The 144,179-nt window shown below is 45.2% G+C and overlaps 2 protein-coding genes across 3 annotated transcripts in view; one reads left to right on the top strand and one right to left on the bottom strand.

The window, feature by feature from the left end:
• The window catches only part of kcng4a (potassium voltage-gated channel, subfamily G, member 4a), a 22,466-nt gene extending 22,145 nt beyond the window's left edge, over window positions 1-321 (top strand). Inside the window, exon 2 of the mRNA XM_070896865.1 lies at window positions 1-321. This exon is cut by the window's left edge and continues 480 nt beyond it. Coding sequence (XP_070752966.1) covers window positions 1-321 — 321 coding nt within the window.
• A 35,375-nt stretch (window positions 322-35,696) lies between these two features.
• Window positions 35,697-111,434, bottom strand: LOC139278958 (solute carrier family 66 member 2). Of its 2 annotated transcripts, none has more exons than XM_070898243.1 (5): window positions 111,003-111,434; window positions 110,241-110,661; window positions 100,824-100,957; window positions 58,174-58,390; window positions 35,697-41,564 (listed from the first exon to the last, which is right to left on the bottom strand). In XM_070898243.1, exons 2-5 carry the CDS (start codon window positions 110,456-110,458, stop codon window positions 41,390-41,392), a joined length of 744 nt encoding a protein of 247 aa, XP_070754344.1. In that variant the 5' UTR covers window positions 110,459-110,661; window positions 111,003-111,434; the 3' UTR covers window positions 35,697-41,389. The 2 variants fall into 2 exon arrangements, with proteins under 2 accessions (XP_070754344.1, XP_070754345.1); XM_070898244.1 differs by lacking the exon at window positions 111,003-111,434 and adding an exon at window positions 110,906-110,996.
• Between the last annotated feature and the right edge of the window lie 32,745 nt (window positions 111,435-144,179).

The raw sequence follows: 144,179 nt of genomic DNA, 5'->3' as shown, positions 1-144,179 counted from the left end.
ATCATTTCCATGACAACAGTCGGATACGGTGACATGGTACCTCGGAGTATTCCCGGTCAGGTGGTAGCTCTCAGCAGCATCCTTAGTGGGATTCTAATAATGGCATTTCCTGCGACATCCATCTTCCATGCATTTTCCCATGCATATTTGGAGCTAAAACAAGAGCAAGACAGAGCACAGGCCCGTCTGAAGTGCATCCAAAAGGCAGAAATGCACACAGAGAACAAAGACTTGAGTGACACAAACAGTTTAGTTTCTGAAGACCCAGATTGTTCTAAAGAATTTAGTGATGCAGAGAAAAAATCTTTAAATTACTTGTAATTTTATTGATTGATTCACTGATGCTTCTTACTTGTGCTGAATTACATAGAATATAGGGCAAGGAAACAGGCCATTCGGCCCAATTAGTCTGTGCTGGTGTTTATACTCTACTCGAATCTCCTCTCATTGCATCTAACTCATCTCAGCCTTTCAACACATCTTTCTATTCCCTTTTCTCTCATGTAATCGTCTAGTTTCCTTTTGAAAGCACTTAAACTATTTGGCTCAACCACTCCCTGTGGTAGCGAGTTCCACATTCTAACCACTCTCTGAGTAAAGACATTTCTTCTCATTTCCCTATTGTATTTATCAGCAACTGTCTTGGCCCCTAGTTTTGTACTCTCCCACAAGTGGAAACATTGGGGGTAATTTTAATTCCCCAAAACGGGTGGGTTTGTGATGGGTGGGAAGTTAAATTGTTAATAATCTGAAACAGGAACCCAACCTGCCTTGAACCTGCCCACTTCCCGTTTTAACAGAGGTAGGACAGGGAACGGATGACCAATCCGCTCCCAGGAGGCTGGTCAGTCGGTTAAAATCTTTTAAGGAGGCTTTGTGAGACAGGATTGATAAATGATCTCGTAGTAAAGGATCCTCTAGGAATGAGTGACCATAACATGGTTGAATTTCAAATTTAGTTGGAGGGTGAGAAAGTTGATCTCAAACCACTATCCGAAGCATAAATAAAGGAGACTACAAAGGTATGAGGGCAGAGTTGGCTAAAATGGAGTGGGAAAATCGACTAAAGTACGGGACGGTTGATGAGCAGTGGCAGACATTTAAGAAGATATTTCATAACTCGCAACAAAAATACATCCCAATGAAAAGGAAAGACTGTAAGAGAAGGGATAACCATCCTTGGCTAACTATGGAAATAAAGGATGGTGTCAAATTGAAAACAAGGGCATACAAGGTGGCTAAGACTAGTGGGAAGCCAGAGGATTGGGAAACTTTTATAAGCCAGCAAAGAACGACTTAGAAAAGATAAAGAGAAGGAAGTTGGATTATGAGAGTAAACTAGCACGAAATATAAAAACAGATAGTAAGAGTTTCTACAGGTACATAAAAAGGAAAAGAGAGGCTAAAGTAAATGTTGGTCCCCTAGAGGATGATACTGGGAAATTAATAATGGAGAACAAGGAAATGGCAGAGACTTTGAACAAATATTTTGTATCAGCTTCATGGTAGAAGACACTAAAAACATCCCAATAGTGGCTAATCAAGGGGCTATAGGGAGGGAGGAACTTAATACAATCACTATCACTAATGAAGTAGTACTCAGTAAAATAATGGGACTAAAGGTGGACAAGTCCCCTGGATCTGATGGCTTACCTCCTAGGGTTTTAAAAGAAGTGGCTGCGGAGACAGTGGGTGCATTGGTTGTGATCGACCAAAATTCCCTGGATTCTGGGGCGGTCCCAGCGGATTGGAAAACCGCAAATGTAACACCCCTAGTTAAAAAAGGAGGCAGACAAAAAGCAGGAAACTATAGACCAGTTAGCCTAACATCTGTTGTTGGGAAAATACTGGAGACCATTATTAAGGAAGCATATCAGGACATTTGGAAAAGCATAATTCAATTAAGCAGAGTCAGCATGGTTTTATGAAAGGGAAATCATGTTTGACAAATTTGCTGGAGTTCTTTGGGGACGTACCGAGCAGGGTGGATAAGGGGGAACCAGTGGATGTGATGTATTTGGATTTCCAGAAGGCATTCCATAAGGTGCTACATAAAAGGTTACCGCACAAGATAAAAATTCACGGGGTTGGGGGTAATATATTAGCATGGATAAAAGATTGGCTAACTAACAGAAAACAGAGAGTCGGGATAAATGGGTCATTTTCCAGTTGGCAAACAGTAATTACTGAGGTGCCGCAGGGATCGGTGCTGGGGCTTCAACTATTTACAATCTATAAATGATTTAGATGAAGGGACCGAGTGTAATGTTGCCAAGTTTGCTGATGATACAAAGATGGGTGGGAAAGCAAATTGTGAGGAGGACATAAAAAATCTGCAAAGGGATATAGACAGGCTAAGTGAGTGGACAAAAATTTGGCAGATGGAGTATAATGTGGGAAAATGTGAGGTTATCCACTTTTTAGAAAAAAAATAGAAAGGCAAATTATAATTTAAACGGAGAAAAATTGCAAAGTGCTGCAGTACAGAGGGACCTGGGGGGTCCTTGTGCATGAAACACAAAAAGTTGGTATGCAGGTACAGCAAGTAATCAGGAAGGCAAATGGAATGTTAGCCTTAATTGCAAGGGGGATAGAGTATAAAAGCAGAGAATTCCTGTTACAACTGTACAGGGTATTAGTGAGGCCACACTTGGAGTACCGCATACAGTGTTGGTCTCCGTATTTAAGGAAGGATATACTTGCATTAGAGACTGTTCAGAGAAGGTTCACTAGGTTGATTCCGGAAATGAGGGGTTTGGCTTATGAGGATAGGTCGAGTAGGTTGGGTGCTATACTCATTGGAGTTCAGAAGAATGAGAGGTGATCTTATCAAAACATATAAGATGATGAGGGGGCTAGACAAGGTGGATCCAGTGAGGATATTTCCACTCAGGGGAAACTAAAACTAGGGGACATAGTCTCAGAATAAAGGGCCGCCCATTTAAAACTGAGATGAGGAAGAATTTTGTCTCTCAGAGGGTTGTAAATCTATGGAATTCTCTGCCCAGAGAGCCATGGAGACTGGGTCATTGAATATATTTAAGGCAGATTTTTGAGCAATAAGGGAATAAAGGGTTATGGGGAGAGGGCAGGAAAGTGGAGCTGAGTCCATGATCAGATCAGCCATGATCTTATTAAATGGCGGAGCAGGCTCGAGGGGCCAGGTGGCCTACTCCTGCTCCTATTTCTTATGTTTAACAACTTCTTTATTTTTAACTCATGTCGGCTGGGTTTTCCGGGCCTCAGTAAACCCAGCACAAGGGCCTGCGTGTGGGCCAGGAGGAGCAGGAGTGTTTCTTCCAATCCCAACAAGCTAACCCTGTGAACCCCCGTGATCTGCCCAACCCTCCCGGGATCCGACTCCACCCCAACCACCATCTCCACCCCTCTATAATCGTACCCCCCTGACCACCATCTTCACCCTCCCGACACCGATCTCTGCCCTCCGATCACCATTTCCACTCCCCAACGGTGATCTATCCCCCCAACCACCATCTTCAACCCCCGACACCGACCTCTCTCTCCACGACCACCATCTCCATCCCTCCGCAATCTCAAGCCCCCGACCACAGTTTTCACTGCCCGATAGTGATCTATCCCCCCGACCACCATCTCCACCACCGACACCGATCTCTCTCCTCCTGACCACCATCTCCAATCCCCGATACCGATCTCCCCCCCGACCACCATCGGCAACTCTCCGCAATCTCTCCCACATTCCCGCCCCCACTAGAACTCCCAACAGTGATCTCTCCCTGACTCCCTACCTGCTCCTCTGCTGCATGCTGCAGGCTTTCCCACCAGACAGGCAGCCAGCCAGACTGGAAACCTGGAGACAGATTTCTTGTCCATAACTCCTCTCCCCACTCCGAATGCACAGCCCCGTAAATATTGGAGCCATTCTTGCCACATCTAAGCTGTCCAACCCATTTAGAATTTTAAAACCTCTATCAGGTCTCCTCTAAGTCTTTTCTTTTCTAAAGAAAAAAGTCCCAACCTGTTCAATCTTTCCTGATAGCTGTAATCTCTCATTCTGGTACCATCCTTGTAAATCTTTATTGCACTTTCTCCAGTCCCTTTTCTCTATGTCCCTTTTATAGTATGGAGACCAGAACTGTGCACAGTACTCGAAGTGCAGCCTGACCAGGGTCTTATACAAGTGTAATATAACTTCACTTATTTTTAATTCTGTACCTCTAAAAATAAATCCCAGTGCATCGTTAGCATTTTTTAATTGCTTTGCTGACCTGCGATGCTGCTTTTAATGATTTGTTCACCTGTATCCTTAGATCCCTTTGCTCTTCTACTCCATTCATTATTTTATTTTCTAAGGTGTAGATGATGTTTCTGTTTTTCCTACCAAAGTGCATCACTTCACATTTATCGATGTTAAAGTTAATTTGCCACCTAACTGCCCAGTCTGCAAGTTTTCTATGGTCTTCTTGTATTATTCCTCACTGTCAGCTATACCCTCCAGTTTGGAAGCGTCTGCAAATTTTGATAGTGAGTTACATATTCCTAATTCCAAATCATTAATGTAAATTATGAATAACTTTAATCCCAGCACTGATCCTTGTGGAACACCGCTTTCTACCTTCCTCCAATCTGAATAATACCCTTTAACCCTGCTCTTTGCTTTCTATTTTTTAGCCAATTTGTTATACATTCATCTATTTGGCCCCTGACTCCACATACCCTCACTTTGTCACGAGCTTATTGTATGGTACCTTATCAAAGGCCTTTTGAAAATCCAAGTATATGACATCCACTGCATTACCCTTGTCTACTCTTTCCATTACCTCCTCAAATAATTCTATCAGGTTAGTTAAGCATGACTTAGCCTTTTGGAATCCATGTTGATTTTTAAAATTATATTTTCTGTCTCTAGATGCTCTTGTATCACTTTTAGTTTGGTTTTCAGTATTTTTCCTATCACTGACCTGCCTATAGTTGCCAGGTTTTGTTCTGTCTCCGTTTTTGTATATAGGAACAACATTGACTGTCTGCCAGTCCTCTGACACTATGCCTACTTCGATGGAACTTTTTACATATAAACTAGTGCCTCTGCTATCTCCTCCCTAGTTTCCTTGAGTATCTGTGGGTGCAGCATAGCATCCGAACCAGGGGTTTTACCTCTTTTAGTTTTGCTGGTTTGTCATTTATTTTCTCCCTTTCTATCTCAATAGTCTTTTTAAGTTCATCCTCGAGTGAAGTATCTATTTTGTTATCTTCTTCAATAAAAACTAAGGCAAAGTAGTTAATCAATACATCTGCCATTTTGCTGCCATTACCTGTGAGTTTATCTTGCTCATCCTTTAATGGCCCTATCCCTACTTTAACTTTCCTTTTGTTATTTATGTGTCTATAGGACATTTTATTATTTATTTTTATATTTCTTGATAATTTGATTTTGTAATTTCTCTTTGCCTTCCAGATTTTTAAATTTCTCTGCTAAGTTCTTCGTATTCCCTTTTGTCCTCTCTTTTATTATCGAAATACTTATATGACTTTTTCTTTAGATTCAATTTCCCTTTAGTTCTTTATTGATCCGCACTGCCGCATAATTAGCTTGCTTGTTTTGGGCTTTTAGTGGAATACAATTCTGTTGAACTCTATTGTGACCCTTTTAAAGATTTCACACTGTTTTCCAGTTCTTTATTCTTCAAGATTTTCTCCCAACTTACCTTCTTATGTTCTTATGTGATGTTCTTTAGTTCCACCCTCATTTCCTTGTGATTTTCTCTTTTCCAATCTATTATCTTATGCTTTTTCCTACTTATGTCACTCTGAATCCTAATCTTGAATCATACAATGTTGTGATCACTACTGCTAAGATGCTCTCGTACTCTTACTTCTCCTATCGGTTCTGGTTTATTACCCATTACATGAGTACAAGAAAGGAGTCTTGAATACATTGTAAACCAGACACCATAAAAACTCAGTTTCCTTTTCTCCTTTTGCTATTTCTTCTGGCCAGCTTATTTGGGGATAGTTGAAATCTCCCATGATTATTATTCTGTGCCTGCTACTCACCTCATAGATGTAGCTGTATGGCTCAGAGATACGGACCATGTACAGTAGACACCTCCAGTCACTGGAGAAATACCACCAATGATGTCTCTGCAAGATCCGACAAATCCCCTGCGAGGACAGACACACCAACATTAGCGTCCTCGACTAGGCCAGCAACCCCAGCATTGAAGCACTGACCACACTTGATCAGCTCCGCTGGACAGGCCACATTGTTCACATGCCAGGCACGAGACTCCCGAAGCAAGCGCTCTACTCGGAACTCGACCACGGCAAACAAGCCAAAGGTGGGCAGCGGAAATGTTACAAGGACACCCTCAAAGCCTCCCTGATAAAGTGCAACACACCCACTGACACCTGGGAGCCCCTGACCAACGACCGCCCTAAGTGGAGGAAGTGCATCTGGGAGAGCGCTGAGCACCTCGAGTCTCATCGGCGAGAGCATGCAGAAATCAAGCACAGGCAGCAGAAAGAGCGTGTGGCAAACCAGTCCTACCCACCCCTTTCCTCAGCGACCATCTGTCCCACCTGTGACAGTGTCAGTGGTTCTCGTATTGGACTGTACAGCCACCTAAGAACTCATTTTAAGAGTGGAAGCAAGTCTTCCTCGATTCCGAGGGACTGCCTATGATGATGAGATGTGCCTATATATTTCTTCGTCCAATTTCCTTCCACTATTTGGTGGTCTATAGTATACACCTATTAGGATGATGGATCACTTCTTATATTTTAACTCAATCCATATGGATTATGGATCTACCTTACTGCTTGTTACATCCTTTCTACTGCCATCATGTTATCTTTAACTCGTACAGCTACTCCACCTCTCCTCCTTCCTTCCCTTTCTTTCCTAAATGTGTTGTAACTGGCAATATTTAATTGCCTATCCTGTTCGCTATGTATCAGTTTTCCCTATATCCGGATCCTCTCTACACATTATTGTTTCCAGTTCTGCCATGTGACTGAAGCTTTGTAAAAAAGGTTCTCATTTCTCATGGTTTTCTAAATTCAGCTGTGATTGCGTCGAAATAGAGAAGGATTCATCTTCAGTTAATTCTAGTTAATCAAAAGTTCTATTCAAGATGGATAGAATGAAAAAGGAAAAGCGGGCTTATTTCTGAACCATTTAGTTAGATGTATGTGGAAAAAATATGTTTATACTCCAACTTTACTGTTGCCTAAAGTTAGAGCGTAAAGCCGGATTCAGATTGGGTCAGGTGAAATTTCCTTCAACATGCAGCACTGTGATGTTTTCATGCTGAATATCGAGGGAACTGAGAACCAGCTTCAGAGACATCAATTAAGAGTGACCTTGGAGTTCCAGTGTAAATCAACTCCTAACTGCAGCCTGAAGCACTCCATCTAAATTATAACACTGAAATATGTAACTGCACCTAAAATAACAGAAGGGGTGAATACTTGAACTGGACCTTTCTCATTAAGAACCAATTTTTTTGATGCGGCCACTTCTGTGCTTTTGGCCAGATTCTTTTCTAACTGGTGGGACGTCCCGTTCACAGTACTTCCATATGATCCTTTACTTCTTTGTGTGCTCATTACCATTCTTGGAAACTAATGAAAAAACACTAATACAATACTCTTAACAAAACAGCACTGCAGCAATGTCAAACTAATTGCTCCAGATTAAAACTTACTTCTTCCTTCTTCCTATTTTGAATGATAGTCGATCACCTCCAGGTCAATTATTGTGCAGCTCACTGACTGTCTTCAGAATTACATTTTACCCTCCATCAAACTAGGTGATCATTTGCAATTTACACAATGTTGCCTAACCAAGGTTTCTCTTAGCAACAGTTTGTAGTTATTCTTTATTAAATTAAGAGTTGATTTGTGTCATTAATTTCCATCTGTCAGGTAATAACCAATAAGTAGCACTCTTACCTCACCAGTGATGCACTGAGGCTCAATATTTCACACACTGAACAAGATAACCATCTGCACTTCTATCCCTTTCTTATTAGAGACAGGAAACAATTCCATATTTTTGATAGCAGAGAAAAGTAAAAGGATGCCATGAATTGTACAACTCCAGAAAACAAAGAGGTATTATCATCACAGGCAGTCCTTCAAAATCGAGGAAGACTTGCTTCCGCTCTAAAAGTGAGTTCTCAGGTGACTGAACAGTCCAATACGGGAATTACAGTCTCTGTCACAGGTGGGACAGACAGTCGTTGAAGGAAAGGGTGGGCGGGGAGTCTGATTTGCCGCACGCTTCTTCCGCTGCCTGCGCTTGTTTTCTGCATGCTCTTGGCGACGAGACTCGAGGTGCTCAGCGCCCTCCCGGATGCGCTTCCTCATCTTAGGGCGGTCTTTGGCCAGGGATTCCCAGGTGTCGGTGGGGATGTTGCACTTTATCAAGGAGGCTTTGAGGGCATCTTTGAAACATTTCCTCTGCCCACCTGGGGATCGCTTGTTGTGCAGGAGTTCCAAGTAGAGAGCTTGCTTTGGGAGTCTTGTGTCTGGCATACGGAGCTGGTCGAGTGTGGTCAGTGCTTCGATGCTGGGGATGTTGGTCTGATCGAGAACACTGATGTTGGTGCGTCTATCCTCCCAGGGGATTTGCAGGATCTTGCGGAGATAGCGTTGATGGTATTTCTCCAGTGATTTGAAGTCTACTATATATGGTCCACATCTCTGAACCTTACAGGAGGGCAGGTATCACTACAGCCGACCATAAGCTTGGTGCCAGATTTGAGGGCCTGGTCTTCGAACACTCTCTTCCTCAGGCGACCAAAGGCTGTGCTGGAGCATTGGAGGCGGTGTTGGACCTCGTTGTCGATGTCTGTCCTTGCTGATAGTAAGCTCCCGAGGTATGGAAAGTGGTCCACATTGTCCAAGGCCACGCCGTGGATTTTGATGACTGGGGGGCAGTGCTGTGTGGCGGGGTCAGGTTGGTGGAGGACCTTTGTCTTACGGATGTTTAGTGTAAGGCCCATGCTTTCGTACGCCTCGGTGAAGATGTTGATGATGGCTCGGAGTTCAGCCTCTGAATGTGCGCAGACGCAAGCATCGTCCGCGTTCTGTAGTTCGCTGACGGGATGGGATGGTATTGGATATAGCCTGGAGGCAACGAAGGTTGAACAGGTTCCCACTGGTTCTATAGATTAGTTCCACTCCAGCGGGGAGCTTGTTGAGCATGAGATGGAGCATTGCAGCGAGGAAGGTCGAGAAGAAGGTTGGTGCAATGACGCAGCCCTGCTTGACCCCGGTCCGGACGTGGATTGGATCTGTGGAGGATCTGTTGGTCAGGATCATGGCTTGCATGGCGTCATGGAGCAGGCAGAGGATGGAGACAAACTTTTGGGGGCAGCCGAAACGGAGAAGGACGCAGTTAACGGTGTCAAAGGCCTTTGTGAGGTCAAAGAAAGCCATGTACAAGGGTTGGTACTGTTCCCTGCATTTCTCTTGCAGTTGTCGCGTCGTGAAAATAATGTCCGTTGTACCCCGTAGTGGACAGAATCCACATTGTGACTCTGGGAGGAACTCTTCAGCCACAGGGAGAAGATGGTTGAGGAGGATATTGTTGAGGGGTTGTGGGTATATTGTCTATACAGCTAAACATGCCAACACTTAGTATTTTCTTGAAAGCGCTCACTTCCTTAGAAAGAGAGTAGTAGCTGACACACTTGTACAAGTAAAAGCAGCATATAGCACTATTATAGGGTTCAATTTTCCCCAGTATCTGCCAGTTTCCCTAATCAATTTGCACCAGTGTAACTCATTTAGTTACGTTTTTTTTAGGTACGTTTTTTTTTCCTCAAAAGGTGGCGTAACCAGCCATCTACGCCAATTCTGGCCATTTAGGGAACTTTAGCCAGCTGATAGTTACTCCATTTTTACTTTGGCCAGCGTATTTGGCCTCTCGAGAAAACCCTTGCGGAGTGTTAAAGAAATCGGCGCAGGTAAGTAAATCGGAGGCCATTCGGCCTGGACTAGGGCAGAGCGCACCGGGACAGGCTCTCACTCGGAACCAGAGAAGCTCGGCGGGGGAGGGAGCAAACTGACCGGCACTCGCTTGGGGGCCACAGACCGGGAAGGCACGCACTCGGGGGCCACAGTGGACAAGGAAGGCACCTCACTCGGGGACTAGAGAGGGTCGCAGATAGCCGATCTGAAGGCTTGTGCCCGGGCAGGGGGAGGGGGGAGGGAAAGCGAGGTCACTACTGCGCATGCGGAGCCATTTCAGCGACGTCAAGAACATCCATTTTTTTCCTGCGCATGCGCAGTAGGCCTGGCTCCTTTTTCCAGCGCAGACCGCAGGCTCCACCCCCCGAGGCGACTGGCCACGCTGCGTGGCTCCAGATTATAGCACAAACATCGGGGAAACTTCAGACAAGTTTTTCTCGCGCATTTCTTGACTTAAATAAGCGGCACAACTCTGGCAGTACGCCAGTAAACGGGCTTGGGGAAAATTGAGCCCATCGTACCTCGCCAAGCTCTTTTGTGGATTCAGGGCATGTGTTAATCACACACCTACAGTGTAGTCATTCAATTTGAGCTCACCAAATCTGAATGCCATTGGCATGATGCTCGAAGTTTTGTTTTATGCAGGGTTAAAGTGGTTAAAAACACAGCAGTAGTTCTTAATTTCCAATGACAATAGCACGTTTGTTACATTTAACACGTCTAGATCCTTGCTTTGCATGTGTGTTGCTGAGGACAGGATGAATAGCTTTAAAGGGGTGGGGAGGAAATCTGGAACCTCTCCCGGGTTCTGGTAAGCAATGCTCGGCATGTCTGGTCTCTTTGCTGGAGGTTGCTGCAGATGTGCCCCCAAGCTGCCAAAGCACCTCCTGGACCCTCCCCCTGAGCCAACAACCTGTGTCGGGGTGAGTGGCAGAGTTCACCAACGGGTGAGATCTGACATAGCTGCTGAGATTGTGCCCTGAGGAACTTCCAGGCTGTGAAGTATAATAATTGCATCTATGTTAATCCTGTGGGTGCACAGATCAGGCACAACATTTTTGACCTAAACAATTTTACTGTGGGTCATATTTTCCATTGTGGATTAACATTAACAAAAATGTAGATATGGGACAGCAGGGGAGCGTGAACAGTAGATAACAATGATGGATCTTTCATCCATTGGCTACTCTGAATCTTGACTCCATCTAATAATGGGCAGAATCTTTTTAAGTCATGACAAATGCATGCAGAATTGAACATGGGAAGTAAGAAAGGAAATCGATTCCTAAATTCAATTGCGAAACTTCCATTAGTCAGCTGTACAAAGGGAAAGATTTTTTTTGCATCACCACATCACTGCCCTGAATATTACAGGGAAGCTTTGAGCCACAGAGCAAGGTTACAATGGCCATCAGTTATCTCTTACTGCAAAAGGAGTAGTAGGAAAGGACTACTTGGGGGCACAGAAGGGATGTAGGAGACACACGACTCAAAGTACAAACTACCTCAGGCAGAGAATCTACCACAAACAAATGTTTAATGTTGCTATAAATACTTAAAGACACAAGACAGGTACAGTTATGCAGTCCTCAGCTCTATCTTCTCTTTCATCCCCTTCAACATACTATCATTTAGCAGATGGAGTATAATGTGGGAAAATGTGAGGTTATCCACTTTGGCAGGAAAAATAGAATAGCAAATTACAATTTAAATGGAGAAAAATTGCAAAGTGCTGCAGTACAGAGGGACCTGGGGTCCTTGTGCGTGAAACACAAAAAAGTAGTATGCTGGTACAGCAAGTAATCAGGAAGGCAAATGGAATGTTGGCCTTTATTGCAAGGGGGATAGAGTATAAAAACAGAGAAGTCCTGCTACAACTGGACAGAGTATTGGTGAGGCCACACCGAGAGAATTGTGTATAGTTTTGGTCTCCGTATTTAAGGAAGGATATACTTGCATTGGAGGCTGTTCAGAGAAGGTTCACGAGGTTGATTCCAGAGATGAGGGGGTTGACTTATGAAGGTAGGTTGGGCCGATACTCAGTGGAATTCAGAAGAATGAGAGGTGATCTTTATTGTGTATCTGTAAAGCATGCACTCCCATATTGCCACCAGGGAGCTCATTCCCTGAAGTCCCAAGGGATCCCAGCATCCCTTGGGAGCACTGTATATAAGCCGGCCCCTAAGGCCCGTTGCTCACTCCGGAGTGTCTTATTAAAGACTGAGGTCATTGTCACTTTAACCTCCCTGCGTGCAGCCTCATCTGTGTTATGAACACAATAACTGGCGACGAGAATACGAATCCATCGCAAAGATGCAGCAAACTGTGGGCATCCTGGAGAAGTTCTCGGAGGGTGAGGACTGGGAAGCCTATGTCGAATGGCTAGACGAGTACTTTGTAGCCAATGAGCTGGACGGAGAAGGAAGTGCTTCAAAAAGGAGAGCAGTCCACCTCACAGTCTGCAGGGCACTGACCTACAGCCTCATGAAGAATCTTCTGGCTCCAGTGAAGCCTACAGATAAGTCATATAAGGAGCTGTGTACACTGGTTCGGGAGCATCTTAACCCGAGGGAGAGCGTGCTGATGGCGAGGTATCGGTTCTACACGTGCCAGCGATCTGAAGGTCAGGAAGTGGCGAGTTACGTCGCCGAGCTGAGGCGACTTGCAGGACAATGTGAGTTTGATGGCTACCTGGAGCAAATGCTCAGAGACTTTGTACTGGGCATTGGCCACGAGACCATCCTACGAAAACTTTTGACTGCAGAGACATCGACCCTCAATAAGGCCATTGCGATAGCACAGGCGTTTATGTCCACCAGTGATAACACCAAACAAATCTCTCAGCACACAAGTGCTAGCAATGTTCATAAATTAACTGGAACTGTGTTTGCGAGTAGAAATGTACAGGGAGAACCCACGAGTCTGCAACTGCCAGCAGGCCTCAGGTGACCCAGATGACTCAGAGTTCCCAACAAAGGATGAATGCAAGGCAATTCACACCTTGTTGGCGTTTTGGAGGCTTCCATTCAGCCTATTCATGCCGCTTCAAAGGGTATGTTTGCAAGAGCTGTGGAACAATAAGGCACCTCCAACGAGCTTGCAGACCAGCTGCAAGCTCTGCAAAACCTGCTAACCACCTCGTGGCAGAGGAAGATTGGTCCATGGTGGATCAGAGCAATTTCGAGCCTCAGAGAGAGAAGGCAGATGTTGAAGTGCACGGGGTGTACACATTTTCAACGAAATGTCCACCTATAATGCTAAACGTAAAATTGAATGGCTTAGCCGTAGCCATGGAACTGGACACTGGCGCTAGCCAATCCACCATGAGTAAAAAGATGTTTGAGAGATTGTAGTGCAACAAGGCATTCAGATCAGCCCTGAGCCCCATCCACATAAAACTGAGAACGTACACCAAAGAGCTTATCACTGTCCTGGGCAGCGCCATGGCCAAGGTCACCTATGAGGGCACGGTGCATGAACTGCCAATCTGGATTGTCCCAGGCGATGGCCCCACACTGCTTGGAAGGAGCTGGCTGGGCAAAATCCGCTGGAACTGGGACGACATTCGAGTGCTATCACATGTCAATGAGGCCTCATGTACCCAGGTTCTTAACACATTTCCTTCCTTTTTTGAGCCAGGCATTGGAATCTTTTCCGAGGCGAAGGTGTGGATCCACTTGGTCCCAGAGAAAAGACCCATTCACCACAAGGCGCGAGTGGTACCTCACATGATGAGGGAGAGAATGGAAATCGAGCTGGACAGGCTGCAACGCGAGGGCATCATCTCCCCAGTGGAATTCAGCAAGTGGGCCAGCCCGATTGTTCCAGGATTTGTGGCAATTATAAAGTAACTATTAATCGTTTCTTGCTACAGGACCAATACCCGCTACCTAAGACAGACGACCTACTTGCGATGCTGGCAGGAGGCAAGACATTCACCAAGCTCAACCTGACTGCGGCCAACATGACGCAGGAGCTGGAGGAGTCTTCGAAGGGCCTCACCTGTATCAACATGCACAAGGGACTGTTCGTCTACAACAGATGCCCGATTGGAATTCAGTCGGCTGCAGCGATCTTCCAGAGAAACATGGAGAGCCTACTCAAGTCGGTACCACACACGGTGGTCTTTCAGGACGACATATTGGTCATGGGTCAGGACACCGCCGAGCATCTACAAAACCTGGAGGAGATCCTCCAGTGATTGAATCGCATAGAGCTGCAGCTGAAGAGGTCGAAATGCGTCTTCATGGCAACAGAAGTGGAGTTTTTGGGGAGAAAGATTGCGGCGGATGGCATTCGGCCCACAGACGCCAAGACAGAGGCTATCAAGAACGCGCCCAGGCCACAGAACGTCACGGAGCTGTGGTCATTCCTGGGACTCCTCAACTATTTTGGTAACTTCCTACCGGGGTTAAGCACCCTTTTAGAGCCCCGCAATGTGTTATTGCACAAAGGTGAGAACTGGGTATGGGGAAAAAAACAAGTAATTGCTTTTGAGAAAGCCAGAAACATTGTATGCTCTGACAAGCTGTTTGTATTGGATAACCCGTGTAAAAGACTTGTGCGAGCATGTGACGCATCGTCGTACGAAGTCGGGTGTGTATTACAACAAGCTAACATTGCGGGGAAGTTGCAACCTATTGCCTATGCTTCCATGAGCTTGTCTAAGGCCGAGAGGGCCAACAGCATGATTGAGAAAGAGGCATTAGCGTGTGTGTTCAGGGTAAAGACAATGCTTCAGTACCTGTTTGGCCTCAAATTTGAGCTGGAAACCGATCACAAGCCCCTCACATCCCTGTTCACTGAAAACAAGGCAATAAATACTAATGCCTCAGCCCGCATACAAAGGTGGGCACTCGCGCTATCAGCGTATAACTATACCATCCGCCACAGGCCAGGCACCAAGAACTGCGCGGATGCTCTCAGTCAACTACCATTGCCCACCACGGGGGTGGAAATGGCGCAGCTTGCAAACTTGTTGATGGTGGCGCAGCCCGCAGATTTGTTGATGGTCATGGAAGCGTTTGAAAATGATAAATCACCTGTCACTGCCCGCCAGATTAGGACTTGGACCAGCCAAGATCCTCTGCTGTCCCGAGTAAAAAAAACTGTGTACTGCATGGGAGCTGGGCCAGCATCCCCGTTGAAATACAAGAGCTGATCAAGCCGTTCCAGCGGCAAAAGGACGAGCTGTCCATTCAGGCAGACTGTCCTGTTGTGGGGTAACCGCGTAGTGCTGCCAAAAAAAGGCAGGGAGATGTTCATCTCGGATCTCCACAGCAGACACCCGGGTATAGTAATGATGAAAGCGATAGCCAGATCCCACGTGTGTGGCCCGGTATCGACTCTGACTTAGAGTCCTGTGTACGGCAATTCAGCGTATGTGCTCAGTTGAGCAACGCGCCCAGAGAGGCACCACTAAGTTTGTGGTTCTGGCCCTCCAGACCATGGTCGAGGATCCATGTCAACTATGCGGGCCCGTTTCTCGGTAAAATGTTCCTGGTGGTTGTGGATGCTTTTTCAAAATGGATTGAATGTGAAATAATGTCGGGATGCACCGCCACCGCCACCATTGAAAGCCTGAGGGCCATGTTTGCCACCCACGGCCTGCCTGACATACTGGTCAGTGACAATAGGCCATGTTTCACCAGTGCCGAATTTAAAGATTTTATGACCCGCAATGGGATCAAACATGTCACCTCGGCCCCGTTTAATGCAGCCTCCAATGGGCAAGCAGAGCGGGTAGAACAAACCATCAAATAAATCCTTAAACGAATCACAGAAGGCTCACTCCAAACCCGCCTGTCCCAAGTACTGCTCAGCTACCGCACAAGACCCCACTCGCTCATAGGGGTGCCCCCGGCTGAGCTACTCATGAAAAGGACACTTAAAACCAGACTCTCGCTGATTCACTCCAACCTGCATCATCAGGTAGAGAACAGGCAGCAGCAACAAAATGTAAACGATGGTCGCGCCACTGCGTCACGGGAAATTGATCTGAATGACCCTGTGTATGTGCTAAACTATGGACATGGTCCCAAGTGGATCGCGGGCACGGTGATAGCTAAAGAAGGGAATAGGGTGCTTGTAGTCAAACTAGACAATGGACAGATTTGCAGAAAGCACCTGGGCCAAACAAGACTGCGGTTCACAGATTGCCCTGAACAACCCACAGCAGACGCCACCTTTTTCGAGCCCACAACACAAACCCAAAGGATCAACGACACCACGCCGGACCAGGAAATCGAACCCATCATGCCCAACAGCCCAGCAAGGCCAGGCTCACCTAGCAACCCTGCAGGGCCAATAACATGCCAGCCCAGCGAGGGCACAGCCAACACACCAGAACAGACATTTGTACCGAGGTCCACCAGGGAAAGAAAGGCTCCCGACCGCCTCACCTTGTAAATAGTTTTCACTTTGACTTTGGCGGGGGAGTGATGTTGTGTATCTGTAATGCATGCACTCCCATGTTCCGCCACCAGGGAGCTCATCCCCTGAAGTCCCAAGGGATCCCAGCATCCCTTGGGAGCACTGTATATAAGCCGGCCCCTAAGGCCTGTTCCTCTCTCTGGAGTGTCTTATTAAAGACTGAGGTCACTGTTACTTTAACCTCCCTGTGTGCAGTCTCATCTGTGTTAGGAACACAATAATTTTATCGAAACATATATGATAATGAGGGGCTCGACAAGGTGGATGCAGAGAGGATATTTCCACTCATAAGGGAAACTAAAACTAGGGGACATAGTCTCAGAATAAGGGGCCGCCTATTTAAAAATGAGATGAAGAGGAATTTCTTATCTCAGAGGGTTGTATATCTGTGCAATTCTCTGCCCCAGAGAGTCATGGAGACTGGGTCATTGAATATATTTAAGGCGGAGATAGAAAGATTTTTGAGCGATAAGGGAATAAAGGGTTATGGGAAGCGGGCAGTGAAGTGGAGCTGAGTCCATGATCAGATCAGCCATGATCTTATTAAATGGCGGAGCAGGCTCGAGGGGCCAAATGGCTGTTCCTGCTCCTATTTCTTATGTTCTTATACTGCCTCTCCATGTTGTTTCTCCCACATCACTTCACAGTTATCCGTATTAAATTGCATCGGCCATGTGTCTGCCCATTTCACCAGTATGTCTATGTCCTCCTTCAGTCTGCTGCTATCCTGATCATTATTTATTACATTACCAAGTTTTGAATCATCTGCAAACTTAGAAATCATACTCCATGTACCCAAGCTCAGGTCATTTTTATATAACAAGAAAAGCAATGGTCCAATACCGACCCCTGGGGGAGACCACTGCATACTTTGAGATGTCCTATGGTCATGAAAGACGCAATATAAATCCATGTCTGTCTCTTTCTTCCTTTCTTTCTTTCTTTCTTTCTTCCTTTCTTTCTTTCTTTCTTTCTTTCTTTCTTTCTTTCTTTCTTTCTTTCTTTCTTTCTTTCTTTCTTTCTTTCTTAAAACATCTGTTCACCACTACTCTCTGCCTCCTATACCTTAGCTAATTACATACCCAAGTTACCACCATTCCTTTATAACCAGGTGCCCCTATTTTCTGAATATCTGTTACGTGGTACTTTGTCAAATGTCTGTTGAAAATCCATATATCGAACATCTGCTGCAATATCTTCATCATCCTCTCTATTACTTCATCAAAGAACTCAATCAGGTTAGTCAGACATGATTTGCTTTTAACAAATCCATGCTGGCTGTGCCTTATTAGCCCATGCTTCTCCAAGTGAGAATTAATTTTGTCCGTGACAATGGGTCTCTAATAGTTTTCCCACCACTGGCGTTAGACTGATTGGCCTGTAGTTACTTTATCCCTCTCCCCTTTGTTCAACAGGGGTGTAATGTTTGCAACACTCCCACATTCAAGGTGTTTTGACATATTGTGGTCAGAGCTTCTGCTATCTCCACCCTTGCTTCCCTAGACCAGGGGCTTGTTAACTTTGAGTGATGCCAACCCTTTTATCACCTCCTTTCTATCCATTTTTATCTGTCCAATATCTCTACTCCCTCACCCCCAACTGCGGCATTAACTTGATCCTCTTCTGATGACATTTCCTCCATATCAATCATTCTTGTGTCATGCAGTGCCAATTAATATTGAAGTTTTGTGTAGGATGAGATTGAAACTACCCAAACTTATTTCACTTAGGGCCATTACAGCTGGTGGAAATACCAGACTTTCATTCAATCAGTTCGGGCTGGCTTCAAAATCCAGATCCCTGAGGTGAAATTGATAACCCACTGCAGTGCATAGCTGCTTTCCTCTACTTCTGTTGGGAAGACATTTGCTCATAAGATGCTTCAGACCAGAATGTAACAGATCAAAGTTTCATCCATTTTGAACTATTTTTCTACTATCCTTTGGGCTCTTTTGAATGCAATACTTACTGCTGATTACATATGCTGATAAAAAAAATAAGCTTGAATACAGCTAAGTAAACTGCTAAGCAAAAAAAAATTACATTATTTATGATAACGCACAAACATTTAAATCAAATATCTTGCTGGCTCAGAAATTCTTGAAAGCACTCAATCCAAAAAAAAGTATCCATAGTTGATAATATGTACCATGTGATAAGCTAAAGGGGCTGCAAATCAGCTGTACTATATCATACCTCGTGTATGGCTTTTAATAGAACAAATGTATCCATAATCTGCAACTAAAATTAACATTCGATCAATTTGCTAGTTATTTAACTTGCGATTCAGAGCAATATGCCATGTTAATGTCATCTTCAACTGATCCACTTAAGTAAATTGTTAATAAGATAGTTACTGAAATAATGCACAATGTGTTAAAAGCCATCAGGATCCAAAGATCATGATTATATCTCGATCTTCTTAATGTCTGTTGCTAAAAATGTTATTCAGAATTCCAATATTTCTACGTTGTGTTAAGTATTCAGCCCTCTAAGAGTGGAATTGAGAAGCGAGTTCACTATTAGATATGTATATATGGAATTTTGATTATTTTTTAATAAAATGGTTGAATTTGTTTTGTTGCTATCCTTGAGTCTCTTCATTTCATATCAGCAACTCTGATGTAGGAAAAAAAATGAAAGTTTCCAAGACCTGAATTAAATTTTGATTTTGTTCCGCCATATTCTTCTTCTGTGATTACATGAATATAGATTTGGTCATCCATTTCCTCCATTTTTCTTTGAACATACTTTTAAAACCTGAAATTATTTATTGCATAACTATTCGACCATGTATTGCAGTACCACATATAAACAATGATGGAGTTCATTGTAACTTCCTCCAGCCCTACAATCCTTTGAGAACTCTGTGTTTCTCCAACTCTGGCCTCTTTTGCATCCCCTACTTCCTTCACTCTACTACAGGCAGCCATGCCTTCAGCTGTCTAGCTCCTAAGCTCTGAAGATCCTTCCCTAAACCTCTCTGCCTCTCTCTACTCCTTTAAGACGCGCCTTAAAACCTACCTATTTGACCAAGCGTTTGGTCACCTGACCTCACTGAGCAGTTGAGTGTGATGAAGTGAAATGAAAACAAAGCTAGAAAGTAATCTATGTTTGGGATTAGGGAACGGGTGGTCTGAGGGGGTTCGGAGGAGGTGGGAATGGCAGGAGACTGAGTCAGTTTTGGATATGAAGAAATCCACGAGCTCCTTGGACCTGGTGTTAGAGATAAGGGTGGAAGAAAAGAGGAACGTGTGGCATGAAATGGAAAAGAGAAATTTGGGGTTGTCCTCATCATCACAGATCATCTGTGAGTTGTAGTCGGATTTGGTAACAGAGAGCGAGAGGTGATAGACTGTGAGGCTGTCACAGGCTATATATATTGAAGCTTATAGCCTTTGAAGCTGGGTGTTACACCAGGGGAAATGGTGGGCATGAGAGACAACTCAGAATCTGATATGGTCAAGCATCAAAAATGGAAACAAGGCACTTATTGATGATACAAAAACAGCAAGTTGCATTTATATAGCGCCTTTAATATAATAAAACAGCCCCAAGGTGCTTCACAGAAGCGTGATCAAATAAAATTTGACTCCGAGCCATATAAGGAGATATTAGATCAAGGGGTAGGTTTTAAGGAGTGTCTTAATGAAGAAGAGTGAGTTAGAAATGTGAAAAGATTTAAAGAGGGAATTCCAGAGCTTAGGGCCTAGGCAGCTGAAGGCATGGCCGCCAATTGTGGAGTGACTAAAATCAGGGATGCGCAAAAGGCCTGAATTGGATGTGCGCAGAGTTTTCGGAGAATTGTAGGGCTGGCGGAGGTTACAGAGATAGGGAGGGGTGAGGCCATGGAAGGATTTGAAAACAAGAATGAGAATTTTAAATCCAAGGCGGTTACAGATCAGGAGCCAATGTAGGTCAGCGAGTACAGCAAGGTGATGGGTCAATTGGACTGGGTGCAAGTTAGGATACAAGAAAAACGATCTTTTGTACAAGGCTTTTGTCAGGCTACATCTAGAAGACTATCTAGTTTTGATCCCCTCACATGGTATAAAAGCCCTGAAAAAGGTTCAGAGGAGGGTCACTAGATTGATACCTAGTTTAAGGAGCGCTCAGTTACCAGAACATGTTTTTTACTTTGGAAAAGCTTAGAAATTAAGGAGATTTGATTGTAGTCTTTAAAATAATGAAATGATTTGACTCAGTCCAAGTGGATAGGCTATTCAAGGTTAGGGAAAACCAATCAATATAAGTATAAGTTACAAAAGCAAAAAGCAAGGTTTAGACGCTACGGCCACTTCTTGTTGCAGAGTCATTGACCTCTGGAAAGGTGTTGCTGGCATGTACATTTACTGCAAACATTCAAAAAGGAGCTGATCAAGTTCCTGAGAGTGGCTAACATCTGCCTATAGAAGGTAAGTCTCAACGGGTCAGGCAGCATCTGTGGAGAGAGAAACAGAGTTAACATTTCAGGTCGATGACTCTTCGTCAGAACTGGCAACAGTTTGAAATGTAACAGATTCATAAGGAAGTGCTGGTGCCCTGAAAGGGGGGAGGAGGGGTGGGTGGGGGAGGGGTAGCCGGGGGGGGGGGGGGGGGGGAGGGTGGGTGGGGCGGGGGGGTGGGGAGTGCAGAAAAAATAAAAGGGAAGGTCTGTGATAGGGTGGAAGGCAGAAGAGATTTGAGAGACATAAGGGATCATGGGCCGAATTGAGATGGTAATAGCACAAGTTAGAAAACAAAAGATGGGTCTAGATAGGGTGTGAATGACAGAATAATTAGCAGCTGCTATGGGAACCAGAGAGAAACAAAATAAAATTAAAAAAATGGGAGAGGGGAGGGGATCATTGGTGGTTGAGTCACAACGTTACTATGGTGACCTGGAGTTTAGAGAGTTGGAGAGAAGCTACCCAGGGCTGTGTGTGTGTGTGTGTGTCGGGGGGGGGGGTGTGTATGTGTATGTGTATGGGTGTGTGTGGGGGGTGGGATGTGTGGGTGTGTGTGTTTATGTGTATGTGTGTGGGTGTGTGAGGGGGAGGGTGTGTGTGTGTGTGTCGGGGTGGATGTATGTGTATGGGTGTGTGTGGGGGGTGGGATGTGTGGGTGTGTGTGTATGTGTATGTGTGTGGGTGTGTGAGGGGGGAGGATGTGTGTGTGTGTGGGTGTGTGTGTGTGTGTGTGTGTGGGGGGCATGTATGTATGTGTGCTCGCCGGGGAAGCAGGCCGGGGAGCGGAAGGAGCATACCACTCCAGGGAGCAGCACGTTCTGAAGCAGGAGAGCAACGGCAGTGAAAAGGAACATCACCAAGGTCCAGGTCGGTGATTGGAGCGCGGGCAGGTACATCAGGAGCGGCGAGATCGGGCGAAGGAGCGGCGAGTGACTATAGAGGGACGTGATCGGGGCCCAGGAGAGGTGCGAGTTCGGTGCCCAGAAGAGGCGTGGGCCCAGGGGCAGCACGGGCCAGCCCACACTGCTATATGTATGCGCACTAGGTCCGTGCAGCAGAGCTGGTCTCCAGTCGTCTTGGTTAATCCTTGCCACTGGACCAAGACCTAGCTCTGTCAAGCCCGTGTGGTGGCTGGTGTGCAACGGTCACCATACGTTAAAAAAATCCAAGCACAGGCATCTTCCACCCTTCAAGATTTAGTTTGGACCTGGAATTTTAGGTCCATCATTGAAACACCTGTGAACTTTTGACGTGGAAGCAAGTCATCCTCGGTTCGAGGGACTGCCGATGAATGGTGTGTGTGTGTGTTGGGGTGTGTGTGGGGGGGGGGGGGGGGAGTAGGTGGGGGGGTGTGTATGGGGTGGAGGGGTGTGTGAGTGTATGTGTGCATGGGTGGGTGTGTGTGTATGGGTGTGTGTGTATGTATGTGTGTGTGTGTGTGTGTGTGTGTATGTGTGTGGGTGTGTATGTGCGTGTGTGTGTACGTGTGAGTGTATGTACGTGTGTGTGTGTGGGGGGGAGTTGTATGGGTGGGTTTGTGTGTGTGTATATGTGTGTGTGGGTGTGTGTACGTGTGTGTGTGGGGTGTGTGTGTGTACATGTATGTGTGTGTGGGTGGGGGTGGGGTGTGTGTATGTATGTATGTGTGGGGTGTGGGGGTGGGTGATGCTGTGCTAAAATAGTACTACGTCAGGATGGATTAGGCTTGATGGACCAGCTGACCTTTACTTGAAAATCACTCCAGAGCAATCCAATTTGAAATAATACCGACTCTAGTTAAGGCAACAGAGGAAATTGGGAAGACATCTCACTGCAGAAAGGGTTGCCCTTGGTACATCATTAAACTCTCAACAGAATAATATAGAGAAAGAACCAATTAATATTTCACGGCATCACACTGTCTATGGTTTTTCAGGCTTTTTCTTGCTGAAACCTGTTTTTTATATTATTAGTTCCAGGATTAGATCTGTGTTTCTGTTAAATTCCTTAGAGAATATTTTTTTATTTGCAGTTTTATTTTTAACAAAGAAAAGGAAAGTCAAACGTGCATATTCCGTTCATTGTATACGGACAAACGAGACTTATTTTAATTCTTTGATGAACCAATGCAAACAAGACTGACTGATCTGGCAAATGTCAATGGTGGCTTGTTGGAAAGGGCGGCTTGCTAGATTTAGTGAAGCATGTTTCTGATATGCTTGGGTGCACTCACCAGATGCACTGTCGCCGAATTGGCCTTCAAGTGTTTAAGTGCCTTTCCCAGGAACTCATCATCATCATCGGCAGTCCCTTGGAATCAAGGAAGACTTGCTTCCACTCTTAAAATGAGTCCTTAGGTGGCTGAACAGTCCCTGTCACAGGTGGGACAGATAGTCGTTGAGGGTAAGGGAGGGTAGGACAGATTTGCCACACGCTCTTTCCGCTGCCTGCGCTTGATTTCTGCATGCTCTCGGTGTTGAGACTCGAGGAGCTCAGCGCCCTCCCGGATGCACTTCCTCCACTTAGGGCAGTCTTTGGCCAGGGACTCCCAGGTGTCAGTGGGGATGTTGCACTTTATCAGGGAGGTTTGAGGGTGTCCTTGTAACGTTTCCTCTGCCCACCTTTGGCTCGTTTGCCATGAAGGAGTTCCGAGAGCGCTTGCTTTGGGAACTAATCAGAATGCTTTGTACCCTATAGACACGTTGAAAAAGTAACCGTACCTTCCTTACTCTTTTTCCGCTGCGGATTCCGAACAACAGACCACAAATAAATGAACAGTTGGGGGAAATAAGGAATCTTGTCTGGTGCCAAAATATAATAATTGGCAATTTCAGTAACTCCGAAGTAATTGGGGATTATTAAGAATAACAATGAGGACATGACATTACAATGAATTTAAATAAAGGTCATCAGTAAGTTCTTCTTAACACAATATGTGAAACCAAGTGCAGCTGTTAAACTAGATTGAACAATTCACAGAAAATGATGAGTATCCTGGAGGTAGATGAACACTTTGGTTCTGGAAACCCTTGTACAATTTGATTTGATATTGTAATTAAGGTTAGGGTTGCTGTTTTTGCCACTGAATCCAAAACTCAATGAAGAATGATAGATATGAAATGGGAAGGAGGATGGGGAAGGGGGTGGAAAACCATGGCGTGAGTTCTAAGATTTGCATTGTCTTGAATGAAATTCAGCAAAAACCTTCGTAACCTCAATAATTAATGTCTTCACGTCATGAGACACAAAGATAAATGAAGACAAATATTTTTATTTAAAATAATAATTTGGTGCCCAGTAAACGAATTAAAACACTTCTGTAGTTGGTAACTCTAATTTACGCAAACATGTCTGCTTGGCTCAGTAGTCGCGCTTTCACATCAGAAGGCTGTGGGTTCAAAGCCCGACTCTGCTGCATTCTGGGAAAGTTATGGTGGGGGAGCGAAAGCAACTCTCAGAAGTTTTCCAGCCATAACTTTTTTTGAAAAAACAGGCGGTTGCCAACATTACTCGAAGAATGTAGTGGAATGCATTTCTAGCACATTTCATCATAAATCAGACCAGTTAAAACTTTTTAAATTATTATTTCCTACATTTTAACAATAACTACAATTCAAAAGTACATAATTGGCTGAAAGTGCTTCAAGATATCCTGAGGTCATGAAAGGTGCTGTGTAAAAATGCTAATTATTTATTCTTTCCTCCTATTTAACTTCAATTGTGATCAAAGAACATAAAAAACATAAGAAATAGGAATGAGCAGGCCATTTGGGCCCTCGAGCCTGCTCTGCCATTCAATAAAATCATGGCTGATCTGCTACCTGAACTCCACTTTCCTGCACTATCCCCATAACTCTTGATTCCCTTAATATCCAAAAATCTACTGATCTCTATCTTGAATATACTCAACGACTGAGCCTCCACAGCTCTCTGGGTTAGGGAATTTCAAAGATTCAATACCCTCTGAGCGAAGAAGTTTCTCCTCATCTCAGTCCTAAATGACCGACTCCTTATTCTGAGACTGTGATCCCTGGTTCTGGAACCAAAAGGGCTTGAATACAAAGTTAACAGATTTCACATCAGGCCAGAGATTAGAATGTTCTTTTTCCCTCGGGGTGATTGATGTGTGGAATAAACACCCATCCAAAGCAGTTAAAGTTATGCCAATTAACATCATTAGTATTATCCCTCACCTCCAGCAATAAGTGTGAGGAGATAATGGACTTCTTTGTCTTTAAAATTGAGACCATCCGTTCGGCTGCCTCTGCCTCTTCCCTTCCTTCCCCATGCCCACCGAGGCAAACTTCCACTAAGGAAGCCCCCTGCCATAACCCTGACCTCACATCTTTCTCTAGTTTCTCTCCGATCTCCCCTCATGACCTTTCCAAGCTCATCCTGTCCATGAGACCCACTTCCTGCTCCCTTGAACCTATTCCCACCAAACTGCTGACCACCCAACTTCCTTTTCTGGCTCCCATGTTAGCTAACATTGTTAACTGTTCGCTCGCCCTCAGGTACTGTTCCCCTCTCAAATTTGCCATCATCACCCCTCTCAAAAAACAAATCCTCGATCCCTCTGTCCTTGCAAATTACCGCTCCATCTCAAACCTTCCTTTCCTCTCCAAAGTCCTTGAACGTGTTGTCGCTTCCCAAATCCGTGCCTATCTTTCCCCGCAATTCCATGTTTCAATCCCTTCAATGCGGTTTCCGCGCCTACCACAGTACCGAAACAGCTCTCATCAAAGTCACAAATGACATCCTTTGTGACTGTGACAAAGGCAAACTATCTCTCCTCATCCTTCTTGACTTGTCTGCGGCCTTTGACATGGTTGACCACTCTATGCTTCTCCAACGCCTCTCCACTGTCGTCCAGCTGGATGGGACTGCACTCGCCTGATTGCATTCTTATCTATCTAATCGTAGCCACAGAATCACCTGCAATGACTTCTCTTCCCTCCCCTGCATCATTATCTCTGGTGTCCCTGAAGGATCTATCCTTGGCCCCCTCCTATTTCTCATCTACATGTTGCCTCTTGGCAACATCATCCGGAAACACAGCATCAGTTCCCACATGTACACTGATGACATCCAGCTCTACATCACTACCACTTCTCTCGACCCCTCCATGGTCTCTAAATTGTCAGACTGCTTTCCGACATCCAGTTCTGGGTGAGTAGAAATGTTCTCCAATTGAATATTGGGAAGACCAAAGCCATTGTTTTCAGTCCCTGTCACAAACTCCATTCCCTAGACACTGACTCCATTCCTCTCCCCAACTCCTGTATGAGACTGAACCACACTGTTAGCAACATTGGTGTCATATTTAACCCTGAAATGAGCTTTCAACCACACATCTGCAGCATAAGACTGCCTATTTCCACCTCTGTAACATCACCCGTCTCCGCCCTTGCCTCAGCTCATTTGCTGCTGAAACCCTCATCCATGCCTTTGTTACCTCTAGAAGACTTGACTATTCCAACCCACTCCTGGCTGGCCTCCCACATTCTACCCTCCGTAAACTTGAGATGATCCAAAACTCGGCTGCTCATGTCCTAACTCATATCAAGTCCCACTCACCCATCACCCCTGTGCTCATTGATCTACATTGGCTTCTGATTAAGCAATGCCTCGATTTCAAAATTCTCATCTTTATTTTCAAATCCCTCCATGGCCTCACCCTTCCTGATCTCTGTAATCTCCTCCAGCCTCACAACCCCCCGAGATATCTGCATTCCTTTAATTCTGCCCTGCTGAACATCCCTGATTATAATCACTCAACCGTTGGTGACTGTGCCTTCTGTTGCCTAGGCCCCAAGCTTTGGAACTCTCCACCTCTCTTTCCTCCTTCAAGATGCTCCTTAAAACATACCTCTTGGTCATCTTTGCTAATTTCTACTTATGCAGCTTGGTGTCAAATTTTTATCGCATAATACTCCTGTGAAGCGCCTTGCAACGTTTCACTACGTTAAAGGCGATATATAAATACAAGTTGTTGTACATTAATTAACTCCCTAAAATAATTCTAGATACATAACTGAATAAAAGTATGACTGAAGTTTAAAGGCCAAATGAAGTCAATAGAGAGTAAAATCAGGTGGAGTGTAAAACGAACATCCAACCTCCCCCACCCACCAAAAGAAGAAAGACTTAGCGCCTTTCACAACCTCAGTTTTTCCCAAAGTGCTTCACAACCAATGAAGTTCTTTTGAAGTGTACTCATGTTATAATGTCGTAAATGCTGCAGTCAATTTGCACACATCAAGCTCCCACAAACGGCAATGTGATAATGACCAGATAATCTGTTTCAGTGATGTTGATTGAGGGATAAATCTCAGCCAGGACACCGGGGATAACTCTCCTGCGCTTCTTTGAAATAGTGCCTTGGGTTTTTTTTTTACGTCGACACAAGAGGACAGATGGGACCTCGGTTTAACATCTCAAAAAAGACAGCACTTCCATAGTGTCAACCTAGATTTTTGCACTCAAGTCTCTGGAGTGGGACTTGAACCTATAACCTTCTAACTCAGAGCCAAGAGTGCTATGCACTGAGCCACGCGACACCTAACCCCCAATCACATCAGTTTCCCGCAGGTTAGGTTAAAATGATCCCCTATGGTTCAGTCCTGTTGTGGCCAGGAAATGGTAATTTGTAAGCAGATAGGGAAGAATTGTATAGATTTTAAACTGATAGCTTGGAATTTTTGCTCAATTACATTAGGAGAAATGTCACTTTTCTATTGTTGGATATCTTACTTTTGGTCATTCATGTTCCACAGAGGGTTGCATAACTGAGGGAGAATCCACAATGGTGTTGCATTGGAAAATCTTCCCCATAACGTGCTCATGAAGGTTTAACTTGCTTGTGATTTTGCTGGGAATATGGACCAGAGGAAATCTTCATGAAGATGTTTATGATGTCATCATATGTAACAAGCAGAGACATTCTTTGTTACTGAATGACAATATACTTTTTTCGAGGTCTTTGTTATGGCATCCATTCAAACATTGGTATTAAAGATTAGTTCAGAACTACAATGACTTTAGCACAATTGTTCAAAGACTTCCCATCATAAGCAGCTGTTTAGCATCAATCTTATCTCATGATACAACTGGTGCAGTATTATTTACTTCAATTATTTTGAAACAGAAATGCATTATTCATCATCTAATGTGGAATTAGGGTTGTAATCTCAAAGGGAGTATATAAATTAATATTTACAGTGTTTTAATACATTAGTCCTAAATATTCAAACCAAATCAATTTGGAGAGTATGACAAATTGCAATATCAAGTATATACCAATAATTCTGCAATGTTTCATTCTTTTTAATTGTTCCACCTATTTCCTCAGTATTTCAATATCAAATTAAAATATTAAAATTGGACTTAAGTCATGACAATTCTGACAACTTACATTTATATAGCGCCTTTAACATAGGAAAACATCCCAAGGTGCTTTACAAGTAATAAGATAAACATTGACACCTAGACTAAGGAGATACTAAAGCAGGTGACCAACAACTTTTTGAAAGAGGTAGTTTTTAAGGAAGAGGGGTGGAGAGATGGAGAGATTTAGAGAGGGAATTCCAGAGTTTAAGGACTAGATAGCTGAATGTAGGGCCATCAATGGTGGGACGAAGGGAGTGGAGGGGTTACATAAGATTCCAGAGTTCCTTAAGGGACTCCAGAGGTAAAGGTGCGGGGCAAGAAGAGAATTCATTGGAGTAGATTATCTGGCTATGAATGGATAGGTAAGAGAAGAACAAGGCGAGGGCAGGCTCCTCAGCTGGCCAATGGAGGAGAGGTGTTGGAGGAGAATGGCATGGTCAACCATGTGAATGGATGCAGAGAGATTGAGAAGGCTGAGGAGGGAGAGTGCACCATGATCACAGGCATGCATGTCATTTGTGACTTTGATTAGGGCAAGGAATGGAAACCTTATTGGAGGAGTTCAAACAAAGAACTGCAAGAAAGATGGATATGGATTTGGGAGGGTACAACACATTTAAGGATTTTGGAAAGGAAAGGGAGGTTGGAGATGGGATGGTCGTTTGGAAGGACGGGGTTTTTTTTTAAAGAAGTGAATGATGATGACAGATTTGAAAGAGAGGGGGATCATACCTAAGGAGAAGTAACCCTTAACAATATCAATTAACCTATTAAGGATTACGGAACAAAGGTGGGTCGATGGACTTTAAGATCTAATTGAATGTCGGAACAGGCTCAAGCGGCTACTGGACCACTCCTGTTCTTTTGTTCCTATGGAGACCAGGATGGGAAGTTGGGTGGTCAGCAGTTTAGTGGGAATAGGGTCAAGAGAGCAGGAGCTGGGTCTCCTGTTCGAAGTCAACCCATTATTTTAGGTTTAAGAGGAACAAGTACTTTGTTGAATGCTCTAATATTTTGCAAGGATTATTTGTGTCATTTTTGACCACATTGAAAATGTATACCAAGAGGAACCTGTATTTCATGTCTCTGTTGTGTCTAGATTAGCAGCAGGGACTTTATAAAGTATTAAAATTATGCTGACTAGATTCAGGGAATATCCTGAAGAAAACCATGAAATTCTGAAACAAATCAACGATCATTTGTTCGTAACGTGCAACTTCAGTTATTGACAAGAATGTAATTTATTGCATCTTACTTTGTATTTTTTTTCAATATGCCTATCTTGTTGCAAATATCTCTTTTAGTAAGATGGCTTGATAAATAAAATAGCCAACAAATCCACATTGCCGTTTGCGATGCAGTAACGACAATAGGGAAAGGCGTCTGCCGACTGATGAATTTTGCCACTGAGCCTGCCAGAACATAGTCTATTCATTTAAATATTGAATGATGGGGGTGGGGCCATTTGGAATCTGGTTGCTGCAGGATACACAAGGAAGGTCTGAGGCACGAGGTGAATCTAGAATTTCTCAGATGCTGGCCTACAGAATCTCCTGGATAAGGAGAAGATACCACCAGCTGGACTCGCAGGGAAGGAGGTCACAAAACAGTCATCAGTGCCATGTGGAGGGAGGTAGCAGTGTCTCAGAGTGCCACATCATTCACCCCCAGGGCAGGGGAACAGGGCTGGAAAAAGTTTAACGACCTGACAAGACTAGCCAATAGGAGCTCCTCCATTGATCACCTTTACTATGTAAATGGAATAGCGTCTTTATTCACAGTGCACTGTGGTTCAGTGACTCTGTACCTCTTCCACTTTAATCTTACGTTTAGAACTCACCTCACAAGCCCTTCTTGCATGCAGCCCCTTTCAACTCTGACCTCTCACGTTCCAGAGTCCCTCTAGCAATTGTCCTTCTGGTTACATCAGATGTCTGCTACCACCTGGGAGATTCCCTTCAGATGTTCCTTTCGCCTACTGCGGTAAATATTGTTCCAGAGAATACTGGCCCACAATGCCCAGGAGAGGCAGGCCATTGGCGGGAAGAATCTCAGACATAAGACAACTGACACATTTTAAGGACCAGGCTAACGGCTTGAGAGAGCCCTGCGTTTTGGATATCAGCTGTGAAAGTCGATGATGGCAAGATCAGTGGACCAGTGACAGCTGCAAGTGAGAGCATTTATTTCCTCTCTTATTCCTCAATTCTTCAGTATCCCTCTTCCCCTCTTAGCACCACATAATTTATATATTTAGTCTATATTTAGGATTTGACTGTAAGCCAATCCTGGCTCCCTCCAGTGAGTTGGTAACAAAATGTTCTGCATTAAAATCAGATACACTGTGGGGTATTTTTGTACAATTGCTTGATGATAATTTAATTGCAGGACCTCATGCTGGCTCTTCCTTGAACCTGATCTTCCTGCAGCTTCAATTTTACATCCTATTATTCCCAGCCTGAACATTAGTGATATAATAATTGATAAAAAAAGTAGTGTTATTCTGGACACCATCCAAGCATTCATGGTCACAATAAACATACTGTGGCCGGAATTTTTCCGTTGCCGAACAAGCGGGTTTGGGGTCAGGTTGGCAGTAAAAATCCCCAAAAATAGCGAGCGCCTCGGTAGCCGCCGTCATCCTGCCCCCATCACCTTTAACTCTGGTGGCTCTGAAGGTGCGACACGGATCTGATCGGCAGAGGTGGGCAACCTCATTGAAGACATTAACTGCTTGTTGAGAGATGCTTAAGAGAGTTTTTACTGCTTCAGAGCTTTTGACTTTTACTGCAGGAGCACGTGATTGATGAGGGTCTGGTAACTCGCCTGTGAAGGGACCATTAGTGAGTTCATTCATTGATAGCCGGGAAAAGCACATAAATACTCCATCAGTACACGTCATTACTTGCCTCATGAAAAGGCTCCAGCTCACTCCAGTTTGTCCAGATTTGGGTGTTAGCAGTTTGCAGGTCATTTCTGAAACTTCAGAAGCCACTCCCACCACATTGCTACTCACTATCACAACATTGAGGGATTGTGCCTCTGATCTCCACTTTACCTGCCATCTACTACATCAGCAAGGGTGCCGCTTATACTGTCAGAATTGGACCAAGCTGAGCCCCAGCACCAACACCAGCCACACCACCAGCAGCAACTGCAGCAACCACAACAGCAGCCTTCTCCTCAACGACCTGATGCTGCACAGGAAGGAGGGGACACCACTGGGCTGCAGGTGATACCCCCAACACAGGGTATACAAGCAGAGGATGAGCTTCCTCAACATGACTGAGCAGCGATGCTTCAGTAGGCTCAAGCTATCGTGCCAGGTCATCGCAGACATTTGCAACTTGCTGGAACAAGACCTGCAGCCCAGAGGTCCTGGTGGACACCCCTTACCAGTGGCTGTCAAAGTCACCATTGCCCTCAACTTCTTCACCTCAGGCTTCTTCCAGGGATCTGTAACAGACATTTGCGATATCTTTCAGTCGCCCATAGTTGCATCACCCAGGTGACCAATGCCATGTTTCACAAATCAGCCAATTATATCAACTTTGCCACTGATGAAGCCAGTGTTACCGAGCAGGTGCTCAGCTTCGCAGCTCTGGCTGACTTCCCACAGGTGCAGGGCATCATCGACTGCACACATGTGGCCAAGAAGGCACCCCATCTTCGGCCAGGAGTGTATGTGAACCGCAAGGGCTTCCACTCCCTCAATGTGCAGCTCATTGCAACCATAAAAAGATGATTATGCAGGTGTGCACCAGATTCTCTGGCAGCTGTCGTGACTCTTCCGTCCATCTTCCCTCAGCTCTTCGCACCTCCAAACACACTTACTGGCTGGTTGCTTGGAGACGAAGGCTATCCACTGAAGACGTGGCTCGTGACACCCCTGAGGAGGCCAGCTACTGAGGCCGAGGAGCGTTATAGTGAAAGCCACATGTCCACCAGATGCAACATAGAGCAAGCAATAGACACGCTGAAGATGAGCTTCAGATGCCTTGACAGATCTGGAGGAGCCCTTCAGTACGCACCACCCAGGGTCTCCAGAATCATTGTTGTTTGCTGCGTGCTGCACAACACAGCACAGCAATAAGGGTTGGAGCTGCAGAAGGAGCAAAGTGCAGAGCACACAGTCTCTTAAGAGGAAGAGGAGGAGAAGCAGGTCGACAATGAGGAGAAGCAGTCAAAGATGAGGAGGGGGAGGAGGAGGAGGAGGAGGAAGAACCTGAGGTGGAGATGGCACTGGCAGCAGTACACATTGCTGCCTGGGAGGCCTGGGATGGCCTCATCATGGCCAGATTTACTTCACTTGCTCCAATGCAGCCACATGGCAGCCAAATGCTGGACTAAATTCCCTTCCCCCAACAACACCATAAAGCATCCCTACAATAACCAATCCATTCCTCTCACCCAAACCCCCAGTGCTTAAGGTTAAGTAATGTCTCACTATTCAGTCCAAGTGACAAAGCCAGTTCCAAGGTAGCAGGCAAAAATGGACAAGACCGAAAGTGGTGCAAATCAAAACATTTAAGTGTGTCATCAAAATAACTGAAACTTAACACTAACATGTTTCATACTCCCATGTGCATATCTGTGTGCATCTACTTTTGTGTCATTTTCCTTTTCCAAGTGCTTTTATGAGGGGCAACCCCTGTGGCTTCCGCAGAGGTAGAGGTAGTCTGCTCACTTCCCTACTTCGAATCGTTAACATAGAAACATAGAAACATAGAAAATAGGTGTAGAAGTAGGACATTCGGCCCTTCGAGCCTGCACCGCCATTCGATAAGATCATGACTGATCATTCCTTCAGTACCCCTTTCCTGCTTTCTCTCCATACCCCTTGATCCCTTTAACCGTAAGGGCCATATCTAACTCCCTCTTGAATATATCCAATGAACTGGCATCAGCAACTCTCTGCGGCAGGGAATTCCACAGGTTAACAACTCTCTGAGTGAAGATGTTTCTCCTCATCTCAGTTCTAAACAGCCTGCCCCTTATCCTAAGACTGTGTTAAGGCACTTTTGGCAGACGTCCTCTGGGTTTTGGAGCCTGTGATGGCCCCGCCAAAGTTTGTATTCCTGCTGCAGCTGTGCAGGGGCAGACTCGGCCATCGAAATCCAAAGAAACATGACGGGCTCCGACTGAGGGGGAGGCAACGGGGGAGAAGTGGGATCTCTTTGAGAAGAGTCCCCACTTCCATGTCCCCTCTCACCATCATCCCTCTCATGGGCCACCCGTACTTCTCTGCTAGCAAGGAGTTAAAGAGCGCCTTGCTGCACATCAGTGGGGCGATGAGTGCCCAAGTCTATGTTTATATTCCTCCTAGAGAGGAGGTCTATGAGCACCTGCCTTCTGTTTTCCACAGCTAGCATGTGCTCATGTAAATGGCCAGTTTGCTGCTCCATACAGGTGGCCATCCTTCCATGGAACAGCACATTGTTGCCATCACCTACATGGGGTGGTGCTCATGTTGGAGATGGATTCCTCCATTCCTTGAACATTTGCAGACCTTGCAGTTGCAAAAGATGCCAGAGCCTCATGCAATTGTCCAAGATCACCCTCTTTTTTGATGGCCCCCGAGGTTCAGCGTCTGCATGCAGCTCAACAGAGCTTGGAGCATCCTGTGCTCTCTGGTGAGGAGTCTACACTGCTGTCCCTGTTAACACCATTTCTCATTTATGAATTGTGAGACAATGGACAACTCTAGTCTATGGCACATAGGAACCACCGAGGTGTACGTATCTGCGTTGGTGCTGGGTGTGCTTGGGTCTGCTGATGCTGTGCCCTCAGAGAATGAAACTTCCTCTGAAGAGTCGTCTTCCTCCTTCGGCTGAACAGTGGGGGGTGGAGGGGGCTGGGGGGAGGCAGTTGATGGACCTGTGGAAGAGTAAAGAGATGAATTATAACAGTTATAATAAGAATGTGTAATGTTACCATTAAGCAAATTATGGCATTTCACTGGCTGCTAACATCAGTCACCTATGAGTGACTGCTGTATGCCGTGTAGCTTTATGAGATGTGATTCGGTCACCAGATTGGTGGGATGTGTTCCTATCTCCGTCTCCCACCACCAGCATCTCTCCAACTCCCGAAATCTCCAGAAACCCCATCCTTGCTGAAGACTGGAGGGCCACCACCGCTTCTCTGTCTCTCCTGAGTGTTCTGGGCTCTCTTTCCTCATAAGTCATCTTTGGAATCAACCTAGTGAACCTTCTCTGAACTACTTCCAAAGCAAGTATATCCTTTCTTAAATATGGAAACCAAAACTGTACGCAGTATTCCAGGTGTTGCCTCACCAATACTCTGTATAACTGTAGCAAGACTTCCCTGCTTTTATACTCCATTCCCTTATTGAGGGCGAGTGTCAGTGGTAGTTCGTCAGATAGAGATGTATGGACATAGAGAAAGAGGGATGGGTGGACCTGGAAAGTATGATTGTGTGAGGAATGATGTGCAGGAGTAGGCTTAGGAAGGCAGAGTGATGGGGATGTGGTGACAGGCACATCAGGATGAGGGCGGGTGTGGCATTGCACTCACCTTTCTGATCTCATGAGATCATTGAATCATTGCCTGCACTGTATCCTGTTCCTCACCACCACATCCCTGCTGCTGACCTCCTCAGCTACATCCAGCCAGGCTCTTTTGGCGTATTTTGGAGGTCACCTTGGCCTATCAGCAGGGAACAGGACCTCCATGGTTGCTCTGACTGCCTTTGGAGCCTATCTGAAAACTGTGGTGGAGCCCTCTGCCTTTGGCTATCCATCATTGCTGGTTTAGAAGAGTATTCAGCCCTTTGGATGTCAGGTTCCACCCTCCTCTAGCAACATTCAAATGAGTTGAGTGCAAGGCTGCTTTAAATATCAGCATTGGAAATGGGTCCTCGATGACCTCATCAGACCCGCTCCATTTACTTGGGCCGGGAAATGCGCATGACTGCTTTAAGTGGGGCCATTAAGTGAAAGTCGCCCTGAAGAACGAGCTGAGCCGAACACTGCGTTCCCGACCTGCTACGTGGCCCGCACGCACCCGGCCCGACTCCACGGTAAAAATTCCAGCCAAACATTCAATGTGAAGAGTGCAGAGAAGATTCCAAGCGGAGAATATTAAATAGTATAGATAAGGTAAACCCAGAATATGACTTCAAAGTAACCTAGGAACGTAGGGCCAAAAAACATTTCAGAAGGGTCAAAGTCAAGGGCTGTAATTATAAGACCGTTTTGCTGTTTTTTTTTATTAAGATGATCTGTCTATGTATCAAGCCCAAAATGGACACGCTCAGAGTTTTGGTTCAATTCAAAGGACTGTTAATCTAAATTTAACTCGGATATAGGGGTTAAATTGTTTTAAAAATATATATCTAAATGAATAAATCTATTTCTATGAAATAAACGAGAAAATATATTTTCATTAAGTGCTTTAATACAACATTCCGATATTTATTCCATTTCAGCAATGACATACTAAAAGATACATCAAAATGTAAAATCCTTAAGGTAAATTAAGCAAATTTATATGAATGCAAGTTCTTTCTTCCTTACAATACAATATTTGAAAATAAACAGGTTAAGTTTTATATATATATTATATAGTTAAGTTATATTTGACCTAGAAGGTTTTAAAAAAAAAATGAGACAAAAATAGTTGCTTGCATAGATCAACATAACACTCTTCTACAATCTTTGTAGGGGTAATTTTCTGAAGTTCCCAGCTTGGAATTTTTGTTTTATTCATTCATGGGATGTGGGTGTCACTGGCAAGGCCAGCATTTATTGCCCATCCCTAATTGCCCTCAAGAAGGTGGCAATGAGTCGTCTTCTTGAATACAACTGAGTGGCTTGCTAGGCCGTTTCAGAGGGCAGTTGAAAGTCAACCACATTGCTGTGAGTCTGGAGTCACATGTAGGCTAGATTGGGTAAGGACAGCAGATTTCCTTCCCTAAAGGACATTAGTGAACCAAATGGGTTTTTATGACCATAGTCACCATTATTGATACCAGCTTTATTTAAATTCCCCAGATGCTGTGGTGGGATTTGAACTCATGTCTCCAGATTGTATTCCAGGCCTCTGAATTACTAGTCCATTAACATAACCACCATGCTACCGTTCCCATGGAGCTTCAATAGATGGGAGTGTGGGTTGGAGTTGGAGATATAACATTATAGGATCAATTGTGTGACCAATTCATCTAGTGAGGCACTGGGAGTGTAGCCTCATAAAATTACCCCCTGTGCTATTCTGAACACCATTCAGTGAACTACAAGACATAGCCCCAGGGAAGAACTCAGTCTATTTTGTTGTGTATAACAGGTGGCACAACAGAATCCAACTGGAAACACAACAGATATCACACAGATTTAACACCAGTGATGCTGGCAGCACACTAAACAAAATTGGACACCATCAAGCAAGTCGCAAATTTCTCATTGCCAAGTATATGTTCTGACAATCCTGGTTCAGCAAGTGATAATTAACTCTGTATCTGAAATTCTCCATTCCAAGTAATGAGGGGGTCTGCGAGAGGGTTTCATGGGCAGAGGTTGTGTGCTGAGCCTCACCATTGGTACTTTAAATCGATACAAAAAACAGGTCGAGGTTCAACTGTGCAGCAATTTCTCTCGGCATAAATACAGAGGCTTGGCTTAAACACTTGTGCTGCTGTTTCTGTCAGTATCACCTAAAACCTGAGAACAGCTAATATCTTAAATTCACTGAGAGGTATCCAGTACTATTTATAAATATGTATATAAAATCAGAACTTAAAAAAAATGATCAGATGCATGTTTTGTCACTGTGGAGCATATATTGTGTCACAAATTACTTTAAAGAATACTTGTTCTGTGTTAACCAACCTTAAAATATTACCAAGCTGCTGAAAATAAAAGGATAACTGAAGTGCTGTTCAATGTTCCCCAAAAGCTGCGCTTTGTTCTGCGCAGCCTGTTTCTTTTAATGTGCGGTCCCTTTAAATTTCTGTCCATGCGCAGTATTTACAATGTAAAAGCTGGTGAGTGGCCTGCACGGGACCTTTCATTACTGCGGGGCCACGTGCGCACCTTAGCAGGAACATTGGTGCTGTTATATTACATATTATAATCAAATCTAGTTATTGTGCATATAAAATCACAATCATTTTTTTTTTACGTGACTGACTGCAACATCAGAATGCATAATAAAATCAAAAAAATTTTTTTTTAAATGTTTCAGGTTATTCTGAGAGGAATTGCAGAAAACCTGTTTCTGCACATTGGGAGAATGTGTGCTTTAAAAGTTCAAAAGGTATTTTGTTCATTCAGAGGATTAACGTCCTTAGATTTTCAACAAAAGGCTTTGGCAAAAGAAATGACGGATTAATGTCAAGCTGTAGACTGCACGTGGACACACAACAAATCTTCAGTACCTATTCCAATATCATCTGCACCGTATAGAAGCAAGTATTAGATAACAGTTCAAAAACAACTGTGCGAGTTAATAACTGGCATTGACAGCTCAGGTAAAATTCACTGCCAGAGTATGACCCATTTACAAAAACCATGATTATAACGTAATATTAAAATCGCCCAGCCCTGCTGGAGTTCATTACAATTGAACCTGAGAATCACAGTGGCAGTACATTCTGTAACAGATTAGACTATAAAAATCAAACCTTTCTGAGAAGTGAGAAAAAAATTCACCACCGATTATTGCATATGCACAAACCATCAGATATTAATTTTCACATTGTGCTAGCAGAGTCTGCTTTATTTATGTAACTTAAGTACATTTTGGAAGACTGTGATCTTCTGTGCAAAAACGCACACACACAAAATAAATCTTAAAAGCCCCCAAAATGCACAGGCTGCAATCCCAGTAGATGCATTGGCATTTCACCACTGCTGCACTGCAGCACTGACCCATCCAGAGTTTGTGGTGGTCAGGGGGAGAGACTCCATTTGCATAAAGCCAGTGAGGGCCCACACCTCCAGCACCTGGCTGACCCATGCTGCTGGAAACGCAACTGTCTGGCCTCCATCTGAGAGAAGCGGAGAGGAGAGGATTGGGAAGCACAGACACAACCCTTCATGAGAAAAGGGTGGCACATGTCCCCCTTCCCACTCCTCCGGACATCCCATGCAGTCCCGCCATTTATAAGAGGGCCAACCCTATTTCTTTTGTGAAATGTCTCCACCTTCCAGGGATTCAGGTTGCCACTCGGTTCCCTTGGTGGGGCTCATCTTTGCCCTTCTGGAGGCTGGTATGCTCATCTCACTGGGCTACTGACATCCACCAGATCTAATTTGGAATGAGGAACTCCCAACATATGGAGTCCCCTTCCCCAGCACTGCCCCCTTGGAAATGGCTGGCCGTGTAAGGGGCAGGCGGATGCTTTGTTCTTTACAAGAACGAATGGGTTTCCCCAACAATGGCTGGCCATTTTCCAAACTGGTCCGCTGGACTCTTGTCAGAGGTACGATCAGAGTCTGGCGGAACTGAGAGAATTCAGCACAGTATATCTGGAAATAAAGGAATTAGTCATTTATAGAAAGCGGATGAAAAATGTTATATACTCCGATTGATACGAAATATTATAAAGTAAATGGGTAATGCATAAGGTAGTGGTAGATTCCACAACTGTAAAATCCTGTAGTTACAATTTTAGAATGTCGTAATTAGCAACAGAATGAAGTTATTATGAATGTACTGGTCAGATGATAGACCTCTACAGTGAAGTATGCTGTGTTAAATGTTGACAGAAAAGTAAACATGCCTAAACTGATAAACAAAAGCAGTAACAGTCTTTTTCATTCACAGCCTAAAATGGGTGTATGGAGCAAAGTAAGGAAATAATTCTTGTTAATGACCCTAAAAGCAATTGTTATGAAATAGTGGGGGTGATTTTCAGCTGCCGACTGTGCTTTTCTCGCTGAAAATCAGATCGCCGACAATTGAAAATCATCTGGGAGGTGGTGGGGGGTGGGGCGGGGGGTGGGGGGGGGGGGGGGGCAACTCGACCATCCCATTGATGGATAAATCCCCTGGTGCAATTTGCAAACGAGCCTGCAAATGTGTGAGCATCCCACCCTCCTGAAACAGGCAGGAGACTGCCAAAATATTCAAACCAGTGTTGTGTGCTGGTTGTAGGACCCGATTGCAATGTTTAGGTCCACACTGCACCCATTTATGCAAGGCATTGAGCAGCCTAATCAACATTCCTTAGAGAGACTGCTGGAGGCTGCTCACAAAACAGCCCAAGATACTGAAATGTTATTTTCATGGGGGCCAGAAGGAGCAGGAGTGCCGTCCTGCTCCGATCGAGCCCCTCTTCGGAATCCGAAACCCACCCTGCCCCACCGACCTGACCCAACAGCTCAGCTTGGGCACCAGGCTACATCCTGCCCGCCTATAGCTGGCAGGCTGCAGCCTGCCGGTTACAGTTAAACGAGGCCGGGAATTACGAATGGCTCGGATCTCAGACTGGTAGGTGTGGGCGGGCAGCGTGGGCGGGCACCATGGCTGCTCCGACTCCTTCGTGCCCGCTGTGGGCAGCAGTAGAAGATCGCCCCCCCCCCCCCCCAACCCCAGTCAGAACAGGGAGTGAAAAAGAAAAATGTTTCCCTGAACTCCCCCTTCAGAAGGACAGTTAATGTTACAACAGAAAAGGAAGTTTTGGATCTATTCTTGCGATCATTATAGAGAATTTTTCAGCCAGAGAATGGGCCGTAGCTCCCGACAAACTGGGTGTGTCTGACTATTTGAGGTACGATGCTGTGCATTTCCACTGCACAGTTAGCTTCTTATCTACACAGACGGTGCATTGTGTTATTTTTAAGGATTAACTTCCTCATATTTATCTTAAGTAACAGTTTTGGCAAGGGAAAACTTCCGCTCCCTTTAGAATCGTTAAAAATATCCTACTCACTAAGCTGGAAATATCTTTTAAAACACTTTTCCAGTAATAATAGATCACTTTAGAATCTGTGAAATTTTCCGAAGTTAAAGCATATCCTTATCACAGTATCACACTCTTTATCCAAGGTTACATTTCCTGCCAATACCCACTCACAGGCTTCCTGCTGCGCACTGTACATTTGTATTGCAGCAAATTAAATTGCACGTATATTTGGTTTGGAAATTAGCAAATGACTAACCACCAAACAATGTATTGCTTGGGGAACAGGCCAAGAATAAAGCCGAATAATTGTTTTAAAAAACAGTGCAACAATGTAAAACTCAAAGCAGAGGCGAAAGTGGAAATAGAAGGAAACTGCAGAAGGAACAACAAGGACCATTCTCAGTGTTTCCAGTGGACAATATCATGTAATAAAATGCTGCAATTCATCCAATATTAGCTCACATTGGAAATATGTTCTCACTGATCCAGTGTCCAAAATCGGCAACTTATTTCCAATCAGTGTAGACAAAATTCTACTCTCTACAGTTTAATATTTCAGTATTGCCATTAAATATTACACTCAGAACATTATAAAGGGTATAAAGACACTATCAACTGTAATTATATTTTAAACATTTTCCCTAGAAGTGCTAAAGGATGTAATTTTCTGAGTGTGTGGTGATATTGTTTCATCTCATAATACTCCTGTGAAGCGCCTTGGGACATTTCACTACGTTAAAGGCGCTATATAAATACAAGTTGTTGTTGTTGATCGTGGGATACCTAGCCCACCACCAGTGCATAGAGGAAAATGACAGGCAACGCACCCATGTCAGGTAAAGTTCCTGTCACCAGCAGAAAGTTTAGACTACAATACAAAATGAGTTTTATGTTAAGGCTTGAGGAGATTTTGAGAACCATCCTCATATTTCAGCAATATTCATCTCATCAGCCCTTATTATACGCTTGTTAATAAGTGTGAGCACTTCTCTGTTCTTGTTGTTCCTGTTCTTGTTTATATCCGTCTCTTTTTGCTAAATCATAAGAGACGTTTAAAGCTACTGCTTCCTGCTGCATGTTGGAGGTACATTTTGGTTTACGATTTGGAGATCTTGGACAACAGCAGAATGCATCCTGTGGGAAAGAAATGATGACAGGGACTGCTTACTTTGGTGAAGGCACTTTAGATACTATAAATAACTGGTGATAGCATAGGATATTCTTCCATAGAATTGGAAAGAAACAAATCTTCTAGCCACAACTAGCACAGTATTATATGGCCTGTGTAGCCATTCACTTTCACTATGACATTATGTTAGATATATTTTACATGTTCTCCTTGCCCATAGGTGAACACCTGAAAGAAAATTCCAATGTCAATACAAATCTGAACAGCCCCACAAACCCAGAATTGTACTGGAGTCGCATTAGTAATGAAGTATGTCGTCTTAAAGACATCTCCCAGTGTCCACAACAGCACCATCTTCACACTGCAAAAAGAAAAAAAATGAAAATTATTATACTACACTAAGGTAATGGCATTTGACAAATGACAATATAATTTACAATATTAACCAACAATAACAACCTGAATTTTATATAGCACCTTTTACATAGGAAAATGTCCCATGATGCTTCACAGAGCTGTAAAGAGATAAAAATAGATGGCAAACTAAAGAAGGAGAAATTAGCAGGAGTGACCAAAAGCTTGGGCAAAAATGGGAGTTTTAAGAAGGGTCTTAAAGGAGGAGAGATGGAGAGGTTTAGGGAGGAAATTACAGAGCATAGAGTCTTGACAGTTGAAGGCACAGTCGTCAATAGTGGGGTGAAAGGAGAGGGCGATGTGCAAGAGGCTCCACTCTTGATCATAATGCAAAGCTTTATTCACAATGGTTCATTTCTTGATTAGGACTACTTTTATTTTTCTGTCAGTCATCTTAGAAGAATAGGCCCTGATATTGACTGGGGCAGGTTTCAGGAGTGGGTGGGGACTGGAGGGGGGGAACTTTATTCGGGAGACGTCTTGGTTTCCGCGACTGTGCGACTTTTTTTTCACGCAAGTTCCAGGCCCGGACGTCAGCCTGAGTGACAGGCTTAGCTCCCTGGGCGGGCAATGCTCTGGAGAAGGCTGCTGCCCCAGGAGCAGGTAGGGAGCCTGCAGCTGCATTGGTGGGAGTGTAGGGGGGGGGCGGGTCTGGATTTTGGGGGTAGGGTAGAGTGGTCAGATCCCGATCCCGGGGGCGTGGGGGGGGTAGAGGAAGGATCCAGGGTGTCTGATCCTGAACCTGATTGAGGGGTGGAGTGGTTTGATGGTGGGGTGTCGGGGGTTCGATGGTGGGCAGGGAAAAAGCTAAACTTGGTGGGCTGAGAGGAAGCAGTCCTCGCCTCCCTTCAACTGCCGGGCTTCCTGAGACCTGGGAAACCCGGCCCACCAGGGTATAACCTGGAAGACAGGTTAAATCTGAGGCACGCAGCCTCATTATTATATTTAAATGGACAACCTGCCTCCTGGAAGCGGATTGGTTGCTGTCCCCCCACCGTTCGTTAAAACCTAAGGTTGCCGGGTTGGGGGTCAGGTTTGAGATTTTTAATATGTTAACGTTCCACTCAACCCAAACCCACCTGTTTTTGTTGTGGTTAAAATTACCCCCATAAAATCTTACAGCACAGCTGGCTCTTTGAAAGAGCTGTCCAATTAGTCCCACTCCCCCGCTCTTTCCCTGCAATGTTTTTTCCTTTTCAGGTATAGATCCAATTACCTTTTAAAAGTTACTATTGAATCTGCTTTCACCACCCTTTCAGGCAGTGCATTCCAGATCATAACAACATGTTGCGTAAAACATATTCTCCTCATCTCCCCTCTGGTTCTTTGGTTAATTATCTTTAGCTCCCACTGATAATACATTGCACGTATGATACCAGCTTTTCTGCATCTCACCCGAGTACTCACCCATTCACCTCCATTTTCTCACTCTTTTCAGATTCCATGACTTTTTACGCTCATCTCCCCTCTCCTCCTCTTCACTGTGTTCCTCAACAGTTCTTTACCTCTCCCCCCTCCCCGCCTAGCTTTTTTCATTGAGGGTAAAATCCAACAGCGGCAGGTGCGTAAAACAGGTGGTAGCAGAATGGAAAGGAAGGTCGGGGCGGGTGTATAACTGGCAGCCGGTCCACTACCGCCCATTTTTGCGCCCCTCGCTGAAGTTTAATTTCATCCCCCATAACTTTTAATCGAAAGCATTAAAATGCAAAGTGTGTGAAGCAAATTAATAACAGATCAGCAGCAATGCATTATAGAAATGGAAACTGGGCTGATATCAGATTGCACAAACACTTATCATTAAGCTCATACGTGTAGCTCTCTAACATTACTGTTTTAATGCATCAGTAGTTAGCCTATGTCAGAGTTTTACCAGATTTTCTTTATTACTTATTCTACATTCCATTATGATTATAATGAAATACAACTACATCAAAACTAAATCAAATCAAGACTTTCCATCTCTGCTCACCACCTTTGTCTCTAGTACTCGAGTTTCCATTCATAAGAAAGCCATACAGGCAGATAATCATGTCTGGCACAGCCCTGCTTTTTACTCATTCGCAATGATGAATCACTCTTGCTACACAAGAAACATTGCTACATCTGGATCAAAGAAGTTCACTATCTCATTTCAGAATATGGCCAAGATTAAAATGGCCACTGCTTGCGAGTGACAAGAGTAATAATAGAAACAAAGAAGAAACATAGAAATTTACAGCGCAGAAGGAGGCCATTCCAGCCCATCGTGTCCGTGCCAGCTGACAAAGAGCCACATGGCCCTCAGTCAGCAGGCCTGAAGGTTACATATAAATCAATGAACAATGGTGGACAGATAAAGAGCATCCGGCCCAACTAGTCCGCTCCACACAATTGCGATACCCCATGTATCGCAACATTATACGCTCCACCTCACCCGGAGCCATGCGATCTCCTGGGAGATGCAAAAAAATCTAATCCCACTTACCAGCACTAGGTCCATAACCCTGCAGGTTATGGCACTTCAAGTGCCCATCCAAGCACCTTTTAAATGTGGTGAGGGTTTCTGCATCCACCAAGCTTCCAGGCAGTGAGTTCCAGATCCCCACAACCCTCTGCTTGAAGAAGCCTCCCCTCAAATCCCCTCTGAACCTTCCATCAACCACCTTAAAACTATGCCCCCTCATAATTGACCCCTCCACCAAGGGAAATAGACCCTTGCTATCCACTATATCCAGGCCCCTCAAAATTCTATATACCTCAATGAGGTCTCCCCTCAGCCTCCTCTGTTCTAAAGAGAACAAACCCCGCCTATCCAATCTGTCCTCATTGCTAAGATTCTCCATTCCAGGCAGCATCCTCATAAATCTCTGCACCCTCTCCAGTGCAATAACGTTGTTCCTATAATAAAGTGATCAGAACGGCATACAGTATTCCAGCTGTGGCCTAACCAGTGTATTAAACAATTTAAGCATAACCTCCCTGCTCTTGTATTCTATGCCTCGGCCAATAAAGTCAAGCATTCCATATGCCTTCTTAACCACCTTATCCACCTGGCCTGCTACTTTCAGGGATCTGTGGACAAGTACTCCAAGATCCCTTTGTTCATCTACACTTCTAAGTGGCCTACCATTTAATGCCTTTCCTTATTAGCCCTCCCCAAGTGCATTACCTCACACTTCTCCGAATTAAATTCAATTTGCCACTGTTCTGCCCACCTGACCAGTAGATTGATATCCTCCTGCAGTCCATGACTTTCCTCCACATTATCAACCACACAGCCAATTTTCGTGTCATCTGCAAACTTTTTAATCATACCCCCTATGATCATTGATGTATATCACAAAAAGCAAGGGAGCCAGTACTGAGCCCTGCGGAACCCCACTGGAAACATCTTTCCAGTCGCAAAAACATCCATCAGCCATTACCCTTTGCTTCCTACCTCTAAGCCAATTTTGGATCCAACTTGCCACTTTGCTCTGGATCCCATGCGGGACCTTATCAAAAGCTTTGCTAAAGTCCATATACACTACATCATACGCACTACCCTCATTGACCCTCCTGGTTACCTCCTCGAAAAATTCAATCAGGTTAGCCAAACACAATCTTCCCTTAACAAATCCGTGCTGACTATCCCTAATTAATCCTTGCCTTTCTAAATGTAGATTTATATTGTCCGTCAGGATTTTTTCCAATAATTTTCCCACCACTGAGGTTAGGCTGACAGGCCTGTAATTACTCGGCCTATCCTTTTCTCCCGCTTAAACAAGGGCACCACATTAGCAGTCTGCCAGTCCTCCGGCACCATGCCTGAATACAAAGAGGACTGGAAATTGATGGTTAAGGCCTCTGCTATTTATTCTTTTGCTTTGCTCAACAGCCTGGGATGCATTTCATCTGGGCCTGGGCCTTATCCACTTTCAAAGCTGGTAAACCCCTTAATACCTCCTCTTTCACTATGTTTATTTCATCCAGAATTTCACACTCCTCCTCGACAGCAGTATTGCATTGCCCCTTTCCTTTGTGAAAACAGATGCAAAGTATTCATTAAGAACTATGCCCACATCTTCCGCCTCCACACACAGATTGCCCTCATAGTCTCTAATAGGTCCTACCCCTTCTTTAGTTATCCTCTTGCTCTTAATATATTTATAGAACATCTTTGGGTTTTCCTTGATTTCACTTGCCAAGAATTTTTCATGCTCTCTCTTTGCATTCCTAATATCCTAATATGACAAAGAAATAACAGCAGCTTTAATTGGAAAATCTCACAAAGATGCAGTTTTATACCACGAGATCCGGTATGGATTTCAATTACTACAAAAAAAAAATCACTACTTGCTGATCATCTTGGGAGTGGAAATTCTGTTGAAGTCATTTATCTGGCTCCAGGGATCTTAAACTGAATTAGAATCTGCAACTTTCGTGACTCTGGGGATTAATTTCCACAGGGGTTCTTCCGCTCGTAAATCCTGAGAAAATGGCAAACAAACGGGAAAATCCCCACGGACATTCATGCCCCTGACAGTCAGCAGTGGCATTCACCGCAACATTAAATATTCTCCAAACCTCTCTGAGATGCTATCTTTCTTCTTCATACCTTCCACATAATCGACTTTCTTGTAAAGAAGAGCCTTTGACATTCATAAACATGTACCCAAATCACGCTTTAGTAACTTTGATTGATAACATACTTAAAATCCTTGGGTTGGATGCATTTTTTATCTAGGATAAACAAAGGTCCACTTTACAAGGATCCTGTTTTATTCCCCAAATGGTATTAAATGTCACCAACATTACTCCAGTGAATAAAGCATTTCAAGCTGCAGGTAATTACTTTTGCGAATATAGCAGCAGTCTACTAGATTAAATGGATAATTACAAAGGTTGTACAATGCTTACTGAAGTATATCTCATGATATGATATCTGAAGTAATGTACACCCTGGCCAGTTTTTCTCCAACTGTATGTCCTTCTCCCTGCTCCTAAAGGCATTGACTCCTTGCTCGGGTAGACTATCTTGCTCAAGTGATCAGTGAATTTTAGAAGGCTATTTTACCTTGACAGGCCCAATGTTCACACACACACACGCCCCACTGGAGCACTCACAGATTTTTCCTTCCTTAAGCAAGGGGTGCTGAGATAAATGGACGTGTCCCATCACCATCTCAGTTGAGATCAACTAACTCAGCACATAGCAGGGATCAACCCAAAGCCTTTCACATCTTTTGGCTCAACTACTCACTGGATGAACTGACGGATCCATCAGAGAAGCCAGGTGGAGACTTTTATCTCAAATGAATTATGGAAGGGGATGATGTTAAGGCTGAAAAATACTATAAAGTCTATTATTCAAGTCATCTCCCATTTGCCTGTCAAAGAATTATACACGGGCTCAACGAGCCGAATGGTCTTCTTCCATTCTGTAACCATTCTATGATTCTATGAACTTGTGGTATTTCAAAAAGTGCACACCGGCACTGAAAACACTGTACTAGGTTAGTTATTTTTCATTTAATATGTGTACATTTTCATGTTAAAGTAGCGACTGAAACTAAGAAAGTGATTTGTTAAAGAATTGTAATTCCACTCTGTAATATTGAAGAGAAAAAAGAAATAACTTGCACTTGTATAGCGCCTTTCAAGACCTCAGGATTCCCAAAAATGTTAACAATAAATGAAATACTTTTGGAGTGTAGTCACTGTAGTAATGCAGGTAAATGCGGCAGCTAATTTGCACACAGCAAGGTCCCACAAACAGTAAAGAGGTAATGACTGGATAATGGCAGCAAAATTGCCCCGTGCCCGGTTTGGGGCACATAATTCGATTTAACTGAATAATTAGCGCCAGGGCAGGAAGTTGTGTCCCCGATGCGGAATTGGGCCTTCCCGCCCCTTAACGATGGCGGAGGTATTCCGCGTCCGTGGCGGGGCGGTAGCGGGGCGCACACTGATGCCGTCAGCGTCCCTTCCCTACTTTTAAAGGGGAGGGCTGCTGCAAGCTCTGCAGCCGCTCTCGTGGTGCCCACTGGATGGACAGAGAGGGTTTTGGCCGGGTCAGCAGACTGGCACCCAAGCGAGGGGTGCCGGGCTGCATGTTGGTGGCCCGGCCACACCAGCGGCTGCCATTGTTGGACCGGCTGCAAAGTCGGCCGACACCAAAAATATGTCGGTCGTGGCACAAAGCCTTCCCCTTTAAGGGTGGCCAGGACGCCCCAGCCACGACAGCTTGGTAAGCTGTCAGTGCCATTGGTCCATGCCAATTTCGTAGCTTGCAATGCAATTCCCCGCACAGGGCACAAAGGGGTGCAATCCTGGGTGCTAACCCCTTTTCACCCACAGAGCCCTGGGGGCAATCCTGGGGGGGGGGGGGGGCGCTCTGGCCGCTGCGCCCTGTTAGCGCCTTCCAGAGGCACTAACTCACCTTTCTCAGAGGGGCAATTTCACCCCCAATCTGTTATGGCATTTCTGCTCCTCTGGGCCCCACAAGGAAAGTAAGGAAACCATTTGGGACTCTTTTTAGCTCCAATCTTCTTTCTCGTTGTCTACACTTGGCAGGAAGCTCAAGACTCCGAGTTAAAATTGCAGTCGGGTCCCAATGCCCCATAGGGACATGCATATGCAAAAATGAAACCCGCTGATTTTGGGCCAGTGTCTTTGCCCCTGCTCAGTTGAGCAACTTAAAACCAGCAATCGTCAGCTCCCAGCATCTCCAGGGTAGTTAAGTAACCAGGGCAATTTTAACTGCCCCCACACCTGATGGCTAGGGCCAGGGGTGGTGGGGGAAAGGGGAAACAGTAGGGTTAAAATCGCCCTGCAGTATGGATTAAAAGTGCTTAAAAATTAAAGGAATAATATTAAAAATGGTTATTTCTGTATGAAATATATCATGCATAGCTATGAAGCACATTAACAGTTGACAACTGCAGAAATGGCTTCTACTGGCGTAAAAATAGACCAGTAAATAAAGCCACCCAATATAAATTGAAAACAGAACACACCAGGGACCGATTACAAGGATGTAATCTGTGCTTCTGTCTTGCAAACTATGAAGAATGAACCCCTACTTTGATTACTGTCTTGTATGTGTGTCAGACATCCCATTCGGTCTCCTTTGCTGCATCTTGTAGTTCTGTGCACTACTCTTCACTAAATATACACATCTGCCATGTAAATACATTACAATACATTACACTTTTGCAATATCGGTCCTTTAAGTGCTTTCATACAGTGGTTCATGTACTATAATGAGGGACCACCTATGATGATGATGACTTATCAGCTGTTAATGCACTAAAGGTTAGTAAAGACAAACGTAGGTCCCCTGCAGTCAGAATCAGGGGAAGTCATAACGGGGAACAAAGAAATGGCGGACCAATTGAACAAGTACTTTGGTTCGGTATTCACGAAGGAGGACACAAACAACCTTCCGGTTATAAAAGGGGTCGGGGGGTCGAGTAAGGAGGAGGAACTGAGGGAAATCCTTATTAGCCGGGAAATTGTGTTGGGGAAATTGATGGGATTGAAGGTCGATAAATCCCCAGGGCCTGATGGACTGCATCCCAGAGTACTTAAGGAGGTGGCCTTGGAAATAGTGGATGCATTGACAGTCATTTTCCAACATTCCATTGACTCTGGATCAGTTCCTATAGAGTGGAGGGTAGCCAATGTAACCCCACTTTTTAAAAAAGGAGGGAGAGAGAAAACAGGGAATTATAGACCGGTCAGCCTGACATCAGTAGTGGGTAAAATGATGGAATCAATTATTAAGGATGTCATAGCAGTGCATTTGGAAAGAGGTGACATGATAGGTCCAAGTCAGCATGGATTTGTGAAAGGGAAATCATGCTTGACAAATCTTCTGGAATTTTTTGAGGATGTTTCCAGTAGAGTGGACAAGGGAGAACCAGTTGATGTGGTATATTTGGACTTTCAGAAGGCGTTCGACAAGGTCCCACACAAGAGATTGATGTGCAAAGTTAAAGCACATGGGATTGGGGGTAGTGTGCTGACGTGGATTGAGAACTGGTTGTCAGACAGGAAGCAAAGAGTAGGAGTAAATGGGGACTTTTCAGAATGGCAGGCAGTGACTAGTGGGGTACCGCAAGGTTCTGTGCTGGGGCCCCAGCTGTTTACACTGTACATTAATGATTTAGATGAGGGGATTAAATGTAGTATCTCCAAATTTGCGGATGACACGAAGTTGGGTGGCAGTGTGAGCTGCGAGGAGGATGCTGTGAGGCTGCAGAGCGACTTGGATAGGTTAGGTGAGTGGGCAAATGCATGGCAGATGAAGTATAATGTGGATAAATGTGAGGTTATCCACTTTGGTGGTAAAAACAGAGAGACAGACTATTATCTGAATGGTGACAGATTAGGAAAAGGGGAGGTGCAAAGAGACCTGGGTGTCATGGTACATCAGTCATTGAAGGTTGGCATGCAGGTGCAGCAGGCGGTTAAGAAAGCAAATGGCATGTTGGCCTTCATAGCAAGGGGATTTGAGTACAGGGGCAGGGAGGTGTTGCTACAGTTGTACAGGGCCTTGGTGAGGCCTGGAGTATTGTGTACAGTTTTGGTCTCCTAACCTGAGGAAGGACATTCTTGCTATTGAGGGAGTGCAGCGAAGGTTCACCAGACTGATTCCCGGGATGGCGGGACTGACCTATCAAGAAAGACTGGATCAACTGGGCTTGTATTCACTGGAGTTCAGAAGAATGAGAGGGGACCTCATAGAAACATTTAAAATTCTGACGGGGTTAGACAGGTTAGATGCAGGAAGAATGTTCCCAATGTTGGGGAAGTCCAGAACCAGAGGTCACAGTCTAAGGATAAGGGGTAAGCCATTTAGGACCGAGATGCGGAGGAACTTCTTCACCCAGAGAGTGGTGAACCTGTGGAATTCTCTACCACAGAAAGTTGTTGAGGCCAATTCACTAAATATATTCAAAAAGGAGTTAGATGAGGTCCTTACTACTAGGGGGATCAAGGGGTATGGCGAGAAAGCAGGAATGGGGTACTGAAGTTGAATGTTCAGCCATGAACTCATTGAATGGCGGTGCAGGCTAGAAGGGCCGAATGGCCTACTCCTGCACCTATTTTCTATGTTTCTATGTTTCTATGTTTCTACAGGCTTATCCTTGCAACATTTCTGAAAGACAGCAGGCCACTAAATACTGAAATGGCTAACACCAAGTAGTGGTTTAGAAAATTGTTGCTATTATGAATGCCTCATAGCATAGTTGCAAAAAGCTGACTTGTAGATGCAAATGCTGCTGTGGAAGAATGTGGTAAATTATGCTAAAAATATTCCAGTTGAAGTGGTGCTGATAATGCATAACCTTTTCCAGTGATAGTTTAGCAAAGTCATAAATGAATTAGTCAAATGAACTTGCAATAACCAGACTTGATACATTATTCAGTTGTTTTATTCCAGTAACCAGAAATGAGCACAAATCGATAGAAATTATTGATGTTTCACCTATAGTACTTTAGAAACAACTTAATATTCCTCTCGGCTCCTTACACTTCTGGGTTTTTATTTTCACTGCCTGCAGAAGTCTGAATTAGAGAGTCCGGGGGGGGGATTTTAACCTGATGGACCATGGGGGTTTGGGTGCAGGTGGGTAGTTAAAAGCGACAAAAACGCAGCCACGTCGGGAAGCCGGCTCCAACCCACGGATTTCTGCGTTTAACTCAAGCGTGTTAGGCTGTTTGCCCGCAACCCCCTCAACTGGAGCGATATTTCAACACACTTTAAAATTTAACGTTGTATCCCTGGGTTTCTTGGACTTCCTGAAACTCGCCAGTGAAAGCGAGGTCAGAACACAACAGCAATAAAGGGGCTGATTAAAAGTCATGGAAATACTGCAATAAATACTCAGTAATCACAGCTGCTTTCCTTACCTACTAGTGGGAAAGGATTTGTTCACAGTACTTTTGCTGAGATTTTACTTTCTACACTTTGGAGGCTTTCTGAGTCACATCAGGATGGGTGGTGCCTTGGCTGCCTTAGATATGGACCTCGAACAGGGAGCACTATGACCAGCAGCAACCTGCTGTTGAGAGACCTGCAGCTGGACAGCAGAGAGGGGAGCAGCAGAGGGGTGCAGCTCACAGGAGGCACTACCCGCGACAGTGGGTGTACAGGCAGAGGCTGAGCTTCCTCGACATGTCGGAACATCAGTGCTTCAAGAGGTTCAGGTTGTCGCGTCAGGTGGTGGCTGACATCTGCAGCCTACTAGAAGAAGACCTGCTCCCTGCTGGGCATGGTGACCACGCTGTCCAGAGGCTGTCAAAGTGATCACCGCATCAAACTTTTTTGCCTCTGGATCCTACCAGGGCTTTGCCAGAGACATATTCAGGATCTCCCAGTCAGCAGCCCACAAATGCAGCAGATAGCTTGTTTTCCAAGGCCGTCAATTATGTGAGCCTGCGATGACCCCAGTCAGAATGAGCAGGCGCTCGGGTTTGTGGCTCTAGTTGGCTTCCCACAGGTGCGAGCCATCATCGACTGTGCACACACGTGGCAATCCAGAACTATTTGTGAAAAGCAAGGGCTTCCACTCCATCAATGTGCAGCAGATGTGCAACCAAACAAAGATATTTCTGCAGGTGTGCGCAAGATTCCCAGGAAGCTGACATGATGCTTTTGTCCTGTGCAGTCCAAGCTCTCTGACGTCTGTAGACCTGCAAGCAGACATTGCGGCTCAGAGACAAGGAAACCCACTTAAAACTTGGTCGATGACACCTGTCAGAAATCCGACCAATGAAACATAAGAGCGCTACAATGAATGCCATATGATATGCAATCGAACAAGCCACCAGCATGCTTAAGATGCGCTTCAGGTACCTGGACAGATCTAGAGGTGCCTGCCAGGGTGTCCAGAATGGTCGTGGTGTGTTGCACTTAGCATAACATTGCGCAGCCGTGAGGTTAAGACCTGCGGGAGGAACACCTTGCAGAGCGCAGAACCTCTGCAGGCGATTCCAAAGAGGAGGAGGAGGAGGAAGATGATGAGGAGGATGAAGGTGATGAGAACAATGCACCGCCGGATGCTCATATTGCTGCCCACTATGCCAGTTCACTTAGGCTGCACCAATCGACGAATGTCAGAACCACATGCAATGGTCACGCTTCCCGTCAATGCCACTGACACAAAGCAACCCAACAACCAACCAACCACCCCTGGCATCTCCCCCCATTGGTCCCCATCAATTCATGTTTTCCCATTCATCATCAAGCAAGTTAAAAGGCGACATGCGACCTAGCACCCAAGAATGGGCAATATGGGAAAGTGATGCAAAATAATAACATTTATGTGATTCTACTAAAGTAAAGAAACTTCACAACATAACACTTTCTCACAAACCCATGTGCATACTTTGTGCAACTACAAAGCTTTACTCTTACTTTTCCCAATGCTCCTATGTGGTGCAACCTCTATGGCTTCAGCAGAGGTAGAGGCAGGCTGCTCAGATCCCTGCACTGACTGCTGAGATGCTCTTGGCCGAGGACCTCTGGGTTTTGAAGCCTGTGAGGGCCCCGCCAAAGATTGCTCCACCTGAAACTGTGTCGGTGCAGACTCGCCCATCGGAACAGGGGGCAGCATGTGCGGCACCGACAGTGGGTGGTGTGGGGCAAAGGGTGAGAAGTGCAAGCGCTTTGCGTGGAGTTCCCACTTCCATATCCTCTTTCGCCATCAGCCATCTCATGGGCCAGCCGCACTTCACTGATACCACTCTGCTGGAGAGCACATTGGTGCAGATCATTGCGGCGCTGTAAGGTCAAGGCTAAGGCATCTGCCATCATATTTAAGAGAGCAGATATGTTGGCATTCAGAGTGTGTATGGCCGTGGTCAAGGCGCGCATGGACTCATTTGATTGCCACGTTTGATGTTCCACGGAGTTGACTGCTCTATCCATGCAATGTCCTGCGATATCAACCCGCCCATGCTTGAGGCAGACTTTTCCACTCTCCCTGCAATCATGGTCTGTGTGCTTGGAAGACATAGAAACATAGAAAATAGGAGCAGTAGTAGGGTAAACTAGCACAAATAAGTCTGGGCTTCAATGCTGGATCGTCAAGGCTCAGGGGCTGCATGTTCCCTGACAGGTTTCACTTTGGACACTACTGTGTTAAGTGAATGTTTGGCAGTCTCTCACCACTTCATGTGGGGCACAAGTCTAGAGTACAAAATTGCCCATATTGGGAAATAATTGGCTGTCTCATTCGTAGAGACTACATGGGTGGCTGGCGTTGGAAAGAGATATTGTCAGTGCTGTCATAAATCATGTTCTGCTGAGATTAAGGATAAGTAACTTTGTGGCAGTTGTGTAGATAGTTTTATTCTGCATCCAACCTTTTTACCAGCATTTTAAACCCTGATCTGTGAATGTTTTGATTCCAACACTGGGAGAAACATATATAAATATATTCAATTCCCCAGCACTGATGAACACCAAGACCGCTATCCCCCAAAATAAGATGTTTCTATGTATTTGATAAAGTACCGTAAACTAGGCTTTTAGCAAAATTGAAGCCCATGGGGTAAAAGGGGCAGCAACAGCATTGATACAAAATTGGCTAAGGAATGGAAAATAGAGAGTTGTGGTGACTGGCTGTTTTTCGGATTGGAGGGAGGTATACAGGGGCATTCCCTAAGCTTCAGTACTAGAACCATTGCATTTTTTGATTATACATTAATGACTTAGACTTGGGGCATAATTTTAAAATGTGAAGATGACACGAAACTTGGAAGTGTAGTAAACGGTAAGGAAAATAGTAATAGATTTCAAGACACAGACAGGCTAGTGGAATGGGTGGACATGTGGCAGATAAAATTCAATGCAGAGAAGTGAGAGGTGATACATTTTGGTAGGAAGAATGAGGAGACACCATACACACAAAATGGTACAATTTTAAAGGGGGTGCAAGAATAGAGAGACCTAGGGGTGTTTGTGCACAAATCTTTGAAGGTGGCAGGACAGGTTAACAAGGCAGTTAGTAAAGCATATGGGGTCCCGGGCTTTAGAAATAGAGGCATAGAGTACAAGAGCCAGGACGTTATGCTAAACCTATTTACGACACTAGTTCGGCACCAGCTGGAGTATTGTGTCCAATTCTGGACATTCTTTAGGAAGAACATGAAGGTTTGGAGAGGGTACAGAAGAGATTTACTAGAAAGGTTCCAGGGATGAGGGAATAGAGTTATGTGGATAGACTGGAGAAGCTGGAGTTGTTCTCCTTGGAGCAGAGAAGGCTAAGAGGAAATTTGATGGAGGTGTTTAAAATCATGAAGGGATTAGAAAGAGTAAATAAAGAGAAATGTTTTCAATGGCTAGAGGGTCGAGAACCAGAGGATACAGATTTGAGGTGATTGGCAAAAGAACTAGAGGCAACATGAGGGAAAACCTTTTTATACAACGAGTGGTCAGGATTTGGAATGCCTGATAGGATGATGGATAGAGATTGAGTGTTAGCCTTCAAAAGGGAATATTGGATAAATATGGGGAAAGAGCATGGGATTGCTCTTCAAAAGAACTGGCACAAACTCGATGGGCTAAATAGCCTCCTTCTGTGCTGTACTATTCTATGAATCTATATTTGTCATAAATAAGTGATAAAAACATGAACAGAATATAAATCCATAACATTATAGGCACCCATAGGAGAGTAAGAATATCAATGGGGTGGAGGGAAAAATTCGGCAAAAGTATTGTCCAGGGCATAAGACACATTCCATAATCTCTTTGGTTTGTGCTGTTGATATCAAAAGAAGCACAATCTTGGTTAAATATTTCATTCAGAGAAAAGTGTTTCCATAATGAAGTTTTGAACATCATACAGCAGTGTTACTGTAAGGCATTAGGTAAGGGCCCACTGACAAGTACAAACCACCAATCTTCTAATCCAGGGACAGATTTGTCATTGTTTTATCAAAGCTTGCGTGTTTGGATTTTCAGTTATTTTAACAGATCATGGTTGAGCTGTTTGAATAAGTCTAATTACACAAAAGCATTCATTGTTTTAGCAATTGACCACAATGATTCAAACGATCAGATGTGTGCCTCATAAAAAAGGTGCATTGTGTAAAATAATATTAGAATAAGCTTTATTTTTGATTAAATTTCAGTATCGTTATTCAACAAATAAAGGAAATATTGCAGATTATTTATAAGTAAAATGTTATGAACGTATCTAAGATTCATGTGTAAGTTATTAGGCACAGCAAATATAAGTAAATGTCATATGCAAACTCAACAAAAATAGTTTGGACATAGAATCATAGAAAACATAGAAAATAGGTGCAGGAGTAGGCCATTCGGCCCTTCGAGCCTTCACCACCATTCAATATGATCATGGCTGATATGTGCTTCAGTACCCCATTCCTGCTTTCTCTCCTTACCCCTTGATCCCGTTAGCCATAAGGGTCATATCCAACTCCCCTTTGAATATATCTAACGAACTGGCCTCAACAACTTTCTGTGGTAGAGAATTCCACAGCTTCACAATTGACTGAGTGAAGAAGTTTCTCCTCATCTCGGTCCTAAATGGCTTACCCCTTATCCTTAGACTGTGACCCCTGGTTCTGGACTTCCCCAATATCGGGAACGTTCTTCCTGCATCTAACCTGTCCAATCCCGTCAGAATTTTATATGTTTCTAGGAGATCCCTTCTCATTCTTCTAAATTCCAGTGAATATAAGCCCAGTCGATTCAGTCTCTCCTCATATGTCAGTCCTGCCATCCCGGGAATCAGTCTGGTGAACCTTCGCTGCACTCCCTCAATAGCAAGAATGTCCTTCCTCAGATTAGGAGACCAAAACTGCACACAATATTCAAGGTGTGGCCTCACCAATGCCCTCTACAACTGCAGCAAGACCTCCTTGCTCCTATACTCAAATCCCCTAGCTATGAAGGCCAACATGCCATTTGCCTTCTTCACCGCCTGCTGTACCTGCATGCCAACTTTCAATGACTGATGGACCATGACACCCAGGTCCCGTTGCACCTCCCCTTTTCCTAATCTGTCACCATTCAGATAGAATAGTACAGTACAGAAGGTGACCATTTGTCCAACAGAAGGAGGCCATTTGCGCCAGGTCTTTTAACAAGCAATCCAATGAGTTCCACTCCCCTGCTCTTTCCCCATATCCCTGCAATTTTTTCTCATTCAAGTATTTATCCAAAGAATTAATGTACCGAATTTGGTAAATAAGGCATTTTAAGAGACATTAAATAAGTTGTAGCTGATTTTAAGTAATAACTTAAATCTTTGGAGAAGCGTTGGGGGGAGGGGGGGACACTTGGAGGGGAATCCATTCTAGAAATAAGCATCTGGCTAACATCTGGGAAAGTTGCAAGAAAGAATCTCAACTTCGACTGTCATTTGATTTGGCCTGCTTTCAGTTGAATCTTCTAAATTCTTCACTAATGATGAAGCAAGTGCCATAGAGGAGTGCTGTTAATTCAGAATGAGACTAACCAGTGCCAGAGGAGACACCTAGAGCTATCCCATGTCCTAATGTGTATGTCAATAACTTGGTTTTATTAGAAGTATGTTAACTGTGTATTTGAAATTCTGGATACAAGAATCCAGTCAGAATTGGTATGTAAAGCTTTGTTGCTATTTTATTCAATACAGACTGTTGCGGTAGAGCTGGAATGATATTCCTGACATAAACCTGGCTTGCGTGCTTGTAACTATTCCAATCAGCAACTGATGGATAGTTCAACCATAAATCTGCAATGTTGTAGAGAGTGAACTTTGGCACAGGGTAGATAAATCCTAACAAATTCAATGGTCTTAAAGGTTTGGGCTGCACTGAGCCCAGAATCAAAAGATTTGTCGACTGATCTTTTATGCATTCTACCAAAGAGAGCTACAAGTATTTCATCACTAAGCAGACACAGGCTTGTTAAAACCATGATGCTATGACTAATAGCCAAGCCGGCCCATTATATATCCCGCCTAGTTTCCCTTTACATTGGAAAGAAAAATTGAGCGGGCGTGTAACAGGCGGCCAATCCACAATGCCAGCTTTACCACCCAGCACTGAAAATTAAACTCTATCCAACCTTGTCATCATTTATTTTTATTATACTCCCCCAACCTTGAAACAGCAATAAAGATACAGTAGAATCTCCAGCAGACTCCAATTACCCAACTTTCCAATTATCTTCCACAATTTTCAAAGTGCAAAACCTTGCGCAAGATTACACAGGCCACTAATGCACTTATTGCTACTTGTATTTCATTTCTTTGATGAAAATGCATTACCTTTTTTTCTTTGTACATTGTAGTGATTTCACTGTTTTCCCTGTTGTATTGCTGAAAGTTCAAGATTTGGGGACTCTTGATTATTTGCCAGTTTCATAATCCACTGGGGGCCACCTTCCATTGGAGTGATTAAGAAGGGTTCTGCTATATATCGCAATTTACCACAGCAAATGTTCCTTTACATAATGGTATTGCGATCGCTATGTCATACATTTTAAAGTAAGCAAGCACATTATTTGTAGCAGTACTTATGAGTCTTCCAAAATATTCAAGTTTTTACAAGTGAGAATATTTCCCCACCTCATTCCTGCTGTTGACTTGTTCTTGAAGTTCTGGAACAGCTGCGGCACTCCCAACATGGCTTCAATGAGGACAGCTGAGAAGCCAAGAGTTTCCACAAAGAGTTGGGAGTCAATCAGGAGGTATGTGATAAAGAGGCACAACACAGTGAAGGATATACAAAACTGGATGTAATCAAGAAAGCGACTCCAAGCCCAAAAATATCCTGGATCGAAATCTATGGAAAGAAAACAAAAGACAATTTTGATTATGCACGTACCTACTGAACCTCAGTACTAATTTATCACAATTACCTAGATAACAATAGTCACTCATAAGGCATTATAAATATACGCTGTTATTTGCTGTTTAATGCGAGGAAAATAAGTCCTGTAAGTCACATTAAAAAATGTCACAGTATCAAGAGAGGTACTACATGGACAGTGTAAGATAAAATATTTTTGCCTCCCCACCCTGCCCTGCCCCACCCCCACCAAGTGATCCGCCTACTCGTCACCTCCCTGCCCACCGGATTTATGGTTTATACATACATTGTAGTTACAGCACAGCCATTCGGCCCAACCAGTCACTCCTTCCAGGTGAAACAGTGATTTACTTGTACTTCTTTCAATTTAGTATACTGTGTTCACTGCTCACGATGCGGTCTCCTCTACACTGGGAAGACCATTGCGATGACTCTACCATTCACACCCCATCTAGACTCATCTTTTGTTTCTTAACTTGTGCCAATACCATCTCATTTTTGCCCATCATCCCTTTTGTCTCTTAAATCTCTTCTGCCTTCCACCATATCAGACATTCCCTTTTGTTCTTTCCTCCCCTCCCCCTTTTCACTGCCCCTGCACTTCCTTAAGAATCCGTTACATCTCAAACTTTTCCAGTTCTGACGAAGGGTCACAGACCTGAAACGTTAATTCTGTTCCTCTCCACAGATGCTGCCTGACCTGCTGAAATTTCCAGAATTTTCTGTTTTTATTTCAGTCATTGTTGCTGTTTACCCTCCACGTGAGCAAATAGTCTTCATCACATTGATGTGGTGTATTTAGATGTGATGTGGCGTATTTGGACTTTCAAAAGACTTTTGACAAGGTCCCACACAAGAGATTGGTGTGCTAAATTAAATCACAGGGTAATGGGGATAATGTATTGACATAGATAGAGAACTGGTTGGCAGACAGGAAGCAGAGAGTCGGGATAAATGGGTCCTTTTCAGAATGGCAGGCAGTGACTAGTGGGGTGCCACAGGGCTCAGTGCTGGGACCCAAGCTATTTACAATATACATCAATGATTTAGATGAAGGAATTGAGTGTAATATCTCCAAGTTTGCAGATGATACTAAGCTGGGTGGCAGTGTGAGCTGTGAAGAGGATGCTAAGAGGCTGCAGGGTGACTTGAACAGGTTAGGTGAGTGGGCAAATGCATGGCAGATGCAGTATAATGTGGATAAATGTGAGGTTATCCACTTTGGTGGCAAAAACATGAGGGCAAAATATTATTTGAATGGCGGCAGATTAAGAAAAGGAGAGGTGCAACGAGACCTGGTGCCATGGTACATCAGTCATTGAAAGTTGACATGCAGGTACAGCAGGCGGTGAAGGCGGCAAATGGCCTTCATAGCAAAGGGATTTGAATATAGCAGCAGGGATGTCTTACGGCAGTTATACATGCAGTTGGCCTTGGTGAGGCCTCACCTGGAATATTGTGTTCAGTTTTGGTCTCCTAATCTGAGGAAGGATGTTCTTACTATTGAGGGAGTGCAGTGAAGGTTCACCAGACTGATTCCCGGGATGGCAGGACTGACATATGAGGAGACAATGGATCGACTGGGCTTGTATTCACTGGGGTTGAGAAGAATGAGAGAGGATCTCATAGAAACATATAAAATTCTGACGGGATTGGATAGGCTCGATGCAGGAAGAGTGTTCCCGATGTCGGGGAAGTCCAGAACCAGGTGACACAGTCTAAGGATAAGCGGTAAGCCATTGTGGACCAAGAAACTTCATCACTCAGAGTTGTTAACCTGTGGAATTCCCTGCCGCAGAGAGTTGTTGATGCCAGCTCGTTGGATATATTCAAGAGGGAGTTAGATATGGCCCTTACAGCTGAAGGGATCAAGGAGTATGGAGTCCATCGCTGTACTCGCTCAATGGCATCATGGAGATGTGGCTCCAGGGTCACCAAGGCTGGGAACTCAACATCCAGGTGTATTCAACATTCAGGAAGGATAGACAGAAAGGAAAAGGAGGTGGGGCAGCATTGCTGGTTAAAGAGGAAATTAACGGAATAGTAAGGAAGGACATTAACTTGAATGATGTGGAATCTGTATGGGTGGAGCTGCGGTATATCAAAGGGCAGAAAACGTTAGTGGGAGTTGTGTACAGACCACCAAACAGTAGTAGTGAGGTTGGGGACAGCATCAAACAAGAAATTAGGGATGCATGCAATAAAGGTACAGCAGTTATCATGGGCGACTTTAATCTACATATAGATTGGGCTAACCAAACTGGTAGCAATACGGTGGAGGAGGATTTTCTGGAGTGTATTAGGGATGGTTTTCTAGACCAATATGTCGAGGAACCAAGTAGAGGGCTGGCCATCCTAGACTGGGTGATGTGTAATGAGAAAGGACTAATTGGTAATCTTGTTGTGTGAGGCCCCTTGGGCGAAGAGTGACCATAATATGGTAGAATTCTTTATTAAGATGGAGAGTGACACAGTTAATTCAGAGACTAGGGTCCTGAACTTAAGGAAAGGTAACTTCGATGGTATGAGGTGTGAATTGGCTAGAATAGACTGGCAAATGATACTTAAAGGGTTGACGGTGGATAGGCAATGGCAAACATTTAAAGATCACATGGATGAACTTCAACAATTGTACATCCCTGTCTGGAGTAAAAATAAAACGGGAAAGGTGGCTCAACCGTGGCTAACAAGGGAAATTAAGGATAGTGTTAAATCCAAGGAAGAGGCATATAAATTGGCCAGAAAAAGCAGCAAACCTGAGGACTGGGAGAAATTTAGAATTCAGCAGAGGAGGGCAAAGGGTTTAATTAGGAGGGGGAAAATAGAGTATGAGAGGAAGCTTGCTGTGAACATTAAAAACTGACTGCAAAAGCTTCTATAGATATTGTGAAGAGTAAAAGATTAGTGAAGACAAACGTAGGTCCCTTGCAGTCAGATTCAGATGAATTTATAATGGGGAACAAAGAAATGGCAGACCAGTTGAACAAATGCTGTGGTTCTGTCTTCACGAAGGAAGACACAAATAACCTTCCGGAAATACTAGGGGACCAAGGATCTAGTGAGAAGGAGGAACTCCTTATTAGTCAGGAAATTGTGTTAGGGAAATTGATGGGATTGATGGGATTGAAGGCTGATAAATCCCCGGGGCCTGATAGTCTGTATCCCAGAGTACATAAGGACGTGGCCCTAGAAATAGTGGATGCAGTGGTGATCATTTTCCAACAGTCTATCGACTCTGGATCAGTTCCAATGGACTGGAGGGTAGCTAAAGTAACACTACTTTTTTAACAGGTAATTATAGACCCGTTAGCCTGACATCAGTAGTGGGGAAAATGTTGGAATCAATTATTGAAGATGAAATAGCAGCGCATTTGGAAAGCAGTGACAGGATTGGTCCAAGTCAGCATGGATTTATGAAAGGGAAATTATGCTTGACAAATCTTCTAGAATTTTTTGAGGATGTAACTAGCAGAGTGGACAAGGGAGAACCAGTGGCTGTGGTGTATTTGGACTTTCAAAAGGCTTTTAACAAGGTCCCACACAAGAAATTGGTGTGCAAAATTAAAGCACATGATATTGGGGGTAATGTACTGTCGTGGATAGAGAACTGGTTGGCAGACAGGAAGCAGAGAGTCGGGATAACGGGTCCTTTTCAGAATGGCAGGCAGTGACTAGTGGGGTGCCGCAGGGCTCAGTGCTGGGACCCCAGCTATTTACAATATACATTAATGATTTAGATGAAGGAATTGAGTGTAATATCTCCAAGTTTGCAGGTGACACTAAACTGGGTGGCGGTGTGAGCTGTGAGGAGGATGCTAAGAGGCTGCAGGGTGACTTGGACAGGTTAGGTGAGTAGGCAAATACATGGCAGATGCAGTATAATGTGGATAAATGTGAGGTTATCCACTTTGGGGGCAAAAACACGAAGACAGAATATCCTCTGAATGGCGGCGGATTAGGAAAAGGGGAGATACAATGAGACCTGGGTGTCATGGTACATCAGTCATTGAAAGTTGGCATGCAGATACAACAGGCAGTGAAGAAGGCAAATGGTATATTGGCATTCATAGCTAGGGGATTTGAATATAGGAGCAGGGAGGTTTTACTGCAGTTGTACAGGGCCTTGGTGAGACCTCACCTGGAATAATGTGTTCAGTTTTGGTCTCCTAATCTGAGGAAGGACGTTCTTGCTATTGAGGGAGTGCAGCAAAGGTTCACCAGACTGATTCCCGGGATGGCAGGACTGACATATGAGGAGAGACTGGATCGACTGGGCTTATATTCACTGGAGTTTAGAAGGGTGAGAGGGGATCTCATCGAAACATATAAAATTCTGACCGGACTGGACAGTTTCGATGCAGGAAGAATGTTCCCAATGTTTAAGGATAAGGGGTAAGCCATTTAGGACTGAGATGAGGAGAAACTTCTTCACTCAGAGTTGTTAACCTGTGGTATTTTCTACCGCAGAGAGTTGTTGATGCCGGTTCATTGGATATATTCAAGAGGGAGTTAGATATGGCCCTTACGGCTAAAGGGATCAATGGGTATGGAGAGAAAGCAGGAAAAGGGTACTGAGGTGAATGATCAGCCATGATCTTATTGAATGGTGGTGCAGACTGGAAAGGCCGAATAGCTGAAATTACCGAAGTAGTTGAGTAGACCAAGGAACGAATGCAGCTCCGTCACATTCTGAGGCTTGGGTGCTTTTCTGATGGCCTTGGTTTTCGAATCCGTAGGCCTGATGTCGTCAGCAGCAGTTTTCCTCCCAGAAATTCGACTTCCGATGCCATGAAGATGCACTTCGAAAGTTTCAGTTTGAGTACCACTTTGTCCAGACGATGTAGAACCTCTTCCAGATTGTTCAGATGTTCAGCGGTGTCACGACCTATGACCAGGATGTCATCTTCGAACACAATGGTTCTAGGGACGGACTTCAGTAGACTCTCCATGTTCCTCTGAAATATGGCTGCAGCTGAACGAATTCCGAAAGGACACCTGTTGTAGATAAACAGTCCTTTATGAGTGTTGATGCACGCAAGTTTCTTCAACGTCTCGACCAGCTCCTGTGTCATGTAGGCCGACGTCAGATCCAGTTTCGTGAATGACTTCCCCCCAGCTAGCGTTGCATCAGGTCATCAGCCTTCGGTAACGGGTATTGATCCTGTTTCGAAACTCAGTTGATCATAACCTTGCAGTCTCCACAAATCCTGACAGTGCAATCACTCTTCAACACAGGAAGAATGGGGCTGGCCATTCGTTAAATTTGACCAGTGATATGACCCCTTCACGCTGGAGTCTGTCCAGTTCGATTTCGACCTTCACCCTCATCATGTACGGAACTGCCCGAGCTTTATGATGGATGGGTCTTGCATCCGAGTCCACGTGGATCTGCACCTTGGCGCCCATGAAATTGTCGATGCCTGGTTCAAACAGCGAGGGGAACTTGCTCAGCACTTGAGCACATGGAGTATCATCCTCCAAGGACAACGCTTTGATATCATTATAATTCCATTTGATTTTTTCTAGCCAATTCCTGCCGAACAGCGTTGGATCATTGCCTGAACAATCCATAATGGTAAATCATGAACCGCACCATCATACGATACCTTGACAACTGCACTGCCAATCACCGTTATGAGTTCTTTAGTGTACGTATGCAACTTGGCATTGACTGGACACAGATTAGGCCTCACAGCTTTAGTATCCCACAGCTTGTCGAATGTCCTCTGGCTCATTATTGATTGACTCGCATCCGTGTCCAATTCCATCGGTACCGGCACACCGTTAAGTTTCACATTAATCATTATCAGTTGGCTCTTTGTTAGGAACAAATACACTCCTCTGGTATCTCGGATTGTATATCCGGATCCGCGCTATATTGGTCATCCCCTCCACGTGATGTGTCGCAGCACGCTTGCACAGTTGCGGACACATGCGCTGGAGATGCCCCAGTCTTGAACAGCCTTTATAAATGTACTGTTTAAACCGACACTGATGAGGCCGATGATTGCCCCCACAACGCCAACATGGTGAAATCGGATTCATTCCCGTTTCGCATACGCAGTCGAGTAGGCCCTGCCATATGCACCTCTGCCAAACGACGATACAATCTTATTTACAGTACTTGCCGAGTTCTGATTTTTCGATGAAAACTGCTTTAAGTTTTTGTCCGTCGTCATGCATGCCTGGGCAATCGTGATGGCCTTGCTCAAATCCAGCGTCTCCGCCACCAGTAGCTTACGCAGGATCACCTGATTGATGCCGATTACAAAGAAGTCCCGCAGCAAGTCTTCCAACGCATTTTCAAACTTACACGGTCCAGCTAGACGTCTTATGTCGGCAACGAATTCCGACACATCAGGCCCTCAGAACGAACGTACTTGTAGAATCGATATTGTGAGATGATGATGCCTTCTTCTGGTTTGAGATGGTCACGTACCAGAGCACACAATTCCTCATCGTCCTTGTCCATTGGCCTTGCAGACGAGAGAAGATTCTTTATGAGTCCATAGATTTTCGGACCACAAACCGTGAGGAAGACCGCCCTGCGCCTAACTGCGTCAGTGGGTTCCTCCATTTTGTTGGCCAAGAAATACTGGTCCAGGCGAGCTACAAAATCTGCCCAGTCCTCTCCCTCCACAAATCTCTCCAGAATTCCAATGGTGCTCATTTTTGCATGCGAAGGTTCTTAAGTTACCTCGACGCCAAATGTTATGTATATAATAACTCGATAGACTGAATACTGTAAACTAACACAGGTACAAACCTGACTCTGCTTTATTAGGGCCCAAAGTGATTACATTACATGATGGCTTGCCTTTTATACCTGGGCCGCACACACGTGTGTACAGCCCAATGACCTCCGACAGTGGCGCCACCTGATGGCTAGTAACCCCAAGCATATATACATGACACCACCTATCCAATTTAATCTTGAATGTTAATATAGTTTATGCCTCAACCACTAACCCTAGAAGTGAATTTCTCCTACTCAAAAGAATTAAAAAAATATAATTTTGTTGGCATAAATTTTACTGATGAATCCAATATTAAAGTGTGTTTAACTCCTCAGAATGACTCCTGAGCACCTACTTTTCTCTAAGTAAGAAGTTTCCCACCTTTATAGGAAGCATTTACAGAGCACTTCTGTTTTGAGAGTGCAATCTCACTACTGCTAACCAGACTGAGGAACTGATGAGGCAATTGTTAAAGTGTTGTAAAGCACAGCAAGAAGCCTCAAGAATAGAGAGGGGAAACATGACAGGAAGCACTAGAGTATAGAAAAATACAACAAAGAACTAGATTCAAGCTAATTAACTCCTATACAATGTGGGAAACAACAGAAACTTTAATCACCAGCCATGGGCAGAAAATAATTTAGTGCTGTTTTGTTGTGCATTGCATTGGCCTGCATAAGATTAGGAGACGGAGTCTGTTTGAAAACTCAGTAATACAGTGACAATGGCTTTAAACACAGGGTGTGATTCAGCTTTGGATTGGATACATAAATCACCTTTGCAGTGTTATAAAACCAAGAAGTACACATAATCACATCCCTAAGGGTCCTTAAAAAAAAGAAACAAAACAAGTCGTCAAACTATGCCAGCACTACGCATTTTTAATACAACTAGGCTGACAAATTACACAAGGGCATATTTTCTTTTGCTGCACTCCCGGTGCATGACATTTTATGCACTTATTATGAAACTGCACACCCCAGCCTGTTATTTTCTGACCATTACAATTAATGGGCTCAAATTTGGCCCACCTCTTTTTTTGGCACACTCACCAGGGATGCGCCGACTTTGTGGGCTAAAAACGGCGCTAAAACAATCTCCCCCGATTCTGGCCGCCGTGTTGCCTCTCCCAGGGCCAGTCGATTGGGGGGCGGAGCTAGGGCCCTGCACCAGAAAAATTCCTGACAGCTCTGCACATGCGCATTGGAGTGTGCGTGCATGCGCAGTAGCTCCTGCCCCCAGCCTCTGTGTACATGCTGCAGAGTGGGCGTCCCGCCCCTATCTTGGGCCATTTGGCCTGCTGCACAGGCCAGCCCGCTGCCTTCCCAGGCTAGAAGGCCACAACAAGCAGGTTGGTGCGGGGCCCAAGCTGGAGTGGTGAGGATGGGAGGGGGAAGTTTTGATCCGAGGTGGGGGGCGGGGGGGGAGTTTTGATCCTGGGGGAGGGAGTTTTGATCCCCGGTGGGGGGGGGCTGGGGGTGGTGATAACTGTATAGCCAGTAATTTTAATGAGCTTACTCAAGACTTTCCTTAACCCTGTTGATGAAAATACTTTCCTAACCAAGTTAATAGAAAATACTTTCAAATACATCATAATCAATTCTTGAACATTGGATTTGGTGGAATAATTTTGCTTGAATTTTCAAAATATTTAAAACCATAAAAGAAACGGTAAATTTCCTGGCTATATGGTATAAAATATTTCTATGATGGTGGGTGAGCTTAGGCGGCTGGGAGAACATAAGAATTATGAGCAGGAGGTACTTCTATTTTTTATTTGGAGATTTTGAAAAACTTATGTAAACATGTTTTGTCTCTACTTCATTTATTTTTGTTGCTTAAGCTTCCATGAATGCTTCTGTTGTATACTAAATTAACTTTGCGAAATTTGTCATATGATGTCCTGTATAGCTGTTTGATCCTATTCACATTCTATAGTCAAGTCATTAAGTTCTGCTGGCCTCCAATGTACCTACCTGCACTGATTTCTTAACTCTCCACAAGTGGCCACATATGCTGGCCTAAGTTAGTTTGGAATAACTATTAGCTGTCCAAAGTGTCATAAATGGTCAAAATGGATGTAGGTAGCGAGTAACGCCCCCTTTTGAAAAAAACTAAACTAAACTAAAAGAATCCTGACTAACTCACTTACACTGGCGCAAATTGAATATGCAAAATGGGGATTTTTAAGATATTCCAGAAAAATCAAGTTGCTCCAAAAAAAATGGAGCAACTCCTGGGCAATTTTCAGCCCAATGAGTGGAATTTTACAGTTATCCTGTTGTGAAATTGGAAAATTAAACCTATTGTTCCTTTGATATTGATGAGGTGTTGTGTTTAGAGTATGAAGCCGTCAGACTCTATATTAAACTCACTTGAGTGTTGACTAATTATTCAATGTTACATCCTGAGAATTCCAATACATTCAACGCTGTAACATCTCAATTCACCCCACTCACCTACCAACAATCTAAATACCTCACCCTCACACATTTAGCACTGTTGCAAGCCTCACACTCACATCTCACAGCTTGCTCACACTGCCAGCTATTCAATCATAACAGCCACATCACTCAAACAGATTGCATGACCCTCACTGACACACTTCCCTCTCTCTTGCAGGAGAAGGTGGTGCACAACTGGAGGTAGCAGGCACTAACTGGAGGGGGAGAGGCACACCTGCATGTTCTAACCCCCATGGAGGATATGATGCTGGCAATTATAGGAAGGGCCATTAATGAGGCCATTGCCACCGACAGGACTGAAGCCATTGAAGCTGAGGGTATCCACATACCTAATCCTCCTTCTCTCATCCTACATTTCCCTCATCTCACAACCTCTTTCGACTTACAAGCTGCAGATGGTGTAAGCATGCACTTCTTACTTTTTCCTCGACCCTCACCACAACCCTACCCTTATCCCTTTTTTCTTTCAGATACCCAAGAACTTCAACCTGCCCAGGCAGTGGAGGAGGAACGAGAAGACAGTGAAGATGAAGACGTGTGATCACTCGATTTCACAGTCGCAGCGAGGTTGCATGCTAGTTCTGCTGCAGCGGACTCAGATGAGGATTTCGATGGGCTAGGCTAGAGAAGGAGCCTGATGGGTGTACACACCCAAATGCTTGGTGCACTGGAAAGCCTGTCAGAAAGCATGTGTTCAATGTCAAGGAGCATGGCAGAGTCCAGCACCAACTTGGCACTCGGCCTTGTGCAGAGCTTGGAGCCCATCCTTTCCAACATGGAACTGGCGGCCACCTCCAGCAGCACACCTGTGGAACCAACCATGATACAGCATCTGATGGCCGATGTCTCAACTTCCATTGCAGTACAAGCATCATTCACCCAGCGTCTGAGTGCTGCACTGGAAGCTCAGACTGCTGTCACGCAATCTCAGCTTGCTGCCTCTGGATACCAGTGTGGAAAGGAGCTTCCAGGGCATCACAGCACTCCAGCAATCTATTCTTCAACAGATCTGCTCCCTGAAGACCCTCTGTGGATATGGCCTCCTGGTGAGAGCTCTTCTCCCCCTTCCCCTTCTTCCAGCAGCTTGTCCTGCTCTGCATGGCCTTCGAGCGGGGAGTTCGTGAGGCGGCCTATAAAAGGCCCGACATAGGAGAGGCAGCGGGACTTCGAGCGGGGAGTTCGTGAGGTGGCCTATAAAAGGCCTGACATCAGAGAGGCAGTTGGACTTCGAGTGGGGAGTTCGTGAGGCGGCCTATAAAAGGCCCAACATCGGAGAGGCCAGCTGGTGCAGCTACAGCAGGAAGGCAAAAAAGAAGTAGAAAGAAATCGAAAGGTGACGTTATAGCCAAGGGGGTAAGTGATTGGCTGGTGATTGGTATGTAGATTTTTCTTTTTCTTTTCTTTATCAGTCAGTAACATTTAGCATTGGTGTCACCAAATTAAGTTAATCTAGGGGTTAAGTCATGGCAGGAGAGCACGGACACGTATTATGCACCTCCTGTATTATGTGGGAAGTCAGGGACGAGTCCAGTGTCCTTGATGATTACGTGTGCAGGAAGTGCATCCGCCAGCAACACCTGACAGACCACATTGTGGCACTGGAGCTGCAGGTGGATTCACTCTGGAGCATGCATGATGCTGAGGATGACATGAATAGCACGTTTAGCGAGTTGGTCTTACTGCAGGAAAAGGGTACATATAGGGAATGGGTGACCAACAGGAAGAGCAGTGGTAGGAAGGTAGTGCAGGGGTCCCCTGTGGTCATCCCCCTGCAAAACAGATACACCGCTTTGGGTACTGTTGAGGGGGATGATTTATCAGGGGAAGGCAGCAGCAGCCAAGTTCAAGGCACTGTGGTGGCTCTGCTGCACAGGAGGGCAGGAAAAAGAGTGGGAGAGCAATAGTGATAGGGGATTCAATTGTAAGGGGAATAGATAGGCGTTTTCTGCGGCCGCAACTGAGACTCCAGGATGGTATGGTGCCTCCCTGGTGCAAGGGTCAAGTATGTCTCGGAGTGGGTGCAGGGCATTCTGAAAAGGGAGGGTGAACAGCCAGTTGTCGTGGTGCATATAGGTAAAAAATGGGATGAGGTCGTACGAGCCGAATTTAGGGAGCTAGGAGCTAAATTTAAAAAGTAGGACTTCAAAAGGAGTAATCTCAGGATTGCTACCAGTGCCACGTGCTAGTCAGAGTAGGAATCGCAGGATAGCTCAGATGAATACGTAGCTTGAGGAGTGGTGCAGAAGGGAGGGATTCAAATTCCTGGGACATTGGAACCGGTTCTGCGGGAGGTGGGACCAGTACAAACCGGACGGTCTGCACCTGCGCAGGACCGGAACTAATGTCCTAGGGGGAGTGTTTGCTAGTGCTGTTGGGGAGTAGTTAAACTAATATGGCAGGGGGATGGGAACCTATGCAGGGAGACAGAGGGAAATAAAATGGAGGCAGAAGCAAAAGATAGAAAGGAGAAAATTAAAATGGAGGGCAGAGAAACCCAAGGCAAAAAACAAAAAGGGCCACATTACAGCAAAATTCTAAAGGGGCAAAGTGTGTTAAAAAGACAAGCCTGAAGGCTCTGTGCCTCAATGCGAGGAGTATTCAGAATAAGGTGGACGAATTAACTGCAGATAGCAGTTAACGGATATGATGTAGTTGGCATCACGGAGACATGGCTCCAGGGTGACCAAGGCTGGGAACTCAACATCCAGGGGTATTCAACATTTAGGAAGGATAGACAGAAAGGAAAAGGAGGCGGGGTGGCGTTTCTGGTTAAAGAGGAAATTAATGCAATAGTAAGGAGGGACATTAGCTTGGATGATGTGGAATCAGTATGGATGGAGCTGTGGAATACCAAAGGCCAGAAAACACTAGTGAGAGTTGTCTACAGACCACCAAACAGTAGTAGTGAGGTTGGGGACAGCATCAAACAAGAAATAAGGGATGTGTGCAATAAAGGTACAGCAGTTGTCATGGGCGACTTAAATCTACATATTAACTGGGCTATCCAAACTGGTAGCAATGCGGTAGAGGAAGATTTTCTGGAGTATATTAGGGATGGTTTTCCAGACCAATATGTCGAGGAACCAACTCGAGAGCTGGCCATCCTAGACTGGGTGATGTGTAATGAGAAGGGACTAATTAGCAATCTTGTTGTGCGAGGCCCCTTGGGGAAGAGTGACCATAATATGGTAGACTTCTTTATTAAAATGGAGAGTGACACAGTTAATTCAGAAACTAGGGTCCTGAAAAGGAAAGGTAACTTCGACGATATGAGGCATGAATTGGCTAGAATAGACTGGCAAATGATACTTAAAGGGTTGACGGTGGATAGGCAATGGCAAACATTTAAGGATCACATGGACGAACTTCAACAATTGTACATCCCTGTCTGGAGTAAAAGTAAAACGGGGAAGGTGGCTCAACCGTGGCTAACAAGGGAAATTAAGTATAGCGTTAAATCCAAGGAAGCGGCATATAAATTGGCCAGAAAAAGCAGCAAGCCTGAGGACTGGGAGAAATTTAGAATTAAGCAGAGGAGGACTAAGGATTTAATTAAGAGGGGGAAAATAAAGTACGAGAGGAAGCATGCCAGGAACATAAAAACTGACTGCAAAAGCTTCTATAGATATGTGAAGAGAAAAAGATTAATGAAAACAAATGTAGCAGTCGGATTCAGGTGAATTAATAATGGGGAACAAAGAAATGGCAGACAAATTGAACAAATACTTTGGTTCTGTCTTCATGAAGGAAGACACAAATAACCTTCCGGATTTACTAGGGGGCAGAGGGTCTAGTGAGAAGGAGGAACTGGGGATATCCTTATTAGGCAGGAAATTGTGTTAGGGAAATTGATGGGATTGAAGGCCAATAAATCCACAGGACCTGATAGTCTGCATCCCAGAGTACTTAAGGAAGTGTCCCTAGAAATAGTGGATGCATTGGTGATCATTTTCCAACAGTCTATCGACTCTGGATCAGTTCCTATGGACTGGAGGGTAGCTAATGTAACACCACTTTTTAAAAAAGGAGTGAGAGAGAAAGCGGTTAATTATAGACCGATTTGCCTGATATCAGTAGTGGGGAAAATGTTGGAATCAATCATTAAGGATGAAATAGCAGCGCATTTGGAAAGCAGTGACAGGATCGGTCCAAGTCAGCATGGATTTATGAAAGGAAAATAATGCTTGACGAATCTTCTAGAATTTTTTGAGGATGTAACTAGCAGAGTGGACGAGGGAGAACCAGTGGATGTGGTGTATTTGGACTTTCAAAAGGCTTTTGACAAGGTTCCACACAAGAGATTGGTGTGTAGAATCAAAGCACATGGTATTGGGAGTAATGTACTGAAGTGCATAGAGAACTGGTTGGCAGACAGGAAGCAGAGAGTCGAGATAAACGGGTCCTTTTCAGAATGGCAGGCAGTGACTAGTGGGGTGCCGCAGGGCTCAGTGCTGGGACCCCAGCTCTTTACAATATACATTAATGATTTAGATGAAGGAATTGAGTGTAATATCTCCAAGTTTGCAGATGATACTAAATTGGGTGGCAGTGTGAGCTGTGAGGAGGATGCTAAGAGGCTGCAGGGTGACTTGGACAGGTTAGGTGAGTGGGCAAATGCATGGCAGATGCAGTATAATGTGGATAAATGTGAGGTAATCCTCTTTGGGGGCAAAAGCACCAAGGCAGAATATTATCTGAATGGTGGCAGATTAGGAAAAGGGGAGGTGCAACGAGACCTGGGTGTCATGGTTCATCAGTCATTGAAAGTTGGCATGCAGGTACAGCAGGCGGTGAAGAAGGCAAATGGTATGTTGGACTTCATAGCTAGGGGATTTGAGTATAGGAGCAGGGAGGTCTTACTGTAGTTGTACACGGCCTTGGTAAGACATCACCTGAAATATTGTGTTCAGCTTTGGTCTCCCTAATCTGAGGAAGGACGTTCTTGCTATTGAGGGAGTGCAGCGAAGGTTCACCAGACTGATTCCAGGGATGGCCGGACTGACATATGAGGAGAGACTGGATCAACTGGGCCTTTATACACTGGAGTTTAGAAGGATGAGAGGGGATCTGTGGGGCTGCTGACCAAGGGCCGTGTGGCTCTTTGTCAGCCGGCGCTGACACGATGGGCCGGAATGGCCTCCTTCTGCGCTGTAAATTTCTATGTTCTATGTTTCTATCATTGCTGGCTGTGCCTTCAGCTGCTTGGGCCCTAAGTCTGGAATTCCCTCCCTCAACCTCTCCACTTCTTTCCTCTACCGTTTTGACCAAGTTTTTGGTTATCGGCCCTAAATATCTCCTTATGGCTCGGTGTCAAGTTTTGTTTGATAATGCTCCTTGGGATGTTTTACTTGGTTAAAGGTGCTATGTTGTTGTTGGGTTCAAAGCCCAATCTAGTACCTGAGTATAAGAGGACAAGAGTACAAAACCTAAGTTAACGCTCTAGTACAGTATTGAGGCTGTGCTGCATTGTTGGAGGTGCTGTCCTTCAGATGAATAAAAATATTGTTGTGTATGCAATAACTGTTAGACTGAATACCGTTTAACTCCAAGGAGGTAGAACCTTGGCTCTGCTTTATTAAGGCCCAAAAGTGACTAATATACAAAATGGCTGGCCTTTTATACTTGGACTGCACACACGTGCGTGCAGCCCAATGGCCTCCAACACTGACGCCATCTAGTGGCTAGTGATCCCAAAAGTACATACATGACAATACCCCACTCTGAGATATTAACACAGTCTTTTACAAATTGAAACGGTCCGGTGTTTTACGCTCCCGGATTGACCGTCTCAGTTCAACTCCAGCCTTGGGTGAGTGTTCAGAGTCTGTTGTGACTGGTGGCTGGGTGTCTGGCCTGGTGGGAGTGGCAATGACCATGTCAAGGATTGAAAGTCCATTTTCATTGAACATGTCAGTGATTGAAAGTCCCGATTCACTGATGACCACTGAGTCCTCTGATGACTGGGGGTAGGTTGGTTGGTCGCCAGTTGTCTCTTCCTCCGACTGTACCAGTTCATCTATGTGCCGCAGCTTTGTCTGATCCATATGTTTCCTGCATGTTTGCCCATTTTTGAGCTTTACAATAAATACTCTGTTGCCCTCCTTGGCCATGACAGTATCAGCAATCTACTTGGGACCCTGACCGTAATTCAGACCATATACAGGATCATTTACAGAAATATCGCGTGACACAGCTGCGCGATCGTGAAACCCTTGCTGACTTTGTCTTCTATATTCAACATGATTATTCAACTCAGGGTGTACAAGAGATAGCTTTGTCTTAAGACCTCTCTTCATCATTAGTTCAGCAGGTGAGACCCCGGTAAGCGTGTGTGGTCTTGTCTTGTATCTAAGCAGTATGCATGACAGGCGGGTCTGCAGTGACCCTTGGGTTACTCGCTTCATACTCTGCTTTATGATTTGGACAGCACGTTCTGCTTGCCCATTGGATGCAGGTTTGAATGGTGCTGACCTTACATGTTTGATATCATTGAGTTTCATGAACTCTTGAAACTCCTGACTGGTGAAGCACGATTCGTTGTCGCTAACAATGATGTCAGGCAGACCATGGGTCGCGAACACGACACTGAGATTCTCAATGGTGGCTGTGGATGTGCTGGATGACATGATTATACACTCTATCCACTTCGAATATGCATCCATCACAGCTATAAACATCTTCCCCAGGAAGGGACCTGCAAAGTCTGTGTGCATCATGTGGATCGTGGTTTGTATGGCCACGACCACAGACTCAGCGGTGATTCCGTTGGTGCTTTGCTGAGCTGCATGCAAATGTTGCACTGATGCACATATTATTCCAGCACAGAGTCAATTCCCGGCCACCATACATGAGACCTGGCGATGGCTTTCATCATTACAATGCCGGGATGTGTGCTATGTAGCTCACGTACAAATTTCTCTCTCCCTTTCTTGGGCATAACAACACGATTACCCCACAGTATACAATCCGACTGAACAGACAGTTCGTCTTTGCAACGAATGTAAGGTTTGGTCTCCTTGCACATTTGCTTGGGTATGGCAGACCAATCACCTTTGAGGATGCAATTCTTCACCACCGATAAAATTGGATCCTGGCTGGTCCAGGTCTTAACTTGTTGAGCCGTGACAGGGGTTCCTACACTCTCAAAAGCATCCATAACTAACAATAGATCCGCCGGTTGTGGCGTTTCCATCTCCGGTGTGGGCAACGGCAGACGGCTCAAAGCAGCGGCACAATTCTCGGTGCCAGGTTTATGGCGAATGACATAATCATAAGCGGATAATATCAGCGTCCACCTCTGGATGTGGGATGAAGCATTGGTATTGATACCTTTGTTTTCAGAGAACAGTGAAATGAGCGGCTTGTGATCTGTCTCCAGTTCAAACCGAAGATCAAACAGGTACTGATACATCTTTTTAACCCCATACACACAGGCTAGTGCTTATTTCTCTACCATGCTGTAGGCTCTTTCCGCTTTAAATAAACATTTTGAAGCATACGCGACTGGTTGAAGTTTACCCAACTCATTAGCTTGTTGGAGTACACAACCAATTCCATATGACAAAGCATCACAGGCCAATACTAAACGTTTACATGGGTCATAGAAACATAGAAACATAGAAAATAGGTGCAGGAGCAGGCCATTCAGCCCTTCTAGCCTGCACCGCCATTCAATGAGTTCATGGCTGAACATGAAACTTCAGTACCCCATTCCTGCTTTCCCGCCATACCCCTTGATCCCCCGAGTAGTAAGGACTTCATCGAACTCCCTTTTGAATATATTTAGTGAATTGGCCTCAACTACTTTCTGTGGTAGAGAATTCCACAGGTTCACCACTCTCTGGGTGAAGAAGTTTCTCCTCATCTCGGTCCTAAATGGCTTACCCCTTATCCTCAGACTGTGACCCCTGGTTCTGGACTTCCCCAACATTGGGAACATTCTTCCTGCATCTAACCTGTCTAAACCCGTCAGAATTTTAAATGTTTCCATGAGGTCCCCTCTCATTCTTCTGAACTCCAGTGAATACAAGCCCAGTTGATCCAGTCTTTCTTGATAGGTCAGTCCCGCCATCCCGGGAATCAGTCTGGTGAATCTTCGCTGCACTCCCTCAATAGCAAGAATGTCCTTCCTCAAGTTAGGAGACCAAAACTGTACACAATACTCCAGGTGTGGCCTCACCAAGGCCCTGTACAACTGTAGCAACACCTCCCTGCTCCTGTATTCAAATCCCCTCGCTATGAAGGCCAACATGCCATTTGCTTTCTTAACCGCCTGCTGTACCTGCATGCTAACCTTCAATGACTGATGTACCATGACACCCAGGTCTCGTTGCACCTTCCCTTTTCCTAATCTGTCACCATTCAGATAATAGTCTGTCTCTCTGTTTTTACCACCAAAGTGGATAACCTCACATTTATCTACATTATACTTCATCTGCCATGCATTTGCCCACTCACCTAACCTATCCAAGTCACTCTGCAGCCTAATAGCATCCTCCTCGCAGCTCACACTGCCACCCAACTTAGTGTCATCCGCAAATTTGGAGATACTGCATTTAATCCCCTCGTCTAAATCATAATGTACCAGCAGCTTGTTAGAGCAAAGCAGATTAGTGGCTTTCTCAAAAGCTCTGTCTTGAGACGCACCCCACACCCAGTTGTCGCCATTTCTTAGCAGCATGTGCAGTGGTTCTAATAAGGTGTTCAATTTAGGTAGGAAGTTACCGAAGTAGTTGAGTAGACCCAGGAACTCTGTCACATTCTGCGGCTTGGGTGCATTCTTGATGTCCTTGGTTTTTGCATCTGTAGGCCATTGCCTGGGACAATCCATAGCGGTAACTCGTGAACCGCACTGTCATACGACGCTTTAATTGTGGCACTGCCAATCACCATTATGAGTTATTTCGTGTACGTGCACAACTTGGCATTGACTGGACTTAGCCTGGGCCTCACAACCTTTGTATCCCACAGCTTGTCGAATGCCCTCTGGCTCATTATCGATTGACTCATCCCTGTGTCCAGTTCCATCGATACCGGCACCCCATTAAATTTCACATTGATTATTATCGGTTTGCTCTTAGTTAGGAATGAGTACAGTCCATACACTTCCTCCTCTGGTATCTCAGATTGTGAATCCGGATCCGCGCTAGTCTGATCATCATCCTCCACATGGTGTGTTGCAGCACGCTGGCTCATCTGCGGATACTTGCGTTGGAGATGCCCCACTCTCAGACAGCCTTTGCAACTATATTGCTTAAATTGGCACTTCCCCACAACGCTAACACGGAGAAATCGGATGCATTCCCGTTGGCGGACTTTGGGCAGCCACAGGTTTCGCATACGCAGTTGGGTGGGCCCTGCCATGTGCCGCTCTGCCGAATCAATCATATTTACAGTACTTGCCGAGTTTCAATTTTACACTGATATCTGCTTTAGACTTCTATCCGTCGTCATGCATGACTGAGCGATTGTGATGGCCCTGTTCAAGTCCAACTTCTCCACCGTCAGTAGTTTACGCAGGATCACCTCGTGGTTGATGCCAAAGAAGTCTTTGGCATCAACCAAAGATGATGATGCCTTCGTCCGTCTTAAGGTGGTGCACACAATTTTTCATATGTCTTCTCTGTTGGACTCAGGCAGGAATAGATTCTTTATCAGACCATAAATCTTTGGACCGCAAACCGTGAGGAACACCGCCCGGCGCCGATCTGCGTCGCCGACCTCCTCCATTTTTTTGGCCATGAAGAACTGGCTCAAACAGCTCACAAAGTCTGCCCAATCTTCTCCTTCTACAAATCGCTCCAACAATCCAATTTTTGCATGCAAAGGTTCTTGTTGCCTCGTCGCCAAATGTTGTGTATGCAATAACTGTTAGACTGAGTATTGTTTAACTCCAAGAGGTATAACCTTGGCTCTGCTTTATTAAGGCCCAAAAGTGACTAATATACAAAATGGCTGGCCTTTTATACTTGGGCTGCACACAATGGCCTCCAACAATGACGCCATCTAGTGGCTAGTGATCCCAAAAGTACATACATAAATTTCAAGGCCTTGTCTGTCTGCTTTCGTGATTTAAATATCCAATGAGCACAAGGAGCTTTTCTGGTATCATTTCCAACTGGCCCATTTCCTTGTAGTCACTGCAGTTCAAAGTATTTTGGCATACGTGAAACACTTTTGTGACATTTCTGAGAGTTGCAATAAGCACTATATGAATGCAAGCCTTTCTTTTAAAATCTCAATGCAGGCTCTGCCCTTTCCATCTTAACTGATTTGAACTGAGATTTTAATTCAGACGGGAATTGGGCGGGCAGAAACAAGCAGTAAACAGGCCTGACCTCGGCAGCATGAGACCCGAAAGATTTTAACTCCCAGAACTGATCTGCACACCTCCAATTAGTTGCCCGTCTGAAGTGAGCAGGAAGTGGAAGCTGGCTGATGGCGGGAGCATTGCAATGTTGGGCTGACCGAGGGCTACTGTCGGGTAAGTTGCGGGTGATGGGGTTTCGGGGAAAGTCTTATGATCATGGGGTTGGGGGGAGCCTGGGGCAGGAGATGGCTACATTTTCCGAGAGGGATCCAAGGTGCACTCCCGTAACTTCCTGGCCCCATGAGGATAGTAAAAAAAAAATTCAAATACTTGCTACTTTGGGCCACTTCCTGCTAGGTTGAGCCGGCGGAAAAGCCACAACCACATCCCTGCTCAGACCCATACTTAAAATAGCAGTCAGGACTCAATGACATCATCAGAAGAGCAGGTGAAAATCGAAGACTGCAAGAAAAGAGCGGGACATCACATGGCTTCCTCATTAGTGCTGCCCAATTGATATCAACCAGCTTGACCTGTGTGATTAGCATCTTTATAGGCCATTTACCAAAATGAAGAATTCAATGAGTGACCTTGGCATGTAGCGATAGCACAGGACAAGAGAATGGGTCATATGGCACAGTTTAATCAACCGTATAAAAACAAGTTGTGTCGCAATCTGAGGTCAACGATTACACTGGGGAAAAAATGAAAAAAATGGGGTTGGTAATATGAATTAAGCCCAAGATCTTTACCAGAGCTCATTTTTCCCTTTACTTTTCCTCTCAAAAATGGGGACACTAAAGGGATAGTTTTGATGACATTGCAAGGGCATGCCTCAATGATAAATTTATTGTGACAATAGGCTGACTCCCTTCACTCTCTAAAACACTCTCATAAAACAGTAGGAGAGAAATGGTTTGCACCACAATTCAAAGGTTTAACGTCATCCTTGCAAAGGTTATGTTTCTCTGCATTCCATGTTTCAGTTCAATGGTTTTGAGATATTGATTTTTGCCTAAAACAATATTCTGCAATCTCTTTTCCCCAATGTAGATTGATTTTTTTTTAATAAACTGCTGAACCTTCTCGCTAATTTAATTGGAACTTCTGATCGACAAACATGTCAGCTGTCAGAAGTATTATTCATCCAGTAACTTTGCTAAACTGGGTAGCATTTCACATCATCTTGAATCAGACTGAACTATAATACATTCGAGGATGCGTTTATTTGTACTGCCCTTGTCCCTGATTGGTGCTCCAATTTCACTGCACCTATTGCTGATTGGTCCTCTTTGGGGGATAAGCCACACCCTGAATTTTCTGTGGAATGTGTATTTGGAACCTGCTCAGCCCAAGTTTTGACTGACTTCACAAATTGTAACTCGATCCATTTTGACTTCAGAAGCCACAGAGGATAGATCGCCCCAAAAGCCACCAAATGTCAGCCGAAGTCCATTACCCCAGCGCAAGTGCATCCCTCCCCCAGCCGAAGTCCCTTACCCCAGCGCAAGTGCATCCCTCCCCCAGCCGAAGTCCCTTACGCCTTACGCCCCGCCCACCACCATAGATGGGGCATTGTTTGCGGATTGTTAACAGGTTTATTGGGTATGAAGTGAATAGTGACAGTGTCTCCCCTCCAATCCCTCCGCCCCCCACCCCCGCCAAGCTCCCTCTCTCCCCCAGGTTCTCTCTCTCTCGCAGGTTCTCTCTTCCCCCATCCCTCCCACCCAAAAGCTCCCTCTCTCCTCCAGGTTCTCTCTCTCTTGCCCCCTGCCACCTGCCGCTGTGGCTCAGCGGGGGGCTCGGGGGCTTGCGGCTCAGCTCTCTCTCCCCGCCTGCTGCCTCTCTCCCCGCCCGGCCGCTTCTCTCTCTCTCTCCCCCAGGCTCTCTCTCTCTCTCTCTCTCTCCCCCGGTCGGCGGAGGCTCGCGGAACGTGGTCGGACTGATTGCAGGGCCCCACTTCCGGTTCCGGTTTTGGGCGGGAGGCATCGGGGGTGGAGTCTAGAGGGGATTGAGAGGACGCAGGCGCAGAAGGACCAAAAAAGGACAGTACAAATAGTCACATCGTATATTCGAGAACTGCATTCGTTAAGACCAGTGGGTTCAAACTATTTAATTTATTGAGATTGACTCTCGCATGATGTTGTATACTTTGATGGTTCAAATTACAGAAACACAACAAAATGTTAGAAATACTCAGCAGGTCAGGCAGCATCTGTGGCAAACAGAGTTAACATTTCAGGTCAATGACCTTTCGTCCGAACTGAAAAAAGTTTGCGATATAATAGGATTTATGCAAGTACAGAGGCAGGGAAAGGGGGGGAGGGGAGGAAAGAACAAAAGGGAAGGTTTGTGATAGGATGGAAGGCAGCAGAGATTATATGACAAAAGGGACGATGGTATAAAACAAAAGGAGATGGTAATGGGACAAGTATAGAAACAAAAGATGAGTCTAGAAGAGGTGTAAATGGGAATGGCAGAATCATCAACAGCTAGCGTCCGAGAAATTGGGGGCAGAGGTTATGGTCTGAAATTTTTGAACTCGATGTTGAGTTCGGAAGGCTGTAAAGTGCCTAATCAAAAGGAGAGAGAAATTGTTCAAAAAGGACTGGATAATTTGTTCTACATAACTGCAGGAGAGTAACTGAAAAATAATATTTCAAATATTACTGAGGAATTTAACTACCTCTGGTTGTGTGCTGGGTAACCATTAAAATTACTTTCTGCACTAATACAAAATACGGGTTAATTTTAACCTAGCCCCGCCCAATGGCAAACTGACAGGATTGGATCAGCCACTTGTTTTACACCCTGCCCGATTCTACTTTTCATTGACTTCGATAGATTGCGTGTGATGTAATACGGGCGGCTGATCTGTACCTGTCAGTTTCCCAACGGGCGCGTGAGCTTACAATTAAAATACATCCTGAGCTCCTTTAAATGCATTTAGTCTGTTTGGGTGCGCTGTTGCAACCCAACTTTAATAGCAAACACCCGGGACTGTCCTAAAACTGATATTGCAACAGTTGTGGGAAACACAACACAGTTCCTCCTCACATCCTATGTACATCAAGTTGCGGGGGGCGGGGGGGATTTTAACAGGCAAGTACAGGTGGTTTAGGAATGGGGGGGGGGGGAGGGGGCAGAAAGAGTTAAAGAAAAAGTTTTCGCGACCGCAACCCAGCTCCAATGTGCCAACTTCCAGGTTCCACTGAGCTATGTTTGGCTGTGTGTGAGCAATCACATCAGTGTGATTGTTAGCGCAGGCAGGTGGACAACAAAGACATAATTTAGGTCATAATTGAATGTAAATGAGGGCCTTTTCACAGAAATAAGACTTTCCTTCAGATCTAATGCCTCCAGCATGGCTTTCCCATGATTCGGGGAACTGGTCCTTTTCAGAATGGCAGGCAGTGACTAGTGTGGGGTACCGCAAGGTTCAGTGCTGGGACCCCAGCTATTTACAATATATACTAATGATTTAGACGAAGGAATTGAATGTAATATCTCCAAGTTTGCAGGTGACATTAAGCTGGGTTGCAGTGTGAGCTGTGAGGGGGATGCTCAGAGGCTGCAGGGTGACATGGACAGATTCGGTGAGTAAGCAAATATATGGCAGATGCAGTATAATGTGGATAAGTGTGAGGTTATCTACTTTGTGGCAAAAATAGGAAAGCAGATTATTATCTGAATGGTGACAGATTAGGAAAAGGGGAAGTGCAATGAGACCTGCGTGTCATGGTACATCAGTCATTGAAAGTAGGCATGAAGGTACAGCAGGCAGTTAAGAAAGCAAATGGCATGTTGGCCTTCATAGAGAGAGGATTTGAGGAGTATAGGAGCAGGGTGGTCTTACTGCAGTTGTACAGGGCTTTGGTGAGACCACACGTTGAGTATTGTGTGCAGTTTTGGTCTCCTAATCTGAGGAAGAATATTCTTGCTATTGAGGGAATGCAGCAAAGGTTCACCAGACTGATTCCTGGGATGACAGGACTGACATATGAAGAAAGACTGGATCGATTAGGCTTATATTCACTGAAGTTCAGAAGAATGAGAGGGGATCTCATAGAAGCATATAAAATTCTGACGGGATTGGACAGGTTAGATGCAGGAAGAATGTTCCCGATGTTGGGGAAGTCCAGAACCAGGGGTCACAGTCTAAGGATAAGGGGTAAGCCATATAGGACCGAGATGAGGAGAAACTTTTTCATCCAGAGAATTGTAAACGTATGGAATTCTCTACCACAGAAAGTTGTTGAGTCCAGTTCATTGGATATATTCAAAAGGATGTTAGATGTGGCCCTTACAGCTAAAGGGATCAGGGGGTATGGAGAGAAGGCAGGAGTGGGGTACTGAAGTTGCATGATCAGCCATGATCATATTGAATGGTGGTGCAGGGTCGACGGGCCGAATGGTCTGCTCCTGCACCTATTTTCCATGTTTCTATGTTTCTATGACCAGTAAAAAGGAGGCAAGTTGCAGGTGCACTTTATGGGTTCTATCAACTTCAGATAGCCCAAACTCAATTAATGCTCAGTTCTTACAGTTCCCTTTAGATCACACGTAGCAGAGAGTTCTTGTCACCATACAAGTATCAGAGAACTCCGGAGGCTTTCCAACAGACACCAGCAGGGTGGGAGGTGCCCTAGATGTTTTTGACTGTACATAAGAGGAAGACCATTACCATCCACGGCAGCGTTGAAGTGCTGTGATGGGATCAACAGGTGAACAGGAGAGAGATGCACAGGAGGGAGGTGCACAGGAGAGGGGCCGAGATCGCAGTAGTCACTACCAATGTCAAAGGGTTTACAGACAGAGGCACAGCTTCCTTAGCCTCTCAGAAGATCAGTGCTTCCGCAGGCTGAGGTTGTCACGTCAGGTGGTGGCAGACACCTGCAGCCTCCTAGACGAAGACCTGCTCTCTGCTGGACCTGGCGTCCATACATTACCTGTGGCTGTGAAGGTCAACACCACTCCCCCTCTTTGTCTCTGGTTTATTCCAGGGCACGACCGGAGACATAGCGGGTCTCGCAGTCCGCAGCAAATAAATGCATAAGGCAGTGACGGATGGATTGTTTGCCAGGGCTGTGTATAATGTAAACTTCCCCTGTGATGACAACAGCTAGAATGAGTGGGCACTCGGATTCGCCTCTCAACCCCCTGAGATGTCTGCGCTCCCCTAATTCTGCCCTCTTGAGCATCCCTGATTATAATCGCTCAACCACTGGTGGCCATGCGTTCTATTGCCTAGGCCCCAAGCTCTGGAACTCCATGCTTAAACCTCTCCCCCTCTCTACCTCTCTTTCCTCCTTTAAGACACTCCTTAAAACCTACCTTTTCGACCAAGCTTTTGGTCACCTGCCCTAATTTCTCCTTATGTGGCTCGGTGTCAGATTTTTTGTCTTATACTACTCTTGTAAGTGCCTTGGGGCATGTTACTACCTTAAAGGCACTATATAAATACAAGTTGGAATATGCTTGGCAAGACAGAGTGAAAGGGAGCGGGGGCTTAAACCACAGGATGTAAATGAATCAGCAAATGTACTCCCTTTTCCTGACCTGGTTGGATCATTAAATCGCATGCTGCACTGCATCGAAGACTGGGGCACATGCTCCTGCTGCTCATCTCCTCAGCTACCTTCAACCATGCCATCTTGGTGAGAGCTGGTTTCTTCCTCCCATTTCTGGGAAAAATATGTCCTTCCTTCTCTTGATTACACCCAGCAGCAATTCCAGGGATGCATCATTGAAGCTGGGGGGGGTGCCCTTACTCTCTGTGCACCATCCATCCTGAACACCTCCAATTTCCATCTGTGCAGTGTCCCTTTAAATACAGCTGCGATCATGTCATGTGGGTGCGCATCATGCCCGCTGCGCAGGTTGGTGACACGAAACCCGGAAGTCAAAATTTATTTCCTCAATCAAGCTGAAATCAACTAATCTGACGCGCTGAGTTGAATTCCGGGTTTTGAACACACCATTCCATCTGCCCACCCGGAATCCTGGTTGAGTGCAGCTCCAGCAACACTCAAGCAGTTCGACACCGTCCAGGACAAAGCAGCCCGCAGGATTGGCACCCCATCCACCACCTTCAACTTTCACTCCCTCCATCACCATGTGTACCATTTCCAAGATTCTTCAGCAGCACCTCCAAAACCCGCGACCTCTACCACCTAGAAGGACAAAGGCAGCCGGCGCACAGGAACACCAACACCTGCAATACCCCTCTGTAATACAGTTCCACCTCGTGAACTACTGCTCCACCTTGTGGATTACTGTGGTAATGCACCTACTGGTGTAAACAATAAAAGTGTCATGCGACAAGTCACATGATGACAAGTTCCTTTGGAGCTATCTTGTGTGCAGTGTGTTTGTGATGACATAGGATAAGATTTCTGGATACTCTGGCTGAAATTTTTGTTGAATAATCCAGTCAACCAACAGAGCAACTTTGAGAGCTACTTTGTTTTTCAGCACAGCTAAAAATCCAAGATAAATTACAAGCACATTTGGCTGAACTGAAGAGTCCAGTTGACCATGTCTATGGGAATAATAGGGTGCTTGGGTGAGTTCCATCATGACCGAGAGACTTTCAAAGCATATGTGGAACGTCTGGAAATGTTTTTCACTGTGAATAGTATCGTCGAAGTACCCGATGATGAAAACCGTAACCGGTGGTGTTAGAAAGTAAACGGGCTATTTTCTTGTCTAAAGCAGCCCCTGAGGTGTATGAAACCCTGAAAAATATGCTTGTTCCTGCCAAGCCAAAGGGCACGCCATTGAAGGTGATTCCAGCACTACATCCTGAGCCTCTGGAAATTGCTTAAGCTTATCGTTTTGGAACATGAGATCAATTACATGACGAGGGTATCAGTGAGTACATTGTAGCTTTCAAAAAAACTATCCATTCACTGTCATTTCGGAAACTTTCCAGACCGAGCATTGCGTGACCTCTTTGTTTGTGGGATGAAAAATGAAGCAATTAGATGAAAGTTGTTGACAACCCCTAACTTGACTTTTGATTTAGCTTGTCAGACAGCAATATTGATGAATATGGCCGATCAATACTCCCGAGAATTTTGCACCATTTCCAGTTGTCAGACAACCGAGGTGAATCACCCATAGGTTAAAAGTAAAAGGCAGTTGGGCCCCAAGGCCTCAGCAACTAGCCAAGGTAACGGAGCATTGAAGTTGTGCTATCAGTGTCTGGGACAACACATTGCTCAAAGCTGTCCATATGTGAAGGCAGATTGTTTCTTCTGCAAGAAAACTGGGCATCTTGCAAAGGCATGCTGACTGAAGAGTAAACTGATGTTCAATGCTATAAGTAGAAATCGCCAGCGACTACATAGCATTGAGGAGAAGCAACAGGACAAGGAGGTTCTGGAAATACACATCATCAGGAGCATGAGGGTATCTTAATAGCGATTCACGAAGTATTGTCATCTAAGTAGATGTTGTAGGAACCAGGATACCCATGAAAATCGACACTGGTGCATATGTGAGCGTAGTACCAGAATCGCTATATTTCGACAAGTTGAGTGATTTTCCACTGGAAAAGTTGAAGTTATAGCTGCAAAACTATACAGGAGAGCATATTCCTGTGGTAGGACGTATCACCGTAGCAGTGAAATACAAGGATCAGTTTCAGAGCTTGCCTCCCTTAGTAGTGTCAGGAGACAAGCCTGCCTTAATAGGTAGAAATTGGTTGGGATCACTGAAGCTGGATTGGACAGAGATTTTTCGTGTAGAAACAAAATTTGCGTCAAAAGGAGATGTCATCAAGCAATATCCGAAGGTGTTCCGCGAAACAAGCAGCCGGATCCAAGGCATCAAGGTGAGTGTCAGAGTACAGAAGGACGCTAGCCAAGTTTACTGCAAGCCACGTCCAGTACCATATGCACTCAAAGAGAAGGTTGAGCAAGAACTCAAAAGACTAGAAACTGAGAGCATTATCTCTAAGGTAGATCTAAGTAAGTGGGCTACACCCATTGTAGTTGTACCTAATTCAAATGATATTACTGATGCTATGACCAGGTTGCCATCCCCATCCCAAGTTGCACCTAATAGAGAAGAAGTGTTCTATTTTTCATACATTGATGAATTGCCAGTCACAGTTGAAGAGATTGGTAGAGTAACCAAACATGACCCAATTATGTCAAAGGTGTATGATTACATAGCAAATAGCTGGCCAAACCAAGTATCAGAGAAATATATTCATCCATACTTTGTTCGTAGGAATTATCAGTGGATAAAGATTGTATCATGTGGGGTGCAAGAGTAGTTACTTCAAATAAGTTCAGGTCCAAATTATTAGGAGATCTTGGAAGGTGCTTGAGCAAGAGTTTTGCACGGAGTTACTTATGGTGGGCAGGTTTAGATAAAGAAATAGAGTACATCGTTAGTCAGTGTACAACATGTCAATTGGTAAATAAGAAATCACCATGAAAATGGCCTCCCAGGGTGTGGCAAAGGTTACATATAGATTTTTCTGAGCTAGAAGGACAACAATTGTTCATTGTGATTGATAGCCATTCGAAGTGGGTAGAGGTGTTTCCGATGCAGAAAAGTAAAACACTAGATAATTTGCGTTGTGGTTATTTTGCTGTGATTTTAATGGATGCCCCAAAATTGTCCTAAGACTCATTAGTCAGTACACCAACTCTGCCTCATGAGTCCTTTATGCTAAGAATGTATTCGCTGCCTTTTGTTTCCAAACATTAGAAATTTAAAAAAATAGAAAAAATACACCACATATTTTTATTAATTTAAATTAAAGTTATTTATGTATTATAAAATATATTTTCCCGATTTTTAAAAAAGTTTTTTTAATTATGGTTTAAAATCAACTTACCGTAGTGGAGGGTTTTTAACAATAAAGTTTGTTATTTTAATATTATTTTATAATGTTTTTGTGTATTTTAAAGCTCTTACACCTGTAAAAGTAGGCTATGCACCTGCCTTTATCAGGTGCAAAAGTTTTCAGGACATCGCTGGGCAAGATATGGATAAATACCGCAATCTTGCCCATGCGAATGTCCTGGATGTGCAGACACAGAGGATCTGTCAAGCTCCAGCTTGATAGATCGGAAAAGCAGGTTTTCAGCGCATGCGCATTGTGCGCTGAAAACCGGCTTTTGCGATGCCTTCCCGGGTCCATAGACACTCCGTACGGACCTGGGAGGCCACAATTTCTGGGCCATTCATTTTCTGGTCCTAGGAAATTCAGCTTTAGTGCTCCAAGAGGGAAGTGGAATCAAGCGCTAACCACTTCTCTTAGGGTGCTGAAGTGCGAGAGTGAGGCGGTAATGGTAGAGTGCTGAACAATATGGAATGCAATGCTACCAGTATCAGAGGCTGCTTCCCTCGCTTAAAGGGAAGAGCCAATGATGGTTAATAACATTCTTCTGCTCAATTCTGTGTTGCCAGGCGACCTGCCGACTGCCATTACAGCCCCAAACACTCTCAGAGAGTGGAGCGCTGAGACATCGTGCAGCAATGAAGCATCAAAAACTTTCAGCAGGCACTCGACTGGTGCGAAGAATAAAGTTTGGCCTACCTGAAAAACCACTGCCTTTAATTAGCACGCCCCAAACGGCCAGCCGAGGTGACACCGCCTCCTCTTTCTGCTGTTGCTGATCCCTGGCGATACAGCAGGGGGAGAGGCGCAATTTTCTTTCCTGGGTAGTAACGGGGCGCTGCGAACTTTGTGACATCACGATCTGTGAGGCGCTAAGAGTTAGTGCCACGCTAAACCGGCAGGGAAGTTCGCAGGCATAGCTGAATTCGCCGTGCCTGGACACTAACCCCTTAGCAGCCCGTTACCGCCCCCCACAGGCGTTAACGGGAGGTGCAAACCAGCTGAATTCCTCCCCCTTAGCTTTACAATGTTCACTAGTCTTATGTTGACAATTGAATCTTCAAAGACGCCACTGAATGTTTTTAAAAGAGGAACTTCAATTGTTGCTGATAGCTAACTGTTTTACGTTACTCAGAAAAAGAACTGAAAGCTGCTAGATGCAAAATTAAGTAGCCATCCATTTTTCAGGCAAGGCATGGGCGGCAGGCAGAGGAAAATTGCTTGCATAACCTTGTGGCTTTGTCTTATCAAAACAGTCTGGGCCATTTTCTGTGAGTTAACCCCCATATTTACTGTGCTAAAATGAAAGAAACCAATGTAATGATGCATTTTTTTTTAAACAGTCCTATCACAAACTTCCCTGAAATAACTGTTTGACAGGCAAGCGCTTGCCTTCTGTGGTTAGAACAATGATTAAAAATGTCTTCAAATAAAGCACACACAAATGCAACCTTGTGGAGGAGTGTTCACATTTCATTCTCTGTGGTCTGTTTCCATCTCTGAGATGGTGTTTTGCATCTATCTGCTAGAAGGGAGCCCGAAATAAATCGGTGCTCCTTGCTAGTCCATTGCACATTACACGGAATTAGCTGCAGTAATAGGGGTCAGACTTTAACTCCGTGCAAACAGACTTCAGAACTCAAGCTCCATAAAAAGAGCGTGCTCATTCTTACCACTTCATTGTACAGTTCATTATGAAGCCCGACAGCACTTTAAATGAAGAATTTGTAGCAGACGGCTGCTATTAATGTCTAAAGGAATTTGTCTCAAAACCTGCTTTCAATAAATAAGAAAGCAATACCAGGTCTATACATTGGCATAGTCATATATTTAGCTTTTTTTCACTTGCAGAGTTACGTATTTAATCATCCCTGCTTTGTTAGTAAACATATTTTTACGAAGCTTTGTTGACAATGAAGCAGATGCTTCTTTGAGCTGTGCCCCCTCCTCTATCCACCAAATGAAATATATATATATATAAATATATATATATATATATATATAGAGGAAAATATACTAGAAATGCCAATTCTTAAAAAAATAATTCAGCTGGAACAATCTTTTAGGACACCACGATGACCTCTTGCATGCCCGAGACCTGCCTGATGCAATTTTCTAGTATGCCTGTAACAGGCACACAGTGCACCCACTCAAAACAGGCGGCAGTTGCTTATGTTTGGGGGCCTGTGCTGGTTATAGGACCCCGTTTGCAATTTTCAGGTACAAAACGATGCACATTCTGTTCATTTGTACCAGGCAGTGAGTGGGCAGCCTAACCAGAGTCACTCCAGATACCACTCCAGAAACAGTCTGAAACATTTTGTGGGGAGTGGGGAGTGGGGAGCAGGATAGCTCTTCCCAACTCCAGAAAAATACTGCAGACCAGTGCCGGCCACTGGATGCACCCCCACCTTTTACGACCAGTTCGGCTCTGCCATGGAGCTACTGGATTTGCAGCCCCCATTGTGGCAAACTGCCAGCTAGCGCTCATCAAGTACTTGGCAGCCCACCTGAATTATGCTGAATTATCCAACGTGAATTAGGTTCACGTTTCCCAATGCTGGCTTCAGGTGGGCGGGGCAGTCTCTCCACCAACTTCATGACTACTTTGGGTGGAAGTTAAAAATGGCCCCCTATCTCTGAAGAGGTATTCATGGAGATCGCTAAGCTCTTTAATTCAAATATAAGCACTTTATGGATTCTTGACCAAATCTATCTTTTGATTCATATTTATCTCTATCTTTATACTGTGCAAAGGAAATGAATCTACTTATATTGATATATCAACATGACCGATCCCCATCAAACGTTGCAGGGTTTCAAACTGGTGGCTTTTCACCAATCAAACTGTGAACAGCGCAAAATGACTTGAGTACTCAGTCAAAGGCCAGACTGTTCCCTTATGGTTCTTGTTTTGTAGGTTGCATATTGTTCCCAGATGCACTTCATTAGCAACTTGATTGAATTTTAGATTTGGGAGATGAAAACCACAAAACTACCTTCTTGTAAACATTCCAAAATCCCCCAAAAGGTGATTTTACTGTGACTTCTCTAACCAATTACTATTCCTAACTGCACAAATAGGGGACTGGACACATTTAATCTGAGAAACTATTTTTGAAGAACAGAAAATGCGAAAGCACTCAGCAGATCAGGCAGCATCTGTGGAGAAACAGAGTTAACGTTTCAGGTCGATGACCTTTCGTCAGAACTGGAATAAGTTAGAGATATGACAGGTTTTAAGCAAGTGTAGGGGCAGGGAAAGGGGGGAGGGGAGGAAAGAACAAAAGAGAAGGTCTGTGGGAGGGTGGAAGGCAGGAGAGATTAAATGACAAAAGGGATGGTGGTGCAAGGCACCTTAAAAGGAGATGGTGACAGGATAAGTAAAGAAACAAAAGATGGGTCCAGAAAAGGTGTAAGTGGGAATAGCAGAATCATCAATAGCTGCCGTCCGAAAAAATGAGAGCAGAAGTTGTGATCTGAAATTGTTCAGTCCAGAAGGCTACAAAGTGTCTAACGAAAGATGAGGGGGGTCGAAATTGCCCCTTTCTATAAGACCTCTGGCCGATTGAAAGTGGCAGCCAAGGGTCAGTGGGGACTGGCCGCTCGGTCGCCGTGGAGGGGCCGCCATTTTGTATATTGCCTTCCTTTAGTTTTGGAGCAGTGTACGGGACCGCCCCACCGCATCGTGCACACGCCGAACCCTTACCAACCGGCGGCGACCCCCTTTTGGAAATTGCCCCGCGGAAAATTGCCACGTGCAGAATTGCTCCTGGCAGCTTTTTCTGTCGGTATCCTTTTTGTGGCTGGGGGGCACGGCCGATCTTAAAGGGGAGGTCGCACTGCCGGCGACTCCATTTTTTTTTTGTCGGCCAACTGCCAGGTCGAGGCGACAATTATGGCCATGGGCCCTCTTGGGTGCCAGATGGTTGGCCCGGCCGAAACCCTCCCTGGTGGCCCAATGTTTGACACTACAGTGGCTGCAGAGTTCTCAGCGGCCCTCCCCTTTAACTGAAGGGGAGGGACATCGTGATGTGTCAGCGCGATGACGTCATCAGCACGGTGCTAATGATTTGGAGCGTCGGCCACTCCGACCCACCCTCACTTCCGCCACGCTAATGGCAGCCATGCCAATCTGACCGCCCTTCCGCCCCTCTCCTGACACCAACACCGTTCCTACCGCAAACAAAATATAAAGACCTGAATTTCTCCGAATTGTCTGCCCCATGCATTGGGGTGGACGGAACACTTGAAAAGCGGTAGGTATGACCCGTTTCGAGCGGAGGGCAATTTCAGCCCCAAGATGCTGTTCCTCAAGTTTACATTGAGCCTCATTGGAACAGTGTAGGAGGCTGAGGACAGAAAGGTCAGAATAGGAGTGGGGCGGAGAATTAGAGTGACAGGCGACTGGAAGCTCGGGATCACACTTGCGATTAGGCACTTACAGCCTTCCGGACTCATCATTGAGTTCAGCAATTTCAGATCATAACCTCTGCTCCCATTTTTCGGATGGCAGTTGTTGATGCTTCTGGTATTCCCACTTACACCTTTTCCAGACCCATTTTATGTTACTTTACTTTCCCATTACCATTTTCTTTTGCCTTGCACCATCATCCCTTTTGTCATTTAATCTCTCCTTCCTTCCACTCTATCACAGACCTTCCCTTTTGTTATTTTCTCCCCTTTCCCTGACTCTGCACTTGCTTACAACCTGTTACATCTCTAACTTTGTCCAGTTCAGGTCCAGTCATCGACCTGAAACATTAACTGTTTCTCTCTCCACAGATGCTGTCTGGCCTGCTGAGTGTTTCCAGCATTTTCTGTTATTTTTTCAGATTTCCAGCATCCGCAGTATTTTGATTTTACATTTTTGAAGAGTTTTGTCTACTATGACTGACTGCAAATCTGGATAGATATATATAATTTAGAGGCTTCAAATAAGGCTTGAGATGAAAAGGATTTTTCCCTTACAGAGAATAGCAAATGAGTGGGAAAGCCTTCCAGCAGAATGCACCTCTAAAAATGAATGAATATCTTGATAGGAACAAGGCTAATTGTGTTAATGCTACGTATCATGAAACATCGTGAATCCTGAACTCTGGGAGCTGCAGCAATATCAACTAGAAAGACACTAGTCAAGGATAAATGATACAAGGTATAAAGTTAGATATATATTTTGTAGTTTCACTTGGTTTAGCCTTGCCTAGACAAGGGGAAATTAAGAAACTTTGCAGAACCTGTCCAAGTGATTAGATAGATTGAATAGAATACATGACTGGTCAGATTTTACATGCCCGCAAGGATAAAGGGCCAAACAGGTTTTTCTTATTCCAAACTTTCTTATCTGTAGTATTAAATGGCCATTTTAAATAACGTACATTGTTGAACTGTCAACTATCTACCATAACCTCTGCCCATCTTTTGTTCCTTTTCCTCCCTTTTTTTTTTACAACCCCCCCACTTTTTATTTTGTTTTTCTCTGGTTCCCATGGCAGCTGGTTCTTATTCCGCCACTCGCACCCTATCTAGACCCATCTTTTGTTTCCTAACTTGTGCCATTACTATCTCAATTTGGCCCATCATCTCTTTTGTCTCTCAAATTTCTCCTGCCTTCCACCCTATCACAGACCTTGCCTTTTGTTCTTTCCTCCCCTCCCCCTGCACTTCCTTAAGAATGGGTTACATTTCGAACTGTTGCCAGTTCTGACCAAGGGTCACAGACCCGAAACGTTAACTCTTGTTTTTCTCCACAGATGCTGCCTGACCTGCTGAGATTTCCAGCATTTTCTGTTTTTAGTTCAGATTCCAGCATTCGCAGTATTTTGCTTTTGTACTATCTTCCTTATATGAGCTTTATCTTACCAATCTTCTCTATTGTTATCTTGGTTTAAAATGATCAAAATAAGAGAAACAAAATAATTATAATTATTATGGATCTTATATTTCCCAAGACACTGTGGCATCTCCAAACTGATGCACCTCTAATTCATCAAAATGCATTTAAATAGAAGTCACTGATAAACTAATCTAACCCACAGTGGAAGTCAAAATATCTGAACATGCTCATATTTATTAACGGACTCCAAAAGAGCAACCTGGTTTCTGGTGAATTCTGTTTGTTATTGATTTTGACATGAAGTAGTTACATTAACATATGGTTCTACATGAAGTCAGTCAGTCATTCGAAGTCAGCAGAACCACCGAAGGCTCAGACATTATTATTTTACTGGTTCCGAGAAGTTGTACAAGAAAGGCTTTAGGTAAAAAGAATGAACTTGTATTAATAGAGTGCTTTATCGCAACTCTCAAAACATTCAATTAATTAATATCTGAAGTGAAGTTTAGTGAGTGAATGTGCTAGCCAATTTGCATACAACAATGTCAGACAGCAAATGAAATAAATAACCAAGATCATGGACCTGAAACATTAACTCTGTTTCTCTCTCCACAGATGCCGTCTGATCTGCTGAGTGTTTTCCAGCATTTTCTGTTTCAGAGTTCCAGCATCCGCAATATTTTGCCTTTGTAGATAAATAACCAATCTGTGTTGGTGGTGTTGAGAGAGGAATGCTAGTCAGGACACCAAAAGAATTATCTGCTCTTCTTCAATAGTATGTTTAATTATGTGGCACCAGTAATTTCCTCATAAAGGATATTCAGATATTGGTGTGAAGATCTTTGATAAGAAAAATAATTTGTATTTATAGTTTGAAATGTTAAAAGCTTTGTAAGATGCTCCCTTAAGGGATGTAAATGCCCTTCATTGTGTGGAACTGAATCATAGATACCCGAAAGATATTGGGATCCATCCCTGCATTGAGTTGGCTGATGAGAGGTCCACGAGGTTGTACCAGTGGAAACCACCAGGGTTTCTGTTCCTGAGCTCTGGAATTCTATCCCACCAGGGTTTCTGTTCCTGAGCTCTGGAATTCCATCCCACCAGGGTTTCTGTTCCTGAGCTCTGGAATTCCCTTCTCTGCCCTTCTGTATTCCTTTAAAACGCTCCTTAAAACCTATCTCTTTGACCAAGCTTTCGGCCACCTGTCCTAATATCTCATGTGGCCTGGTGTCAAATTTTGCCTGATACCACTTTTGTGAAGCGCCATGGGAAGTTTTACTACGTTAAAGGTGCTATATAAATGCAAGTTGTTGTTGCTGTTACTCATTAGCTGGTTGCCTGTACTGGAAAATATGCATGTGGGGATCGTGGGTTGGATAGGATCAAGTCTGGCTGTGATGCTCATATCCCTAGCTAGCGAGCCTGCCCACTCACACATAGTTAGCACATGAACGCCCTTCAGGCAACATAAATAGTTCAATCTATGTAAAAAAAAATGACACCAAATGGCAAAGAATGGTCCCAAAATCCAAAGTCAATGTCCATCCTACAGCGGCCACGTCTGGACTGTTCATTGATCAAAATATTAACGATGATTAATTTCACACCATTTAGTTTTCAAACATCACAAATATGCTACATAACCTTCCTTTAATTACTCATTTGTCTTCCTTAAAAGTATGCCATTTTTTAAAAATCCATTTGACACAAGCACATAAAACTAGAAAAATAAGCAAGAGTCTGAACAAAACAAGTTGGGGAACTCTTTCCAAAAGATGTTAAGTAAACATGCATCTTAACATAGTCTTTGAGAATTTTTCGATAATAAAAATAAGTGAGTTAGTTTAGAATCCATGTTGACACCTGCTCTAGCTTAATTATTGGCTAAGCCACAGCTCTGTTTATTTATTTTCTTCACTAAACTGTTAAAGAATTCCAAGGAGATTTGAGCCTAGAGAGTCTATTGTCCCTGAAAACGGGCACGTGATGGGCAGGGAGCACACTGCGCGCGCCTGTGCGGATTCAGGCAGCATGTAATATTCATGCTGCCTGCTGATTATAATCAATCAGGCTTGCAGTCAACGCTACTCATCGGCTGCATGCCTGTTTGGGGTGGGGCGGATATCAGTCTTCTCTGTTGCCACTTAAAGGCAGTTAGCAACCCTTAAAGTGAAGTGCACTCTGGGTACAGATAACAGGGTAAGCCTCTTTAGAGAAAAATAGCTGCAAGATCTACAGATCATTCCTCCAGGTTTATCGATGCTGCCTTGGAGGCACTGGTCCAGTCAGTGGACAGGAGGAGGGACATCCTCTTTCCTCCAGAGGGCACGAAGCTCTCCAGGCATCAACTCCAACAACAGTGGAAAGAGGTGGCACAGCAAGTCAATGCCAACAGTTTAGCGCCAAGGCTTCGGTGCCGTAAAAAGTTCAATGACCTCACTAGAATTGTCAAGGTGAGAGCACTGTTCTCTTACTCCCTGCTCATACCTCCACCCTCATTTCTCACACCACTCCCCTCCCCACCTTCCTTCACTCTCCTACAATCACTGCACCACATTTCGCTACACTTCCTTCTCTTCACACTCACACACTTAGCATTACTCCACACCTCACTTAACCATACCTCACTTCTGACACACTGCACACCAGCTATTCAACCATGCCAAACATATGCTAAATACCTCACGTCTGTTAATGCAAGACTCCCCCATCACTTAAGAGAAAGAGAGTGGAAAGGGGGGCATGTAGGTACATTAAAAACAGATGCAGGCGAGACTATAATGGACAATAAGGAACTGGCAGACTTATTAAATGAATACTTTGTATCCGTTTACACAGTAAAGGAAGGGCTAAAATACCAGCGGTTCAAGGGAATCTAAAAATAAGAGATGTAATTGAGCTGTTTGATGAATTTGTTTTTGCCGTTTCACTTGTAGTGAAGTAAGGGCAAGACCCAGAGACGCTGCACTAAAGGAAGGCAGTCAGATGGTGGTAATAAAGTTGTGGGACTGCTGGTGTATTGGGGAAGGGAGGGATGGTTTAGGTAAAGTGCTCTTCGATGAGCAGGCCTCTGACAGCTAGCGCACTGGTAGTTGTGGCCTCTCCTTTTCTTCATTCTCCTTCTCCTGTTTTTGCTAAAGTTCTCATTGCCCAGGTGGTGGTAAGGGATCATCCCTCATGATGGCAAAGTGCGGAGCATGCAGCAGATGACCACAAATCTGGATATCTGCTCAGAGGTGTACTGCAACGCCCCTCCTGAATGGCCCAGGCAGTGAAAGCATTGCTGGAGGATGTCGACTGTTTGCTCGATGATGTTCGGGTGACGGCAAGGCTCTCGTTGTAGACGAGCTCTGAAGCTGTGCCTGGTTGCCTGACGGAAGTCATGGGCTATGTCCAGAAGGGATATCCCTGGTCACCAAATAGCCAGCCTGCAACTTGCCGGCATGGAATAATGGTGGCACACAGGACTGGCGCAGGACTGAAGAGTCATGACTTCTACCAGGACACCTGCCATCCAGGCGAAGCCTAGTGCTCTCTCATCCTGGAGCTGTAGGTGTTCCTTTGGGTGCAGACAGCCTCAGTGACCTCCATGACACAGCGGTGAACTGCGAACTGCGGTATGTCGCTACAGTCTGGAAGGAGCCCGTGGTATAAAGGTTAAAGGCCACAGTGACCCTGTCAGCCACAGGCAATGTTGTCCGTGTCCATGTATGAGGCTCGAGTTGTGACATCGCTCGGTGCCAGTCTCTTTTGTGACATCGCTCCGTAGTAAAGTTAATGTAGGAGAAGTGCTCCCCGAGTACTCGCCATGGGTATGGCCTCCTACGCAGTGCCCTCCTCCTCCCTCTTATGGTAGCTGCTCCTGCTCTCGGACATCTTCCTTGCTGCTGCCTGTCGACCTCCAGTGTTGGAGACAGCAAATTATCTATGACCAGCCAACCACAACACCAGCTAAATCTTATTCTTTGCAAACAAAGTGAACTTTCTAGAGTTTAAAAGACATCAAAAACCACCCAGCAGCCTGAATAACTAGCCTATAGGTTCTGCATGATCCCTTTAAATAGCGCTGGTGAGAGCACCACATCTACAGGAGAATTTTTATATATCTATCTACAAAATAATTGTTGATGTCTGCAGTCTCTGTAGGGTTGACTAATCACATGTGCTATTGAAGTCCTCTCCCTGCTAAACTTCAGCCCAATCAACTGCAGTGTTACAGGCAATGCAGCAAAACATAGACAACACTCTCCTGTACATTGGGATGCAGCGGATCCCAACCAGAGGCAGCAACATGTGTATTCACGCTACAAAAGCCATTGTCACTCTGTTTTACTTTATTCTTGATGGGCACATCATCTGTTTCTGCCAGCAGCAATTTCAGGCAGTGCCATCCAATTCATTTCCCATGAGCAGATCATCTATTTCTGCTGGCAGGTTTTTCAGGCAGTGCCAACCAATTCTGCTGGCAGGTTTTTCAGAATTTTTATTAATTGTGCTCACTCTGTTGAACTGTGCGGTAAAATCCTGGACTCGTTGTGAGCGACACGATGGGAGATACACAGCTCATTATAGCAAAAAGCTACTTTGCCAGTATTAGCACATCAATGCTTACCTCTAGAGTCCCCCAGGATCCATCCTTCGGCCTCTCCTCGTCAATATCTACATGCTGCCCCTCGGTGAGATCATCCGAAGCCTTAAAGCTGTATACCAATGATACCACCTCTCCCAACCACTCTATTGCCACTGTGCTGTCAGAATGTTTCTGTGAACTCCAGTCTTGAAATAGTTGTAACTTCCTCCAGCTAAATATTGTGAAGACGGAATCCATCAAAGTCACAACACAAGATTTTAATAGTAACATCATGATCCAATGGAGATTAGCAAACTATTAGCCAGGCCTATCTGACTCAAACTAAACTGTGGTGTGACTACTCTGAAGGAAAGGTACAAGCTCACAAGATAATTACAATGAGGAATCCCATTCAGCCCATCTTAATTCATTCATCCAAAAAGATTGTACGGTCCTTCACATTCAGTTTCCAATTGTTAAATGATTCTAGGGTTTCCACCACTAATCTATCTGGAGGTTTATTCCACACATTGATCACTCTTTGTGTGAAGAAATCTGTGTGTGAAGATTTCGCTACCTAATTTATCTTTTACTAGTTTGAACCCTCTATGGCTATGAAGTGCTTTGATATATCCTGAGATCAGAGTTTAATTTAAAGAAATATTCTGCAATCACCTTTCCCATTCCTCTATCTATAAGATTATCTCTCAAAGTCCTTTCAACAATGAAAATCACGTGGGTCCGAAGTTGCCCTGTGTTGCACCTCCAGTTAGTGCCTCTGGAGGGCGCTGATGGGGCGCAAAATTGTTTTTGCCGGGGGTGGAGCACTACCGGCTCCCGGGAAATTATGCGGGAGTTAGTGGAGGAGCTGGCACAGTAGCGCCGCAACCCGGGCCGCTGCACAGACGGCGATGACGCCATCGCCGTACGCGGCGACCCCTTGGCGCAAAACGGAGACCCCTTTCCACACTGCGGCGGAAATTGGCCAGTGCCCCGCGAGGCTGCCGTCAGCGGGGTCAGCGCCAGCCTCGCTGGTCGTGAACCAGGCCAACATTTGCTTACAGGGCAGAAGTTATCTACTGTGATGATTGAGAGGTTTGCTCCAATGCAGCCAGGTCCTCCTGACACATCCCTGCTTGTGACCTTCTGTGCAATATGTAACCAGGCTGCATTGGTCTCCTGGGAGGTCTCTTTCGCCCATTGGAAAGGAAGGGAACCTCCCTGCATGCTGTGACTCACACCATATGTATCTGGAGGGAGTCATGGGAGAGCCTGGGTGCAGCCGTGCACTTCTGTGCAGTACTTGTCAATGCTTGCAGCACCTCAATGCTGTAGAACACTGACAGCACAACTGTCAAAATCAATATGAACATGATCCTTTTAAGGAAACCAGCTGATATGACGTCATCAGACCGGCTTCCTTCTAATTGGCCGGGAACCTCGCTAGGCAGGCTTAACAAACCCAATCATCGTAAAATCACATCAACAGAGCATGATGGAGCCGGCGGTGGTCTGGGACCTCTCTATTGACCCCAGCTGCACCGAACCCGCCTCGGTAGGCGTAATCGCGGCTTAAGTTTCTGATATGGACCTTGAAGTGACGGTAACTGAATATAGGCAGCCACTTACCCATGGAAACACACTATTTGTTACAGCGCAGAGGCTATACATTCATTTGCACATACACCTTATAACAACATTTGCTTTATGTAAAGTTACAATTGGCCATCTATTTGTTTCTAGAGTTCAAAACTGTACACCATAATTCATTGGTCAATTGACTGAAGTTAGTAAAAGTACCTGCTAGTTTTAGAAAGCAGAAATAGTTGGCAATATAGTAAGAAACAAATGTTTGTTATTGATATAGGAGACATTGTCACACATAGGGTCAGATAAATCAATGCATTATGTTTCTTAACTTTTATTATGACATTTGCATTCTACTGATGAAGCGCATTGATTATTAAAATAAAATGATAGAAGACATTCACATTTTATTTTTGAAGCTCACTGATAATTAAAATAAAATGGCTTATTCATAACTGAATTAATTAGACTGAAGCTATGTATTTTTTAATTACTTTGAGATTAATTAAGATCATTGACTTAATTCTGCCTTTGATAACACCAGTACTGTATTGTAGTCCATCCAGTGACAAGACATTCTATGGAGGGATTGAAGCTAAAGCTGTGTTCATAATGACTATATTGTCCACAATTCATAAACAAAATCCACTTAGAATTTTTCTTTCAGTTGCACTGAAAATTAGATTTTCCTTCATTGGTTCTTAATTTTCAAATAACATTATCAAATATTTTTAGTTAGCTGCTTCATTCCAATTAAATCTTGGTTTACTTAGAACCTATATAGCTTGACTGAATCAAGTGTAATGTTGTTTCATTTTACATTGCAAAAGTATAAAATACATTCGAGAGTTTCAGAAAATAAAACCAATAAACATTCATACATAGAACATATGTTTTAAACAAATAAAGAATAATCGTATTTTACTCACTGAATCATCATGTTAGTGTGACTGAAGGCAAGCAAGTCTAACTTTATATGAGGTATGGGGGTTACATGTAGACCTGCAAAATGTTCATAGTGTGAACATCTTTCGGATAAATGGTGATTCTTTAATGAGTAGGTGGTTCCTTACTTCATTAAACTCCCCAAGTCCTGATAAGTTTTACTTTCTTTTATTTAGCCAGAATAGAAATGAGAGGGTGGAATAGAAAAAGCGTTTCATATTCATCAGTAAGACGTTCCTTAAAACCTACCTCTTTGTCCAAGCTTTTGTTCACCTGTCCTCATATCTTTGTGAGGCTTGGTGTGAAATTTTGTTTGATAACACTCCTGTGAAACAGCTTGGGACGTTTTACTGTGTTCACAGCGCTACATAACTGCAAGTTGTTGTTTCACATTTCAACTATCACTGACAGAGACACTGTTGTCTCACTTATCCAAGTTATTATGATAGCCTACTGTAAAATCATCACAAAAACTAACATTATCATTTCTTATTGGTGCCCTTGCATTTTAAAAATACTGAAAGACAGTTCCCATTTATAAATGATCATTTTTATGCCACTGTGCAGGTATCAATGTGCTGTAAACACTACTTAAGCCATTAAAAGCGTCCTTATCTTTCTATTGCAGCAGGGTGTTCCTATTGGCTTCAATCCATTTTACTATAGTACGCAAATAATCTTCTACCTACAACAGGCTTTGCTGCACTCTTCAACAGCTAAAATCAAGTTCAATAAATTGTGTGCATGTTCTGTCTCCCATGTCTGTATCAAGTGGCAGAAGCACTAATCTTCTAGGCATAATGCCAAAGATCTGGGATTTTGATATCCCATTGTTATGAGATTCAAGCTTAAATTCTATCTTTGGTACAAATCTTTTGTCTCCAAACTATGCTGCGCAATTCTGAAAAGAGAGGTTTCAACTCCATTCTTGAACAAACTTCACAACAAAAGCAGATTAATGAAAAATGAACATTTTACACATTTCATTAACTCCATCGAAATAATTTCAATTTCTCTTCTATGGAATCTAAAATGACATCTATTTATTACCATATATATGAAATATATCATTATCAACACATGAAAGTGCAAACCTGTGAAAAAGTGTCGACTGGTGCTCATTGTGGAAGATCTCTGTACAGTACAGCACAAGTGCAGCAAGGCCAGCATAGTGATTATCAAGACAATGCTCTGCAACAGGAGGGTCACTTCAAAATGTCTTCCAAACCTGCATAAATAATGAGCGCTATCGTTAGAAATTTGCTTGCATCACAAAGTATTTTTTGGAAAGTATAAATGTAAAAATGACAAAAACATATATACTTCCTAATGGCCAATTGAGTTTATCCAGTGAGGCCAAGACATAAAAGGGCAGAGGTCCCAGGCTAAATCCCTATGTTTTGCTGAATGACCTCAAACCAGGCCAGTGCTATGGTGCAACAACTGGCCTCAAGACTCCTTGGTGTAAGAAGGGATTGCTGTTCAATAATCCCTATGAAAGTGCCATCTGGACATCAGCCAAGGGCAATCAGGCTCAGCCAGGGTACTCCTTGCGATTGAATGGCTTACTGTCAGTTCCTGTTAAAGCATATGCATTGATAATAGTCACTTGGACAAATATTGGAGGTTATTCAGCACCATGTGAACAAAACTCCAGCACGGAGTCAAAACTTTCAGGAGAGGAGATTGGAAAAGATTGTCGGAAAGTAAAATGTTTTTTTTTAAAAGCATTGACAACACAGCAGGCTGATATGCTAATTACTCCTATGAAATAACTATGTCCAAAAAAAAATAAAAGCACAGGAACGAGAGTTGTAAAACTCATTTTCCTCTTTCTCTGGCAGGTTAAATAATAGAGACTAATTATTTGTACTGCACCTTTTTTTGACAGGTAGGCATCTGTCCACCCACCCCCCCCCCACCCTGCCCTGCCGATACTGCAATTTTTTGACCGACAGGCGACAAGCCCTGCCTCCTGTCAAGCTCCGCCCCCCCCCCAGTCGAATCATTCCATCCACGTGGTGCCAGAAGCAGGACCTGAGGCTCCGACTCTCCCCCCCCAACCCCCCATCCACCCGCCCCGGCTGGCCTGCGCCCGATGGCAGCGGGAGGGGGCCCTAGGCGGAGGGAAGGGGCCGATGGTGGACGGAGGGGGCCGATGGCGGACGGAGGGGGCCGATGGTGGCGGACTGCTGCTCCTCCACGAGTCTGATTATCCGGTCGACCGGGCTGCCTGCTGAGCTGCAAGCCCCAAGCCTCCGATTGGGCCCTGAGCCTCCCGTGAGCCACGAGTCCCGAATGGCGCCGGCGGTGGGGGGAGAGCAGCAGCGGCGGCGGGCGGCTGGAGGGGGGGGGGGGCGGTGTTGGAGGGTCTTGGGGCCTCCAGTGAGAGAGGCTGAGGGGGGGGGTTGGAAGAGGCTGGGAGGAGAGTGAGAAAGACTGGGGGGGGAGAGAGAGAGGCTGGAGGGCGGGGGGGGGGGGGCGAAGAGAGAGGCTGGGGGAGGGAGAGAGACACTTGGGGGGTGGGGAGAGAGAGATGCTGGGGAGGGGGAGAGAGAGAGGCTGAGGGTGGGGAGAGAGAGACACGGGGAGGGGGGGATCAGATGGGAGAGAGGGAACTCAGGAAAGATGGATCACGTTCTTCCAAACCCCTACAAGGGACATCGTTCGAGTGGATAATATCCAGAAGTCACGACGTTGTCACTATTCACTTCATACCCAATAAACCTGTTGACAATCCATACACAATGACCCATCTATTGGGGGGCAGGGGAGGATGCACTTGCGCTTGGGTAAGGCACTTTGGCTGGGGGAGGCATTCACTTGGACTGGGGCATGGGACTTTGGCTGGCCCTTGCTGCCTTCTGGGGAGCTCTGTCCTCTGTCACTTCAGGAAGTCAAAGTGGATCAAGTTACAATTTGCAAAGTCAGTGAGAGCTTGGGGTGGGCGGATCCAGTGCCACATTCCTGTGGAACTTCAGGGTGTGGCTTATCCTCCAAGGGGACCAATCAGAAATAAGGGGTGGAGCCTGTTGGCCATTTTTGCAATACAAATAAGCGTGTCCTAAATAATAACACAATCCCATAAATGACATCTAAAATTTACAATGCACAAACTTTGTTATTACAAAGAAAAAGTGGTGATTAAGGAAGTGAAGGGTCATCTTAAGGAACACTGATAATTGTCTTCTTTTTCACAAAAATACAAATAAATATTTCCTTTAAGCTTCCTCAAAAAATATATCATGCAAACTTTGAAAACTGATCACTAGTTTTATATACATATGTATGAAAAGTGGACAAGTTGTTTAACGGTTGACTCTTCCCCCAAGTATTCTCTGTATTTTTTCAGAAATAATGCAATAGTTTAATAATAGTTTGATAGAATTAGGTTCCATTTGTGTGTAGTTAAGGATCAACTTAAGGCATATTTATCAAATCTCACACAATATTTTTGAGATTGGTGGCTGCTGTACTAGGACCCGACAGAAGTATCCTGTTTATATTGCCTGGCTGTTCTCCTGCCCAAGGGAGTGCTCTGTGCATGCATAGAGCTCCTCATCAGCAGTTAAAAGTTTAAGGGGTCGAAATTTGATATCGCCCCGTTTGGGGGATGGTAACCAAGGCGAGACCGGACTTCCCGCACCAGGCACGGAAGTCCCGCCCCATCCGCGAAATTGGGGTTTCCATGCCTGAGAGGAAGTGGAGCACAATGTCGGGCGCTCCACTTCCTTTCGGGGGTCGGGGGGGCGGGACTGGGGCGATAGGCACAAAAGACCGGACCGATAAATCAGCCGGGAGAAATAAATGGCGCCTTGCAACTCCCCGCGAATGGAGTGCGGCCCAGTACGGAACCCGCGAGGCTGGCACTGACATCGCCCATGGCGGCCTCATGAGGCACTGCTCAATTTCACACCATGGGGTGAAAACGGGTCGCTGAGCATAGCGATGGCGTCATCATCGCCAGCGCAGCAGCCCGGGGTGTCCCCGGCAGGAGTGAGCTGCTGCTGGTTTTGCACCTCCACTAACTCCTGCCCAATTTCGCCCCCTAAATGTTTAGAGGGTGTAGACAGCAGTATCTACACTATCTAAATATTTAAATTAACTGGACGTAGGTTTAAAAAGTGTCACAAAGAAGTCCAAGGGACTCCCTGAGCACTTTAAATAAATATGATTTGACTTTTTACTGGAGTTACATTCCAGTTTAAACATTAGAGCTGCCTCTCCCAGGTAGTTTCACACAGCTTCTCCCTGGAGCCAGGTTGGGCCCTGACTCTGGATTTATAGTGCAACTTTAGTATGACATACAAGTGGCAGTAACTCAGAAACCATGAAGTGTGATATCTCTCCAGGAGGTCATCTCACACTAGTTTAAATTCCCAGATAATGCAGTATAAATCCTGCCTAAAAGTACAACCATTTTTTGATGTAACCAACTTTTCAAAAAATAAGTATAGCTTTATGTGTTTAGTCCACGATTAGTCCGGAGGCAGTACGAAAAGACGCACGAACTATGAGGAAAATCTGGAGGAACTTGGTATCTTCCGCCTTGAAAGAAGGCATATAAGACATTAACTTATGCAGAATAGGTAAATCTGGAACATGCCTTCAAGGTATGTCATGCAAATGGTGCGAGGTAAATTTAGTACCAATGCCAGGATGCTCTTCTTCCAGAGTGACTGACATTTGGAATGGCCTTCTGCATAGATGCCAAAAACTTGGAATCATTTAAGATACAATGCATGTTTATTTTTTTCTGCTGAGTTAAAGTGGCCCGAATGGCCTTCTTGTTCTGTATTTATTTTGTGGTCTGGCTTACTTATCTTTTATGATCCTGAAATCTAGGCTGACACTCCAGTGCAGTGCTGAGGGAGTGCTGCACTATCGGTGATGCCGTCTTTCCGATGAGACATTAAACCGAGGCCCTTTCTGCTCTTTCAGAAAGACATAAATGATCCCAATGGACTATTTCGAAGAAGAGCAGGGGAGTTACCCCTGGTGCTCTGGTCAATATTTATCCCTCAATCAATATAACAATAAAACAGATTATCTGGTCATGATCACATTGTTGTTTGTGTGAGCTTGCTGTGCGCAAATTGGCTGTTGTGTTTCCTACATTACCAACAGTGACTACACTTCAAAAAGCACTTTGTTGACTGTAAAGCGCTTTGGGACATTCCATGGTCGTGTAGGCGCTATATAAGTGCAAATCTTTTTTCTCTCTAAGACTCACTCTGAACAATCCACCCATAGACAGCTCTGCAGAAGATAAAACTACAATGGAATCAAGTTAGCTATTGGAAAGTAAAGCTTTGAAATAGTGCTGTGCAAAAAATCTTAAGAGCATTCATTATGAAATGACTTAGAATCATAGGGCCCATGTTTCCACATGATTTGCGCCTGATTTTTAGGAGCAACTGGTGGAGAACGGACTATCTTAGAAATCGCAATTCTCCACATTTTTTTTTCTGCAGTTCTAGTCAGGTAGAACAGTTCTACTTTGGAACAGAATTTTTTCTTCAAAAGGGGGCGTGTCCGGCCACTGACGCCTGATTTCAAAGTTTCCACAATGAAAACGTACTCCAAACTAAGTTAGAATGGAGCAAGTGAAGATTTTTGTAGAACTGAAAAAACCTGTTCTACACATTAAAAAATCAGGCGCAGGTTACAAATTAGGCGTCCAGAACGAGGTGGGGGGAGGGGGCGGGGGAAGGGAAGTCATTAAATTCTACAATAAATCCTTATTTATACTTCTACAAATATTATACAAATAAATCCAACCTGAATAAACATTTATAAGCAAAGAAAAGATTAAATAAACCATCTTCCTACCTGTGTGAAAGTGCTTCAGGCACGGAGAATGCTGCAGTCAGCCTGAGGCGCCCGTTCTTCCCGCGGGGGGGGGGAGGGGAGGGGGAGGAGGCGCCCGTTCTTTCCCGCGGGGGGGGGGGAGGTGCCCGTTCTTCCCGCGGGGGGGGGGGGGAGGTGCCCGTTCTTCCCGCGGGGGGGGGAGGAGGCGCCCGTTCTTCCCGCGGGGGGGGGGGAGGTGCCCGTTCTTCCCGCGGGGGGGGAGGAGGCGCCCGTTCTTTCCCGCGGGGGGGGGGAGGAGGCGCCCGTTCTTCCCGCGGGGGGGGGGGGAGGTGCCCGTTCTTCCCGCGGGGGGGGGGGAGGTGCCCGTTCTTCCCGCGGGGGGGGGGGAGGTGCCCGTTCTTCCCGCGGGGGGGGAGGAGGCGCCCGTTCTTTCCCGCGGGGGGGGGAGGAGGCGCCCGTTCTTCCCGCGGGGGGGGGGGGAGGAGGTGCCCGTTCTTCCCGCGGGGAAGGGGGGGGAAGGAGACAGTGAGAAGGCTGCAAGTGCTGATGTGCTGATGGCAATGTGCTTTTATTAAAAAAATGTTCAAAAATTAAACAGCTACAAAGAACGACAAAAATGGCCGAGTGCCAATGTTTTTTTCACACTGCGCGTGCGCGAATGCTCCAGCGCGCGCGCAGTGTTGCCGGCAGGAAAAAAACTAATTTAAATAGTACCCGCCCCCTCCCACTTACAAAATCAGCGCGAGTGTAGGCTCCGCCCCCCTGGGCACCGCGCCAGGCAGACAAGGAGCTGCAGGGCGCTCCAGAATCGCGAGGTTTTTTTTAGGCGCCGTTTTATGTGCGAAAAACGGGCGCCCAGCTCAGAGGGGCGCCCGTTTTTTATCGTGTGGAAACTTGGGCCCATAGAATAGTTACAGCACAAAAAGAGGCCATTCGGCCCGTCGAGCCTATGCCGGCTCTGAAAGAGCACTTCAGCTACATAAATACCGTGGCTACAAGAGCAAGTCAGAGGCTGTGTATTCTGCGGCGAGTGTCTCAGCTCCTGACTCCCCAAAGCTTTTCCACCATCTACAAGGCACAAGTCAGGTGTGTGATGGAATACTCTCCACTTGCCTGGATGAAACATAGAAACATAGAAACATAGAAAATAGGTGCAGGAGTAGGCTAATGGGCCCTTCGAGCCTGCATCACCATTCAATACGATCATGGCTGATCATTCACCTCAGTACCCCTTTCCTGCTTTCTCTTCATACCCCTTGATCACTTTAGCTGTAAGGGCCATATCTAACTCCCTCTTGAATATATCTAACGAACTGGCATCAACAACTCTCTACAGTAGAGAATTCCACAGGTTCACAATTCTCTGAGTGAAGAAGTTTCTCCTCATCTCGGTCCTAAAAGGCTTACCCCTTATCCTTAGACTGTGACCCCTGGTTCTGGACTTCCCCAACATCAGGAACATTCTTCCTGCATCTAACCTGTCCAGTCCCATCAGAGTTTTATATGTTTCCATGAAATCCCCTTTATTGCATGCATCCCTAATTTCTTGTTTGATGCTGTCCCCAACCTCACTACTACTGTTTGGTGGTCTGTACACAACTCCCACTAGCATTTTCTGCCCTTTGATATTCCGCAGCTCCACCCATACAGATTCCACATCATCCAAGCTAATGTCCTTCCTTACTATTCCGTTAGTTTCCTCTTTAACCAGCAATGCTACCCCACCTCCTTTTCCTTTCTGTCTATCCTTCCTGAATGTTGAATACACCTGGATGTTGAGTTCCCAGCCTTGGTGACCCTGGAGCCACATCTCCATGATGCCATTGAGCGAGTACAGCGATGGACTCCATACTCGTTGATCCCTTCAGCCGTAAGGGCCATATCTAACTCCCTCTTGAATATATCCAACGAGCTGGCATCAACAACTCTCTGCGGCAGGGAATTCCACAGGTTAACAACTCTCTGAGTGATGAAGTTTCTTGGTCCACAATGGCTTACCGCTTATCCTTAGACTGTGTCACCTGGTTCTGGACTTCCCCGACATCGGGAACACTCTTCCTGCATCGAGCCTATCCAATCCCGTCAGAATTTTATATGTTTCTATGAGATCCTCTCTCATTCTTCTCAACCCCAGTGAATACAAGCCCAGTCGATCCATTGTCTCCTCATATGTCAGTCCTGCCATCTCGGAAATCAGTCTGGAGGACCTTCGCTGCACTCCCTCAATAGCAAGAACATCCTTCCTCAGATTAGGAAACCAAAACTGAACACAATATTCCAGGTGAGGCCTCACCAAGGCCCTGTACAATTGCAGTAAGACCTCCCTGCTCCTATACTCAAATCCCCTAGCTATGAAGGCTAACATGCTATTTGCCTTCTTCACCGCCTGCTATACCTGCATGCCAACTTTCAGTGACTGATGTACCATGACTCCTAGATCTCATTGCACCTCCCCTTTTCCTAATCTGCCGCCATTCAGATAAAATTCTGCCTTCATATTTTTGCCACCAAAGTGGATAACCTTACATTTATCCACATTATACTGCATCTGTCATGCATTTGCCCACTCAACTAACCTGTTCAAGTCACCCTGCAGCCTCTTAACATCCTCCTCACAGCTCACATCACCACCCAGCTTTGTGTCATCTGCAAATTTGGAGATATTTCACACAATTCCTTCATTCCTTCATCTAAATCATTGATGTATATTGTAAATAGCTGGGGTCCCAGCACTGAGCCCTGCGGCACCCCAATAGTCACTGCCTGCCATTCTGAAAAGGACCCGTTTATCCCGACTCTCTGCTTCCTGTCTGCCAACCAGTTCTCTATCCACGTCATTACATTACCCCCAATACCATGTGCTTTAATTTTGCCAACAATCTCTTGTGTCAGGCTAACCGGTCTATAATTCCTCGTTTTCTCTCTCCCTCCTTTTTTAAAAAGTGGTGTTCCATTAACTACCCTCCAGTCCATAGGAACTGATCCAGAATCGCTACTGTTGGAAAATGATCACCAATGCATCCACTATTTCTGGGGCCATTTCCTTAAGTACTCTGGGATGCAGACTATCAGGCCCTGGGGACTTATCGGCCTTCAATCCCATCAAATTCCCTGACACAATTTCCTGACAATAAGGATTTCCTTCAATTCCTCCTTCTCGCTAGATCCTCCATCCCCTAGTATTTCCGGAAGGTTATTCGTGTCTTCCTTCGTTAAGACAGAACCAAAGTTTTTGTTCAATTGGTTGCCATTTCTCTGTTCCCCTTTATAAATTCACCGGATTCTGATTGCAAGGGACCTACGTTTGTCTGCACTAATCTCTTTCTCTTCACATATCTATAGAAGCTTTTGCAGTCAGTTTTTATGTTCCTAGCAAGCTTCCGCTCATACTCTATTTTCCCCCTCCTAATTAAACACTTTGTCCTCCTCTGCTGGATTCTAAATTTCTCCCAGTCCTCAGGTTTGCTGCTTTTTCTGGCCAATTTATATGACTCTTCCTTGAATTTAACACTATCCCTAATTTCCCTTGTTAGCCACGGTTGAGCCACCTTCCCCTTTTTATTTTTACTCCAGACAGAGATGTACAATTGTTGAAGTTCATCCATGTGATATTTAAATGTCTGCCATTGCCTATCCGCCTCCAACCCTTTAAGTATCATTCGCCAGTCTATTCTAGCCAATTCACGTCTCATACCATCGAAGTTACCTTTCCTTAATTTCAGGACCCTAGTCTCTGAATTAACTGTGTCACTCTCCATCTTAATAAATAATTCTACCATATTATGGTCACTCTTCCCCAAAGGGCCTCGCACAACAAGATTGCTAATTAGTTCTTTCTCATTACACATCAGCCAGTCTAGGACGGCCAGCCCTTTAGTTGATTCCTCGACATATTGGTCTAGAAAATCATCCCTCATACACTCCAGGAAATCCTCCTCCACCGTATTGCTACCAGTTTGGTTAGCCCAATCTATATGTAGATTAAAGTCGCCCATGATAACTGTTGTACCTTTATTGCACGCATCCTTAATTTCTTGTTTGACACTGTCCCCAATCTCACTACTACTGTTTGCTGGTCTATACACAACTCCCACTATCGTTTTCTGCCCTTTGGTATTCCTTTCGTATGAGTACAGTTCCAACAACACTCAAGAAGCTCGACACCATCCAGGACAAAGCACCCCAGCCACCACCTTAAACATTCATTCTCTCCACCACTGCCATACCGTGGCTGCAGTGTGTAACTCGTCAAGGCTTCTTTGGCAACACGTTCCAAACCCGCAACCTCTACCACCTAGAAGGACAAGGGCAGCAGGCACATGGGAACCTGCAGGTTCCCCTCCAAGTTACACAGCATCCTGACTTGGATATATAATGCCGTTCATTCATCGTCGCTGGATCAAAATACTGGAACTCTCTACCTAACAGCATTGTGGGAGTATCTTCACCACACGGACTGCAACAGTTCAAAAAGGCGGCTCACCGCCACCTTCTCAAGGGCAATTAGAGATGAGCAATAAATGCTGGCCTTGCCAGCGACGCCCCTGCCCTTTCCCCGTAGCCCTGCCAAGCCACAATTATAGTACTTCATGGATGGGCGGGGGGGCTGTTATCATGCTACGCTGACGGGTGCTTTGTGAGAGTCCTTTTAAACCCACTTTATCAGGAAGTTTCTTCGGGTGCATCAGCCGAACACTCACCAAAAGAAGAGGCGCAGGATGTTCGCCACCAGCATCACCAGGCACATGTGGGTGGAGAAGCCCTCCGCGCTGCCACTCCTTTGGATGTGGCGATATTGCGGGATGTAGGGAGCTGCACCCCCGAAGACCATCAGGAAGGAAGCGAGCCAGGACAGCGAAGACCAGACGGAGTCTGTGCCCAGCTCCGAGAGTAAACTCTGGGAATCTGCATCAGCCATTGGGACAATCAAAAAAATACAGCAAGAGGGGGAAGAGTCACTGCCAAGTCTTAGTTATATTTTGACCAAAGCACAATGATAGTGCTTCATGGATGGGTAGGGCACAGTCATGTTACTCTGACTGGTGCTTTATGAGGCTCCTCTTCACCCGCTGGATCAGGAAGTTTCTGTGCTTCGATGCAGTGTTGGTACTTCCTCCTGTTCTGTAGATTAAAAACAGGAAATAAAAAAAACTGCAAAGTTAATATGTGCTGTCAGTTCCCAGTGTTTAATGTTACAATCAATGGTTTTAGTTTTAAACGAACAACCATCCCCAGCCCCCAAGCATTGTGTGGCTCTCGCAGACCGTGCTGCGAATTTAGTCCAGTGTTGGAGGAGATTTACAAGCTGCTGCGTTACGTGCGGTCGCCCCTGGATGGGGGCAGCTGGTAGAACGCCCCACGTTACCTCTCACTGCATTGGCCAGGCAAACCACCACAGTCGCGGTCCAAACCCGTTCACAGCACACGCTCAATAAATGCCAAGGCTGTCATTTCAGGCTTACCTTGGCAATGCTACGACAGATCCCGGAAACTATTGCAGCCACATACCATCTAAAGACTGCACTTCCTGCCGGATCGAAATACAATACTGCTCACAACCCACAACCAGCTCTCCGTGGTCACTGTGCACTGTCAAACCCTCTGCTCCGAAGCCTTTCTGCAGATCGCAAGATATCCGGAAATTGGCGGCAGGCTCTCTTTAGGCGCTTTCACGTTCCAGTCACCTAAATTCATATATATTTTCTTAACCTGTGTTGAATGAGTTAAACCATGCCAAGCGCGGTGCTGAATCTACGTGCATCACAGTCTTTGTATTAGAGATCTCAAGAGTTTAGTGCGTGCTATTGTGGTGACATTTCCTCCGCAGTCAATAACAACGTGTATTTATATAGCGCCTTTAACGTAGTGAAACGTCCCAAGGCGCTTCACAGGAGTTACTATAAGCCAAAAAAAATGACACAGAGCCACATGAGGAGAAATTAGGGCAGATAACCAAAAGCTTGGTACAAAAGATAGGTTTTAAGGAGCGTCTTAAAAGATGAACGAGAGGTGAAGAGGTTTAGGCAGGGAATTCCAAAGTTTAGGGTCGAGGTAACAGAAGCCACAGCCACCAATGTTTGAGCAATTATAATCAGAGAAGTTTAAGTGGGCAGGATTAGAGGAGCGCAGACATCTCGGGGGGGGGGGGGGGTTGTGAGGCTGGGGGAGATTACAGAGATAGGGAGGGGCGAGGCCATGGAGGGATTTGAAAACATGGGTGAGAATTTTGAAATCGAGGTGTTGCTTAACCAGGACCCAATGTCGGTCAACGAGCAAAGTAAGTCAAAGCTTACTTCATAGGACGCAAGTTATATTGTTACAGTTAACAAGCCCTGTGTGTGTACAGAGAGAGAGAGATGTGGATATAATATAGATAGATCACATATAAATCTATTGGCGAAAAAGTGTAAAGTAATTTTAACTGTTCACCACTTAAACCAAAGATGCGCATACAGGATAAAATGGGACTTGCATTTCTATAGCGCCTTTCATGATCACAGGACGTGCCCAAGAGCTTTACAGATGATGAAGTACTTTTTGAAGTGCAGTCACAGTTGTAATGTAGGAAACGCGGCAGACACTTTGCGCACAGCAAGCTCCCACAAACAGCAGTGTGATAATAACCAGATAATCGGTTTTAGCGATGTTGATTGAGGGATAAATATTGGACAGGACACCGGGGATAACTCCCCTGGCCTTCAGGATCCCCTGATCATTCTCCTAATTATCTTTCAATGTATTCTGGTTCCAGTCACATCGATGGCTATAAAATTTTAGTCTATGAACACTTAGAAAAAACAAATGGGTTTTATCGTGTCCCTATAGAAGGACAGTGGTCAGCCAGGATGGTGCTAACAGCATGTGCTGGAAAACCCTCTCCACTCGTCTATTTATAAATGTGTAAATTGACAGCTGACTACAAGAGCCGCTGCAATTATACGTATTCATTTCCTGTACTGTACTCATGTTGCCAGTAAAAGATGCACAACTTCTCTCTTCGCAGATGCTGACTGACCTGCTTTGTAATTGAAGCGTTGGCTGGGTTATTTAGAGCTACACGTTTGAACCCGTTTTTTGTAAAACATGCCTAATATTAAGTAATAAATAAGCATGATTGTTTGGGTTAAAATGAACATTAAAAGAAGATAGCACCGTCTAAGCCAGTTTTAACATTGAAAAATGCTTGTTTTCAAATCCTTCCATGGCCTTGCCCCTCATTATCTTTGTAACTTCCTCCAGCCCTACAACTCTCTGAGAAGGCTGAGGGATGACCTAATAGAGGTCTTTAAAATTATGAAAGGTTTTGATAGGGTGGATACAGAGAGAATGTTTCCACTTATGGGTAAGAGCCACTAGAGGCCATCAATATAAAATAGTCACCAAGAAATCCAATAGGAAATTCAGAATAAACTTCTTTATCCAGAGTGGTGAGAATATGGAACTCATTATCACAGGGAAAGGTTGAGGTGAATAGTATAGACAAGCATATGAGGGAGAAGGGAATAGTCATCATCATAGGCAGTCCCTCAGAATCGAGGAAGACTTGCTTCCACTATTAGCATGAGTTCTTAGATGGCTGTACAGTCCAATACGAGAACCACAGTCTCTGTCACAGGTGGGGCAGACAGTGGTTGAAGGAAAGGGTGGGTGGGGAGTCTGGTTTGCCACACACTCCTTCCGCTGCCTGCGCTTGATTTCTGCATGCTCTCGACGGCGAGACTCGAGGTGTTCAGCGCCCCCCCGGATGCATTTCCTCCACTTAGGGCAGTCTTTGGCCAGGGACTCGCAGGTGTCAGTGGGGATGTGTTGCACTTTATTAGGGAAGCTTTGAGGGTGTCCTTGTAACGGTTCCGCTGTCCTCCTTTGGCTCGGTTGCCGTGAAGGAGTTCCGAGTCGAGCGTTTGCTTAGGGAATCTCATGTCTGGCGTGTGAACTATGTGGCCTGCCCAGCGGAGCTGATCGTGTGGTCAGTGCTGCAATGCTGGGGATGTTGGCCTGGACGAGAATGCTAACATTGGCGCGTCTATCCTCCCAGGGGATTTGTAGGATCTTGCAGAGACATCGGTGGCCAGATTTCTCCAGCGACTTGAGGTGTCTACTGCACATGGTCCATGTTTCTGAGCCATACAGGAGAGCGGATATTACTACAGCCCTGTAGACCATGAGCTTGGTGGCAGTTTTAAGGGTCTGGTCTTTAAACATTCTTTTCATCAGGCGGCCAACGGCTGCACTGGTGCACTGGAGGCGATGTTGGATCTTGTCGTCAATGCCTGCCCTTGTTGATAGGAGGCTCCCGAGATAAGGGAAGTGGTCCATGTTGTCCAGGGCCGTGCCGTGGATCTTGATGACTGGGGGGCAGTGCAGTGTGGTGAGGACAGGCTGGTGGTGGACCTTTGTCTTACTGATGTTGAGCATAAGGCCTATGCTTTCGTACACCTCAGTAATTACGTCGACTATGTCCTGGAGTTCAGCCTCTGTATGTGCGCAGATGCATCCGTCGTCCGTGTATTGTAACTCAACGACAGAGGTTGGGGTGGTCTTGGATCTGGCCTGGAGACGGCGAAGTTTGAACAGGTTCCCACTAGTTCTGTAGTTTAGTTCCACTCCAGCAGGGAGCCTGTCGACTGTGAGGTGGAACATGGCAGCGATGAAGATTGAGAGGATATGAGGGAGAAGGGAATAGAGGGTTACGCTGATAGATTTAGAGGAGGAAAGACGGGAGGAGGCTGGAGTGGAGCATAAACGCCGGCATGGACTGGTTGGGCCGAATGACCTGTTTCTGTGCCGTATATCCTATGTAATCCTATGTAGATCTCTGTGTTCCTCCAATTCTAGCCTCTTCTGCATCCCAGCTTTCCTTGGCTCCACCTTCAACTGTCTAAGCTCGGGAATTCGCTCCCTAAACCTCTCCGCCACCCTTCCTTTAAGATACTCTTTAAAACCTACCTCTTTGACTCACGCCTGTCCCAATACCTCCCTTTGTGGCTCGATGTCAAATTTCGGTTGATAACTTCTCCAGTGGAGCGCCTTGGGGCGTTATATAGCGTCAAAGGCGAGGTTTCAATGCAAGTTGTTCGGGAGGACCTTCGATTATGGAATCAGAACGCTTCCGATTATAAAAAGAAATAAAGCCAATAGCTGAGCTTAAAATAGCAGCAACCCGGACTTTCACAGCTGCACCCTGTGTTTGTAAATGGTGCTACATTCTAATCGATTAGAAATGATTTCAGTAACTTGCGCTTTACAAGTGGGAGTGTGTTGCAGGAATAAAAGTTCTCTTCAGTGTCTTCCCTCTCCCAGCACAGCAAATTTTAAACGCGTTATAACTGTTTTAACATTCCGTGCTAAAACCTTTCGACAGCATTGACGAAATTTTGTGAAATAGCTATCAAACTGCACCCGCAGGAGGGTGCGCTGTAAAAGAATCAATATGAAAATTAAGAGTATGGTAAATAAATTAAACCAATGAATACATTCCCGCGTCAAATTAGAGTCTATATAAAACCCTGACCACTGGGTAAGATTCGGTAAACTTTAACATGTGATAAATCTCTCTATCGCTCTTTTCATTGACACTCATTGCGAGTAGAACTGACTTTGCTGACTGCCCTTCACAGATCACATGCTGTGCAAAATATGTTAAGACTATCACGTGGCGCCGCGAAAGCCTGTGTCAGCTCGCAAATGTCGATTCTGCTCACTGAATGGTTTACTGACTCAGTGAGAGCTTGTAACAGAACTTCTAAGAATAGCTTGGGGAATAGCTAAACATTGAAGGAATGCGTTCTAATAGCGCCTTGCAGCCAATATGCATTTCATTTACCGCAGGAAAGTTAATTTCCCAAATCGTTCCATTTAAAAGCAGAACAGAGGAAGCTTTCCAATGTAAACATAAGTGGAACTTGAGCAAAAATACACTATTTTCTAATTATTAGATTCGAGTGGTACGCAAGCAATAGTTTAGACTTTCTGGTTATGTCCGCCTCTGTTTCCGCCCCCGAGGAGCTGCAAACTCGGCGGTGAGCTCTTCTGGGCAGGCGGTCATCTTCCAGCGCCCCGCGGGGGTTTTTGGGGCCGGTTTTGCGGGAGCACGGAGCAGTATCGCCCTGAAGAGTTGAGCCGGTGTGCAACGCCCCTGGTTGCGATACCGGCTCGCTTTAGGACTCCCGCCCGACCCCTACGCACCCCAAGGCACCTGCTAGGATCACCTGTGAAATTGGGCAGTCCAACCTATATCGGCTGCAGTAAGGTAAGTAATGTCCATCTCAGGTATGTGTGTTTGTTTTTTCCTTTTTTTTTGCGATTTATGTTGTGGTGGCGTGGGTTATGGATTGGGAATGTTTTTGGTGTTTTTATTTTCTCCCCAGGCCTCTCTTAAAGTCCGGTCTCCTAATCTGTGGAAAGACATTCTTGCTATTGAGGGAGTGCAGCGAAGGTTCACCAGACTAATTTCCGGGATGACAGGACTGACATATGAAGAAAGACTGGATCGACTAGGCTTATATTCACTGGAGTTTAGAAGAATGAGAGGGGATCTCATAGAAACATATAAAATTCTGACGGGATTGGACAGGTTAGATGCAGGAAGAATGTTCCCGATGTTGGGGAGGTCCAGAATCAGGGGCCATAGTCTAAGGATAAGGGGTAAGCCATTTAGGACTGAGATGAGGAGAAACTTCTTCACTCAGAGAATTGTGAACCTGTGGAATTCCCTACCACAGAAAGTTGTTGAGGCCAGTTCGTTCGATATATTCAAAAGGGAGTTAGATGAGGCCCTTACGGCTAAAGAGATCAAGAGATCAAAGCAGGAAAGGGGTACTGAAGTGCATGATCAGCCATGATCATATTGATGGTGGTGCAAGCTCGATGGGCCAAATGGCCTACTCCGGAACCTATTTTCCATGTTTTTATGTTTCTTAGAGCGCTCCTGGGCCAGCTTTTTAGCTTGGGATTTTTTCATGCTCAGCCGGCCTAGCGCGCGAAGAGAGGTGTGCAACCTTAGCGCTCCGCCCCACACTCAGGGCCCAGCTGCCCAATTATGATGACTGAGGCACAAACTGTTCCCGGGCATAAACATTACCGCCCCGCCGCCATTACCGTCCCAAAATCAGCAAAGCCGGAAATCCAGCCCAATCTTCTTTAAGGCTTACTCGAGCTGAAGTTGTACATGATTAAATTAAAAACTTCCCTGGAACAGTTGTAGTGAAATTAATTTATTAAACCTAAGCTCCTTGTAATACCTTATCCTCATCGAAACCAAGAACATAAGAAATAGGAGCAGGAGTAGGCCATTTGGCCCCTCGAGCCTGTTCCGCCATTCGGTAAGATCATGGATGATCTGATCCTGGCCTCAACTCCACTTCTCTGCGCGCTCCCCATAACCCTTGGCTCCCTTATCTTTCAAAAAATCTGTCTATCTGCATCTTAAATATATTCACTGACCCAGCCTCCACAGCTCGCTGAGGTAGAGAATTCCAAAGATTCACGACCCTCTGAGAGAAGAAATTCCTCATTTCCGTTTTAAATGGGCGACCCCTCATTCTGAAACTATGCCTCCTAGTTCTAGATTTCCCCACGAGGGGAAACATCCTCTCTGCATCTACCCCATCCAGCCCGCTTAGAATCTTATACATTTCAATAAGATCACCTCTAAGTCTTCTAAACTCCAATGATTATAGACCCAACCTGCTCAACCTTCATATGGCTGTGACTATGTCGTTCATAGTACTGAAAGATGGACATTGGTCCATAGAAACGTAGAAACATAGAAAATAGGTGCAGGAGCAGGCCATTCGGCCCTTCGAGCCTGCACCACCATTCAATATGATCATGGCTGATCATTCAACCTCAATACCCCACCCCAGCCGTCTCTCCATATCCCCTGATCCCTTTAGCTGTAAGGGCCACATCTAACTCCCTTTTGAATATGTCCAACGAACTGGACTCAACAACTTTCTGTAGCAGAGAATTCCACAGGTTCACAGCTCTCTGGATGAAAAAGTTTCTCCTCATGTCGGTCCTATATGACTTGGACAGGCTAATGGGACTCAAGGTAGACACGTCTCCTGGTCCTGATGAAATGCATCCCAGGGTATTAAAAGAGATGGCGGAAGTTATAGCAGATGCATTCATTATAATCTACCAAAATTCTCTGGACTCTGGGGAGGTACCAGCGGATTGGAAAGCAGCTAATGTAATGCCTCTGTTTAAAAAGGGGGGCAGACAAAAGGCAGGTAACTATAGGCCAGTTAGTTTAACATCTGTAGTGGGGAAAATGCTTGAAACTATCATGAAGGAAGAAATAGCGGGACATCTAGATAAGAATAGTGCAATCAAGCAGACGCAGCATGGATTCATGAAGGGGAAATCATGTTTAACTAATTTACTGGAATTCTTTGAGGATATAACGAGCATGGTGGATAGAGGTGTACCGATAGATGTGGTGTATTTAGATTTTCAAAAGGCATTCGATAAGGTGCCACACAAAAGGTTACTGCAGAAGATAAAGGTACGCGGGGTCAGTGGAAATGTATTAGCGTGGATAGAGAATTGGCTGGTTAACAGAAAGCAGAGAGTCGGGATAAATGGGTCCTTTTCGGGTTGGAAATCGGTGGTTAGTGGTGTGCCACAGGGATCGGTGCTGGGACCACAACTGTTCACAATATACATAGATGACCTGGAAGAGGGGACAGAGTGTAGTGTAACAAAATTTGCAGATGACACAAAGATTAGTGGGAAAGCGGGTTGTGTAGAGGACACAGAGAGGCTGCAAAGAGATTTAGATAGGTTAAGCGAATGGGCTAAGGTTTGGCAGATGGAATACAATGTCGAAAGTGTGAGGTCATCCACCTTGGGAAAAAAACAGTAAAAGGGAATATTATTTGAATGGGGAGAAATTACAACATGCTGCGGTGCAGAGGGACCTGGGGGTCCTTGTGCATGAATCCCAAACAGTTAGTTTGCAGGTGCAGCAGGTAATCAGGAAGGCAAATGGAATGTTGGCCTTCATTGCGAGAGGGATGGAGTACAAAAGCAGGGAGGTCCTTCTGCAACTGTACAGGGTATTGGTGAGGCCGCACCTGGAGTACTGCGTGCAGTTTTGATCACCTTACTTAAGGAAGGATGCACTAGCTTTGGAGGGGGTACAGAGACGATTCACTAGGCTGATTCCGGAGATGAGGGGGTTAGTTATGATGATAGATTGAGTAGACTGGGTCTTTACTCGTTGGAGTTCAGAAGAATGAGGGGTCATCTTATAGAAACATTTAAAATAATGAAAGGGATAGACAAGATAGAGGCAGAGAGGTTGTTTCCACTGGTCGGGGAGACTAGCCTCAAAATACGGGGGAGCAAATTTAAAACCGAGTTGAGAAGGAATTCTTCTCCCAGAGGGTTGTGAATCTGTGGAATTCTCAGCCCAAGGAAGCAGTTGAGGCTAGCTCATTGAATGTATTCAAGTCACAGATAGATTTTTAACCAATAAGGGAATTAAGGGTTATGGGGAGCGGGCGGGTAAGTGGAGCTGAGTCCACGGCCAGATCAGCCATGATCTTGTTGAATGGCGGAGCAGGCTCGAGGGGCTAGATGGTCTACTCCTGTTCCTAATTCTTATGTTCTTATGTTCTTATGTTCTTATGTTCTTACCCCTTATCCTTAGACTGTGTCCCCTGGTTCTGGATTTTCCCAACATCGAGAGCATTCTTTCTGCATCTAACCTGTCCAGTCCCGTCAGAATTTTATACATTTTATGAGATCCCCTCTCATTCTTCTAAATTCCAGTGAGTATAAGTCTAACCGATTCAGTCTTTCCTCATATGTCAGTCCTGCCATATCCGGGAATCAAGCTGGTGAACCTTCGCTGCACTCCCTCAATAGCAAGCATGTCCTTCCTCAGATTAGGAGACAAAAACTGCACACAATACTCAAGGTGTGGTCTCACCAAGGCCCTGTACAACTGCAGCAAGATCTCCCTGCTCCTATACTCAAATCCCCTAGCTATGAAGGTCAGCATGCCATTTGCCTTCTTTACCGCTTGCTGTGCCTACATACCTATCTTCAATGACTGATGTACCATGACACCCAGGTCTCGTTGCACCTCTCCTTTTACTAATCTGTCACCATTCAGATAATAATCTGCCTTCCTGTTTTTGCCACCAAAGTGGGGATAACCTCACATTTATCCACATTATACTGCATCTGCCATGCATTTGCCCATTCACCTAACCTGTCCAAGTCCCCCTGCAGCCTCTTAGCATCCTCCTCGCAGCTCGCACTGCCACCCAGCTTATTTGGAGACTTGGAGATATTACATTCAATTCCTTTGTCTAAATCATTAATGTACATTGTAAATAGCTGTGGTCCCAGCACTGAACCCTGCGGCACCCCACTAGTCAATGTGTGCCATTCTGAAAAGGACCCGTTTATTCCCACTCTTTGCTTCCTGCCTGCAACCATTTCTCTATCCATGTCAATACATTACCCCCAATACCATGTGCCTTAATTTTGCACATTAATCTCTTGTGTGGAACCTTGTCAAAAGCCTTTTGAAAGTCCAAATACACCACATCTACTGGTTCTCCCTTATCCGCTGTACTAGTTACATCCTCAAAAAACTCTAGAAGATCTGTCAAGCATGATTTCCCTTTCACAAATCCATGCTGACTTGGACCGATCTTGTCACTGCTTTCCAAATGCGCTGCTATTTCATCTTTAATAATTGATTCCAACATTTTCCCCATCACCAATGTCAGGCTAACTGACCTATAATTCCCTGTTTTCTCTCCCTCCTTTTTGAAAAAGTGGGGTTACATTAGCTACCCTCCAATCCATAGGAACTGATCCAGAGTCCAGGGAATGTTGGAAAATGACCACCAATGCATCTACTATTTCTAGGGCCACTTCCTTAAGTACTCTGGGGTGTAGACTATCAGGCCCTGGGGATTTATCGGCCTTCAGTCCCTTCAATTTCCCTAACGCCATTTCCTAACTAAGAAGGATTTCCCTCAGTTCCTGCTTCTCCCTAGACCCTCGGTCCCCTAGTATTTTTGGGAAGTTATTTGTGTCTTCCTTAGTGAAGACAGAACCAAAGTATTTGTTCAATTGGTCTGCCATTTCCTTGTTCCCCATTATGAATTCACCTGATTCTGATTGCAAGGGACCTACATTAGTCTTCACTAATCTTTCTTTTCACATATCTATAGAAGCTTTTGCAGTCGGTTTTTATGTTCCCTACAAGCTTACTCTCATACTCTATTTTCCCCCTCCTAATTAAACCCTTTGCCCTCCTCTGCTGAATTCTAAATTTCTCCCAGTCCTCAGGTTTGCTGCTTTTTCTGGCCAATGTTGTTACAAAAATACATTTACAATTAGGATCAGTAACCGTGAAATGTTACTCCAAAGGGCACCTTTGGCTTTATTCTTATTTTTGTTAAATACAGACAATTTTATACATATACCAGACACAATTTGGGTGAGACATTCCATTATGATCGCTATTGCCCAAAAATGGGCGATATTTTCCGCCTTAGAGCTTTTTTTATTTTTCAGGATCGCTGAAATATCTCCCATTTTAAAAGCCACTAGTTTCGCCTTTTTAATTTGGGCAATAGCCTTAGCGATGTGAAATAGCCAGTAGTGATGTATTCAGTAATGCAAAACTGGTGTCCATAGCAATGACCGTTCTGTGCATGCGCATTTTTTTCAGGCAAAGAACTTTTCCTGCAATTCGGGAACTCAGGGGTCTTCTGCATGTTCAGAAGGCAAGTGGAGGGAGAGAGAGAGAAGGAAGGTTTGTGTGGAGTCATTTTTCGAAGGAATTGATAAGCAGATAAGATGGAGCACAAGGAGAGAGTGTTGAGGAGGTTGCAGGGAGAAGGAGGGCGAAAGCCTTCTCCGAAGAGGCGAACGAGGCCTTAGTCCACGAGGTGGAGACCTGGTGAGGCCAACCTCCCTCCCGGATATACAAGTGAATATGGGCGGATATCACCGCTGTAATGTCATCTATAGATAAATGAGAGGCAGACCAGTGCTGCAAGCGCTGGAATAGTCTTGTTTCATCGGCAAGAGTTAGTATTAAATTATTAAATTTATAATTGCAATGATGCACTGACTCATTAATTAGCATGTAAATCTGCCAGATTGTAATTAAGCTGGGTAATCTTGGCTGGCTAGCTAGCATCTCTGTTAAGATTTGGACTGGGGTCAGAACCTACGCCCTTTTACTCTAATGTTGCTGAGATGCCTTAAACTTAATCAACAGTATTAATTATTAGTTAAAGTGCTTTGATCAAAAATTGGGGACAAAGGAATGGCTGGAAACAAGCAAACACTCGTCATTTCTACCACTTTAGTTTAGAAAGAGAATTATTAAATAATATCGCTGCTTATGTGCTGTGAGCAACTCTTTAACTTGGGCGCCGTCTCCTTTTTGGTTAGGTTGGTGGATGGGGGCACGACTGAGCACTGAGGGGCCCAGTCAGCTTTGCCCAGACTGTGTGAGTCACTCCAGCTGCAGTCAGTCACACAGTGACCCAGCCTGGACTGGGGGAGAGCTGCCCTGGCTCTCTGTCCATTCTGGGACACTTTGGGACATTAGCTCCAGCCACACGGAAGTCTCAGAGTACAGCCCAAGGACATGGTGCCCTCTCCCATTATGGTCCTGTCATTGCTGAGCTCACCAACTCATCAGTGTTCCTGATTTCCCCCCCATCGGGGACCTCCATCGATTCCAATAAACTGCCTCCCTCCCCTCATGCGCCGAATGGCACGGCCCGTGGATGAGGCCTTTCATGGATATTGTACACGAGACATGGATATTGTACACGAGAGGGTCGGTGTCAAGCATTTGTTCCTGAACACGATTTTATTAAGTATTTTCTCTGAACGTAGATGTTATAACCGTGCATCCATTGGATACAAACCGTATTAGCATGTGGGGTGACTAATTGTGGATTACAACATATGTTGTGATTCTGTAATATTACCTAGGCAAATAGCTTATGCCATGCTCTTGTCATGTTTGCAGAGGAAGATATCTATGCTGCCATGCTCCACCTCACAGTCGACAAGCCCCCCGCTGGAGTGGAACTAAACTACAGAACCAATGGGAACCTGTTCAACCTTCGCCGTCTCCAGGCCAGGTCCAAGACCACCCCAACTTCTGTCATCGATCTACAGTACGCGGACGACGCTTGTGTCTGTGCACACACAGAGGCTGAACTCCAGGACATAGTCGACGTATTTACTGAGGCGTACGAAAGCATGGGCCTTACTCTAAACATCAGTAAGACAAAGGTCCTCCACCAGCCTGTCCTCGCCACACAGCATTGCCCCCCCAGTCATCATGATCCACAGCACGGCCCTGGACAACGTGGACCACTTCCCTTATCTCGGAAGCCTCCTATCAACAAGAGCAGGCATTGACGACGAGATCCAACACTGCCTCTAGTGCGCCAGTGCAGCCTTCAGCCGCCTGAGGAAAAGAATGTTTGAAGACCAGGCCCTCAAAACTGTCACCAAGCACATGGTCTACAAGACCGTAGTAATACCTGCCTTCCTGTATGGCTCAGGGACGTGGACCATGTACAGTCAGTCATTGGCAGTCCCTCGGAATCGAGGAAGACTTGCTTCCACTCCCTAAATTAGTTCTTTGATGGCTGAACAGTCCGATACGAGAGTCACAGACCCTGTTACAGGTGGGACAGACATTCGTCGAGGGAAGGGATCGGTGGGGCTGGTTTGCCGTGCACTCCTTCCGTTGCCTGCGCTTGGCCTCTACACACTCTTTGCGTTGAGACTCGAAGAGCTCAACGCCCTCCCGGATGCACTTTCTCCACCTCGGGCGGTCTTCGGCCAGGGTCTCCCAGGTATCAGTGGTGATTTCGCACTTTATCAGGGATGCTTTGAGGGTGCCCTTATAATGTTTCCGCTATCCTCCTTTGGCTCGTTTACCACGAAGGAGCTACGCATAAAGCATTTGCTTAGGGAGTCTCGTATCTGGCATGCGAACTATGTGGCCTGCCCAGTGAAGCTGATCGAGTGTGGTCAATGCTTCAATACTGGGGAAGTTAGCCTGGTCGAGGACATTGATGTTGGTGCGCCTGTCCTCCCAGGGGATTTGCAGGATTTTGCGGAGACATCGTTGGTGATATATCTCCAGCGACTTGAGTTGCCTTCTATACATCGTCCATGCCTCAGATCCATACAGGAGGGCGGGTATTACTACAGTCCTGTAAACCATGAGCTTGGTGGTAGATTTGAGGGCCTGGTCTTCAAACACTCTTTTCCTCAGATGGCCGAAGGCTACACTGGTACACTGGAGACGATGTTGAATCTCCGCATCAATGTCTGCCTTTGTTGATAAGAGGCTCCCGAGATATGGGAAATGGTCTACGTTGTCGAGGACCGTGCCGTGAATCTTGTTGATTGGAGGGCAGTGCTGTGCGGCGGTGACAGGCTGGTGGAGGACCTTTGTCTTACGGATGTTAAGCGTAAGGCCCATGCTTTCATATGCCTCAGTGAATACATTGACTAGATCCTGGAGTTCAGCCTCTGAATGTGCGCAGACGCAGGCGTCGTCCACATACTGCAGCTCAATGACAGAGGTTGGGGTGGTCTTGGACCTGGCCTGGAGGCGGCGTAGGTTAAACAGCTTCCCACTGGTTCTGTAGTTTAGTTCCACTCCAGTGGGGAGCTTGTTGATTGTGAGGTGGAGCATGGCGGCGAGGAAGATTGAGAAGAGAGTTGGAGCGATGACGCAGCCCTGTTTGACCCCGGTCCGGACGTGAATTGGGTCATAATGGATCCGTTGGTAAGGATCATGGCCTGCATGTCATCGTGAAGCAGGCGAAGGATGTTGGCAAACTTTTGGGGGCATCCGAAACGGAGGAAGACGCTCCATAGTCCCTCACGGTTGACACTGTCATGTACAGTAGACACCTCAAGTCACTGGAGAAATACTACCAACGATATCTCCGCAAGATCCTACAAATCCCCTGGGAGGACAGATGCACCAATGTTAGCGTCCTCGTCCAGGCCAACCCACTAGCATTTGAAGCATTGACCACACTTGATCAGCTCCGCTGGGCAGGCCACATAGTTCACATGCGAGACACGAGACTCCCAAAGCAAGCGCTCTACTCGGAATTCGTCCACGGCAAATGAGCTAAAGGTGGGCAGCGGAAACATTACAAGGACACTGAAGAGATCGCAAAGTCTCTGTTTAAAGAATGGACTCAGTCGAGAATATTTTGTGGACTTTATGGGATTTTTCTGAGGGTATTTTTCCCTGTGATGGGATCACCCTGTGCAGAGAGACCGCATAGCAGTTGGCTGTGACAAAAGAACTGTCAGTCATCCAGAATGTACGGGTTCACCCGCCAGTCCTAGCTAAAGGGAGGGGGCCATATGCAAAAGCACTTCTCACCTCCATCTCAGAAGAGAAGCAGAACAATGAACCCACTAGCCTGGCCAGCCAAAGAGGAGCCAGTTTTTTTTTGTTCTCTCCCAACACAAAGACCGAGATATGTCCCAGACTCGGGGCCATTCGTCCAATACACATGGGGCTGATGGCCCATCACTAACTAAGCACCGGAGTGCTTAGAAACAAATGGATTTTAAAGATTGACTGGAAAGATAGGGGTAGAAAGACTCCTAGAAAGATAGACTCTTTTCCACCATTTCGCTACCCCTTCTCCCTCTCTCTCCACCAAGATCGACGTAAGAAGAAGAAGTACCAGAGGAGGAAGCCGCAGTTCCGCAGAAGAAGCTGCTGAGACTGAGAACTCTGTACCCTCACAGGGTATGGCCTCCAGGCAGCAACTTCCCACAGCTGAGCTGAGCAATCGAGGCCAACTGTGTGTGGTGGTGAACATGGTCGCCAGTGTCCCAAGCCAGTAACCAGAGGTGGCCTGGGTGTGGTGTAAGGGCTCAGAGTTTTTCTCAGAAGTGAAGCTTTTTCAGGGCTATTCTGGGGAGGAAGCTTCATTTGGTTCAGCCAGGCAAAGGGGCTTTATGCGACCGGGTAATTCATTGGTAGGGGTGGAGTTAGAATCCACCATAGCAACAAGGGAATTACTGAATGTTACCGGTCCTCTGTTTTGTACTGTATGTATGTTGTTTGTAACCTGGATCTTACTCGCCACAGAGACAGTGATTTCGTTTAGTAGTGCATGTTTTAGCCAGTATATGTCAGATCAAATAAATATAAGTACGATTTTTCACCAAAGCATTCCTGTCCATGACTGATTCCATTTACACTCTGAATAATAATCCCCGGGTATAGAATTTTTGTAAGGCGGGGGCAATTCGAACCATCCATCTAGCAATTGGGCTAGGATCAAAACCGCTTACAACACCTTCAAAGCCTCCCTGATGACGTGCGACATCCCCACTGACACCTGTCCAAAGACCGCCCTAAGTGGAGGAAGTGCATCCAGGAGGGCACTGAGCACCTAGAGTCTCGTTGCCGAGAGCATGCAGAAATCAAGCACAGGCAGCGGAATGAGCATGCGGCAAACCAACTCCCCACCCACCCTTTCCTTCAAACATTGTCTGTCCCACCTGTGACAGAGACTGTGGTTCTCGTATTGGCTACCTAAGAACTCATTCTTAGAGTGCAAGCAAGTCTTCCTCAATTCCGAGGGACTGCCTGTGATAATGATGTGTTTCCATAATAGTACCTAGGCAATTAGCTTATGCCATGCTCTTGTCATGTTTGCAGAGGAAGATATCTAAGAATCAGGCAAAACGGAGGCAGACCGGAGGAGGGCCTCCTGACCTTCACCCTATGACCAATGTGGAGGAATGTGCCGCAGCCTTAGTGGGCATGCATAATCGTTCTGCCACCCGTGGTTAGTGCAGATCCCGTTGTTGCACCACGTGAGTAAAGTGTAAACCAATGATAAATCAGTGGGAAATTAAAGTAATTTAATGCCATTTAATTATAATATATGCATGATGTAATGCTATGCATGCAGCTTCTGTACTCTTTTGTACTCTCATGTTAATCATATCTAATGTCTCTCGTTCACATTTATTGCAGTAGTGTTGTGCCTCGTACATATGCCTGCGCAGCGCAAGCATTCTCATGTCTCCCCTTCTCTTCTACTAACCTCAATTATGTTTTCCAGCTCCGCAGACGCAACAGGGGACCCCTGGAGCATCACCCCTACCACTGCAGGTTGTGCTGACCACGGGGGAAGAACAAGAACAAGATACGACCGAGGAGGAGGATGATGAGCTGGAAGGGTCATCTGTGGTACCTGTGGCCAAGTCATCCTCAACGGATGAAGTAGCGGGGCCAAGCAGCTTGCAGCAGGGCAGTCTGAGTCGTCCAGTGCCCACGCCGACCCCGTGGAGGTTAGGTCGGCGAGATGGGCACACGCTGCGACGGGCAGATGTCAACGAGGACACGGTGTCACTGTCGAGGGCGAGCTTCGACATAGGTCGAGAGCTCCTCCAGGCGATTGGTGGGTTGACCAGCAACATTGCCACACTATCTGCCGGAATATCGGAGGGCATGGGGCAGATGGTTGCGGCAATGGGGTGAACGACCGACTTTGTCGATGCCTTGCGGCACGCGTTAGTTTCATGATCCGGCACTGCACCTAAAGGTGCCGTCCCACCATCCAGCATGACAGATGCGAGACAGGAGGAAGAACTTCCTTCTGACTCCGATGTTTCTTCGCAAACATATTCTCCTCGATCCACTGAGGTCATTCTTCCATGTCACCCTCCCCCCCCCCACAGCAGCAGCCCTTGAGGTGCTCTGCTGCAAGACGTCTTGGTCCCGTCACTAGGGTATTAAGTGGGAAAGTGGGGGTTACGACGGGGGGGGGGGGGTTAAAAATAGAGGAGGGAAGTATGGCCGCAGGTGGCGGGGGGTGAGTATATTAATGTTATATATTTTTTTCTTAATTGTTGATTGTTGACTGTTGAAGATGGTGGGAGGGATTTATTGGTATATTCTTGAAAAAATGTTGTTGACTGTTGGGGGTTCGGTGGGGGTGGGGCATTATAGTTTGTTAAAAAATATTTTAAATAAGTTGTTAAATTACTAAAACGTTTTATTTAACGCAACTGTAACTGTCACAAACGTAACTTCACACAAAGCAATCATTTATGAGCTGCTGAAGCAACAGTTTTGCAGCTGCGTAACTACCACGGGGCTTTTCCAGTGGTGTGTGTTGGGGGGGAGGGGGTGCGTGGGGGGCATGGGTTCATCGTCAGGCTGATTGTCCTCCCCGAGTTCCTCGTCCTCCTCACCTCCCCTCTGTCCTGAGGTGGAATGGCAGTCCCATCTGGCAATTGTTGTCCTCTCCTGATAGCTAGATTATGCAACATGCAGCACAGCACAATGAACTCAGTGACCTGCTCAGGGTGGCATTGTAGGTTGCCTCCTGAGTAGTCCAGGCATCTGAATCACTGCATCAGAACTCCAATTGTCTTTTAGACGATATTGCGTTTGGCTATATGGCTTTCATTGTAGCGCTTCTCAGCTTCTGTCTGGGGCTTACGCAGGGGGGGTCATGAATCAGCTAGCAAGGCCGTATCCTTTATCCCCCAGCATCCAACTATCACCTTGTGGCTGACTCTTAAACAGGTCAGATACAGTGCTCTCACGCAAGATGTGCGCATCATGGATGCACCTTCGAAAATTTGCATTTACTGCCATGATTATTTGCTTGTGGTTGACAACGAGCTGCACATTCAGGGAGTGGAATCCCTTTCAGTTTCAAAACACCTCTTCATCCTGCAAAGGTGCTCGCAGGGCGATGTGCATACAGTCTATTGCTCCCTGCACCTTGGGGAAGTTTGTTATTCTCGAGAACCCCAAAGCCCTCTCACTCTGTGCCTCCCTGGTCAAAGGGAAGTTTATAAAGTCTATCCTGCGTGTGTAAAGGGCTTCAGTCACCTGTCGAATGCAGCAATGCGTGGCATGCTGAGATACCACAAATGTCGCCAGCTGAGGCCTGAAAGGAAAGTGCCACAGTAATCACAGAATAACATAAGAACATACAGCCCCTCGAGCCTGCCCCACCATTCAATAGGATCATGGCTGATCTGATCATGGACTCAGCTCCACTTCCCCGCCCGCTCCCCATAACCCTTTATCCCCTTATCGTTTAAGAGACTGTCTATTTCTGTCTTAAATTTATTCAATATCCCAGCTTCCACAGCTCTCTGAGGCAGCGAGTTCCACAGATTTACAACCCTCTGAGAAGAAATTTCTCCTCATCTGTTTCAAATGGGCAGCACCTTATTCTAAAATTATGCCCTCTAGTTCTTGACTCCCCCATCAGTGGAAACATCCTCTCTGCATCCACCTTGTCAAGCTCCCTCATAATCTTATACGTTTTGATAAAATCACCTCTCATTCTTCTGAATTCCAATGAGTAGAGGCCCAACCTACTCAACCTTTCCTCAAAAGTCAACCCACTCATCTCCGGAATCAACCTAGTGAACCTTCACTGAACTGCCTCCAAAGCCTCCTTTCGTAAATATGGAAACCAAAACTTTTGTAATAAAGGCCAAGATACCATTGGCCTTGCTGATCACTTGCTGTACCTGCTTACTATCCTTTTGTGTTTCTTGCACAAGTACCCACAGGTCCCACTATACTGCGGCACTTTGCAATCTTTCTCCATTTAAATAATAACTTGCTCTTTGATTTTTTTTCTGCCAAAGTGCATGACCTCACACGTTCCAACATTATACTCCATCTGCCAAATTTTTGCCGACTCATTTAGCATGTCTATGTCCTTTTACAAATTTTTTGTGTCCACCTCACACATTGCTTTTCCTCCCATCTTTGTATCATCAGCAAACTTGGCTACGTTACACTCAGTCCCTTCTTCCAAGTCATTTATATAGATTGTAAATAGTTGGGGTCCCAGCACTGATCCCTGTGGCACCCCATTAGTTACTGGTTGCCAACCAGGGAATGAACCATTTATCCCGACTCTCTGTTTTCTGTTAGTTAGCCAGTCCTCTATCCATGCTAATATATACCCCCAACCCCATGAACTTTTATCTTGTGCAGTAACCTTTTAAGTGGCACCTTGTCAAATGCCTTCTGGAAATCCAAATACACCACATCCACTGGTCCCCCTTTATCCACCCTGTTCGTTACATCCTCAAAGAACTCCAGCAAATTTGTCAAACATGACTTCCCCTTCATAAATCCATGCTGACTCTGCCTGACCGAATTTTGCTTTTCCAAATGTCCTGCTACTGCTTCTTTAATAATGGACTCCAACATTTTCACAACCACAGATGTTAGGCTAACTGGTCTATAGTTTCCTGCTTTTTGTCTGCCTCCTTTTTTAAACAGGGGTATTACATTTGCAGTTTTCAAATTAGCTGGCACATCTCACTGATGACCTCCTTTCGGAATCGCAGCCTTCTAATGCACATGTTATCGGACAAGTCCAGGTATGATTGCTTATCCCTGTAAATGCGTTGGGTGTAACGTCTCCTCCTCCTCAGCAGTCTGCCACCTCTTTGATTGGACATATAATGCTCTTCAATGAACTTTCTCCCATCTCTATTCTGCAGCATGTAAGTAGTCATCAACACTTTTTGAGAAATTACAGGCTCCATCAGGAGGAGGAACTGAGGAGTAAGGAGGAGGAACTGAGGGAAATCCTTATTAGTCGGGAAATTGTGTTGGGGAAATTGATGGGATTGAAGGCTGATAAATCCCCAGGGCCTGATGGACTGCATCCCAGAGTACTTAAGGAGGTGGCCTTGGAAATAGTGGATGCATTGACAGTCATTTTCCAACATTCCATTGACTCTGGATCAGTTCCTATGGAGTGGAGGGTAGCCAATGTAACCCCACTTTTTAAAAAAGGAGGGAGAGAGATAACAGGGAATTATAGACTGGTCAGCCTGACATCGGTAGTGGGTAAAATGATGGAAACAATTATTAAGGATGTCATAGCAGTGCATTTGGAAAGAGGTGACATGATAGGTCCAAGTCAGCATGGATTTGTGAAAGGGAAATCATGCTTGACAAATCTTCTGGAATTTTTTGAGGATGTTTCCAGTAGAGTGGACAAGGGAGAACCAGCTGATGTGGTATATTTGGACTTTCAGAAGGCTTTCGACAAGGTCCCACACAAGAGATTAATGTGCAAAGTTAAAGCACATAGGATTGGGGGAAGTGTGCTGACATGGATTGAGAACTGGTTGTCAGACAGGAAGCAAAGAGTAGGAGTAAATGGGGACTTTTCAGAATGGCAGGCAGTGACTAGTGGGGTACCGCAAGGTTCTGTGCTGGGGCCCCAGCTGTTTACACTGTACATTAATGATTTAGACAAGGGGATTAAATGTAGTATCTCCAAATTTGCGGATGACACTAAGTTGGGTGGCAGTGTGAGCTGCGAGGAGGATGCTATGAGGCTGCAGAGCGACTTGGATAGGTTAGGTGAGTGGGCAAATGCATGGCAGATGAAGTATAATGTGGATAAATGTGAGGTTATTCACTTTGGTGGTAAAAACAGAGAGACAGACTATTATCTGAATGGTGACAGATTAGGAAAAGGGGAGGTGCAAAGAGACCTGGGTGTCATGGTACATCAGTCATTGAAGGTTGGCATGCAGGTACAGCAGGCGGTTAAGAAAGCAAATGGCATGTTGGCCTTCATAGCGAGGGGATTTGAGTACAGGGGCAGGGAGGTGTTGGTACAGTTGTACAGGGCCTTGGTGAGGCCACACCTGGAGTATTGTGTACAGTTTTGGTCTCCTAACCTGAGGAAGGACATTCTTGCTATTGAGGGAGTGCAGCGAAGGTTCACCAGACTGATTCCCGGGATGGCGGGACTGACCTATCAAGAAAGACTGGATCAACTGGGCTTGTATTCACTGGAGTTCAGAAGAATGAGAGGGGACCTCATAGAAACATTTAAAATTCTGACGGGGTTAGACAGGTTAGATGCAGGAAGAATGTTCCCAATGTTGGGGAAGTCCAGAACCAGGGGACACAATCTAAGGATAAGGGGTAAGCCATTTAGGACCGAGATGAGGAGGAATTTCTTCACCCAGAGAGTGGTGAACCTGTGGAATTCTCTACCACAGAAAGTTGTTGAGGCCAATTCACTAAATATATTCAAAAAGGAGTTAGATGAAGTCCTTACTACTAGGGGAATCAAGGGGTATGGTGAGAAAGCAGGAATGGGGTACTGAAGTGCATGTTCAGCCATGAATTCATTGAATGGCGGTGCAGGCTAGAAGGGCTGAATGGCCTACTCCTGCACCTATTTTCTATGTTTCTATCATAATAAATCACAATAAATGCACTAATCTATCTTCTTAAATTGTCCTCAACAAATACAATATAAACTGGAAATTAACCACAATGTGATTAGATGATTGGCAAGATTCAAAAACGCCCTTAAAATCACTCACGAATTACTTCTCCCAACCACTTCAAGCAGCCTTTTATTAAAGATCCTCCGAGTTACAAAACCGCGCCCATACAGCCGAGTTAAGGTCAGGTGAGTGCAGCTTTTCTTGAGCGCCTTTTTGGGCGAGCGATCATTTGGGCGAATTATGGGCGAAATCCCGAAAGTAACGCTCGGCAATAATCTGGATGATAATCGGGTGCTAGTTTCCATTCTAAACAATATTCTGGGCCTTGCACGAGGATGACATCATTTTTTTTTTAAATAAGCCGGGCGATGCAGCTCATTCCTGTATGCCGAAAGTTGCGCCAGCGATAAATGGGCGATAATTGGGTGCTAGTTTCTGTTATATATGTAAACCTGTAAATACCTTGTTTAACCACCAGAGGGCTCATCCCGTGGAGTCCTAAGGGATCCCACAATCCCGTGGGAGCACCTGTACATAAGGAGGCCTCACAGGCTGGAGAGGCACTCTGGAGATCTGTAATAAAGGACTACGGTCACACCTTACTTTGAGCTCACAGTATCTGGTCAGACTCTTTATTCAATACATAACAACTGGCAACGAAATACAGATGACAAACTCTACCACAATGATGCAGAGAACAGTGGGCATCCTGGAGAAATTTTCAGAGGGAGATGATTGGGAAACCTTCGTGGAGCGACTCGACCAATACTTCATGGCCAACAAGCTAGAAGGAGAAGCGAACGCTGCCAAACGAAGGGCGATCCTCCTCACCATTTGCAGGGCACCAACGTATGGCCTCATGAAAAATCTGCTTGGTCCAGCGAAACCCACAGAGAAGTCATATGATGATTTGTGCACACTGGTCCGGTAGCATCTAAACTCGAAGGAAAGCGTTCTGATGGTGAGGTACAGGTTCTACACGTACGAGAGGTCTGAAGGCTAGGAACTACGTCGCCGAGCTAAGCCGCCTTGCAGGACATTGCGAATTTGAAGGACACTTGGAGCACATGCTCAGGGACTTCTTTGTACTTGGCATTGGCCATGAAGTAATACTTCGCAAACTTTTGGCTGTGGAGATCCCAACCTTGAGTAAAGCCATAGTGATAGCCCAGGCGTTCATCGCCACCAGTGACAATACCAAACAAATCTCTCAGCACACGAGTGCTGCTGCAAGTACTGTGAACAAAGTAATGTTGTTTTTGAATCGAAATGTACAGGGCAGGCCTCACATGCCTGTAGCTTACACGTCCGCAATGTCTCAGAGTCCACCATCAAGGGTGGTGAATGCAAGGCCATTAACACCTTGTTGGCGCTGCAGGGGTGATCATCGTTTCAATTCATGCCGCTTCAAAGGATACGTTTGCAAGGGCTGTGGAACAAATGGGCACCTCCAATGTACGTGCAGGCGAGCTGCAAACCCTGCTAATCCTGCAAACCACCATGTTGCAGAGGAGGACAGATCCCCGGTGGATCACAATGAACCAGAGCCTCAGACCGAGGAGGCAGAGGTATATGGGGTGCACACATTTACCACAAAGTGTCCCCCAATAATGCTGAAGGCTGAATTAAATGGACTCCTGGTGTCAATGGAGCTAGACAGAGGTGTGAGACAGTCCATAATGAGCAAAAAGACTTTCGATAAATTGTGCTGCAGCAAAGTCTCAAGGCCAGTCCTGACTCCCATTCGTACTAAACTGAGAACGTACACAAAGGAACTGATTCCCGTAATTGGCAGTGTTACTGTAAAGGTCTCCTACGATGGAGCGGTGCACAAGTTACTACTCTGGGTGGTACCAGGCAGTGGCCCCATGCTGCTCAGCAGGAGCTGGCTGGGAAAGATACGCTGGAACTGGGACGACGTCCGAGCGCTCTCGTCCGTCGACGACACTTCATGTGCCCAGGTCCTAAGCAAATTCCCCGCTGTTCGAACTCGGCATCGGGAAGTTCCAAGGAGCAAAAGTGCAGATCCACCTGATTCCGGGGGTGCGACCCATCCAGCACAAGGTGAGAGCGGTACCGTACATGATGAGAGAGAGGGTGGAGATTGAGCTGGACAGGCTGCAATGAGAGGGCTTCATTTCGCCAATCGAATTCAACGAGTGGGCCAGTCCGATTGTTCCAGTCCTCAAGGAAGATGGCACCGTCAGAATCTGTGGTGATTACAAAGTAACTATCAATCGTTTCTCCCTGCAGGATCAATACCCGTTACCAAAGGCAGATGACCTATTTGCGACGCTGGCAGGAGGAAAAATGTTCACAAAGCTGGATTTCACCTCAGCCTACATGACGCAGGAGCTGGAGGAATCATCGAAGGGCCTCACCTGCATCAACACGCATAAAGGTCTCTTCATTTACAACAGATGCCTGTTTGGGATTCGATCAGCCGCGGCGATATTCCAGAGGAACATGGAAAGCTTACTGAAGTCGGTCCCGCGCACTGTGGTCTTCCAGGACGACGTCTTGGTTACAGGTCGGGACACCGTAGAGCATCTGCAGAACCTAGAGGAGGTTTTTAGTTGGCTCAATCGCACGGGGCTCAGGTTAAGACACTCAAAGTGCATTTTCCTGGGGAGAAGAATTGCGGCGGATGGCATCAGGCCCACCGATTCGAATACGGAGGCAATCAAGAATGCACCGAGACCACAGAACGTGATGGAGCTGCGGTCGTTTCTAGGACTCCTGAATTACTTTGGTAACTTCTTACCGGGTCTTAGCACACTGTTAGAACCACTGCATGTCTTACTGCATAAAGGAGATGAATGGGTTTGGGGCAAAAGCCAAGAAAATGCCTTTGTAAAAGCTAGAAAACTGTTGTGCTCAAACAAATTGCTTGTGTTGTATAATCCATGTAAATGTTTGGTACTAGCATGTGATGCATCATCATACAGTGTCGGGTGTGTATTGCAACAAGCTAATGAATCTGGGAAATTGCAACCGGTTGCTTATACATCCAGAAGTCTGTCTAAGGCTGAGAGGGCCTACAGCATGATCGAAAAAGAAGCGTTAGCGTGTGTCTATGGGGTAAAGAAAATGCATCAATACCTGTTTGGGCTCAAATTTGAATTGGAAACCGACCACAAGCCACTTATATCCCTCTTTTCTGAAAGTAAGGGGATAAATACGAATGCATCAGCCCGCATCCAGAGATGGGCGCTCACGTGATCCGCATACAACTATGCCATCCGCCACAGGCCAGGCACAGAAAACTGTGCCAATGCTCTCAGTAGACTGCCATTGCCCACTACAGAGGTGAAGATGGCACAGCCCACAGATTTAGTTATGGTAATGGAAGCATTCGAGAGTGAGCAATCACCCGTTACCACCCGACAGATTAGAACCTGGATGATCCTTACTGTCCTTCGTAAAAAACTGTGTGCTTCACGGGAGTTAGTCTAGTGTCCCATTAGAAATGCAGGAAGAAATAGTGCCATACCAGTGGGCAAAGATGAAATGTCTATACAGGCCTTCTGTGGGGTGATTGGGTAGTGGTACCAAAAAAGGGCAGGGACACTTTCACTTGTGATCTCCACAGTACGCACCCAGGCATTGTAATGATGAAAGCGATAGCCAGATCCCACCTGTGGTGGCCCGGTATCGATGCAGACTTAGAGTCCTGCATGCACAAATGTAACACATGTTAACAATTAGGCAATGCACCCAGGGAGGCGTCACAAAATTTATGGTCTTGGCCCTCCAAACTGTGGTCTAGGGTCCATGTCGACTATGCAGGCCCGTTCTTGGGAAAAATGTTCCTAGTGGTTGTAGATGCGTACTCCAAATGGATTGAATATGAGATAATGTCGGCAAGCACATCCGCTGCCACCATTGAAAGCCTGTGGGCCATGTTTGCCACGTACGGCCTGCCTGACGTCCTTGTGAATGACAATGGGCCGCGCTTCACCAGTGCCGAGTTCAAAGAGTTCATGACCTGTAATGGGATCAAACATGTCACATGTGCCCCATTTAAACCAATGGTCAGGCAGAGAAAGCAGTGAAAACAATCAAGCAGAGCTTGAAGAGGGTAACTGAATGCTCACTGCAGACTCGCCTATCCCGAGTCCTGCTTAGTTACCGCACAAGACCCCACTCGCTCACTGGGGTTCCCCCCGCTGAACTGCTTATGAAAAGGGCATTTAAGACAGGCAGCTTCAACAGAATACATATCATGATCATACAAATGTGTCACGCGAAATCGAGATTAATGATCCTGTATTGGTGTTGAACTATGGACAAGGTTCCAAGTGGCTTCCCGGCACTGTCATGGTCAAAGAGGGGAGTAGGATGTTTCTGGTCAAACCTTCAAATTGACTCACCTACAGGAAACACTTGGACCAAACCAAACTCAGATTCACAGACTATCCAGAGCAACCCACAATAGACTCTACCTTTTTTGACCCTCCAACACACACATCAGTGGCAACCAACTCAGCGGTTGACCACGAAGCAGAACCCATCACCACGCGAGTCAGCGCAGCAAGGCCAGCTGCACAGCAGCTCAGCGAGGGCCCAACAAATGACTCACCAAAACCAGCATTTGCACCAAGACGATCAACCAGGGAAAGGAGAGCCCCAGATCGACTCACATTGTAAATAGTTACACTATTGACTTTGGGGGGGGGGGGTGGGGGGTGTTGTTATATATGTAAACCTGTAAATACCTTGTTTAAGCACCAGAGGGCTCATCCACTGGAGTCCCAAGTGATCCCATAATCCCTTGGGAGCACCTGTACATAAGGAGGCCTCACAGGCTGGAGAGGCACTCTGGAGACCTGTAATAAAGGACTACGGTCACACCTTACTTTGAGCTCACAGTATCTGGTCAGGCTCTTTATTCAATATATAACAGTTTCTATTTTTCATCAAATATGGGTGATAGCTTAAATCTCAGCATTTATATGAGTGCTAAATGGACAATGATGTGCCGAAAGTCTAGCCCAAAGACTACTGATATTGTGTATTGAATTGTAACTATTTGTGCTAATACATATCCCACTGCTCACACATTCTAGAGAGAATTCTGCATCAGTTCTAAATAACCTCCGCCATGTACAAAATTAATAATTGATGCTCCTACTTCATATCATTCAGGAATGAATGCAGGAGTCACAGTTTGGAACCACCACTTTTGTGCAGTATTTTAAATCACACTTCAATAATATTTGAAGAATCCCTAGCTTTTTTACAATAGGAACATTACATTTAATAATACTCCAACATTAATCTAATACTAGACACCCCCGAGCAGCAGGATATATAGCAGCACAGGCAGAGAACGGGGAACTGCTTCCCAGCATTTTATCTCCATTGAAAAGAAAGAGGGAAAATATCAAATCAAAGTAAAGAAACTCTGTGGTATATTATGCTATGCAGTACAATGGCCTTATCCAGGAGTCAATTTTAACTTTAAAATGATGATTTAATGTTCTCTCTCCTTAAACAGATGAACAGAAAAGTAAACAATAATTGAAATAAAAGCAAAAAATGCTGGAAATACTCAGCCGGTCAAATTTGATTTGTTCTGACATTGAACAACCCTCCTGAGCCGAGCTGAACTTGTTCTCACATTGAACAATGGATCCACCCAAGAAATAATTGAACCCAGGTGGTGGAGAGGAGGAAGATGGGAGGGGGAGATATTTGATTTGTTCTTCCCCCTCCCCTCACTATGGGAGACCATTTAGCCCAATGGTAATTGGTATAAGCTTTTCAATTGGAAGTACCTACTCTCAATCCCATTTCCTGCCCTTGCTATGTTACTTCTTTTCAGATATCTATACAATGTTGTTTTAAATGTTGTTTGTGATATCGGTGGTAAAACATTCCATATCCTACTGACTGTCTATGTGAAAAATTAGTTTAGCTTCCTCTTTGGTCTTTTAGTGAGAATATTCAGATTCATTGGGCCCAAGTTTCCACATGATTTGCGCCTGATTTTTAGGAGCAACTGGTGGAGAATGGACTATCTTAGAAATCGCAATTCTCCACATTTTTTTTTCTGCAGTTCTAGTCAGTTAGAACAGTTTCACTTTGGAACAGAATGTTTTCTTCAAAAGGGGGCGTGTCCGGCCACTGACGCCTGATTTCAAAGTCCAAACTAACTTAGAATGGAGCAAGTGAAGATTTTTGTAGAACTGAAAAAACCTTGAAAAATCAGGCGCAGGTTACAAATGAGGCGTCCAGAACGAGGTGGGGGGGGGGGAGGGAAGTCATTAAATTCTATAATAAATCCTTATTTATACTTATACAAATAAATCCAACCTAATAAAAATTTATAAGCAAAGAAAAGATTAAATAAACCATCTTCCTACCTGTGTGAAAGTGCTTCAGGCAGGGAAAAGGCTGCAGGAAGCCTCACAAAACGAGGCAGCCGTTCCCGAACGCGGGGGGAAGGAGGCAGCCGTTCGTTCCCGGGGGGGGGGGGGAAGGAGGCAGCCGTTCGTTCCCGCGGGGGGGGAGGGAAACGGCTGCCTCAACTTTCTGAGGCTTCCTGCAGCCTTCTCACTGCTGCAAGAAGCCTCAGTGCTGATGTGCTGATGGCAATGTGCTTTTATTAAAAAAATTTCAAAAATTAAACAGCTACAAAGAACTACAAAAATGGCCGAGTGCCAATGTTTCCTTCACACTGCGCGTGCGCGAACGCTCCAACGCGCACGCGCAGCGTTGCCGGCAGGAAAAAGCGAATTTAAATGGTACCCGCCCCCTCCCACTTACAAAATCGGCGCGAGTGGTAGGCTCCGCCCCCCTGGGCGCCGTGCCAAGCAGACATGGAGCTGCAGGGCGCTCCCGAATCCCGCGGTTTTTTTTCGGTGCCGTTTTCGGCGCGAAAAACGGGCGCCCAGCTCGGAGGGTCACCCGTTTTTTATCGTGTGGAAACTTGGGCCCATAATAGTTACTAATTCACTGATCAAGTTAAAGGATTCCTCCCTTCCTGCTGCACAAGTTTTCCAGCTTCTCACCCATTGCTATTCCTGTCCTCAGCCCCATTCTCTTCCCTGTTCTCTCTTTCCTCTATCCCCCCTCTTCACCTGTTCTCACCCCCTCTTATACCCATTCCCATTCGTTCATCCTCCTCTCCCCCTCCCATTTGCTTCCTCGCCATCGCCTGGGTCCAATTATGTCTTGGGTGGATCCATTGTTCAATGTGAGAACAAGTTCAGCTAGGCTCAGGAGGGTTGTTCATTGTGAGAGCAAGTTCAACCAGGCAGAGATGGGTTGTTCAACAGTGAAAACAAGTTCAATATTTTGTTTTTTGATAATTATTCCTTGCCTGATCTGAATACAATACTTGATCCGGGCTCCCTGGAATCTGAATATTCGGGGGTACTTGACATTTCAGAAGGATAGGCAGAAAGGAAAAAGAGGTGGGGTAGCTCTGTTAATAAAGGATGAGATCAGTACAGTAGTGAGAAATGATCTTGGCTTGGAAGTTCAAGATGTAGAATCAGTTTGGGCGGAGATAAGAAATAGCAAGTGAAAGACATCACTGGTGGGAGTTGTCTCTAGGCGCCCTAACAGTAGCTGTACTGTAGGACAGAGCATTATTAAAAAATAATGGAGCTTGTAAGAGAGGTGCTGCTATAGTTGTGGGCGATTTTAATCTTCATATACATTGAACAAATCAAATTGGCAAACGTAGCCTTGAGGACGAGTTCATAGAGTGTATTCGGGAAAGTTTTTTGGAACAATACGTTGTAGAACCAACCAGGGGCAGGCTATTTTAGATCTGGTAATGTGTAACGAGCTAGGGTTAATTAATGATCTCATAGTAAAGGATCCTCTAGGGAAGAATGATCATAACATGATAGAATTTCACATTCAGTTTGAGGGTGAGAAACTTGGGTCTAAAACTAGTGTCTACAGCCTAAATAAAGGTGTGAAGACAGAGTTGGCTAAAGTGGACTGGAAAAATAGATTAAAAGGTAAGACAGTAGATAAGCAGTGGAAGACATTTAAGGAGATATTTCATAATTCTCAACTAAGATATATTCCATTGCGAAAGAAAGGGGCCAAAATTGTCCCTTCTCTTAAGATCTGTTATCACGCTGTGGAGTAGAATAGCCGCTGATTTTTCATGCAATTGCCGCCATTTTGAAAATTCCTCTCCTGCAGTATCCCGCTGGTGATCCACTCCCCCCACTACTGCTCCACCCTAAGTGCATTATCAGAGTGCGCACCGCCGATGTTCCCCTCCGAACGTGAAATTCCGCAGAGAAAATCTTGCTCCCACCGCTTGGTGCCACCAGCAGCTTTTTCTGCCTGTGCATTGTGCTTGGAGTGCTTCTAAAATGGCGGGGCGGCTGCCATCAAAGGGGAGGGCGCACTGCCGTGGCCGCCATCTTTTCTTTTGTTGGCCGACTGCCAGCTCTGGCTGACAATTATGCCCCCAGGTTCAAAACCCTCCCTGGTAGCCCAGTGGACCTAACTTAAAGATTCGCAGCTACTCTCCCCTTTAAGTGAAGGGGAGAGATGTGGTGATGTGCCAGCGTGATGATTTAATCAGAGCTACGCTGATGACTGACAGCGGCGGACTCTCCGTCCACCTCCCATTTCCACCCCTCTAGTATGCGAACTTTCGCTCACCGCCACACATCTATCCCCATTATGACTGACTTCTGGGCCGCTGAAAAAAAAAAGTAAGAGAGCGGAATTTTGCTCAAGAGGCCACCGCATTCACTGTGCCTGTAAAAACAGCTGAAACAGGGAAAACGTGTGCCGCGTTTTTGGCCTGGGACAATTTCATCCCCAAAGACTATAAGAAGGATGAACCATCTATGGCTAACTGAGGAAGTTAAAGATGGAATCAAATTGAAAGAAAAGGCATACAATGTTGCAAAGATTAGTGGTAGGCCAGAAGATTGGGAAATTTTTAGAAACCAGCAAAGGATGACCAAAAATATAATAAAAGGAACATAGATTATGAGAGTAAACTAACAAGAAATCTAAACACAGAGTAAGAGCTTCTACAAGTACATAAAAAGGAAGAGAGTAGCTAAAGTAAATGTTGGTCCCTTAGAGGATGAGATCGTGGAATTAATGATGGGAAACAAGGAAATGGCAGAGACGTTGAACAAATATTTTGCATCTGTCTTCATGGTAGAATACACTAAAAGCATCCCAATAATAGTAGAAAATCAGGCGTCAAAAGGGTGGAAAGAAATTAAAACAATCATTATCACTAGAGGAAAAATACTCGGCAAACTAATAGAACTAAAGGCTAACAAATCCCCTGGACCTGATGGCCTGCATCCTAGGGTTTTAAAAGAAGTGGCTGCAGAGATAGTAAATGCATTAGTTGTAATCTTCCAAAATTCCCTAGATTTTGGAAAGGTCCCAGTGGATTGGAAAACTGCAAATGTAACGGCCCTATTCCAAAAAGGAGGGACAGAAAGCAGGAAACTATAGACCAGTTAGCCTAACATCTGCCATTGGGAAAATAAGAACATAAGAACATAAGAGATAGGAGCAAGAGTAGGCCATTTTCTATCAGAGCAGGTTAAGTGCGTAACAAATAATGTTCTGAATTCAATGAAGTGATCCTTCTGGCCAAAATCCCACTCACACACAAATGGGAAAGGAAAGGTAGAGAAAAAAGCACGGAAAACAAAGTAAAGCAGCAGGATTGTCTCGTGTGGAGCAGAAACACCAGTTGGGCTGAATGTCCTATAAACCATATGTAAATTCAGGATTAACCGGCGGAGAGCAGGGATAGAGCCGTTACAGTTCAGATCAATGGGGAGAGAGAGAAAGAGAGGAAAGGAGATGTGAGTGCTGTGTCCTGCTGTTTTGAGCTTGTTGAAAAGATACAATTTAATTACAGGGCAATATTGACAATGCCATTCCTTGTGCAAGTCTTCTGCATGATGGTGCTGTGGAGGAGAAGATTGATTAGGCATCATCACTTGAGGAACCTCAGAGCACGTAGGATGATGGGCCGGAGGCCTGACCCACATCGGGTATATCAAGACAGGCATTCATACCTGCACCTGAGTGATGCAGACTGTGTGAGAAGGCTGCGTTTCCGCAAAGAAGATGTAACCGAGATCTGTGAGCTAGTAAAAGCAGACCTACATCCTAGAAGTGATAGGAGAACTGCTTTGTCAGTTGAAGTAAAGGTTACAGCTGCACTTTCATTTTATGCATCTGGATCATTCCAGGCCACAACTAGGGATGTGTGCACCATTTCTCAACATGTAACACATATCTGCATTCGGCAGGTGACTGCTGCACTATATGCCCGGAGGAATGACTACATAAAGTTCCACATGACCACCCAGTAATGCGTGATAGGGCTGTGGGCTTCTCCAGTATTGTTGGCTTCCCCAAGGTACAGGGCTGCATTGATTGTAGCCATATTGCCTTGCGAGCACCTTTGGAGGATTCCGAGATGTACAGGAACAGAAAAGGCTTCCACTCGATGAAGCTCGTCTGTGATGACATGCATCTCATCATGGCAATTAATGCAAGATACCCTGGGAGCACACATGATGTGTTCATCCTACACGAGAGCGCTATATCTGATGTGTTTCAGCAGCAGTCAGAAGGGCAGAGCTGGCTGCTGGGGACAAAGGATACAGCCTCGCCACCTGGCTCATGACACTCCTATGCGTCACTCGGACGGAAGCTGAGCGGGAATACATACGAACATAAGAAATAGGAGCAGGAGTAGGCCATTTGGCCCATCGAGCCTGCTCCGCCATTCAATAAAATCATGTCTGATCTGATCATGGACTCAGCTCCATTTCCCTGTCCGCTCCCCATAATCCTTTACTCCCTTATAGTTCAAAAATCTGTCCATCTCTGCCTTAAATATATTCAATGACCCAGCCTCCATAGCTCTCTGGGGCAGAGAACGCCATAGATTTACAACCGAGACAACAAATTCCTCCTCATCTCAGTTTTAAATATGCGGCCCCTTATTCTGAGATTATGGGCGAGAATGTCCTTGTTTTTTGCATGCTTAACGCCCACTTAACGTCTATTTTATCGCTGAAATGATGTATAACGCCCATTTACTCACAAAATTTAAACTGATAGGCATTTTTTGGAAATGTATCGTCGAGCGTTACATTCCCCATGTGCATAATGCCGGGAAAAAATAATACCGCCCGCCCACTTTTTTTGGGCGGAATCATCAGAATGAGCTAAATCAACGTCCATAATATCGCCCAGCATTACTTTCCGACTTTCCGCACGGAATTAACGCCGAGATTCAATAATACTGCCTGCCCATGTTTTTTGTCGTAAATAGCACATTTGCCAAAACTAGCGACCATGAGATTGCCCAGTGTCACTTTCACCACCTCGCACACATATCGGCCACAATATCGCTCGCCCAAAAAAACGGCTGGAAAAAGTGGAACTAACCAGAACTAATCACAGAGTTGTGGACGCCATGTTCTACATCACATGTCGGATCCTTTAAAAGGCTGCTCTGCTTCAACCTCGGGGGAGTTCGGATGTACTCTGGAAGTCGTTGGAGTTGATGTGAACATCTGTACAAACATCTTGACCATACTGTGAACGACTGGAATTGAATAGGTGTCTTCATCAGGACATTAATTGTTTGTGACCAATCGATGGAAAACAGAGAGCTACTGCAATGGGACCTGTCCTTTCTCACCCTCTCTTGATGACCAATTACATGCTGCAGATTCGAGATGGCCTAAGGTATGCTCCACAGCATTATGTGCCCAATGTAAGACGTGCCAGACGTTACACCTCCCCGCAAGTACAGGGAGTACCTCAACTTGCCCGACACCACCTGCCTTCGGAGACTGCGCTTCCACAAAGAGGTTATCATTGAGGTATGCCAGCTCATAAGGGGAGATCTGCAGCCTGACAGCACCATCAGTACTGCACTGTCCGTCGAGGTCAAAGTCACCGCGGCACTGTCGTTCTACGCATCGGGTTCTTTTCAGGCCTCAGCTGGCGACATTTGCGGTCTGTCACAGCATGCCACACATTGCTGCATTAGACAGATCACTGAAGCCCTGTATGCACACAGGAGGGACTTGATTAGCTTCCCTATGACCAGAGAGGCACAGACTGAGAGGACTCTAGGATTCTCCAGGATTACAAACTTCCCCAGGGTGCAGGGAACAATAGACTGTACACACATCGCGATGCGGGCATCTTTTCAGGATGCCGAGGTTTTCAGGAACCGCAAGGGATTCCACTCCCTGAATGTCCAACTCATTGTCAACCATCAGCAAATTATACTGGCAGTGAATGCTCAATTTTCAGGCAGCATCCATGATGCTCACATC

This window comes from Pristiophorus japonicus, chromosome 13 (genome assembly GCF_044704955.1).
Source record: "Pristiophorus japonicus isolate sPriJap1 chromosome 13, sPriJap1.hap1, whole genome shotgun sequence".
Classification (NCBI taxonomy): domain Eukaryota; kingdom Metazoa; phylum Chordata; class Chondrichthyes; family Pristiophoridae; genus Pristiophorus; species Pristiophorus japonicus.
The sequence above is the reverse complement of the archived record's forward strand: the minus strand, read 5'-3'. Positions and strand labels throughout refer to the sequence as shown.

Bases quoted from the DNA above. Each gene is read 5' to 3' on its own strand.
- LOC139278958 (XM_070898243.1), bottom strand. From the start codon at position 110,458: ATGGCTGATGCAGATTCCCAGAGTTTACTCTCGGAGCTGGGCACAGAC. The intron at 100,958-110,240 runs GTGAGTGTTCGG...TTATTTATGCAG, and splicing joins ATCCTGCGCCTCTTCTTTTG to GTTTGGAAGACATTTTGAAG. The intron at 58,391-100,823 runs GTTTGCACTTTC...TTCTTTCCATAG, and splicing joins CAGTCGACACTTTTTCACAG to ATTTCGATCCAGGATATTTT.